Source organism: Ruditapes philippinarum, unplaced genomic scaffold (assembly GCF_026571515.1).
Source record: "Ruditapes philippinarum isolate M1 unplaced genomic scaffold, ASM2657151v2 ctg5840_1_1_1_1, whole genome shotgun sequence".
NCBI lineage: Eukaryota > Metazoa > Mollusca > Bivalvia > Venerida > Veneridae > Ruditapes > Ruditapes philippinarum.
This window is the reverse complement of record NW_026866932.1, coordinates 1-112,458: the sequence shown is the minus strand read 5'-3', so window position 1 is coordinate 112,458 and position 112,458 is coordinate 1. Positions and strand designations below refer to the sequence as shown.

The following is a 112,458-nucleotide window of genomic DNA, read 5'->3' as shown; positions in this document are numbered from 1 at the left end:
CTTTTAAAAGGACGTTACCTGATACCCCGCTTAGTTTGCATTATTATTGTTGTATATAAACCACTACAAGATATATCTGTAAATATTGGCTGCCTTATCAATTATGATAAGGAATGGCATATTTTTAGTCTGCCCTTTTTAAAAGGGCGGACCACTATTTGTCCCTTTCTCGTATGAGAAGGGGAATCCTGTGATGCGTGTTTGTGGTCGCACGGTCACTTTCCTAACATGTCCTCGATGCATGTATGTGTCGTATGGTCGAAAATCTCAAACAAAACATTTTTAAATTTGTTTTGGTAAGGAACTGTCTGGTTCAAAATCTAAATTTTCTAAAAAAAAAAAACCAATGTTTTAAAATCGTAATAAGGAGTTTACCCTTATTTCCACTTTGTTACTTCTTTTTAGGAGTCAAATGAGGATCTAATCACATTAAATATAAAATGACCTATCTATTAGTAATTGACTTTCATTCTCCTTAATTAGGAAGAAAAAATTTTTTTGGGAAAACTACAGAAAAAGGGGAATTTTACAAAAAATTTGGGAAAATAAATTTAGAAAAACTTTGTAAATATTTTAAATAGAAAAAACAAAAACAATAAAATTAAAAACCCAATTTAATTGACCTTCTTAAGTTAAAAATTAAAACCCTTTTTTTTAATTTTTCTTTAAATAAGTTTTTAAAAATTTTTACTTATAAAAGTTTTTTTAAAACGTTTTCGGAGACTTTTAAATTTTCTTTATTGCGAATAAACCAATTTAAGCCCTAAAAATTGACCAAACAGTTTTTCCCTAAAAATTCTTTGAAAAGGCGTTTAAGAGGTTTTGACCTTCGACCAACAGATGGGGGGCAGTAAGGAAAGTAAACTGCACCACATCAACGCATCACGGGTTTTCCCCTCCTCTCTAGAAAGGGGACAAAAAATTTCCGCCTTTTTAATAAAGGTTACACTTTAAAATATACTATTTTGTTATTGTAATTGATAAGGAGGCTACTTTTCACAAATAGCTCTTGAATTGGTTTTGTGAAAAAATATTAACGCAAACCAAATAGTGTATCAGGTAACGTCCTTTTATGCCCGAAATGAAATTAAAAAAAATAGTCTTGGAATAATTTGACATAATTATAAAACACAAACTTGATAAATGTTAAAAATTGTAATATCGGTAAAACCGCAGGCAAACATGCAGGTAAAAGGTCGACACGAAATATAAAAGTTCTGATCTGTGATTGCTTTTAATTAAATCTTTCTAGAATAAACTTATTTCTCAAGCTGATGTCGTAGCTCGAAATCACGACATCTGGGTCGCTAAATGAAAAAAGTATACAAATGTGTTTTATCACTAAGGGGCTCTTTGGCATAAATTGTGGTCGTCAATTTATAATACCGACTAAGATGACTTCAATTTCAACCAATTACTTTGTACACCACAGCAAATACTTTACTATCTGATAGATGATCAATTACATAACATTAATATTGTCATAATGCGAGTTGTTTAAAATGACTTTAGAAATTGCGACATTTAATGGTAGTGTTGTGATATTTAACGGTAAGGAAAATGGTGCGACATTTAATGGTAGTGTTGTGACATTTAACGGTAAGGAAAATGTGCGACATTTAACAGTAGTGTTGCGACATTTAACGGCAAAATATTTTGCGACATTTAGTGGCGGTTGCAATATTTAGCGGCAATAGTGCGACAGTTAGCGGCAAGTGCGACATTTAGCGCCGTTGCGACATGTAACGGCGTCATACCATTGTTTCCTTGAAAAAAAAAACTTTTCACTCGTTGCTTAGTATAGGTTTGTTGTAGAAACGGATTCGAGCATGTTTCAATAAGATATTTGTTCTAAATTTCAACACAATCGATCTAAAAGAATTTTGTATACAGTAAAGTCAACTTATATCGATACTCGCTTATACCGATATTCCGCTTATAACGATGCTGTTGTCGCGATCCCGACTCGCGTCCAAACAGGTTGCCTCTCGGATATTACGATATAAATTTGACGGGATTCACACAATAAAAAGGCATAATGAATTTTGTTATAAGAAATAATATGACACAATATGAAGTTATCTCAGCACCCTCATTCTTCAAAGTCACATATTTTCAGATGTTGGTGCTGTAACATCTCCTTAAGATGTAACTACGTCATCACCTGTCACCATTACCATGGTGATTAATCATTGTTAACCTAACATAACATGGCCAGCATAGTTCCTTATCAAAGTAAATGTTATTATGTACAGAATGATGACTCAACTAAAGTTCGTTATCAATTAAGAACTTATACATTTAGATATATCATTTTTACGCCCATTTCAACACTTTCGTTTGTTCATACTATTTATAATATCATTATGCATTAAGGATAAAGAAATAAAACGGAAATGCATTTCCGTTTCCGGTTGACAGTGGGGAATATTTGTCATAATTTATCATTGCGTGCTTATATTGGAATTTTGTTGTTTTTATCATTGACTATCCCATCTTAATGTACAATATTTCATCATTTGCCACTACATTTAGTGTGATGAAAAACTTTTGAAAATGAAAAAAGCAACCAGTTTAAGTTCCAGTTTATTCAAACTAAAAATGGAAGTTCTTACATGTATAACAGCAAAATTTATAACAGTCACAAACAGAATCAGAAATGAGGTCACATGTGAATAAAATGATGCAATTATGACTTCTGAGTAACAAGTATACTTCCTCATTCAAGTAATATATAGATGTACCAGCATTCCTTATAAAGAAATCCACATTGTGATATATTAGATATTCTTATTAGAAATCTCATCTCTCTGTTGATTATCTAAACAGGAAGTATGTGAATAATATAATAATCAATATGCATTATACAAGATAAAACGCTGACTAGGAACACATCTGTCAATATTGTATAATCAAGTACGCATATTAAATCAAAGACTACCTTACAACAATCGTTTTATTATTTCGACCATTTTATCATTAGTTTTTAGTTCGATTGTGTTGAAAGCTATAAGCTGAACGAAACACTGTCAAATCCGTTCCTGGAACTAATCAGTACCAATTAAGCATCAGTGTAAAATTTCTTGCTCACTGAAACAAAGGCTCAGTTTTTGCCTTTGCGGGGTACGATTTCGTCCTTTAGTTTTGTTAAAAAATATTTATCTAAGCCGGGTTATGATAAACCATATTCAAGTCCGCTGACCAGTTTTGGTGCCATGTACAAGGACACATAGTAGTAAGTATGTAGGGCTCGAACACACGATCCCTATGCTGAGAGGTTGACACTGTAATCTCTAGACTACAGCTACCTTTGTAGTTCTTCCTACCCTTTCCCGTCAAAAGAAGAACGAACAAAATAAAATAAAATAAATATATTATACACCAACAACAAAAACAGAAAACAACAACAACAACAACAAACACAGTAAAAATAATAATGAATAAATGGATAAATAAATAAATGGATAAATAAATAAATAAACATATAAATAAATGGATAAAAAATAAAAAAATATATATAAAAATATATAAATAAATAAGTAAATGAATAAATAAATGGATAAATAAATAAATAAATAAATAAATAAGTAAATGAATAAATAAATGGATAAATAAATAAATAAATAAAAGTAATTAATTAACTTAAAAAAACACAACAAAAAACAACAACAGCAACAATTGCAGTAGAAAATGAAATTGCAAAATAGATTTGATAAATTATCTGATGAAGGCCCGTTAATTATATTTTGGTTTTACATACAATCAATAGGTTGTAAGACTCTCATTTATATAAGTCAGATTATTGATCTACCGATGATTCACGGCAGATGTTTCATGTCTAGTTTTCTGTCATTCAGTAAATTTGTTGTTTTCAGTTCAGTTTATAAAACAAATTTATTTTTAACGTTTTTATTGTAAATGTTTAAAGATATAATATACTCGTCTTTTGGGTAAAATACTTTCATTGCAGAAATTTACTGATATCTAGTAAATTCTTCCTGATTATATCTAATTTGAATAAGTGAATGTATAAACTATGTTTGTAATTACATGTCAATTTAATTTGGTCTATTCTTATAAAAACTGCTGTTTTTTGTTTGTTTTAACGACACTATGCAATCATACTGCGATTACCTGTAATGTGTACATAAAAATGTAACATATTTCTCGGTGTGTATTCAAATAGAGGATATTTGTTTGTTTTGCATGTAAGATTGAAATATAATTTCACTGAGTGAACACCAGATGCAATATTTTCACGAGTGGCGTAGCCACGAGTGAAAATATAATAGCTGGTGTTCACGAATGAAATATATTTCAATCTTATATGTAAAACAAATAAATTTTCTTTTTATTTTATGCTTTTTCAGCGATTTTAAGTAATTTTTTACTGATTTTGCCGCGTAACGTCACGCATTCTCCTTTGTGACGTCATATATATCATGACGTCACATCATCAGTTTTGAAATCTAGTTCCGTTGAATTTCTCTAATTTTGTTAAATTTCTAACATGATCTATGATGACATTGACTTTCTTTTCCTAAAGAAGCAAAATTTACGTATGACGGCATTTATTTCTGCCTGTTATTCCATTTAGTTATGATTTTCTGTTCATCCGCATTCAGATATAGTCCGGCTACAGTGAAAATTATATTTTATAAATTTCATTAGTGGTTTATCAGAATATAATCATCTGATATATTACAATAAAACACTGGAAAGCATGAAATAAAAGATGTTTTTTACATTTTAAAAGAAACTGTATAATATATCAGTTTGTTGTTTTTTAAATATCAAACTTTAGCATTTCTTTAAAGTTTACTGAATGACTGTAGTCAAGGATAAAACTTAAAACAGACTTTTTAAGTTCGGTTGCGAAATAATTTCTTGCAACATATCATGACATAATTATTGTATCATTGTTGGGTGTGCTTTTTAGAAATAACTAGTACGTATACTGGTGTACAAAATAATATTTACATGGTTGTGGCCCGAATAGGGATCAAATTCGCGATCCCTTAGTAGAGATGCAAACAATTTAACCCTAAGCCACAATGTTTATCATATCAGTTAAAGCTGAGTTGAAGATATCATATTAGGAAAATAAAATATAGTTTATCTCCAAGACAAATACATACACGTGAATGTATAATTACAATGCATTAACAATCTTGCAAAGAAATATGCCCAAAAACTACAGTTTTGACAAAGCAATGTACATGTATTAGCATTTGAAACAAAATACGTTAGCTTTTAAAAATACCTGACCATTAATTGTTTTAACGTCTAAACATGAGCCGCTCACGAAAATAAATCAAACTCAACTTGAAATAAAAAAATCTTAATATTCTGTAAAACCAACAGAAAAATGAAATATTCAAGTACAGATGATGACATATGTGCCTCAAGAACCCATTTACAAGTGGTAAAACTGTGTTTTTTTCCTCATTAGTGTTACTCTGGTTATAATAATAATAATTCAATACTAACAATTCTGCTGACAGAAAAGAACAAGATTTCTAATTTATTTTCTCGTTTTTCTTTAGCTTGTAAATGCAAATTGGCGTTTTCTCATAGACTTAAATCACTTCAGATATATACCCCTCGGATGATTTCTTTACTGATTACTGATTTTCTAAATCCAATTACCAGACGACAGAAAAATGCCAGAAGCGTCCGACAAATTCTGATGACATAGGCGCTCGGCTATGAATATTCAGCACGAATAAGACACACCAGTCATCGTTGTCATCAACGAAGAGTTTGCTAAGCCAGTTTTGCACTAAAAAAACAAACGCTGACTGATGAACTCAATCCAAAAGTCGATTTTCCTTTAAAAGGATCGATATGTGAAGGAGACAACTGGTCGGTGACTCATCATGAGAAAAGAGCGCAAATATTTCCTGTGCATGCCAGGAAAATGCCTGTAACGGAATCTGGTGAGTAGGAAATCGATAAATAGTGCGCAGAGTACGGTACAAAATGGATTGGTGTAGGAATACATATTTCATGATGCTTTATCATGTTGTAAATGTTTTATAGTATTTTCCAAATCGATGTTATTGTTAAATGTTTATATTTGCATAAAGTGGCATTATGCCTACCCAAGTGTATATGGTCATTGAATAAGTAAAACTAAATAAAAAACTTTGAAATTAGCCATAATTGTGTTAAATTCTATATCTTATGTGACCAACGGTTATTTCTATAAATATCATACAAAATGCTCGGGTAATGTTTAATTTATAAAAGTAGGGCAATCTTTTTTAATTAAGGTGATTTTTATATTGTATCATTAACATTTTTTTCATTAATCAAATCACCATTATAATAATCAATCTTTCAAAAATTATTACCAATTCAATTCAACTCAAGGTCGAAAAATTGAACATCAATTAGTCGATGTCATTTTTATTATTTATAAAAAACAACTTTTTATTGAAATATACGGGCAACTGTTACTTTCAAAGATTTAGAGTCGACATTAACAATGTACTTTTAAACTAACTTTAGTTGTCCATATTGATCCTAAAGATATCTATAATGGGCAAGTTCATTTTAGAAATTCTGCAGGTTAAGGGTCAAAATGAAAAGTTTACAAAAGGATTCAAGATGATTTTATATACTATTACTTGTATTCAAAATGTGTTTTTGTATGTTTTGAGTTCACAGATTGGCGCATACAAACAGTCCAGTTTTTGTTTAACAAGAACCTTTAAAAGCCAATGCTCAACGTTATAGCAGTCTACGTGAGGAAGTCCAAAAAAGTTAAGACGGGATTTGATTGAAATATTCCTTCTAGTTACTGAAGATTTAATTATTAAGCAGGATCTCACATCGAACACTCGACATATATTCATATACAATTGTATCTCACAACCAAACAATGAAAAAGGGTGATTTTAGTTTTTCAAACTATTCTCATATTAAAATAGGGTAGCGGCGGTGACAAGGTGCCACTCAGACTTGCCGGTTCAGGACCGGGTTTCCTTGTATCATACTACATCAGTACTGGTTGGTTCCAGGAAGCGGACTTAACACTAGAGTGATTCAAAAACTGCTTCAAACTTTCGTTACATTTTAGCTATGTTATAAATGGTTAAAAAAACTAATCTAATTAAATAAAACGCTGTTTCTCAGAGCGTCTCCTGCTTCCTTTAGCAAACACTTAATTGAATTTCTCCGTCACTCAGAATCAAATTACAATGTTTAATTTAACTCCAACAAGTTATAAACTTTTCAAGGTTATATTCTCGGTAACTGAATTCCAGATAATGAAACATGCATTATCAATGGTTTTTATCTATATAATAGCACTTTCAATTGCAAACATCAAAGTGAATTTATACGATGCAGAACCGCAGTAACAACTGCTGATGTTGATGTAAAATATAATACCTACAATAATATACATTTATTGTAAGTTTATTACTTCGAAAACGTCAGCTGTTTACATATACACATATGAGCCGCGTCACGACAAAACCAACATAGTGGTTTGCGACCAGCATGGATCCAGACCAGCCTGCGCATCGCGCACAGTCTGATCAGGATCCATGCTGTTCGCTTACAAACCCTATTACAAGTAGAGAAACTGATAGCGAACAGCATGGATCCTGATCAGACTGCGCGGATGCGCAGGCTGGTCTGGATCCATGCTGGTTGCAAACGCACTATGTTGGATTTGTGACGCGGCTCATGTAAATTATAAGATGTGGTATCTTAGGTTTAAACTACAGGAGAGAGGGGCAAAGTTTCCAACAGTTGCATGTAACTTTTTTTCTTCTTTCCGTACTTGCACAAGAAATGCCTAAATATATGATCAACCTGATTAATATAAAGGATCTAAATAAGTTATACTGCAGCACTGCGAGTAATAGAAAGAGCATCGAAACACGAGGCTATCTAATTTGTCCGAGGGGGCGAAGCCCCAGCTCCCGCCCCCTCCCCCCGAGTATAAATGAAATTACCGAGTGTTTTGATGCTCTTTCTCTTTCTTATCATAGGCAATAATAAAAACACATTCCCTGTTGTCACAATATGAAAGCCTAGAAAACGTAACCAATAAATAAACGAGTCTCCAAATATGGAACCTTTCTCTGCCGTCACAATAAGTAAACCCAAGAAAAAATAAGCCAATCAATGGGCATGCTCTGGAGTGCGGGTAACTAATACCTGCACTCCATTTAACGCACGGGGCATGAATATGTATACGATTTAACTCGGACACATTTTCAACAGAAACTTCCCTAAACGTTGATAAAAAAAGAAAAACTGTATACATTGTATATACTTGAAGTGTTATTCAGGATATATAATATATTCTTCTGAAAAAAAAACTATAAATTTGCGTCTCATAACATCATTTTAACTGTATGGCCGGTTATTCTGATATAAACGCAAGGGGAATTTCATTTTGAAAGATATCTTTTTTCTAATATAAACACAAAGTGTTTAACATTTTGAAAAAAAATATTTTCTAATATAAACATATTGGTACAATTTCATTATGATACATTTTCTAAGTTATTACTCGTGCATGACGGTAGACAAACGTTTGATATAAACACACAGTGTTCACACATTATGTAAGAAACATTTTCTGCATAAACGTTTGGTGCAATTCCATTATCACAGATACATATTCTGATATTAGCGCAATAATTTTATTACATTATGATTGATACATTTTCTGATATAAACACAAGAAGCAAACACATTATGATCGAAACATTTTGTAATATAAATGCTAGGTGAAATAACATTATGATGGCAAAAACGCTTGGTACAATTTCACTATGATAGACACATTTTCTGATATAAACACAAGAAGTTATTACATTATGATAGAAACATTTTCTAATGTAAACACATTGTTATTACATTATGATCATGGAAATATTTTTTGATATAAACGCAAAACAAAATTACATTATGATATACCTTTTTTGATACAAGCATTAAGTGTAATTTCATAATGAGATAAACAATTTCTGATACAAAAAACAATGTGCTTTTTTCATTATGATAGAATCGTTTTGTGATATTAACGTTGTTGTCTTGTTTGATTGGGCTTTATGTCGCACCCACACAGTATATGTCATATGGCGACGATCCAGCTTTACTGGAGGAGGAAGACCTCAGGTGCTCTCCCGTGCATTATTTCAAGCACGAACGGGCACCTGAGTAGAACCACCAAGACTTCTCATATGAAAGAATCTTAATCCCTGTCGAACCCACAGCGGTGAGGGGCAAGTGGTTCGAAGTCAATCGACCTTAACCACTCGGCTAAGGACGCCCCAGATACAATATCTGATATACACGCATGGTGTAATTACATAATGATAGAACTTTGGAATTGAAGCACGCGTTAGGAAAAATAGAGAGAAAATTTATCAAGTTAACAAACGCTAGCTATAGCCATTCTTTAGATTGTGCTTCCTTCAAATACATGTTTTAAATTACATTTTGATACATTCTTACTCACATATGTACGTTTGATATTAATACAATAAAATAAAAAACAAATATACATAAAAAATGTTTACTTCAATATAAGCAATGGTAGAATCTTAACATTGTGATGATAGAGACTAATTCATTCTATACGCCGTCATCCTATTGCAGTAACGGGTTAACATCTATTATATTCAGATGAACTTTAAATCGTTACTGTACTAAGGTACTCGTATTAATCATTATCATTGAGAAAACACTCATATCATACGTATGAGATTCAGTTAATAAAATGACATTTTTATTCAATATTTAAAAATTATAGTCATTTCAAATATACAAAACAGTTCAGGAATGCCTAGAGATTTATCTCAAAATTTATATTGAAAAGTTTATATAAACCAAATGCTCTTTTTACACCCTTTGAACAAAAAGATTTCAGGATAATGCCCTATATATAAACTTTAAAAAATATATACCTGAATGTTTGTGTATAAAGTACGGAAAGCTCGTGACACCATGGAATCCGGCCGTGTAACAAGCCAGAAGGGAGAACTGAACCAAGCTCCATCGAGCATTAACCAAAGTTGGTTCATTGCCCGGTCCGCTACACTCCGACATTCTTTATACACCAAATATTATTTAAAATCCAAATATATTTGTCACCGTTTATAGAAAACCTTATTCACTAAAAGCTGACGTAAAGAATTCCTGTAACTCGGCGCTTTGCGGCAGCCGTAAACGAATACTGATTTTTCAAACTTAAGTCAATTTTTTGCCTATAGGAAAAAACCAACAAAACAATATAAAATCAATATCATGAAACAATTAATGCATTTTTATCTCGTCATGATTATCACTTGCTTCACATCGAGGTTTCTCATTGAAAAATATTTTCCAATGGCTGAAACTCTACAAGAATTCACCAGCATAATGTAACTTTATTGAGTTATATTAGAAACCAATAGCTTTTAGAGTAGAGTTAGCGAGATCGATACAGTAAGACGCGAGGGGATTTTTTCCCCTGCCTGATAATACCAATGCAGGCTGCAGGAACTTTGTCATAATCTTAAATCTAAAATAAAAAAATGTGATTACTAGACACATTGCACGAAATATTCGTGCTCTGCTATACGTCTTCATGTATGTATATATATGTTAATTAACAGGAAGAGCTTTTTTGCTCTACAGACGTCCAGTTAGATCAATAGGTAGAGCTTTAGACTGTGAATCGGGCGACCTGAGTTCAATTCCCGGACGGCGCAGTTCACTTTCGTTGTGATTGATCACGAAATCCTTTCTACGGTGATTCGCACTGTGAAGCTCTGCTCTGGCATGTACAGAAGTTATAAGTTCCTTGCGAAAGTGAAGGCAGCTAGTACTGTTAAACTGCTTGACAGCCTGCCCAGGAATAATGCGGTGGTTGAACTGTGCTCTGGTAAATTCAATGTGACTTACTGCCGTGATCCGGAGTGAAAACTACCAACACCACATTTTTTGTTCTACCTGGTGTCATTGAAAGTGCAATACTTTCGATTTTGCTGCTCATTTTACATTTACTGAGCTCATTTTATATACATGGTAAAATTCTATATAATTGCCATATAATCTTCATATGCAAGAATGGGTAAATTGGCATAAAAATGCTACCATCTATTTTCGTTTTTATTTTAAAAATTGGTATAGTTTCCTGGTAAATGCCAAGTCTTATGAGTATTTTGACTACATCATTACAAGAAAATTAAGTTCTGCACTTACGAACCGTTAAATAATATACTCATTTATTGCTTGGTTTTATAAATTGATGGGTCTGCAAATTTGGCTGCAAATGTGTTTCGTTTGGATATGTAGGCGTGCTATGCCATATGCGGTGTGTAAAAAATTGCTCTTGGGTCATAGGGAGCTTATCCCCAAAGACACTTATCTATTTAATTGCCAAAGGGTCAGGTGCCCCTTTTTTTGCATTATTTTAGGGGGACGAACGGGCACCCCAGAGAACCCCCCAACTTCCGTAAAACTAGTGGATGCTTCCCCACATGAAAAAATCAAAGTCCCTTTTGGGGTTTGAACCCCCTGGGGAGGGGCAAGTTTGAAGAAAAGACCTGACCCCTCGGACAGAAAGAACTTGATCAAATGCTACACCCAAAAAAAAGTTATATATTTGATAAAAAATTTTAAAAAGTGGAGCAAATAAAGAAAAACACTAAACACTGGTTAGTTTAAGATTGTTTATAAATGCTGACAATAAGAAAGTTTTTACCACATGAGCCTGAATCAGGATCATTTAACTGTAAAAATATAGTGTAAAACTTAAACGTGCATAAAACAAGAGTGTCATTATTGTCCTTAATCGCTCACTACAGGATATGGTCTATATTGACTAGATTTTATTACCAGGGCATTCCTTGTTAAAAATATCAGAACATGTAAGCAAATTTATTATTAGGCCCATTATGCCTCAGAAATGCTATCATTTTCTTTCCTCATAACCTTTAATCTTTTCAAATCATTTGTGACATAAATGAAATATTTTTGCTGTGTTTGCAATTGGTAAAATTATAGTGAAATACTACATTGTGTTTTGTATGGAAGTCAAAATACTGTTTTGCTTACATTTTGCTACCTTTACGATGAATGACTTCACATTTAGTGCTACTTTCTTTAGTTGCAAAACATCTTTCATGCTCTAAATCCATTATCAATTCATTATTAACGCATTTTGAAATTTCTAAACTATTAAAAAATATGGATTTCTGAGGCATAGTGTGCCTTTAATGACTACCTGATGATCATTGCTGTACAGTTTCATCAAAATCTACCGAGTGGCTAAGCATGAAATGTTGCTTAAGTGTGTCTATCTTTAGCTCTGGAGGCCATTTTGTTTTGCAAATTGCGACAATATCACAAATTCACATTAATCACAAATATCATTAAAGAACCACCTTAGGATCCCTTTTGTAGAGTTTCATCAAAATCTTACATGGGACTGAGAAGTTGATGTCATTCTAAAATTAGTTCTACTTTTAGCACTGGTGGCTTTCTGGTTCAGCAGACTGGAACCATTTGAGCAATTGCAATGGATGACCTAAGTGTCATTCCTGTATAGTTCAGAGACTATTGGCCAAGCAGTTTAATAAAACATAATTGATTTGTAACTTGGAAGTTAGCCAAACAAGAGGGCCAAGATGGCCCTAGATCACTCACCTGTCCCAAGGTGACCCAAATTCGAACTTGACAACAAACTTTTAGACCATTTTCCAGGATATTTGGATACTAAAGTGAGATTTTTCTATTTTTATCCCCTGTGACTTAGTTTTCCATCTGAAATGAGCCATGTTCTAACTCCTCCCAGCAATTTACCTAGACAAGCATCCTGACAAAGTCTGATGATGATTGAGGCAAAATTGTGACCACTAGAGAATTAACAAGGTTTTTCAATATTTGGGTATTGTGACCTAGTTTTTGACCCAAGGTAACCCATATTCGAACTTTAATTAGAAATCATTAAAACAAACTTTCAGACCAAATTTAAGGATATTTGGACCAAAACAGTAGCCACTAGAGTGTTAACAAGATTTTTCTATTTTTAGCTCCTGTGACCTAGTTTTTCATTCATGATGACCCGTGTTCAAAGTCATCCGAGCAATTACATAGACAAGCATCCTGACAAAGTTTCATGATGATTGAGGCAAAAATGTGACCACTATAGTGGTAACGAACAAATGTTGACGGACAAGGGACATTTAACAATCCTTAAAGCTCACCCTAAGCTAGCTCAAGTGAGCTAAAAAAGTCATCTGAAGGTTCAATAGAATATTCAAAGTATATTACTCTTCTTTTGAAAATACAAAAATGCCATGAATGTTTATAAAAATTTTTTTTGCGTTGCTTTACATAACATCAAACATGTATAGGATTCTTTAATAAATACTTCATTACGCAGCAGTATCATCAGTAATATTTATAATACTGGATGTTTGTAATGTCAATTTTTATTGGATAATCATGATGTTTATATAATCTATATATACATTTGTTGCATTTATTAAGTAATTTTCATTCTTTCTTAAATGAAGGATAAAGTTATATCTAATGAAATATTCTTATGAAATTAACAGTAAAACAATGTTATTTTCAAAACACAATAACTTTGTGAACTAAAGGCTGCTGAAAATACACAATCACGTACGCTTGTATATAGCTTTAAACACATTAAATAAAGGAACTGCGCTGTATTATATTTGCTATAATTTTTTGACAGGTTATGTAAGTGTTATATAAAAAATGTCAAAAATATAACCCTCTCCTAGCAACTTTGGCCAGTATAAGTTATATAACCTAAAAATATATAACCTAACAAATATATAACCTTACAAATATCTTTACAACAACAAGTAATAAAATACAACATAAGTCAACATTAGGGTATAAATTTTTTATAAAAATTAACAAAATAATGTAAATTTAATACTATATTACAAAATAAAATATAATAACAACATATATTCTAGAAGTCTATTAGAATTATGCGATAACATATAAAGAAAGGTTTGGATATTTAACTTTGTTTCAATACTTTGTATTGTACATAACACATGCAACATTGTATTCTAAAATTTAACAAGAGCTGTTCGCAAGACATCACACTCGACTATTCTTAGGGCTTTATAGTAAGAGAAGTGGAATAACTCTATAAAGAGTTAACTCAGAGTTATGGGGCCTGTGCCCCTCATGTAAAATAATATCAGAGAATAAGTGTCCTATTCTTCAAAAAATCCCCTTCAGTAGTTTTGGAGTTATCAAATTGAATGCAAAAAACCTAACCAATGTAGGACAACAATGCCTGGGTGAGTACAACAGCTCTCCCTATTCTTCACTTGTCGAGCAAAAAACTAATCCGAACTAGACATTTATAACTTACATAATTTATATAAACATACATATACATTAAAAAAAAACATGCACAGATCAAATTTTCCAGAAAAGTTAAAGATCCAATATATCTTCATTGATCAAATCAGCTCTACAGAATTCCCCGGTATCGAGGTTCCTCGCCATTAGCTGGTTCGGAGCAGCGTTGGGAGTGGCATGTTTGTAAAACAGTCTTGGAATTGCACAATCCTGCAAAATTAAAAAAAATTATCATTAACTTTCTCCCTGTTAGTTTTTTTTAACACTTACCTCACTAAATATCTTATATGGTCTTGTCCATCTCTCAATCTGGACTAAATCATTCATCATTTTTATGGTACATTTCAAATGTGTACTGACTGAACATATAGTAACATATCAGCCAAAGCCTTTAAACACTTCCATTTGTATCAATAAATGTATCAACATCTTAAGAACAGCTGGCAGGTAATTTGAGCAACTAATGAAAGCCAATGAAAATAACAATAAAAATTGATTATTTTGGGGGGTTTGGGCTGGTTAAATATGGCACCAGCACTGTTAGTATCATATGACAACTTTCCAGCTTTACTTGTGCAGTAAAATCTTATGTGCCTATCCATGTATTCTGTCAGGCACCTGAGTTGAACCACTGATGGTTAGTACACCAGCTGGATAGCTTCCTTACATAAAAGAATCTGAAGTCACTGGTAGGATTCTACTGACAGCGGTCCAAGATTGGCTGGCATATCTGCACTGTCTCATCAAGGTCTGTGCATTTTTTTCCCACAAATCAGAAAGGCATAGGCCTCTTCATAATTAATTCAAAAACGAAACAATCCTCTATAATTAAAATCAAGAGCTGTCTGTAGGGCAGCGCGCTCAACTTTTCTCAGTTCTTGACAGTAAAAAAAGAGCACAAGGAAATTTTCTAAGATTAAAATGGGGCATAATTCTATCAAAATACATGCCAGAGTTTGGGGCCTTTGATAGTGACCTTTTATTATGCTCTAAAATAAGTGTGTGAAGTTTCAACCCATTCCCTTCAGTAGTTTTGGAGATACCAACTTGCACATAAAAACTTAACCGAATTGTGACACAAACGCTCTTCCTATTCTATGAATAGCCAAGCTTATTAAAATAATGTTTCTTGTTTTACTTACCACAAGATAGCGTATAGATGTTGGTGAAATCTGAGCACATCCATTTAAATAAATCTCTTCTAAATAATGGCAGCTATTGGCAAGAGCAAATATACTTTTGTCGGTAACATTGAAAATTCCAGCTAGAACGAGGAATTTTATTGGACAGCATCGGGCAAGTTCACATACACCTTCATCTGTTACCTAGACAACAGGATATAATTACAGTGAATTAAACATATCTATACAGCCGTTAGCAAAAATTTCATATCCAAAGTTTCAACCCGTAACCTGCTAAAATTTCCAAAATGGACTTTTTGATTTATGGAGGTATCAAGAACATAAAAGATCCAGGCTGGCCTAAAAGATCAAGGCTAGTCTAAAAGATACAGGCTGACATGGCTCTATATTGATGGCAAAGGAAATCATTACTGGTTCCAGCAAGTTAAGGGTAAATTTTTGATCCAGTTTAAAAAATTTTAAATATTAAAAAAAACAACAAAAAATAAGTAAATTCGTTGAATTTAGATCCCTGCTGAGTACTGGTTATTATAAACACAACAACTGGAGATATAAGACTTTATTTACATAAATTTATCACTGCATGCAAATTTTCTTGCCATATTGATGGTTGCCATAAAGTCTGTTGAAATCAATCCAGCAGTTAAAAAGAAATAGCAATATTGCTCTATATGCATATTGCACAACTTATCAAGGGCCATAACTCTGTCTTGAAGGTCTGACCGGAACAATACAATGATATACTCATCTCCCCTTGGAAATGAATGTTCCACTGAAGTTTCATTGAATTCCAGCCAGTACATGCAGAGAAATAGCCAGGAAACGATTATTGCTCTATATGCATACTGCATTAATCAATAACTCTGTCTTGAAGACTCCTCACTTTGGGTTTCACCATAAAAAGGGTTAAGATATTTGACTTAGAATTATATTTATGATAAAAATACAAACTTTAATCTTTTAAGTACCAGTGGTTACTGTTATAATGCTTAAATTTCTAACATTTTGCCAGAAAGCTTTAATCATGAAATTAATTACAACCACCTTTACCTGAAAATTTGCCTCCCCCTCCTTAAATAGAAAATACATTGCATGAAATATTTTTATTTACCTTCCTGCAACTTTTGATGTTAAGTTGTTCCAGTTTCGGGCAGTTTTTGGCCAGCAAAAACAGAGTTTCATCACTAACAATACCTAGACCCGCTAAATCTAGCTTCTCTAGATTGTGACATGACTTACACACTTCACGTAGCAAGTCAGAGTCCAGCTGTAACAAAATATCAAAACAGATTTGATTTAAACATATTTATTTTAGCTTGATTGTGAAACAAGTTCTTCACTTTCGAGTTCGCTTCCTCAAACCAACCAGTACTGATGTCATATGAAGAAACATGGCTCTGACCAGAGTAGGGCTCGAACCAATGATCTCTGGTTTGAGAGGCAGACACCTTAACCACTAGGCCACCACTCTCCTATTTTAAACCACAGAGGCTTGGGGGTCCTGCCCCCCCCCCCCAACACGTGATACGCCCCTGTAAACACTCTATCAAAACTATTTTAATATTTAAACACGAATGGGACATCTATTACAACGTTAAACTGGTTTTCAAACAATTTTTACATATATGAATAAAATACCATATACGGTTACCATCAAGTCTCAATAAAGTACTTTATTGAAAGAGGCATACCTTTCTATTGTTGCGCATTATATTTGTATAATATGAGGAGCATCTTTATACATGTATCTTGCATTGGTTATTGGAGATAAATGTTTCCTTTGATTTTATTTCGAAAAGATTACAGAGTTAATAAAAATAAAACAGATTTTAACAAAACAATTAACAATTACCATACCTCTTTAACTGAAAGAAAAATCTTTTTAAACTTTGAAGCCCTCGCTCGATCCTTGAAAATGGGCAGTAACTCTTTACATTTTAACTTTGGTAGTAGTCTGAATAAGAGTTCCTCTAGATTCGTACAGTGTTCGGTTATACTTAATAAACCTTCATCAGACAATTGATCGTTTAGACCTCCGCTTAAATCTAGCGAGGTCAAAGAGTGACCTATGTGTTGTAAAACCTGAAACAAAATGAGTAAGCTACATATTTATATTTATCACATACCCATGCTTAATTTGCGACTCCATAAAAATAGTATTGCACGGTCATGAATATATTTCTTTGGATGTAATTTGCTTAATACAAACATAAGAGTATTAGAGATGCCCTAACTGTTAGCATTACACTACAGGCATGTCAATGAAAAATTATTCTTTGGTAAAAACAGTGTTTATTTTGGGTATGTGATAAAATGCATATGATATTTGTGTAGCTTCAGTACTAAACTTATTGAACTTGTTGAATAAAATGAGGCTTGCATAATTATAAATATAATTTTTATTCAACTAGTTCAATAAATTTAGTATTGAACCTACACTTATTCAATATCCTCTGTATATATATTAGCTGTAAAAACCTACAGATCATTTTGAAAAACTAAAATGAGACTGTACAACACTTTTGATTCCAGGTGTCAAACTTTCGTGTTTTATATACAACAAAAGTATAAATTCCTTTTTCTGGTATTCATTATTTCACATCATATCAAAATCTTAAGTATTGCTGAATAAAATAAGATGTTAACAATTTCATGCTAACATAATTATTCATGATAACTGTTACCACGCAAAGTACATGTATCTTAAAGCAGCACACCTCCAGATTTATGTTAATTTCCATAAAATTTTGGAAATGTATTTAAAAGTAAAACAATGTTAGGTGAACAAATACAGTTATTTACATATTGCAGTCGCCACTTACAATCCACGAAAATAACCAAAAAGTGGTCAACATATGCAAAAACAGCCCTTACTGCGTTAGTAACTAATAGAAATATGGTGATAAAATACAGTCAAACTTGTATTAAGCGACCGCCCAAGGGAAACACCCAAAACGATTGCTTAATGAAAGGGTCTCTTAAGACAAAGCATGATAAAAAGTCAAAATTTATACACGACATCTTTCTTTTGCGGTGGGAATGTTTTCCAACTTCATTTATATAAATGTTGAATAATAAGTAAGCTCCAATAATCTAAACGGATGCTTATGTAAAAAATAACTTTATGATATTTATTGACAAAACAGTTTTGATCCATTACGTACATGTTTGACATTTCTCCAGAATTTTTTAATTGCTGATCAAGATCAAGGTCAATTCAATGCAGTCTAAATGTCAACAAGCAAAGCGTATACACCATCTAAGTAGGGCCATCTGTTGCATTGTTTATCTGATTTCATTGGATAATACACATCACGAGTATACTTAACTTCTTTTGCATACGCTAAAACGGTTTGGGAAATAGAGAATTTCACACATTTATTTGTTGTGTTTTGATTGTTGACACTTGTGACATTACGAGGCGGCGTTCTCTAAAAACACAATTACTTGACAGGTAAAAGTGGTCGTTTAATGAAAAGACTGATCTCAATTATGTGACTAATTGGCGGTCGCTGGTCGCGTTGAGCAAAAGTCGCTTAATACATTAAAGATATAGAGAAAAAATGATCGGGAGAGATTTAAAGTGGTCGTTTAAGAATACACGTGGTCGCATTGGCAAGTTAAGACTGTACTGCAAAATCAGTGTTAAACTGCACATAACATGTAAAATATTAATTGGATCTTGAATGTTTTTACCACCCTTAAAAGTTTAGTGCATTTTTCTCAATATTGATTTTCCTGAAATATTTTGGCTCATCTGGAGGTGTGCAGCTTTAAATGGGCATGTCCATCTTTCAGTTTGGACAAAAATTTCAAAATGAATACTGACTTCCATATCAAGCAGTGCAGGCAATCATTAGACCGCATCAAAAATCTTGGACTGCACTGGTAGCATGGGTGAAATCTGTTATTATCAGTAAGCTAAAGAAGTTAATTCTGTGCTGTCTGATCATGGTCTGCACTGTTCAAAATAGTCCATTCAGTTGCCTACTGCAGGCTAAAAATTAAACTATCACTTAAATCTAATTTTAAATTTTTGTTTAAATCAAAATTTACCTCTGCATAAAAGATGCAATTATCTGGAGCCATTATAATCAGTTTTGAAGCATCTCAAACACTTACGGTTACAGTTACATTTTTTTTAATAAATTATATGTGTTATTTCTGAGAAGAAGTCATTTAAAACAACTGCAGACAATATATTGTATGCCAAGTAGCACACTAAAATATGAGTAAGGCAATCACCTGTTTCAGTGTTTTATCTGTTACAGCAATAACGCCACACAATTTAACTGCTTTTAGACAACGCAAGCGCTGTAAACATTCTACAAATATCCTCTCATCTCGCAGTTGTATTCCCGATAGGGAGAGTTCTGTAAGGGAGGTAGGAAGGGTCCACAGAGCTTCATTGCTGGGACTGTTGCATAAACTACTACAGAAAGAGAGATCTAGCTTCTCCAAACTTGTGCAGCCTATTGAGAACTGTAACAGGAACATGTAAATCTTCATTAGCCCATCTAATCTTGGACAAAATATAACAGGAAAAATCACTACATATTAGATGACGCCGTCTTATGATGGCGTCCAATTGAACAGATGGCCGACTGACAATCAAATCGATAAGTTGATAGCCAATCAGTAGTTAGAACTACTTCACACCTAAAAATAATATTATCTGAGATATTTCCCTTATACAATGAGGTGTAATTTGTGACAGTACTGAACAGTTTCTGAATCAAGAATTCTTACTTTGTCTAACAAATTTATTTGAATGATTATGAATGTTTACAATTACAAACAAGTTGTTGCGAGATATTTGCAATTCAGATACTCGTTTTCCTTTGTGCTAAGTATCTTTAAAACAAGAGCTGTCAAAGGAGACAAACTACCAACCTTCTGTTAGCTGGCTTCATGGCTTCATAGCTACCCAAAAAGACCCTGATTGAATTCTTAACCACAGCAGTGAGTGGCAAGTGATTTAAAGTCGGGGATCTTATCCAATGGGTCTCTGATTTAAAATTATGCAAACTTTCTTTGAATTAAAGAAACACAACAAACCTTTGTTAAAGCTTTTCCTGATAGTCTTGAGCTTCCATGCAAATTCAAACTGAAATGTGTATGAAAAAATTATAAAAATTTACATGATTTTGTTTGTATCGCTTAATCTTGGTCATATCAGGACTGATGGTTCTACTGACCAGCTTTCCTGGATAGCTAACAAGCAATTACCAAGTTTTCCACAATCCAATACTACTAATCCAATAATTGAGCCGCGTCACGACAAAACCAACATAGTGGGTTTGCGACCAGCATGGATCCAGAGCAGCCTGCGCAGTCTGATCAGGATCCATGCTGTTCGCTCTCAGTTTCTCTACTTGTAATAGAGTTGGTAAGCGAACAGCGAAGGCGCAGACTGGTCTGGATTCATGCTGGTCGCAAAACCCACTATGTTGGTTTTGTCTTGATGCGGCTCATATGATTTCTGAAACTCAATGTCTGAGATCAATTGTCACATAGAATTTCATCCTTCTAAAGTTATCATGTGAAAATCCATGGACAGACAACTGAAATGGGATAAGGGGCCATTTCTTTTGTTATTTAACCTGTCAAGTGAAGGGCTATCAGTGCCTTATTTTCTTATTATAGAATGAACTCTATTATTCTCTTTTGTTGTTTCCAGTTCAAGAACTCTTATTTATTTTCTGTCCGGCAGATAGTCAAACAGTCAGACAGACAGACAAACAGACAGATAATGCCATTCCATAATACATCTGGAAAGTCTTGGGCATTTAAAAAAGTGCTTTAATCAATTACAACTCAAAACAACTGAACTCAAATTATTATTAGCCTAAAAAAACCGGCTACTTTATCAAGTAAGCAAACTATCTCGAAAATTATACAAATGTAATAAAATGTTACCTTTTCATGTTAGGACAGCAGCATGATAATACTTCTAGACATTCGTCACACATTTGATTCAACTGAGCATCAAATATCTCCTGTTAACAAAGACAAAATACAATCACCATTGATAAATACATGTATCATTAATTCTGCTAGCAGGAACTGTATATAACCATGCAAGCCATGCAGACCATGATCAGCCAGCACATCCCTGCCATCAGATCATGGTCTGCACTGTTTGCTATTCAATCAGTACATAAACATGTATTTTCTAAATTTTCCCTCAGCCTTGTTTTTACCTACACTTTGATTATAAACTAAGCATTTCGTTTTGTTCCACAACTCCTTATCAAAATTTAAAGGTACTCCACTGAAAACAAAAGCCAGTTTATAAACTGCCACTAAACAAAAGTCAAAAATTTTGAAATAGATAATTTGGGGCATTTAAAACGAAAAATATGCCAAAGTAAATACAGAAATATACACATATTTAAATAAAAGTCCATTTTTTTGTGACATTCTTAGCAAAATTTGAATTTGAAGCATTTAAATGCTTTTAATTTTTTTAGTCATTTTAAACCATGACAAGAGCACTGCATACAGTATTAATGCTAGTCTGTTAATTCTAAGTTATAAAGGGGCATAACTCCAAAAATATTGTTTTTAAAATTATGCCCCTTGATTAACAACTGTATTTTGTCATTATAAAAATAGTATTCAAAGTTTCATGTTGAGAACTTTTAAAATGTTTGAATAATGGGCTACATTATACATTTTTGACGCCATTGCATGCATAACAGCTTGATTTTTATTTTGAAACAGACCAGCTAAAAAATATCATTCTGGAAAAAAGAGTGGGAAAAAAGAGTAAGTTAATGATCTTAAATTTTGAACACAAGTTATCGGTCCAGACCGACAGCCAATAGTAAACAAATCTGGAAAGATATATTTCTAGTCCCGTCTTTAAAAAAAAAATATTTAAAGGGACACTACTTAGGAAAAAGGATGTACCAAATTATGTCCAAGATTGTGTGCAATTTTGACGATGCTGCCATGTTTGTCCTGAGTGTGCTCCAAACTTTTATTATTGATAGCCTTATTTCCTTTTATTTCATTTACACCTGACACTGTCAGCTCTCCAATGGTAGGATTTCTTTCACACATTTTCTGCACACCTGTATAAAAAAGACAAAATTAAATTTGATTTAGTCTACAAATAACTATATATTTTAAAAGGTATGTAAACATTCTAGTATTGAAATTTATCCCCAAAAAATAACAAAAAATTTAATTTATTTGGCTTTATATTCATATCATCAGCTGTAATATATTTGCATAATGGTTAATAAATATTCTGGTCGAGTATCATAGTACTCGAATAATCACAAATCAAAATGAAAATTTGAGTATGAATATTCGTCAGTCCAGAGATCGTGGATCGCGATCTTATTTCTTAATACTATATGCATAAACTGTTTTTCACACTCTAAAAGTCGAACAAATTTGAGTATGAACTATGTGACATTTACTTAAATACAAAATGCCGATTTAAGACAAACAATTACGGTAACCATGATACTAAGCTAGGAAGTGATAAGTTTCGAAAAAGAATTCACTTTATCTTTATTGAGCACTATGTTTTTACACAAAAATTAAATAAATATTTTTAGTAGCTATATATAGATTTATGAATGTGGCATGTATCTAAGATGGTTTTATCTTTAATTATCCAAAATTTCTGAAACTCAAGTTAATATGTTAGTGTGCAATCACACATCCTGTCTGCAACAATGGCTGAAAAGGAGTCGCGCTGATATAAAATTCCACCTGCAAAGTTTACTTCCAATGTTTGGAAACACTTTGGTATTTCAATTGAAAATGAGAAAATTGCATATTTGTTTATTGTTTGGCATTGTTTAATATTGTTTAAAGAAAAGTAACCATGCTTTAAGAACCAATGTGTTCATGTTTTTATGGGTGTCTTGATAACAAAAGATTCATGGTTCGATTTGTGAATCGTAAGTGCTGAATCTTGGATCTGATAGGATCGTCACTTACCCGACAATCCACACACCTATTGGTACATATGTATATAATTATTTTCACTTGTAAAATCCATGTTGGGCTTGAACTGCTGGTCTCACTACTGTGAAATATGATAGTATACTAAGGCCATCCTTAAAAAAATGTTTGTTTGCAGTAGCGCGACCGACTCACAAAATTTGCCCCTACTCAAAATTTTTTTTCATGGTCTGGATAAAATTTTTTTTTTTTTGAATCAGAAAATTATGCCTTGTGCTTTGTTTTCGTTCTTTTAAAGGTTAATAGAAGAAATACAAGAGCTGTCAGAAGGACAGCGCGCTCGACTTTTTTAGTGCTTGCCTATAAAACAAAACTTTGACAGTTAAGGGCACACAAGACTTTAACTAGGAATTTCTAAGTACAAATCAAGAAACATTTTCACAGAGTTATCTTCTCTTGCTTACAGATAGGTCTCATGATGGCACATAAGAACTCCAACTTCCAAAGTAATATCTCAAATGGTTAAGTCAACAAGTGGACAAGAATGAAAATCTTAACTGAGTTTCTAAGTCAAAAAGGGCCATAATTCAAATAAAATCCTTAACAGAATTACCTTCTCCTGCCCATGTTTTGGGACCATGATGGTAAACAAGTATTCCAACTTTCAAATTAATATCTCAAACAGTTCAGTCAAAAAGTGGACTGGTACTAAAAACTTAACCAAGATTCTAAGTCGATAAAAGGCCTTAATTTTTAAAACAAATCCTTGACAGAGTTACCTTCTCTTGCGTACAGATGGGGGTAATGATGTGAAATAGCATTAAAAGTTTCAAAGCAATATCTCAAAGGGTTAAGGCAATAAGTGGATTTTACCCATATTCAATGTATTTTCTAAGTCAAAAAGGGGCATAATTCTGTCAAAAACCTTGACAGAGTTATGTCCTCTTGTCTGTTGATGAAGGTCGTGATGGTAAACAAGTATGGTCAGTTTCAAAGCAATACCTCCAATGGTTTTGAAATAAAGTGAGGTGGTACAAAAAACTTAACCAAGCTCAATACACTTTCTAAGTCAAAAAAGGGCCATAATTCTGTCAAAAACCTTGACAGAGTTATGTACTCTTGTCTGTAGATGGAGGTTATGATGGTGAACAAGTATGGTAAGTTTCAAAGCCATACTTGTAATACTTCTGAAATAAAGTGGGGTGGTACGAAAAACTTAACCAAGGTGTGACGCCAACGCCGACGCTAACGCCGACGCTAACGCCGACGCCGACGCCGGGGCGAGTAGGATAGCTCCCCTTTTCATAGAAAAGTCGAGCTAAAAATGTAGGTCTTATTAAATTAGTATTCAGTTATCAATTTATTAATTGTTACCAGATTATCAAAGCATATATTGTCCAGCATTTTGAAATTCCATGTTTATTTGGGAGTACAGTTCAATAAAAAAAAAAAAATTGACCTACCTACCCACCTTGAAAATTCTGGGTCGGGTTACTGCAAACAAACATTTTATTAAGGATGGCCTAAGCCGAGAGCATCAAGATCAGTAACTCATGTCATACTATGTTGATATCAAGAAAGACAACATACTAGCTTCATACAAGCGTAATCATTAAACACCAAAAAAACCCCCAAAAGACTGTGTGTACACTGCAGAAATCAAATGTAACATTTTAATAAGGGGTGGGGTGCAGGGCGGGGCACAGCTCCTTCCAGCTTTCCAAGTGGAGGAAGAGCTTTGTGCCTTATTTTAGACATGAGCAGGCAGCAGAGTAGAACAACCGACATACATTAAATGGTTACAAACACATGGTTGCATGTTTATATTTATTTAGCTATTTTATTATGGAAATACTAAGTATGTGGTGATTATATGACAAATACTTGATAACATATATTCATGTTATCAGTTTAGTAACATACCTTCATCTAGAGAAAATAAACTACAGTCAATAAGCATTCAACTTACCTTCAAATGTCAGTTTCGCACAGTCTTTGAGATCAACACATTTTAGTTTTGGTGACATCAAACAATTAAGACTAGCATCTGTTAATAACTTTAATTTCCTGAACTTAACAGATACTAGTTCGTCTTGGTTTCTTGTACAGCATTGTATGCCTTTATCTAAATATAAACAGAAGGAGATTATTTAAAAGTATAAAGCTAATTTATTATACATGTATACTTATAAATGACTGATGAAATAAAATGTGTTTTTTTTCATTTTCCATTAATTTACTGTAAAAATATATATTTCACTGCAGTGAAACAAATTTTCCATATTTTCACTGAGGTCTTGATGGACTACTTTCTCTAAATTCAGCGAGTACACAAAATTTAAGGGGAAGTCTTTCAAATTGTAAAGAAAAATTAAAGATTTTTCTATAAATACTGGATTTATTTCCATTTTGTGGTATGAAAATTATCATATTTCACTTATGGCTATTGCCACTTGTGAAATATTTATTTTCATACCATTTGATGAATATAAATCCTGTATTTATAAGAAAAACTTGAATATCCTCTTCTAGTCTATATATCTGCTTCCTGTTGTTTAAATTTTAAAAAGAACAATTCCAACTCGCACGATTGAAACTTCCAAATAGGTAAGATTAATTATGCATGCAATCTTTGCCTTAACTATTTAAATCTTACATCATTGTACTGTACATATATGTTTAATTAAGTCAAGTAAAACTGAATCATTTTAGGGGCAAATGTATTCATTTTAAAAATCAGTAATTACTTGCAGAATGCATCAATGTGCAGGCTGACAAAGGCTATTCACTTTCAGTTTCAGCAGGATAAGGGTTATCATTTCAAACTTAATATTTTATTTATCTTTGCATGTGTTTAAATTTTTTTTATACAATCCATGTGCTTTTATAATAACAAACATGTAGCAACAACTGACCTAGTTATGGGTGTCCATGGCCAAGCGGTTAAGGTCTTTGACTAGCCTACTATGACTTTAAATGACTTGCCCCTCACTGCTGTGGGTTCGAATCCTGACAAGGAGTCAAGGACTTTGGTGAGAAAGCTATCTGGACAGCTAGCTTACGGAATGTTGATAGGATAGTTCTACTCAGGTTTCTGTTCCTGCCTGAAATAATGCACAAAAGGGAACCGAAGGTCTTCCTCCACCAGTAAAGCTAAAAAGTCACCATGTGACCTATGACATAAAGCCAACAACAACAAAATAACTCACCTGTTACATCCTGACACTGATTCACTGTCAAATATTCTAGCTTGCATTTTGATGTCGCCAATAACTGTAGCACTGTGTCATTAACTTGCTCACATTTGTAGAAATTAATTCTTCTAAGAGATGATGAAAATAGCTGACGAGATATGTAAGGGAGGTAATCTGGAGAAATCATATCATGCCATGCCAAACGTTCAATTAACATTTCCTTGTACACTGTGGGAAGATAGAGTCCAATATCTGGCATCTTGTCCAATGAAACATGAATGACGTTTAGGCATATATCACTCAGCAATTTCACCATTTTCAAGGAATGTAGTTTATTTTAATTGACCTGGAAATAACAAAATGTCAAGTGCATAACATGTAGTTGACTTACAATGTACTGGCATTTATATATATTTTTTTTATACATACATGTATATAATGTAAATACAGCATACATGTATTGTAATAATTAGCAACGATAAATTTACAGCAGTTCAATTTAAGTGTCACTTTTATTCAGGTCCGGCAAAATCAATTGTCTGTATTGCCCAGGTTGTCCCACAGCCTGTACGGACAAGTGAAAATTTTCAAGAATTAACTATGTAAATATCATACGAACAAGTTAAAAAATGCTTCACTTAGAAACGGACAAGTAAGTCCAAACCAGATTTTGCCGGCCCTGTTATTAATAATGTACATAATGGTAAACAAAAAAATATAATTTCTGCTCAAGGCATTTGGAAATGACTATTTTCCTTGGATTAATTTGGCGTAATTAGTTTGATCATTCAATACATTTTACAGACTCTTTTTTCATACTGTCAAACAGGAAAAGACATTGGTCACTGTTGAGTACTGTTCACTATTTAGGGAAGAAGATGCGTAAGTGGCCGGATAGCTCAGTAGGTAGCGCTGTGCAAAGGTATTGCGAGGGTCCTGGGTTTGAGTCCAGGACTCTCGAGTCCTGGTCAGGCTGTACAATTTTCTCACCCTGTGACATTTGGTCAAATTGGTGCCCAATTAACTGGGGACAGTGACTGCATATACATAAATTACATTATGTAGCTAGCCTAAGAGTTTAGTTAGCATTGCTCTGTAACCATTTAAAAAATTTGAGAACGAATTTCAATATACCGGGGGAGTATGTCACGGTACAGAACTGTTCACTATTTAGGGGAAAAGATTTTTAAGCAGCCGGATTGCTCAGTTGGTAGAGCTGCGGGACCAGGGTTCGAGTCCCTGTCAGGCTGCACATCTTTTTCCCTCTGTGACACATTGCCCGTCAAAAATTATCTCAATTTTTTTTGACAAGTCTAATTAGTTGGACTAAAGTAAAGAAGGTATGGCTGATAAGATCTAAGAGTTAGAATACCATTAATAAGCATTTTGCTACAGCAAAGTTAATTTTAGTGGAAATATATTAGCTGATATTATTTCAGTTCCTTCTCAAATAGCAAAACTCAACTACAACCAGCTATTTGTGAAATAATGGATTCATAAGTTAACCAGTTATAACAAACATTCTCACTTTGTGGCATGAATTTAACATATTTGAGCAACGGGGCGATTTGTTACAGAGCGAATCGTTCTTTTTCGGCTTGCTAAATTTATAGTTTAATTGGAAGGATACATACCCTGTGATAGTCCAAACGAAACCAAATGTCCAATGTTGTCATTACATCTATTTATATCGGCAAATAGCTTTCTAAAAATAAACTTTTACTCATATTTCTAATCATAGATAAATTTTTACTCCTAGTCTTTGGAACGCTGTGAATTTTCAAGCCTTTCGGGTCAGACTCATCTTTAATGTTTCATCAAAGTGCTGAAAGCACTTTAAATGCGACAAGCAGGCACAGGACAAGCAGGCACAGCATAAATTTATGTATGTATACATGTATAATACAAAACGACAAGGAAATGAATGCCATATCCTTTTATATATAAATTCTTTCTTTTCTACCACAATTTTTGTTAAACATGTATATTTAGCAGAATACGGTAACTATTTCAGGGCTTCGTCTGAAGTTAAACATCGATATTTGTTATAAGCTTAGGGCATTCTTTCAATGTGAATGGAGCACACCATTACCAAAAAATTGTTCATCGGAAGATTTAAAGAAACAACTATGTCCTATCCTTTTGCTTTGTCACTTTGATTATTATTCATCTTCTTGGTATGAATTAAGGACTGCATAAGAAAGTCACTGACGCATAATTAAATTTCAAGTGCGTACGTGTAGCTCAAAATTAGGTGGTACTGTACAGGCGTTCTTGGACAAAAATATATTGGCCCTAGTCTCTCATGATCAGATGCGTTTTCTTAAGACTATACGCCGAAAACAAATAAATTAAGTTATGTCTGATCTTAAAATATTGAATGTCAATGATTTGGGTTAGGCAGGTAAGTCTTATAACCACATTCATATATAAAGTAAATTATTAAAAATCTGTTTTATTGAAAGAATACTGCAGCATTTTGAGTTGATATAAACAGCTAATTATAAAAACAGCGACACGAATTAGTATAATACGGGCTCCAGACTTATCTGCAATTATAAAGAACGAGTGTCTCATGCAGTCTAAGGTTATTCCTCTTGGATTTGGCGATAATTTTATGACTTTTTGTACAAGAAAGATTGTTTAAAATCCAGTTAATTGCCTTAAACATGTTAATATACTTTCTCTTAAAAATTAATCGAAAAAAAAAATTGGATTGCGGAGTTGACTCAAACAGACTGGAGTTCTTGCCCTTTTTTTCTGTGTCATTTTGATATAATTCTTCATCTTCTTGGTTTTTAACATGTTTATGTTGTATTCGATAATGTATAAATTTAAATGTATTATTTTATACGGAATTTATTTCAGTTTGTTTGTGTACTATGTATATGTCTGTTTATACAGACAAAAGTGTCTTGATTGTTGTACAATGTTTGCAAGAGTTTTCATATATCTTACCTCCTTTATAATTCATTCATTTTTATTGTTAGTGTGATAATATTACAGTAAATGGACCCCATTGGAAATAAGCTTTTAGCTTCATATAGAGTATCCTAGGGTACCATAAAACATTTTGCTTGTTTTATAATTATAGGTTCATTTGTTTTTTGTTTGTTCAATATGCATGCTGATATATGTGGCAATATATAGTATGTGTAAAGGTTTTAATTTCTGAATAATTCGATACGATTATCTTTATATACCATCAATCTGGGATCGAAGACAGTTATAGCTTACGTCTTCCCAGCCTCGATCGACGTATCTGTAAGTTTACCGGAAATTGGTGAAAAAGTAAAGATTATTTTAGAATTTGACAGTCTGGATCCTGTTCAAACTGCCGCAGCGGTTACTTCCCTCGTTCAGTACGTACAGGTTAAAGTAGCAAAGCGTAACGTAATGGATCCCGTTAGTACTATTGAACGGAGAGAAAAGGGCAGGTAATCTAGACTATCCTATTCCCAATCGGAACACCTCGGGCGACTTCAAGAATTCGCGAACTTGACGGAAATTGCCGAGTTGTTACGATTGTCCTATTCCTATACCTTTTGTTATGTGACCGACGCATGCGCAGAAGTCAGGAAATATAATGCCTCAATGTCAATCGGACATTTATGAACGTGCAAACACCAATCTGACCAAAAGTTCAAGATAAGGTTTAAATAAAGTCCTTTTCAACGTATTTAGAAATAACATTATCGTTAATCATTTAAATAGCCAAATTAATGCACCCTTTTACCACCACGGTGACCATCCCATCTCCAATATCTTTAAGTGTCGTAAACTTTTGTTTTTGAGATTACCCATGTTTCATCCTGAGTTACGATCCGGTAGATAAAATCAGGTTCATCCTCGTAGTGAGACAACAGGTATCTTGAAATGCCAAGCCTGGTCCGTATCAGTCAACTGTCTATATAGGGACCCATCTAGCGGAAACCTTTGACATGCCATAGACATCAGTCAGAATTGCCTGAACTGAATCAAAGCTAATACCCACTCCCCTAGCAATGCTTTGGAGGTTGCACCTTCTGTTGCACATGACCAGATCGGGTACAGCTTCGGCAGTGTCATCGTTGGTGGCCTCTAATTGCCGCACAGGCCAATCATCATCTCCAATGCTCTCCCTGTCCCTCTTAAATTCAGCAGACAATTTTTTCACAGTGCTATAGGAAAGGGACTCCTTCCCAAGTGTATCCATGAAGTTTTCATTGATTTCCTTGGGGGACATCCCTTTCTAACAGAGGTACTTAATGACGGCTCTGATTTCAACTTTCTTCATTTGGTCTAAATGACACACCCCTCTACTGATCAAAGTGTGTTTTATATGTTACTTAATCTATGTAAATCCGCGTGTAACTCGGTCAGTAATCTTACATAAGATATCGGTATCGACGTATCGTGTGTAAATGTCAGTGTAGTGGCTAGAAGTATGTCGGGCCGAGAACTTTTTGATCACACCTCGATCGTACATTGTATTTTTTTTCCAATACAAATGTCCAGTAAAAAATGCCGATCAATTTTATCCACACAATTTTCCGTAAACTTTTATCAATTTATACTTCGCAAAAACAGGTACCATGTGACAGCTGTCAATCGTTGCCAGTGTTGTTATATTTTTCTGGTCCTTTTTTTCTGGATTATTGATTCCAGCACGTTAGTGGTGCAGATTATATACCGCTTAAGCCGGTGCTAGGGGGCATGAGGGATGTTGCACTGGTCGTTTAATTATCACCCATGAACATACTCAATTAAACCGTGTTTGCAAATTTTATATTTATAATACGGTTTCACCCCTCATATGTAAGAATGAGTAAACTTAAGGTCCTCTCTTCTAAATGCATGGTGACTTCTGTTCTATTTTTCAGGTACATTTTTAAACATGCAAATTCTTAAATCTTTTTAAAATATTTTTTTTTCGGAATCGAAAACACACATTTTCTTTACATTTTTATTCGATATCAATAAGTAAAAATATGGAGAAAAAAAATAATGCATTGCCCGACCAGTAAGAATTATGATTTCAAACAACTGGTTTTGTAATATAAGTTTTTTTCTTATAAAATGTTTAAATGAATTTTTTTTCATAACTTGCCTGTGTGGTGTTAAATTTGGCTTACCTATGTTTCCCGCGCGCTTCAAGTCATTCCTTATGCTGTAGAGTTTGTTTTTACCCGTAGCAGATTTCTTTTACCATGGTGTCCATTTTCAGAATGGTTGGAGATTACAGTTAAGAAGTATAAAGAGTTTTACTCCAACATTGCTTCAGGACGCCAATCAGTAAATTGCTTATATATAGTCACTGGACACCGTGCATGCTTTTCAAGAATTTCATAAGCTCTTGACTTTTTTTTTCAAGTGTCGCGAGGATCAGCTCTAGTCCTAGTTTTGGTTTGGCGCTGCTGGCTGAACACGAGATATTCGGAACCATCACGCATTCAAAGGTATCAAAGATCAAGTTTTTCAAATGCTCTATAGCATTCAATGGTAATTATCTTAATGTAAACCAATATGGCTTCTCCATAAACAAAGATCACGTTTTTCAAATGTATAACAGGTGTTAAAATCCAAGACGAAGCACATAAAGTCACAAGGAAAAGGCAACAACCAAAATGCTGCTGCTACTGCTGCTGCTACATCTGGTATTATAGAGAAATTCTATGAAGCAAAACGTAATGTAAAATACATGTATAATTTATGTAAGAATGAGGAAGCTTTATTCGATTTCTTTATGTGCGATTTTAGCCCGATTTAATTAAAGTGGATAAACCTGTATACAATGGCCACATTTTCCATAAGTATTTCAAATATTGATGAAACCAATAGACGGAGGTTTAACTGAGGTTTTCTTCCACCAGGAAAGCTTGGACGTCGCCATATGTCCTCAACAGTGTTTGTGTGCCGCTTAAAACCCAACCAGGATAAGTAATAGTGACTACTCTAGGTTTATACAGAATTTATTTTAATTCGATTGTGTAGGAAGCTATAAGCTTATAGACACACTTTCGAATCCGTTCCTGGAACCAACCAGTACTGAGCAATGAGTGTAAAGTTTCATGCTCAAGGAAACAACGACTTGCCCCTGATGTGTGTATAGTTACACGAATAAATAAACATTTATATACCACATAAGAAAAGGTTTACAAAAGAAGAATAACACTGTAATTTTTATATAAGATAATTTATTAACAAATCACTGGAACAATAAATATTTTCATTTTTTTTGGAGATTTTTTTTGTGTTGACATTAACGTATAAAGGTTTCTTTGCATATAAAGGAACAGCACTTGAAATAATACACATTTTACTGTGAGCAACATTTTCAACATTTTCATTAAATTTTAAGTATTTCTTTCATGTATAAGCGGTTTTAAAGTTTAAATATGAGAAAACTAACCAGTGAGACCGATTCTTTATTCAGACAAAAAGATATGAAAATAAAATCTGAGCGAAAGGTATTCTGAGGGAAAGGAACATTTGATAAACAACAGAAAGATCATTACATGCACCTGGTGAAACACCTCGTTGATTCAACAATATGTAAAACAATCAATGTTAAGCTAAAGACTTATATTATTTTAACTTGATTGATTAGAAAATATGGTTTGCAATTTATGAAGGAAATAATCCTTGATGAAAGATTGAGCAAAAAGTTTATTAAAACTTTGCATTTTATTTCACCATAAAGTGAACAAAAGAGACACTGAAATAAAATAAGGTTATATATGTACATGTATATATGGCACATATTGTAAGTTTTTCTATAAATATAATATGTCTATATATTCCTTTTCTCAAAAAATATCATTAAATATAAACAATATGAGCGAATAAATATTTACATAGAAGGAACTTTGTTCCGCTCTCCATGACAAAAAAGGACATCTATTTATTTACTACACATATATTCCATAGTGGGACAAGCAAATAGAGTATTTTATCATATTAGCACCAATACCTCGTTAAGGCCTCCTGAATGGGATAAACATAAAAAAACCGGGTTAAATTTTCAAAAAAAAATTTTGGGAAAAAACAATTTTTATTACAAAGGGTTTCCAATGAAATTAAAAGCACTTTTTAAAAGTGCCATTTTGTATTCCCAAAAAGAGTTTTTAAAAAATTTACTTAAAAAAATTTAAAATTGTAAAAATAATTTTTTTAAAAAATAAAATTAATAAAATTTTTCTAAAAAATCAAAAATTTTCCCTTCATAAAAAATTTGTAAATTTAAGGGAAATTTAAAAAGTTTTTTATTTTTGGCAAATCATTTTTAATTCCCAAAATTTTTCCCTTTTTTAAAATAAAAATTTTAATTATAAATAAAAATAAAAATAATTAAATGGATTAATTTTAAAAATTAATCCCCCCTTCCCCTAAATATCAATTTACGCCTTTTAAAATTGGCAAAAAAACTTTTCTTTGGGTTTAAAAAAACGGGGCGCAAATCCAATGAACCCTTAAAGCGGGGGCCTTTCAAAAATAATAAAAATAAATTTCAAAAATTACATTTATGTTTTTCCCCGAAAAATTGTAAAAAATTTTTTGGCTTTTTGTTTTTTTAAAGGAAAGGGACCCAACCAAATCTTGATTTTTTATACTTTTGGGAAAAATTTTTCCCCAAAGGAATTTTAATAGTAATTTAAAAATAAAAAAAATTAAGGGAAAACCCAATTTTTAAAGGAAAATAAATTTTAAAATTCCTTTTTTGAACCTTGCCCAAAAAACCCTTTAAAAAACCCTTGAACAAAACCAAATTAAAAATAAAAATTTTTAAAAGAAAATTAAAAAAAAAATTATTGGGGTTTTAAAAGGGGAAAAGCAATTCAGGTCCTTGGGAAAAAGGGACGTGGGGCCCGGTGCCTGCAGAATTTAAAGATTTTTTTAAATAAAAAAATGTATACGAAACCGGCCTTATTAGGGATTTTATTTCCCCCGAAAAACCCGGGGGGTAAAAAAATTCTTTTTTGTTAAATCAAAAAACTTTAATATCCTTTTTTGGATCAACCCTTTTTTTCCTTTTTTTTAAACCCCCCGCCCGGGTTTTTTGCAAACGGGACTGGCCCTCTTTTCCTAAAACCCTTTGGGGTTAAAAATCATCCGGGTTTTTTCCTTTTTTTAAATGGTAAATTTTTTTTCTTGAACCAAACACTTTTTCTTTAAAATTTTCCCCAAAATCTTTTAAGAAAAAAAAATTTAAAAAAAGGCAAAAATTTTAAAAAATATTAATTAGAGAACAGTTTTTTTTGGGTAAAAAAAAAAAAAAAACAGTTCATACCCCAAAAATTAAAAACAAAAATTCAAAAAACGGAACCAATACGACCCAAAACAAACCATGGTTTCCCCAAACAACCGCATTTTACCACAAACAAAAAATTCATATTAATTTAAAAAATGATTTAAAGCCTTTCCTAAAAAATTTATGGTAAAAAAGGAAAAAAAATTGGGTGCCCCCCGGGGCCCAAAAAAGGCAGGGGTCGAGGCCCCAAAAAAATAGAAACCCCCGAAAAATTTTTAAAAACTTTTAAGGGTTTTGGTTTTTAAAGTTCAATTTAGTAAGGAAAAGCTTTTTCATTCCCTTTTTTTATTTTTATTTGTAAAAATTTTAGTTTTTTTTGTCGGGGTTAAAAGAAAGGAAACCAGCCTTTTTAAAATCCAAAAATAAAAACCCAAGGGGAAGCCCCTCCTAAACCAAACCCCAAAGAATCCAAGGGTTCAAAATTGTCGGGAAAGAAAAAAATTAAAATTTCCCAATTTATAGGGAACAAATTTTTTTGTATTTTATACAAAAATTTTAATTTTTTTAAATCCTTTTTGTTTGTTTTTTTTTATTTTTTTTTACCCAAAAACTGATTTATTAAAAATTTTTAAGGTTTTTAATTTTGGATCAAAGTCCTTTAACGGGTGTAAATTTTTTAAAACCAAAATTTTTAAAAAACCAATAAAAAGGTTTTGTTTTTCCCCCTTTTTTTTTTTTTAAATTACAAATTGAAATTCATTCAGAAATTTGGTCATTCCAAAAAACATTTTTTAAAAATAAAAAATTTAAAAAAATTTTTCTTGGGAATTTATTTTAAAGGGATAAAAATTCCCAAACAAACTTTTTTTAATAAAAGGGAAAAATAAAGTTTCCTTTTTGGGGGTTTTTTTTAAAATTTTAGTTTATAAAAACCAAATTTTAAACGGTTTTTAAACTATAAAAAATAAAAAAATTTTTTTAAAAAAGTTTTTTGAAAATACCCATAAGTTTCTAAAAATTTAAAAGGGGAAACCGGAAAAAAAACCCTTTTAAAATTTTACTGTAAACCCCAAAAACCCCCCCTTTTGGGAAATTTTTCCCTCAAAATATTTTTAAAGGGGTAAAAACTTTTTTCTAATGAAAAAACATCCCTTTTTACTACAAAAGCCCAAAAAAAATTAAATTTTAAAAAAATTTTTTTTAAAAAGTTTAACAATTTTAGATTGAAACATATCCCCAATTAATTCAAAAATAACCGATTTGTGGGGTTTAATTTTGGAACCCAACAAAAATTAAAATTTTCCCTTTCCCCGTTTACTTTGGCCCCCTTGGCCACCCCCGGTTTCAGGGCGGAAGCCGGGCTTAAGACTGTTTTTAAGGGTTTTTTTATTTTAATCCCAAGACGGACAAAAAATTGGCATTAAAACCCACGCACCGGGGAACCGCAAATCAAACAGGCTTTTTTCCAAAAAAAAAAATTTTCAATTGGTTGATTTTAAATTTTTCCCAAAAAATGAAATTTTTAAACCCCGGTAAATGGTTAAAATTTATTTAAGTTTGTAAATCCAAATTTCGGGGTTAAAAGCCCTTTCATTTTTTTTTATTATCAAAACATCTTTTTGTGGAAACAATTTCAAAAAACAGTAAAAAAATTTAAAACATACCTTTTTTCTTTTTCCTAAAAAGTAAAAAAGTCAGAAATTTAAAATTTACTTCTACTATAAAACCTCCCTAAATATACTTTTCCACAGCCTTGCAAAATTTAAAAGGGTTTAACCTTAAAAATTTTCTAAACATGTCGGGAAAAAAATGCTTTTAAAAAAAAGTGGCTTTTTTGTTTTATGGTATAAAACCCTTTTACTATTTAAATTTTTGGTTTTAAAGGGTTTAAAGGGTTAATTAAAAACAAAAATTTTTTAAATCCAATTTGGAAACTTTGTCGAGGCCCGTTAAATAAAAAGGGGTTTTCTTTAAAAAAGGGGAAAACCCAAACCAAAAACCGGCAAATTTTTTGGTTGAAAAGGGAAATTAAATATATTTTTAAAAATGTTCCAAAACCGACAAATAAAAATTTTTAAATCAAATTCATAGTAAAATAATTTTTAGTAAACATGGTCACCCGGAAATAAAAAAATTTTGTGAAAAGGAACAAGAATTATAAGTTAAATTTCCCTTTTTGGGTTTGGAAAGGGGTTAAAAAATTTTAAAAAAGGGAAAAATTCTCACCCCAAAAATTTCCCAGATTTTATAAACTTTTTGTTTTAAATGACATAGGGAAAAAAAGGTTGAGGAACAGATGTTTTAACCTTTTTAATTAAAATTTTGTTACTGAAAATTTTTAACCTTTAGTCCGGAGCCGCCCTTTGGGACATTTCAAAAAAAATAAAAGGGCCTTTTAAAATAAAATGTAAACCCCTGTAACGGTTTAGTTTTTTCCCCCTTTTTTTACGTTTTTTAATTTGTCCATTTTTTTGAAAAAATAGAAGCTTTTTTTTTTTTAAAAAGTATCCAAAGCAGCTTCTTTTGGGTAACTGGTTTTTTCCAAATGGGGCCGCGCATGAAAAAAACCAAAAATTTTCTTTTGCGCCCAAGAAATGGACCCAGCCCAAGCATCACATCCGCGCAGTCTGATCGAAAACCCAATGCTTTTTTGCTTTAAAACCCCTTTTTTCCAAGTAGAAAAACCGTTAGCGGACAGCATCGGGGATCCTGACAGTCGCAGTCCGGATCCCAGGCTGGTTTGCCACCCAAACGCAAAATGGGTTCTTGTCTTTGGGCTCAAATTTTTTTTGTTATTTAAACGACATTTTGGAAAAACCCCTTTTTTAAAATTTTCCAGCTGAAAACCCGCCAGAACATTTTTTCTATTGTTTTAAAGGACACCCACATGTCTCCCTCCTTGTTTTTTTGTGATCCTTTTTACAAAAGAAAAACAACAAAAAAAAACCAAATTTATAAATTCCCATGTAAAAGATCCCATTTATTTATTCAGCCAAACCCCAAAATGTTATTTTTAATTTTTAAAAAGGAAACCCCCAAAAACCCCTCAAAAAAAAAACTGTTTTCATTTTGACATAAATAAAACAGGAAACTAACAAACTTTATCTTAAAATGTACTGGGAAATTTAAAGTAAAAACCCTTAAAAAGGTTTTTTCAACGGGCAAAATTTTCTTTTTTTTCTGAACGACATGAAAATTTCACATAAATTTTTATACCCAAAAAAATTTTTTAAATTTAATTTTTTGGAAATTTGCCGGATAAAAATAAATGGGGGTTTAAACGTTTAAATTTTTTTTCCTGAAATTTTGCACCAAAAATGATGACCCCGTAAGCAAAACGTTTCTGAAATGTTGCCATAATTATTTTTTCGAACGTAATCGTACATAAAAAATTTGTAACTCAAAAATTTTCCAGCCCCTTTATGCGAAAAAGCTTGGGAAAATCTTTTTTCCATTTTAAAATGTTTATCACCCTGAAATTTTAAAGTCATCTTGAATGAAAAAATTAAATTTGGAAAAAGGGAGAAAAGCATTAAAATTAATCATTTTAAAACAAAAACGGTTTCATTATGTTTGCCTGTCCCCAATTTTGGGAAAGCCTTAAAACAAAAAAATTTTTTCCCACAAAGTCCATACAAACCCCCTTAATCCCCCCCCCCTTTTCTGTGATAATAAAAAAAAAAACTTACACACGAAAAGCCAATCCCTTTAAAACGGGCCCACTGGGTGCCCTTTTTTTGGGGTTTAAAAGTTATATAAGAAATGTAATTTTTTTTTAAAAAAAGGGTTTGTTTTGGGTTTGTTTGTTTTTTAAAAGGGGGGGGGGTTACTACCCCCGGCTGTTAAGCACCGGGGGGGGGGCGTATATGGGCACCAAAAACTGGGAGAAATTGTCTTTTAAATAAAAAAAGTTAAAAAAACAAATTTTTGCAAAAAGTTTTTGGGGTTAAAAAAAGTGCCCTTTGGTTTTTTAACTTAATTCAATTTTAAAAAACAGGAGGAAATTTTAAAATTTAAATTGCCCCTTTATTTTTTTAAAAATTTGACATTAAATTTGTTTTAACCAAAAATCCAGAAAAAAAAAAAATTTCTTTTTTTTATTTTTTTTAAAAAAAGTTTTGGAAAATTTCCCAAAAAAAACTTTAAGTTTGTTTTTCCCCAATCTTTTTAGGTTAAAAAGGATTGGATTTGCCCGTAGAAAAACAATTTTTTTGATAGTTGTGCGGGCATTTTCTTTGTAAAACCCGACAAAAAGTAGTTAAATACTTAAGTGAACACTCTAAAAGGGTTTCTCTTTAAATGTAAATAACCCTTGGGCATAATAGTAAAGAAAATAATTGGGCCAATATTTTAAATTAACATTAAAATTTAACAAAAAACTTATATAAAAAAGGGGTTTCCAAGATAATTTACCAAAGGGAAATTTTGGGAATAAATGGTTTTACTTTTCAAAAAAAAAAAATTACATAAGTAGTTCTAATGCAGTTTTTTGAAATGTTCAAGATGAAATGAAAAAAAAAAATTTCATGGGAATTTTTTTCCCTCAGAAATTTATTTAATGAACATAAATGTGAAATGAATTAACATGCAAAACAATTTGGGGGAAACCGGACTTTTTGTTCGGAAAAAGGAAGGAAACCCAAAAATTAGGGGTTTCGATTAAAAAGGGTTTTCCATGATGTTGTTTGGGTTAAACTTTAAAAAATAACGAAAAAAAATAAAAAACCCCCCAAACAATTTTTTTAGATTTTCTAAAAGATTTTAAAAAACCAATGGCATTTAAACTTTTTAAAAGGCTTTAAGGGTTTTAAATATGACCCCCTGATTTTTGGAATTTTATACTGAAACCTTTTAAACCATATCGCACTTAAAACGAAATTTTTCTAGGCGTGATTGCATTAAAGGGAAACGAAAATTTTGACAAAAACCAATAAAAAAACCAAAGTTTTTTAAAAATACCCCCCAAATATTTCCCAAAAAACCCAAACCCCCCTACCTGATGTTAAAAGCGTAAACCCTTTTTTAAATTTGGCGGATGCGCATTTTGCCCTTTGACAGAATAAAATTTTAAAAAATTAAGAAAAAATAAGAAAACATCCAATCTTTGGGCAAAACAAATTTTTTTTTTGGCAAAATTGTTTCCCCGTTAAACTTGAAAAAATTAAAAATACAAAAAATTTTAAAATGAAATAAAACAAACAAACCCTTTTTTTTTTTGACTTGTAAAATTTTTAAACAAACCCCCCAATTATTTGGTTAGTTCCTTTTTTTTAAAAATTAAAATAAAATTTTTAAGAAATTTGTTATAATGTACCCGAATTTTTTTTAAAAAAAATTTTTTCCCTTTTAAAATTTTGGGTTGTAACCCCGGGGGCCCTTTTCCCCAAAACCACGGAAATTTCCTTTTTCCAAGGCGGGGAAAATATGGGGCCTTTTTATTTTCAGGGGGACCATTTATTTTTTTTAAGTTTGAAATAGTTTTTACAAAAAAATTAATGGAAAAAAATTTAATGTTTTAATTTTTTGCCCTTTTTAAATTAAAAAATACTTTATTATTAAAAAACTTTTAAGGGAATTTCCCTGTTTTTAACATTTGTTAAAAACATAAAAAAATTTCAAAAGCAAAGACATTTCGGGTAAGGTTTTCTGGTTTCCCCCAACAAAATGAAGTTTCCAAAAACTTAATTACCTTTGGGGCATTTTTTTCCCCTCGAAAACCCCAAACTTTTTTTCCGGTAATTTTAAATAAAATAAAAAAATGTCTTTTTCCGGCGAAAGTGGAATTTTTGGCCAAACTAAAAACGAACCTGGAAAAATTAAAATTTAAAGTTTTTAAATTCATTCCTTACAAAAGGCAATTTGGATTTTTTTTTGGGTTAAATTTAAAAAAAAAAAAATAAAACAAAAAAATAGGCCCAGGCGTACAAACAGGCCATGTAAATCGGCGAAATGTCACCTCTATAGTCAATTTTGCAAAAGGTAAAAATTTTCGGGGGGTGTAAAAAAATTAAAAATTTTCCAAATTCCGCCCGGATAGAAGACTATTTTTAAAATTTTTATTTTTATAAAATTTATGTATTTTTCAAAATAGTTTAACCCAGAAAATGTGTTGTAACTGGTTGTAAAGGGAAATCCTTAAATTTCTTCCCTTTGGTAAAAGGGCACAGATTTGTCTTCATATCTGAAAAAAAAGGAAAGAAAAAAAATTAAAGAAAGGAAAGCCCTTTTTCATTTTCCAAAAACAAATAAAAAAAATTTTAAATGGACTGGTTAACCCTTAGAAAAATCTCAAAAAGAAATTTTTAACATTTTTACGAAAAAAAAAAAAAATAAGGAATCCCGGGAAAAAAAGAGTGAAAAACAATAAGGGGCCAGGGCCCTTTAAAAATACTGGTAAAAAAGGGCCACCCCACCCCCGGTTAGCTCAAAAGTGGGGCCGTTCGACTGAAAATCGGGGCAACACAGGCCTTTTTCCTTGTGTTTGGGATCTTTAAACCCTTTTTTAGGTCATTGCACTGAAAACCTTCCCTTTTGGAATGAACAGAAGTTATCAGTTCCTTGCAAAATTTAAGGAACTAGTACCTGGTAAAGGGTTTTGAAAACCCCCCCGGAACGATGGGGGTTCCCCGAATTGGGGTTCTGGAAAAATTTCAAAATTGGCCCCCTTCGTGAAAAAATTGAAAACTAAGCCCGCCCCCGATTCTGTCGCCGCCGGCAAAATAAAATGATGAACAACCACCAAATGTCATAAAGAATTTTATCTACTCTAATCATGTTAATATAATTTTTGCACTGTAAATATGATACATGGAAACAACTTACCGGCGCTTATGCATTACGTTTGATTCATTAAACGATAAAATTGTTTACAGTCACAGGTATAACTCGCCCGAATTGTATTTCACCACGACATGGAAGCGTCTCGCACAAAAAGCTGGATTCTCCTTTTAAAATGATAAATAAAACATAATGTAAAGGAAACAGAAAAATTACAAAAACTTGACAAAGAACATTAATTAAGATAAATAAATTTTATATCAATGATAAAACTCGAGAAAGTACATAATTCAAAACATTTACGTTTCCTTCAATTCATTAAAAAATTCAATTTTTTCCCAAAGTTAAAGATTTTTAAAGCTGGCATTTATCAATCAAAAAAAATAAACACAAAAACACCCATTTGGCATTTTCTTTTACAATATAACGCGGGGGGATTTTTTTTTTGGGTCGAAAACAAAATCAAATATTTTTTAAATTTTTTCCTTTTAAACTATTTCACGTGTCGGAGACCAGGAAATGTCCATGAAACGCTGCTTCTACATTGTTCCCCCTTTACAATTTTGGTTTCGCTGTGGCATTCCCTTAGCAGCCCATATAGCTACCCCCCCCTTTTATGACCCAACCCTTTGCAACCCCAAAATTTTCCTGAAAGAGTTGCCTTTGTTTTTATGTTACAATTGTCCCCAAATTTAATTGCTTTCTTTTTTATCCCCTTTCATTTTTTCGCCGTGGTTGAACAGAACTATATTTCAAGCCTGGCATGCACTGCTGTTGGCTTTCTAACCATGTACCATGGTATTATTTCTAAAGGCATTTCAGGTGCCGTTTTCTAAATATGTGGAAAAAAAGCCAAGTGCGTATTTGTTGTTATTATATTCATATTTGTCGTGATTTCTTTGTGTTTCTTTGTGTTTGGCCCATCGATCAATTTGATAATCTATTAAGTAAGAGTTTTCATAGATTCCAATAAAATTTCTGTAACAAAATTTTTTCCCAAAGATGAAGCATAGTATATATTTAATTTGTTTGACCATATTTAATTTGACAATATTTCTACACATTTGTTTTCAAATTATGTCATAGTAGATTGGTTACAAAGGCCGTGTCGGTTTCGCTGTATGGCTTGACCATCATTTTCAAAGGTGGGAAACAGTTAAAAAAGCCATTGCAGACAAAAAAAAAAATGTTTGGGAAAGTTAGGTGAACATATCTATTGTACGTAGATTGTAGACATTACCATTGAACATTTTATATCAAACTTGTAAAGTCTTTTAATGTATTGGTAAATGGAAAGAAAGAAAACTAACAGTGCATTCATCCCTGTCCTCGCACGTAGCACCGACAAAGTTAGCATTACATTTACATGCACCTTCCTTGATGTCCACCCCCCTGCGGGTTTCACCCAACTTTTTAATAAGTCGTGTAGAAATTAAAATTAAACCGTTCTTTTGCACATTTTTTAAACCGTACTTTTTTAAACCTGTAAAAGTTTAGAAAAATCCCCCAAAGGTAAAAACATAATTTCAGGGTTTTTTTTTTCAATGCTACGTCTGCATTGGGGAACCCCCCCCCCCCCCCAAAAAAAGGGAAAAAAAAAAAAGGGGAACCATTTTCTTTTTTAAGCTTTCCGTTTAAAATTAAAAAATGGTTTTTTTTAGTAAACCCAAAAAAATCCCAATGAAAACTTTTTTAATGTTTTAATATTGTTTTAAAAAATAATTCCTTTTTTACCTAGCGACTAAAACAAATAAAAACTAACAGTAAAATTTTTCAATAATTTTTTTTGCAAAGACAAAAATAAAATTCTTAAAAAATTAAATTTCTTTAAAAAGTACAAAAATGTATACATAAACGTTCCCAAAAATGTGTTCAATTCAAAATCCGGAGATAGGGTCGAAACTTTATGAAAGATTTTCCCAAAAATTAAATACTTTAGCAAAAATTTTTTAAACCGAAATAATTACAGATTTAGAGATTTTTTCATATTTTAAAACAAATTTTTGGGGGAAATTTGTATGGGGAATAAAAAGTGTCCTATCCCTTTTTTTTTTGCTTTAAAAAAACCTGAAGAAAAACTTTTGCTTTCCCCCCCAATCCTTTTTGCGAAAATCACACGTGAAAAATTTTTATCCCATCCGTGCCCCGAACCTTCATTTAAACAGGGTTTGGGTTCCATTCATTTTATTCAAAAATATCAACATTTTTGAGAAAAAAATTAAAAAAAAAATTGGATTGCCCCATTGTTTTTAAGTAAAACATAACATTTTTTTTGGAAAAGGTTTGATTTGAAAATTTTTTAAAAAGATTCTCTAAGAAACTAAAGGAACTTTTAAAACCCAAATTCCCAAACGAAATTTTTGAAAAATGTGTGTTTGTAAAATCTCATAAATAACTTTTAAAACCAAGACATGTTTTTGATTTTAGTTGGCGTTTTTCCCCCTTTTGAAAAAAAAACCCAGAAACTTTAAATTCACCGATTTTACTGTCAATTTTAAATCAAAAAATAAAACGTAAAAAGGGTTTAAAGAAAAAATTAGATTTTTGGGAAGAGTAACCCGGGAAAATCTTGGTACAATTAAAATTGCACGAATAAAAACGTGCCCTCTATAACCCCTTTAACCCTTCAAAAATGCTTTAAATTTTAAATTTTTAAAAAGCTTTTTTTTATTTTTAAAAAAATTTTTCCCAAAATTTTATTTTTTGGGCCAATTACCTAAACCCAACCTTTCCATCCTGTTGTTTTTTTTGGAAAGAAGTACGTATAGTAATTAGTTTTTTGTTTTAAACCCTTTTGTTTACATTTTGCCCTTTTTATGAAAAAATTTTAAAATTTATTTTTTCACATTTACCCGAAACTTTTTTTCGGAAAAAGCTTTATAACTTTCTAAAACAATAAATTTTATTATATCATAAAAATAAAAAACAATTTTTGGCCTTTTTAAAAAAGAAAAAAACATTGTTTTTTTTTAGGAAATTTTGTCCCATTTTCTAGCAAAAATCACTTTGTTTCGAAAATTCTTTGCCCTGGAACCCTGCAACGCTTTGGCATGAGTATTTTTTTTAATAAAGAGGAACACGTTGGGGCCTTTTTTAACGGGGAAAGCTTTCGGAAATTTCGTCAAGTACCTTTTTTAAAAAGGGCCAAAAAGTTTAAAAATTAATAAGATATCAATTGACAATAAAAAAGATATTTTTGCTCATTTAAAACGAAAAAATATTTTTTCATAAATACTGTTTTGAATGAAAAAAAAACCGGGGATATATTAGAAATATTAAATGTGTTTCAGAAAATAAAACGGGGTGAAAAAATTTCTTATGTGAACTTGGGAGCTTTGTACTATTTTAATTAAACCAAAGTTAAATAAAAAAAATTTAATGAAGCTATACGCTATTTATTTTTTGAAAACAAAAACTAAAAAACCCTTTTTAAAAAAATCAATTTTTTTTCTCATGGCTTTAAATTTTTGGGAAACAACAATTAAATTTTTTCCCTAAAAACGGATATGACATCCCCCCAAAAAATTAACATGCACACGCGTGGCATACCGTTTCTACGAGACAATAAACAATAACAACAACCAGCAAAAGCAGCAACAACAACCAATACGCAACAAAAGTTTTATATTTACGAGCCAATGTAAAGGAAATTCTTTACTTGCATCAACATAGATTGTTATTTCAGTCGTTGCTGAGAGAACAGGATCACCTTTATCCGATACAGTTACTTCCAAAGTATAAGTCGATTTAGAAAACTGAATGTTTAGTTGTATTTTTCCGCTAGATTCCTCTATCTTGAAAATGTCCCCGTCATTTCCAGCTGTAAAAGGATGCAAAGCGTACTTTAGTCAAAAGAGATACTTGAATAGATCTCTAAGTCTTCTAAGTTTACTGTCTGACATCATCAACAGCTGTGATGATATCTTAAATATCTACGTGTATATATGTTGTTTTGTTTTGTTATTTGGCGCACCAACACAGTTAGGTAGGTAAGGTAAATATATATGTCATTACTTTTGACTGTAGAATGGGGGGAGGGGTACTTTGCATTTATTACCATTCGGCATTTGTAACAATTCGGTATTTGTAACCATTATGTATTTGCTACTATCCGTTCGGAATTTGCAACCGTTCGGCACTTATTTTTGCAACTATTCATTCGGCATTTTGTTACCATTCGGTAATTTAACCATCCGGTATTTGCTACCTTATGGCAATTGTTACAGAAGTATGCAGTTATCAAGCGCATTGCATTTTTACTGTCATTTTGATATAGCTCTGTTTTACAACGGTTGAAACTTAAAAAAACGAGTTGGACATTCTACAATATCAGTCTATTCACATTCCTCTAGCATATTTGTAAAAATAATAGATGTTCGTGGTGTCTGTCTCAGAGTCTATGAACACTTATCATTTACATAACAAGTCAGTTTAAGTTTCAAAATGAATAGTTTTTCAAGGGTATACTGACATATAGCTTTATATATTAAATTCTGTATAAATATTATTTGCAATCATTAATCAATGACTTGGTTTTAAATTTAAACAACACATACAGATTTTATTTACAACTAGCATATTCAATTTCAATTGATATTATTTAATTGTGAATTATTTGAATTCAGCTTTTTGTTACAGAAGACTGCAAACATGAACAACATTGTTGCAAATATTATTTGACATATTTATACTTACATGTTATCGCGTAAACAAGTTCATTATTAGGCTTAGATATGTCTTTATCTGTTGCCTCTATTTTGTCAACAACAAATTCATCTACAATAAATTCACGTCATCAATGGCAATTGCACAATACAACTTATTGAACTTGCTACCTGTTAAGTAGGTCTACCAATAAGTGCAACTTAAATACTTGATTTCAATTTTTTAGTTAAATCAGTTCTTTTCTAATTTGTATATGAGTGTTTTTATTTTCATAGTTATAATGTATAACCAAAAGGTATAATAGTGCTTGGCATAAAATAGTGTCGTGAAGATAAATCTACTGATGACCCTGACGGTTATTTGGAAAATTCTATTTATTTCGGAAATATCATTGTAACTTTTATCTCGAAATAATAACTTCTGGTCATTTAAATCACTTCACTTACCTACAGCTAATGTCTCTGGTTTAGTAATATCCTCTATTGCCGTTATAGAAGGTTTGTTATCATTAACATCTAAAACATTTATTGTTAACTTCTCACTGGTAACGATAAAGTCACCATCAGTAACTCTGAAATATTGAAATAACAAGATTGACTTTATCTTCATCACAAAATTATTTTATGATTATTTTGTAATGAAAGGGGAAATGTGGTTACAGATCTGACTTGGAACAGTCTAAATCAATAAGAACATTTTGACATGATTTTGTATTTCTAAGCATTGTGTTATTACATAGACAAAATTAACAGGAAATACCAATTCAAAAAATGATAATAAAAATTCTGAAGGCCAGTTCATGCTAGACATTTACAAGATATGACTGAAAAGATTTATCGTAAATAAAAAGAAAACTTTTTATAAAGACACCATTGCAATGGAGATTTTCTTACACATGCATTTATACAAATACATACTTACATTACAAAATAACTTAAGTCTATTGAAAAAAGAATAATGTCAATCATCAGATTTAAGTTACATTTGACGAAGAATTCAGGTAACAATTATGTATCCTAAATATCTTTGAGTGAGCAATATTAGTTGTTGTTAAATGTTTATGTTGAAACTAAATAATTTTCTGTTTGCATATGACTGTACCTCCTTAAACAACGTTAACCCTTCACAAACAATAAGAGACTGTTACACTTTTGTTAACCTAACATTATAAAACTAAACAGTAGAACACCAGAAGCGATGTACTATCTACATCTTAACTTTCAGTTTATTTCCGAAATGCCATATTTTTATGTAAAGGGTTATTAAAGTTGATTTGAAGAAACACACAAAGCATGCAAATGAACAAATGCTTGTAAAAAGTTTTATTCTAATATTTATACTTCATTGATAAATACTATAAATGAAAATACGCCTATCTAACGTGAACATACTTGAATGTCACTACATAAGCTGTTGTAGTCTCGGCATCAAAACTATTTGTGTTTGTTTTAAGTGTATCTCCATCCATTTTAAACATTTCTCCTGGCGGCTGACTTGCAATTTCTATTACACCGTTCCAAGTATCATCTGAATCCTGTACCGTTACTTGAAATACCGATGTACCATCACCAACATTCTCCTTAATCTCTCTTGTTACCGCCTCAGCAATATTCCTGAACACTGGCTCTAAGTTATTAACGTTTATATACATGTTAACATATGCTATCAAAGGTCAATATATCTAGCTTATAAATGTTAATGTGCTAACATGCAAGAAAGTCAATTCAAAATTAATTTAATGCTTTTCCACAAGCCTTCATAGTTTTTAACTTTTCTTCTCCTTGCTTAAAGAAATGAATCAGGCCCCTATTCTTATTTGTTTAGTATAACAATTTGTTACATTTATGTGACTACTTATGATACATGTGATGGCATTTACCTTCGCTATATTCTGGTAAATCATCGCAAAAAGACATATATAATATTTATTAACCATAGTCTTTTGACAAATTTTACACTTTATTAAGTATATGTTTTAAAACTTATTCTTTTAATTTTAATGTTGTTTAAAATGGAATGCCTTTTCATCCTTCAAATAAGGGGCAAAGAAATTTAATAGCAGATGTCTTGTATTTAACATTGATGAAACTGTTATGCGAAAATCCTTTTGCTTATCATTTATAAAAACGCTGAAAGCTGATTTGTCAACAATTTTCAGCTCTAGCTCAGATGTTTTTTTCTCTTTAGTGCACTCTGAAAAAATAAATGAAATATGATAAAACTGATGCCTGCAAGAATAGTTATCTTGACATTCTGTGATGCAGACTTGTCACCGTTATCCTTAGCTGTCACAGTTACTTCATATGAAGATTTTGAGTCATAATTTAACTCTGCTGCAACTGTTATTTCTCCACTTGATTCGCCAATTTTAAATTCAGTCACTGATCCTTAAAACAAAAGTAAAAAAGGTGAAAGTAATTTAATAATAAGAAAATATTACTTTATGAAAGTTTGTTAAATTGGATAGTATATCCTTGATATTTTTCAATTTAGATAATACACCTTACACACATAAATATACGTTTAATATCCAGTGTGTACAATGGCCACTGGCAGTGATAAAAGAAAACATATTATCCCAGACTATCACTCATATTTATATCTGCTAAAATCGCAGAATTGAATTGTAAAAACTTAATTTTCAACCCAATAAAAACTATCATTCTTAAGGATTTTACAAAACAGTTCAGCCAGTGATTTTTATTAAATTATCAGATCAACCTGTAGCTTAAAGGGGATAAATATAGAATAATAAATTATAAATGGGGAAAAGCTGGAATCAAACACCAACAACTGAGAATGTAACAAATTTTTACTTTAAATCAAATTTTCCATTTCATATTAAGATTTAGAGCTGTTTATTTTATTATTGAACTTTATTTTATTGCAGTTACAGGCTTTGTTGTTCCAGCGGAAATCATGATTTTATTTTAGGGAAAAAATAGCATATTTTGAATTGGAGAAACTATCTGTTTGCTAGAGCAAAAAACCTTTTAAAGACTAAAATATACAAAAATAATCATGGACCCATTTCAAACTATACATATACATACTGTTTTAGATCATTACTGATATACATGCTAGATATGTTCTAAAGACATAGGTTGTGTAATTTTGATGCTAAATATAGCCTCTTCGTCACGTGGTTTAATACGCCTACAACAAGTATTTATCTGTTCCTTTTTCTTCTGACATTCCTGGTAACACTTTTTAGAGGAAACATACCGGCTCTTTCTGTCCAGTATGTGATAAAAATAATCAACAAAACATCAAAGCAATTTATTTAAATGAATAAAAATTCGAAATACTGACAACTCATTGCTTAATCCATATATACTTCACTTATCTAAAAATAATATTTCCATCGCAGTCATTTACTGAAATATGTGAATATGTCTTATTCATTTAAGAAAAGGTACAAACTATGCTTGAGAAGCTACATTATCTATTACGGGTCAAGATAATTGGTCCTTTCTTACAAAAAAAAAATTAAAAAAAAAGAAAATAAACAACGCAAAAAAGCAACAACAAAAACAAGAGGGCCATGATGGCCCTGAAGTCGCTCACCTGTATATAGGTCCCCGGAGCAGGGCCAGTTTAAACCCCAGGGCTTTTATTTGAACAAACTTGGAAGACACCCATTAGAAGATATTTCATGCTTAACATCTAAAGTCTAGCTGGTCAAGTTTTTTTCTTTACACATATAGATAAAAACAATGACACACCTGGGGTAGGGCCAGTTTTGACCTAAGGGCTTTTATTTGAACAATCTTTGTAGACACTTACTAGAAAATGTTCCATGCTTAATATCTAAACTCTAGCTATTCGGGTTTTTTCAAAGAAGACTTTTAAGTTTTTGCTATACACATGTAAGGAAAATCAATGTCAGCCCGGGCGGGGCCAATTTTGACCCCAGGGCTTTTATTTGAACAAATTTGGTAGACATCCATTAGAACATGTTTCATACCAAATATCTAAGCTCTAGCTCTTTGGGTTTTTTAGAAGAAGATTTTTTAAGTTTGTACTATATGCATATAGGGAAAATCAATGACCCCAGGGCTTTTATTTGAACAAACTTGGTAGACACCCATTAGAAGATGTTATGCTTAATATCTTAGCTCTAGCTCTTTGGGTTCTTTAAAACATTTTTTTTAAGTTTTTACTATATGCATATAGAGAAAATCAATGACCCCCTAGGGTGGGGCCAATTTTGACCCCAGGGATTTTATTTGAATAATCTTGGTAGACACCCACAAGAAGATGTTTCATGCCAAATATCTAAGCTCTAGCTCTTTGGGTATTTTAGAAGAAGATGTTTAAAGTTTTTTCTTTTGGTTGCCATGGTAACCAGAGTTCTGCATGGAATGGAATTCTTTGAACAACTTTGTTAAGGCTTCACACAAGGAACATCCCTGTGAAGTTTCATTATGATTTGCCTTATGGTTTCAGAGGAGATGTCGTTTAAAAAGTGTGAACGGACAACGGACGACGTACGACGGACGACAGACGACGGACGAAGAGTGATCCTAATAGGTCACCCTGAGCATATGCTCAGGTGAGCTAACAACAAACTGCCAGTTTGTTAATGCCACTTCATTTTCATTTTTTTGTGTATATAAGTGTGTATAACATATCTTCTTTGTGTGCAGTCGAAACATCTTCATTTCATATTTACATGGAGGATGTGTAACAATTATAGATATCTTTATCAAAATTTAAATTGGGCAGCTTTTATGTTTAATACAGCAATATAATCATATAACATGTTACATACCAAGAGAATAAGTAACTTTGTTGTTAGTTTCCGTGAGGTCATCATCAGTTGCTGTTACAGTGAGAACTTTTAAACCTGAATCAAGAAAAGAAATCTGTTTAATCTATTAATGAATTTAAAAGCGAATTATGTGTCAAGAGAACAAAAAACACCCCCCCTCAAAAAAAAATGTTGCCTTAAACATAGCATCTTTTTGATATTACATCAACTAAACTGTGGGGATGTATACAAATTATGAAGTTAAATATAAAAAAGTAAATAAAGTTGTCGGCAGCAAGGAAAAGGTTTGAAAATGAGAATAATCAAGATCTAATTTAAGTCTTCTAATAACCTCTTACCGATTTCCGCAGTTTCTTGTACACTTGCTTCATAGGACACACCTGTCTTAAACTTAGGAGACTGTGTGTTTGAGTCTTTTATGTTTATCTCGACTTGAATAGTTTCATCATCCGTTTTATCGTTGCCATCAGAAACCCTGTTACATTATAAACAATTGACACTTTTTCCAAAATATTGGTAACCTAAAAGGTCTCTAGAGCCCCTCCCCCAAAATGCAACTTTTTTCTCTCTCAAAGACGTTTAGGTATCTTTTTTCAAAACACTAAACATTGGCCATATATCTGAACCATCTTATGCTTTTGTTCAGTTTAACATTAAGAATTGGAGCGAAATAAAAGTATAAGTTTGTCCACAGTAGCGGAAATGATCTAGAGTTGTCACATGAATATATAGAAATGAAAAGAGTTGTGACATGAACAATAAATTGATAACATTATTTTTAAGTCAGTGAAATGACTTTACAAAGTAAAAAATTACAACGACATGATTAATATATTCAATTTGATTTCAAAAACTGCAGTAATTTACTTTAATGATAGGGTGTATGACTGTACAGCATCAGCGACGTCAACGTTAAATGTGCCTTTTGTTTTAAGTTCATTATTCTCCACGACAAACTTTACTGGATCATCTGGAGTCTGTTATAAATAGAAAAGAATTTGTTTAACTGTGGTGGCTATAAAGTAAAAGGAAAATTTTTGAAATGAGGTGAACGTGTTTCATCATGTAACAAAAACAACAACAACAACTAAGGCGACGACGACAACAACAACAACAACAACAACACAAATTAGTCATAAAAAACAGCCACAAAAGCAACAAATGATTTATAAACTTGAAATATATAGTGTTTTATTTCTTGAATACATGATGTCATATTTGTTCGTTGTCCTCCATCTGATGGCAGACTGGTTGCTTCCGAAAATATTTAGTGATTAGTTTCTGTAAATATGCTAACCTAATTGTTTGCTTTGCAAATATACTGGCATAGTAGTTAATTTTTGTATGAAAGACGGTATCACAATTTTATATAACCAATAAATGTGTTTTGGCGTGAAAAAATTGATTTTCTTTGCATCAAAATCTACTAAAATAACACAGAATTCATTACAATTAGCTGATCATAAACATATTTTATAATGAATATAAAATACTAAAACACCATAATTTAGAACATGTAAAGACATGAAGCTATAAAAGTCACACATACATTCAGGAAAGTTTTTTTCTTTTACGAAATAGTGTCTGCATAAACGTTAACTAAAATTACTCCCAAACATTCTTTTCTCGATTGAATTTGCCCGGCTTACACTTTTTGAACTTCCTTTTATTACTTACGGAAATGGAAATTATATCAGGCAAAAATATTGAGCCTGGTCGGACTACACGTATATTAAACAATTCAAATTATTAAATTTTCGCATATCCATATGTATAAAACACAAACCTGTGAAACGATTGTGTATATAGGTGAATCGCCGTCTTCGTCAGAAGCTTCGAGCGTTTTTACTAAAGAACCGTCTGCACTTGCTTCAAGAACATCTATTTTGTCATTATTTATTGGTGAAGTAAATTTTGGCGCTAAATAAAAAATGGAAAAAGATGTAAACAATAAACAAGTCTAAATATGTCTGATTTTCAAAATAAATAATGCTTTTTAACAAGCCTTCATATTGTATTAGGTTTGACTTTTCTCCTCCTTGTTTTATTCCAAATGAATCAGGCACCCTATTATCATTTGTTCAGTATTATAATTTGTTACATTTAAGTGACTTTAATGGTATTTTCCTTCGCCATATTCTGATAAAGCATCGCGAAAAAGATTTTATATGGATTATACTTAGAATTTTGAAATCTTTGCACTTAAATTAACTTTATTCACATTATATGTTATTCATTCTTTTAATTTTACTGACGTTTAAGATGGAATGCCGTTGTTTTTTCAAAAAGGGGCAAAGACAATTTAGCAGCCGGCCAATAAACTGAACATTGATGAAACAACCATGCGAACATCCTATATTACAATCGAGCATTTAATACATTTGATGCGTATCAAAATACTGAATGCTGGAAATCTTTTTTGGATAATGAAAATGTCAACAATTTTCAGCTTTAGCTCAGACAAGTTTTTTTTCTCTTTTGAGCGCTCTGGAAAAACAAAACATCATTTGAATATGATAAAACTGATACCTGTAAGAATTGTTATCTTGACATTCTGTGTTGCAGACTTGCCACCGTTATCCTTAGCTGTCACAGTTACATCATATGAAGATTTTGTGTTATAACTTAACTCTGATGCAACTGTTATTTCTCCACTTGACTCACCAATAATAAATTCAGTCACTGACCCTTAAAACAAAAGTAGAAATGGTTAAAGTATTTAATGATACGAAAATATTACTCTTTAAAAGTTTGTTAAATTGGATAGTATATCCTTGATAATTTTCAATTTAGAAAATACACCTTATACACGTAAATATACGTTTAATATCCAGTGTGTACAATGGCCACTGGGAGTGATTAAAGAAAACGTATTATCCCAGACTATCACTCACATTTACATTTAACCGTCATACTGCTTAATTCCCAGAATTGAATTGTGAAACTTAATTTTCAACCCAATAAAATAATCATTCTTAAGGATTTCACAGTGATTTTCTTTTAAATTATCAGATCAACTTGTTGCTTAAAGGGACTCCACTGAGGTTAAAAAGTGTAAAAACAAAACATTTTAAAGTATTTCATTAATGAGTTGGGGCACTGTAAAGAGAAACATGTGCAAAGATAGTTTAGAAATATTATTTAAAATATACATTGAAAATCGTATGTTTATGCTTTCCTTAGCCCGATTTGAGTGAAAAGCGTTTAAATGCTTTTCATTTTGGGACATTATTTTACAATTTGAATAATTATACTGGATAAACGAAGTGCGCGAATGTTCTGAAATTTTGCTCAAAGATTAGTGGTCTAAACATACATCAAATGGTACATTTATCTGGAAAAAAATTTCAGTCCCATCATGTCAAAAAACCTCAGTGGAGTCCCTTTAATTGGGGAAAAATATAGCGCAATAAATTATAAATGGGGAAAAGCTGGAATCAAACACCAACAAATGAGAATGTAACAAACTTTACTTTAAATCAAATTTTTCTTATTCAAATTAATATTTAGAGCTGTTTATTTAATTATTGAACTTTATTTTATTGCAGTTACATACTTTTATGTTCCAATGGAAATCATGACTTTATTCTAGGGGAAAATATAACATATTTTGGATTGGAAAAACTGCCTTTTGGCTAAGGCAAATAGCCTGAAAATGACTAAAATATATAAAAAAACGGTCACTGGTAGATAATTATGGACTCATTTCAAATATACGGATACATTCTGTTCTAGATCAGTACTTATATACATGCTGATCTAGAAATGTTCTTAAGAAAACGTTGTTTAATTTTGATGCTAAATATAGCCTCTTCGTCACGTGATTTAATACGGCTATAACAGGCATTTGTCTGTTCCTTTTTCTGGCTCTCCTGGTAACACTGCATAAAGGAAACATACCGGCTCTTTCTGTCCAGTACGTGATAAAATTATCAACAAAACATCAAAGTAATTTGTTAAAATTAAGAAAAATTTAAAATGCTGACAATTCATTGCTTAATCCAGATATACTTTACTTATCTCAAAGTAATATAATTATCGCAGTCATTTACTGAAATCTGAGAATATGTCTAATTTGAGAAAGACAAGGTACAATGTTTGGGAAGCTGCATTCGCTATTACGGGTCAAGACAATTGATTCATTCTTACAAAAAATACTGATAAAAAAAGAAATTAAGAAGTTACAACAAAAAACAAATAAGTGCCAGTTGTTCAATACCACTTCACTTTCTTTTAAGTCTATATCGGTTACACGTAACATATCTTCTTTGTTTGCAGTCAAACATTCATATTTACATGGCGAATGTGTAACAATCATAAATATTTTCATTGATCACAATTTAATTTGGGCAGCGTATATGTTTAAAACAGCAATGTTATCATATAACATGTAACTTACCAAGAGAATAGGTAACTTTGTTGTTAGTTTCCGTGAGGTCGTCATCAGTTGCTGTTACAGTGAGAACTTTAAAACCTGAATCAAGAACAGAAATCTGTTTAATCTATAAATAAATTAAAAAGCGAATAATGTGTCTATAGTACAAACAAAAAACAACAACATCCCCCGAAAAAATATGCCTAAAACTTAGCATAATGAGTAGACAATTGATTTTTGTCTTCTCTGATATTTGTAACCTTTACCGCGCTTTATTTTCTTAAATTTGGACTAAACCAATTATCATATTGAGAAAAAAATCCAAAACATATACAAACTAAATACCAGTGTAGGATATGATCAGACAGCAAGGATGTGCTGGTTAATCTTGGTCTGAAATGGGTGCATTAGTAAAAATTTTGAAGAATAAAAAAGTAAGTCTTTTACGGTCAGCAGGCTTAAGACATTGTTATAATAGATTTTCGCAACTTTGGTCTTATTAAGTAAATGTATAATTATTATAAAAGTAATAAAAACTGTCATGTAACAAATTAAATAAACAGGCGATTTCCCTAGTTCTTTTTGATAGTACATCAACTAAACTGTGGGGTTGTATACAAGTTATGAACTTAATTATAAAAAAAAGTAAATAAAGTTGTCGGCAGCAAGGAAAAGGTTTGAAAACGAGAATAATCAAAAAATAATTAAAAATTCTTATAACTTCTTACCGATTTCTGCAGTTTCTTTTACACTTGCTTCATAGGACACACCTGTCTTAAACTTAGGGAACTGTGTGTTTGAGTCTTTTATGTTTATCACGACTTGAATAGTTTCATCATCCGTTTTATCGTTGCCATCTGAAACCCTGTTAAAGTATAATGAAACTCTGTTACAATATAAACAAATGACACCATTTTCAAAATGTTTGTAACCTAAAATGTCTATAAAGCCCCACAGGCAATGCATTTTTTTCTCTCTCTAAGACTATTACGTATCTTTTTTCAAAACGTTAAACATTGACCATATATCTGAACCATTTTATGCTTTTCGTGCAATTTGAAAATTTAGAACTGGAGCGATTTTGTATGGAAATAAAAATACAAGTTTGTCAACAGTTGCAGAAAACATCTAAAATTTGTCACATGAATAAATAAAAATGCAAAGATTTGTCAAATAACCATTAAATTTATAACATGATTTTAAGTCAGTGAAAGGATTTAACAAAGCGAAAAATTATAAGGACAACATTTACATATTCAATTTGATTAAATCAACTGCAATAATTTACTTTAATGAAAGGGTGTATGACTGTACAGCATCAGCGACGTCAACGTTAAATGTGCCTTTCGTTTTAAGTTCATTATTCTGCACAGCAAACTTTACTGGATCATCTGGAGTCTGTTATAAATAGAACAAAAATTGTGTAACTGTTGCTGCCTTAAAATAAAAAGGAAATTTTTGAACTGAGGTGAAAATGTATCATCATGTAACAACAACAACAACTAAGGCGACAAAAACAATAACAACAACACAAATCAGTCATATAAAAACAGCCACAAAAGCAACAAATGACTTATAAACTTGAAATAAATAGTGTTTTATGTCTTGATTACATGATGTCATATTTGTTCGTTTTCATCTATCTGATGGCAGACTGGTTGCTTCCGAAAATATTTAGTGGTTAGTTTCTGTAAATATGCTAACCTAATTGTTTGCTTCGCAAATATACTGGCATAGTAGTTTATGTTTGTATGAAAGACGGTATCACAATCTTATATAACAAATAAATGTGTTTTGGCGTGAAATATTTAATTTTCTTTGCATAAAAATCTACTAAAATAACACAAAATTCATTATAATTAGCTGATCATAAACATATTTTATAATGAATATAAAATACTAAAATATCATAATTTAAAGCATGTAAGGACATGAAGCTATAAAAGTCACACGTACATTCAGGATCTTTTTTTCTTTTACGAAATAGTGTCTGCATTAACGTTAACTAAAATTACTCTCAAACATTCTTTTCTCGATTGAATTTGCCCGGCTTACACTTTTTGAATTGCCTTTTATTACTTATGAAAATGGAAAGTATATCAGACAAAAGTATCGAGCCTGGTCGGACTACACGGAATTTAAACATTTCAAATTATTACATTTTTGGCATATTCATCTGTATAAAACACAAACCTGAGAAACGATTGTGTATATAGGTACATCGTCGTCTTCGTCCGAAGCTACGAGCGTTTTTACTAAAGAACCGTCTGCACTAGCTTCAGGAACATCTATTTTGTCATTATTTATTGGTGAAGTAAATTTTGGCGCTAAATGAAAAATGGAAAAAGATGTTAACAATAAACAAGTCTAAATATTTCTGATTTCCAAAATAAATAATGCTTTTTCACAAGCCTTCATAATTTATAAGGTTTGGTTTTTCTCCTCCTTGCTTTATTCGAAATGAATCAGGCACCCTCTTATCATTTGTTTAGTATTATAAGTTGTTACATTTAAGTGACTTTGATGGTATTTTTCTTCGCTATCGCGAAAAAGATTTCATATCTATAAATCATAGCATTTTGACATCTTTGCAAATTAACTTTATTAACAGTATATGTTATAAAATTTATTCTTTTAATTTTACTGACGTTTGTAATGGAATGCCTTTCTATATTTCAAAAGGGGCAAAGACAATTTAAAAGCAGGCGTATAAACTGAATATTGATGAAACTACCATGCGAACTCCTTTATTAATTACAATCGAGCATTTATTACATTTGATGCTGATCAAAAAGATGAATGCTGGAAATCCTTTCTTGAAAATGGAAATGTCAACAATTTTCAGCTTTAGCTGAGACAAGTTTTTTTCTCTTTTGAGCGCTCTGAAAAAACAAAACATCATTTGAATATGATAAAACTTATACCTGTAAGAATTGTTATCTTGACATTCTGTGTTGCAGACTTGCCACCGTTATCCTTAGCTGTCACAGTTACATCATATGAAGATTTTGTGTTATAACTTAACGGTGATGCTACTGTTATTTCTCCACTTGACTCGCCAATAATAAATTCAGTCACTGACACTTAAAACAAAAGTAGAAATGGTAAAAGTAATTTAATGATACGAAAATATTACTCTTTAAAAGTTTGTTCAATTGGATAGTATATCCTTGATAGTTTTCAATTTAGAAAATACACCTTACACACGTAAATATACGTTTAATACACACGTAAATATACGTTTAATATCCAGTGTGTACAATGGCCACTGGGAGTGATTAAAGAAAACGTATTATCCAAATTTACATTTAACTGTCATACTGCTTAATTCCCAGAATTGAATTGTGAAACTTAATTTTCAACCCAATAAAAATTATCATTCTTAAGGATTTCAAAAAAAAGTTCAGCAAGTGATTTATTTTTGAAATTATCAGATCAACCTGTAGCTTAATGGGGGAAAATGTAGCACAATGAATTATAAAAGGAGAAAAGCTGGAATCAAACACCAACAAATGAGAATGTAACAATCTTTACTTTAAATCAATTTTTTCATTTCAAATTAATATTTAGAGCTGTTTATTTAATTATTGAACTTTTTTTTATTGCAGTTAAAGACTTTTTTGTTCCAGTGGAAATCATGAATTTATTCTAGGGGAAAATATAACATATTTTGGATTGGAGAAACTGACTGTTGGCTAAGGCAAACAGCCTGTAAAAGACTAAAAATATATATATATAAAAACGGTCACTGTTAGTTTATTATGGACCCATTTCAAATATTCGGATACATTCTGTTCTAGATCAGTACTTATATACATGCTGATCTAGATATGTTCTGGGGACAAAGTTGTGTAATTTTGATCTCTTCGTCACGTGATTTAAAACGGCTATAACAATCATTTATCTTTTTTTTCTGACTTTCCTGGTAACACTACGACGTAGAGGAAACATACCGGCTCTTTCCGTCCAGTACGTGATAAAAATAATCAACAAACCATCAAAACAATTAGTTAAAATTAATAAAAATTTAAAATACTGACAATTAATTGCTTAATCCAGATATACTTTTCTTATCTCAAAATAATATTATTATCGCAGTCATTTACTGAAATCTGTGAATATGTCTAATTTGAGTAAGACAAGGTACAAATTAAGTTTGGGAAGCTGCATTTGCTATTACGGGTCAGGATAATTGGTTCATTCTTACAAAAAATAATGATAAAAAAAAGAAATTAAAACGTAACAACAAAAAACAAATAACTGCCGATTGTTTAATGCTACTTCATGTTCTTTTTAGTGTATATCGGTTACACCTAACATATCTTCTTTGTGTGCAGTCGAAACATTTTTATTTCATATTTACATGGAGAATGTGTAACAATCATTAATATTTTCATTGATCACAATTTAATTTGGCCAGCGTATATGTTTAAAACAGCTGCAATGTTATCATATAACATGTAACATACCAAGAGAATAAGTAACTTTGTTGTTAGTTTCCGTGAGGTCGTCATCAGTGGCTGTTACAGTGAGAACTTTAAAACCTGAATCAAGAAAAGAAAGAAATCTGTTTAATCTATTAATGAATTAAAAAGCGAATTATGTGTCAGTAGTACAAACAAAACAAAAAAACAACAACATCCCCCCAAAAATGCCTAAAACTTAGAATAATGAGGAGGCAATTGACTTATGTAGTCTCTGATATTTGTAACCTTTACCACGCTGTATTTTCTTAAAGTTGGACTAAACCAATTATCATATTGAAAAAAGATCCAAACAATGTACAAACTGAATAACAAGAATAAGTCTTTTACGGTCAGCAGGCTTAAGACATTGATATAAAAGTTTTTCTCAACTTTGTTCTAATTAAGTTAATATATGTTATAAAATTAATAATTTTAAAAGCTGTCATGTAACAAATTAAACAAACAGGCGATTTCCCAAGTTCTTTTTGATAGTACATCAACTAAACTGTGAGGTTGTATACAAGTTATATACTTGAATATATAAAAAAGTAAATAAAGTTCTTGGCAGCAAGGAAAAGGTTTGAAAACGAGAATAATCAAAAACTAATTAAAAAATTCTTATAATTTCTTACCGATTTCTGCAGTTTCTTTAACACTTGCTTCATAGGACACTCCTGTCTTAAACGTAGGGGTCTGTGTGTTTGAGTCTTTTATGTTTATCACGACTTGAATATTTTTATCATCCGTTTTATCGTTGCCATCTGAAACCCTGTTAAAATATAATGAGACCCTGTTACAATATAAACAAATGACACCATTTTCAAAATGTTTGTAACCTAAAAGGTCTATAGAGCCCCACAGGCAATGCAACTTTTTTCTCTCTCTAAGACTATTACGTATCTTTTTCAAAACGTTAAACATTGGCCATATATCTGAATTATCTTATGCTTTTCGTGCAATTTGAAAATTTGAAATGGAAAGAGTTGTCACATGAAAATTAAATTGATAACATAATTTTAGGTCAGTGAAAGGATTTAACAAAGTGAAAAATTATAACGAAAACATTTACATATTCAATTTGATTTTAAAAACTGCAATAATTTACTTTAATGAAAGGGTGTATGACTGTACAGCATCAGCAACGTCAACGTTAAATGTGCCTTTCGTTTTAAGCTCATTATTCTGCACAGCAAACATAACTGGATCATCTGGAGTCTGTTATAAATAGAAAGGAATTTGTTTAACTGTGGTGGCTATAAAGTAAAAAGAAAACTTTTGAACTGAGGTGAATATGTATCATGTAAAAACAACAACTAAGGCGACAACAACCCAAATCACTCATATAAAAATAGCCATAAAGCAACAAATGATTGATAAACTTGAAATAAATAGCGTTTTATTTCCCGAATACATGATGTCATATTTGTTTGGTTTCATTCATCTAATGCCAGATTGGTTTGTAGAAAATATATAGTGGTTTGTTTCTGTAAATATGCTAACATAATTGTTTGTTTCTGTTAAAATGCTGGCATAGTAGGTTTTTTGTATGAAAGATGATATCACTATCTTGAAGAACCAAAAACTTTGTTATGGACTGAAACTTATCTGAAATTTTCTCAGAATAAATATAATAAAATAACACAAAGTTCACTACAATTTTATAAACAAATATAAAATAGAAGAATATCATTACTTAATTATAGCATGTAAGGACATGAAGCTTTGAAAGCTAACAGAGACATTTAGGAAGTTTTTTTTCTTTTACGAAATTATGTCTGAAAAAAACGTAATCGAAATATTACTCTTAAACCTTCATTTCTTGATTGAATTTGTCCAGCTTACACTTTTGAACTGTCTTTTATTACTGCTTAGATATTAAGATGAATATGAAAAGTGAATAGAGCCTTGTCGGAATATACACATGTTAAACATTTCAAATTATGAAATTTTCGCATATCCTTATGTGTAAAACACAAACCTGAGAAACGATTGTGTATGTAAGTGTACCTCCGTCTTCGTCCGAAGCTTCTAGTGTTTTTACTAAATAACCGTCTGTACTATCTTCATTAACATCTATTTTGTCATTATTTATTGGTGAAGTAAAGGAAGGCGCTAAATGAAAAAGATATAACAATAAACACTTAGTTTTTTTTAAGAATAATTTTTCAGTTATTATCAGCTTCCCAAGTAGTTCATTATAAACCTTAAAGACAGTTAATTATATACAATTAAATTCATTTTACTATCTATTTATCAATTGCTGTTATCTAATTAATCATATTTCTACATCTATATTCAGGAGCTGTGCATGTAACGTTTCTTGAATTCATATTTGTATCATAATTATTTACCTGTTAAAAGTTTGATAATTAGTTCTTGGTCAGAAGTTTTAGACTCATCTGGATCGCTATCCGAGGCTGTTACTGTCAGTGTGTAGGATGATTTTGTCGTGTAATCAAATGTTGCACCTTCTTTAACTATAATCTCGTCTTTGCTGGACCCACTGAGTTCAAATGATGATGCATCTGAGAAAAGATATAAATACATGTATAGGAATTGTGCGTGTTACAAGAAAACAACAAGAAGAGTGATAAGTGATCACATGTGTCGTCGGATTATAGCCAATTCATCTGTTCTATTGGTTCTATTGAGGGGGGATTAGACAGTTGTTCACTTTGTATCATGTTGAAGTTATTGTGTAGCAAGAGAAAACATTTAACATGCCAAAACGCACTGTTTTCATTTAAGGGCCATAATTAGCCAAAATCAATCAACAGGGAAACCGATTGAATATGCGCAAGTACTCGAGGTACCGATCAATTCTGTAATGTTTCACTCAAATTTCATAAGTAGTATAAGAGATGTAGAAGTAGTTCGGACACAACTTGAAAACATAAAAATAATTAAAGGGCCATAACTATGACGAAAATCATTGAACCAAAAATGCTGACGATATACACAACTCAACTTGATACTGATAACTTCTGTACAGTTGATATGAAATTGCACCAGTAATTTTTTAATAAATTCAACAGACAGAAGGACAGACAGGCTGACAGACATGCAACAGCAAAAGTATGTATATAAGCCTGGCTTATTTGTTATAACATGTATCAGTTGTTTAGTAGCAAGCAACACAATACCTACACTAAATGAAACCGGTTTGGATTTGACGTTGGACACAAACTCGATTTAGGGTATCAAGCTGATTAAAAGTCATCGTAGATATTGGCTGACTTTGTTATATGATTTTATACCTACATGTTACTGTTTATTACCCGAACATTCTAGCTTATTACATATTAAACTATTAAATACATGTACGTAAAGAACAACTTATTGCAGCATTTCAGGCATAAACACGCTAATATGAATTTAAAAGTAATTTAAATGTATTTTTGCTATCTTTTTCAACGAATAAACTTGCACTACAAAATCGAGAATAAGGCTTATGCTAGGATTAAAGTAAAACACCGTCTGTCTGTCTGTTGCATTCATTTTTTTCACATTAAATATTTTACTTCTTATCAACAAAAAGCATTGAAATATAACATAATGTTTAACACTTACCATCACCACTTAAAGAATAAGATACTTTATTGAATTCTGGATCACCGTCTTGGTCGGATGCTACTAATTTAATTACTGTTGCACCTGTCAATTATTCAAAAGGAAAAATATTTATTTACGTTGATCAAAACAAACTTGGTCACACGAATAATGATAATTAGCATTTAAATGATCGTGATTTTGGAAAGATAGGTTTTTTCCGTGGTGAAAATCCTAAAATATATTTTCATTATGTTGTAATTTTTATTGCATTTAACAAGCACATCTACGTGTGGTATGTGTATCTTTATTTTTTTTGTTCATATGATTTTGGAGAATGTGAACATTTATAACTTTCAAATAGATACATTTTCAAATACTTCACGCTTTGCTTGTGTGATAATTATAAAATATTCCACATGTTTTTACTTTTAAAATTGTTCATTTAAAAAAAAACATTTCCGGGCAGAATAATTGCGTATGTTAAAGCTTTGGAAAAGTACGCTTATTGGGACTGTTTGAATAATGCTATTTTTGTCTACCGTACTTCAAAATTTGATCTTTATGAACAACGCGTTTAATTCTATACATACTAACCTTTTATTTATTTATGCGTTTTATAATGAATAGCAAAAAAGAGCGACAAAGAGCGTCAAAAATATCGTACATTAATATATGTAATATATTTAAAGTTATGTGTCTATATTTCCCTGTATTAGATGAACAAAGCGAAAGTCTCGATATGATAACATTGAAAACTGACCTGGAGAAGACGATTCTGAGATGGAAGCCTCAGAGGCACTTGTGAAAACTGGAGCAAATTCATTGTCATCTTCGAGTTCAATACTAGTTTCTAACGTTGATGAAAGGCCTGATACATCTGTTACTCTGAAATGAAGGAGGCAGATTAATAAAATTAAAAGCAAATTAAGCCCGATGATTTTTAATTAGCCCTCAACTCACCACACCTCTCCTCTTCATCCCCAGTGGGACATAAGGCCATAACCAGTTCCCTCTGATGATGAATTAGCCCTACATTTCGCTAAAAACGTTTTCCAGTGTAATTTCCATTACAACAAGAATTTGTAACAGAGTTACAAATGTCCTCCGCCTCGTGGAAGTTTTATATTAAGCATAAAATTGTGCAATTTCAAAAGATCGAGGTATGGATCTAAGGACTTTCACTCCAAATCTATGATCAATGCTAGATCTGCAAATGCAATAATAACTTTATTAAAGATGTACTATGCTCATCTTTGAGTAAAATATTTCAATCAAAGAAATTTATTAAAACCTATGAAATCCTTACTGAATATGTCTAATTTGAATAAAAAAATGAATTAATTATGTATTGGTAGTCTCGTTCCCTTTTACAGGACAAGTAAAGTTGCTCTTTTCTGAAAAACGACACTATATATTCATATTGTGACCACCTATAGTGTGTAGAGTTTTGAACACGAATTACCTACTTTGTGTGAAGTCAAAACATGAGACTGTGTAGCAATTACATCAAATATGAGCATAGTATATCTTGAACATAAAATACTTTTTATTCGGTTTAATAAATACAAAATGCTCAACTTACTTTAAAACAATTGCATAGCTTTTTACAGAGCCTTCCTTTTCATAGTCAAACGTATTGTCAGCCACGGTAGATTTTATTTTTAGGGTGTTACCAACTATTTCAAATAATGCCTTTACATCGTCACTCTGCAAATAAGAGAGGTGCTTAAAGATTTATTTTTGTTCAGAAAGTATTAGTCTTTGGTGCATTTTTTATTAGCTACTAGAAGATCATGTGCGTTTTCATTTTATACATATAAAGTTTCTCCTTAAAATAAACGCAAATCTTCTAGCGCGAATACGCTTCAACGGATAAAAACATCCACATTATATAAGAGACGAATACGGTACCGTATAGAGAGGAATATGGTACCGTATATTCAAGTGCATGACATCTTAGCTGTTTAATACATAGAATTTGAAAACGTGAACAAGAACTATTTAATATATATCCGTCATTCTTGAATTTTATTTCTTGGTTTCTGAAATAACTTATAGAATAGAAGTTAAGTATATTAAAACGTGTCTTAAAACGTGAAGGTATATAATAAAAGAATTATTATATTGTAGAAGGTTTCTGAGGTCATCCATTTTGCTATTTGCGCATGGATTTTTTTATCCCGCTCGACCTTTGGTCTCGCGAGATATCAATTTTTCAACGCTGCTCGTAACAAAGCCCCAAAAGCTTCTACAACATAATATTCCATATATATATATATTAAAATATATCACAAATAAGTATATTTGGTATATTGTGTATTATGAACATCACTTACACTACCCTCCATGCTAAAAATTAAAGAACTATCATCTGAATCCTCATCATTAGCATTTAGTGTCATAACTGAATCTCCGTTTTGAATATTTTCGCACATGTAGATTTTATGTCCGTCCTTTGTGCTATCCGGATCCGGGTCAACAAAAACCGGCGCTTGGATAGAAAAAAATGCAATGTACAGCTTTACTTATTCGTGCATACCACATATTTTTACGCGATTAACAACTATTTAAAAAGATACTCAGTAGTTGTAAACACTGTTCGAATATTTATTTGGTTTACTTAATATAGTTCTGCCCCGTGTCTGCTTAAAGATTCTGTATAACATGTATAAGTATTAAATAATCCTGATTTTAATTTCATTGCTTAATTTGATCGTAATTGGCTAATAATCAAGTTGCATGTAAACAAATTGAAAACAAGGCCAATTTGCAAAGAAACATTCCTATCGGGATTAAGGGAATTACAATACACAAACACACACAGAAAGGGAAAAAAAGAAGTAAATATAAGAAGAACTAATTTAAGGATCAATATTTGGATCAACTGTTAAAGGTGCATATTATAGGTAGAAATTAAAAAGAATCAACAAATCTTTTTGTTTTATTTGATCCTGATCGTGATTCTGACCCTTAAATTTGAGAGAATTCGGCAAGAGGTCAGCTTCCGGGAAGTACCCTAAAACGTAAAATCAGGGAAAAATGATCAACTGCTAAACAATAAAAAAACATGAATAACTGTTCGGCAAATACCAAGAAAAGGAGATTGAATATTCGATGTTATTATAAAAATACTAAAAAGAACTTACTATAGTCTGTCCCATCAAATTTGAATATTCATTTTTTTAAATATAATAGTAAAATAATTTAAATAATATCATGTTAACCCTGAGGCATGTATTTTTTTTTTCATAAATTTATATAGAAACCTGAGGCATGTATTTTTTTTTTCATAAATTTATATAGAAAGGGGAACTGATTCACTACATGTTCAGCATAGGTTTGCTTGTAACCACAGTGTCTACTTTAACTAACTCCCTCGCTAATGAGAGAACACAGACTCGCGTTCGTGGACAATTTAAATTATAAGAATATTATATCATGCTTTCTAGTTTGAGCAACCAAACATAGGCCTATACACTTTAAGCTCGTAAATACAGGTTTAACTTTCCGTCTCACAATTCAACAAAATGTCCAGAAATACTGGCACTGATTTGATATTATTAAGAATAAGTTTGAATTGGAGCGTTCAATAAAGGACATAAGTCTTTTTTTTGTAGACTCAAAGTGTTAAATATTATGTTAATATGAAGGGGAGATAGAGTCAAAGAGAAACACCGAGTGACGTCCTCGATTATTTTAACCTTCATAAAATTTGAAAATATTCAGTGAAAAAACAATTGCATATTTTTTGCGGGAGAAAAAATTCCGCGTATTGTGTAGCTAAAAGAGAAGTATAAACAGAAATCTTGAAAAAACGAGATAATATGTAGGGAAATCATTTCTGAGTAATATATAAAAATAGTTTAATAGTTTAACATAAAATCAGATCGAAGGTTATATGTGAATTAATGAAAGAAGTATTGTACTGTTATAGATTCATGTCATTAATTAAGTGTATTTAAAATTATTTAAATATTATCAAAAATTTTATTGTTGATATATGAATTGAATGTGTAAAGGTATACAAAAATTATTTTTAAATGCCATCAAGACAAATTTATCTCAACGCTTAAAATTATCTGTACGAAATGAGGTAACTAGAATAAAAATCCGGAAACGAAGTGATCCCTTGGAAGCATTAATCACAACAAAATATATCCATAAAAAGCGCGAGGCATTTTTGTTACGTCATATAACTGGTAAATTGTTGTTGACGTAAAAAAGTCTTTTTTCGACATAAATCCATTTTCAAGAGTTATTGGCGTCCGCGCCGAAGCGCGGCGCTCTTATGGAATGAGATCAGATTTTGTGAAAGGGCGACAGCAACTTCTCGAGCCTTTTAGTCGGTCATAATAAAAGCCGAAAATTCCGATCGGTATGAGGGTGCTTGATTTTTAAATAAGAATGAAATGTCGCGATATGTTACAATGAATTTTCGCAATGCAAACATTTACAAATGAAATAACCTTTTCCGTCAATAAATCGCGCTCTTCGGGGTTTTTTATTTATCATTTTGTAGTACACAGTCGGTTATCATGTCATGGTATGTTATTGTTGTACATGTATCCTAGAATGATCAGTTGATGACCTAAATATTCCAAAAACCTATTTATAGATATATCTTTTTATCACTCCTATCGGTAAATGCCGGTCTCTCCCGGTCTATTTTGACCAGGATTTACTAGTGACCGGCGAATAGTACCACACGTTATATTGTCCGGTCTCTCCCGGTTTTGGAGTAGATGTTTGATATCGTTACAATTAGAAAAAAAACAACAATAGCATGTTTCATTTTATCTATATGAGATAAAAACAATAAATATGTACACGGATTTATATGTAATATAAATCCGTGATATGTACAATAATTGAGAAAAAGGTACATTTTTATGGTATTAAAATGACATTATCAACTTTGAACAATTTTATTTAATTATTCAATTTGTTATCCGTGTTTAGTAAAGATGCCGAGGAATTATTCAAAGTTACAAATTAGATTTTATGAATTATTCAATTGATCGATAATTTAAAAAATGATAAAGAAAAATACAATGTACATGTACATGGTTTAAGAATAAACAATATTATATATTGAAAGATAAACCATAATTTACTGACTTTTTCCAGTTAAGCTTTGACTTATAATCGTCGGTCAATATGACAATTGAATTCTTAAAATTTATTTTACAATTTTAATAAAAAAGAGTAGTAAAAACTCAGTATTAAAATAGCACATACACACAAAAAAGAATAAAAGAAAACAATATTCATAAAATTTGTATTTTTTTTTAAATTAAGATTAATAGATATTACAATTATTGTATAATAAACAATTATGCTCAACATGATCAACATGGTAATATAACCAGTGTCATATTTTTACTAACTTAAAGTGTGAACAGATACCTTAAGGGGGTCTTCGCTAATAGCGATAACATGTACATAATAAGGGACAAATGTGTGGTACGTGTTGATCATGCGTTACACATATGGATTATAAATGATTGCATACATGTATATCCGTTGCTATTAATAACCACGATCATAATTAAAGAAATAACAAGTAATATTCTAATCTCTAGCATGCCAATCAAAGTTCATAATGAACAATGTCTTTCGTCCGCTCATTCATAAGTGGTATACATTTCTGGTAGTTTATAAGAATATTTGTAATCATATGTGTACTAGTTCATCTTCACTTGCTGCATTTCTTGCTTGGACGCCCTTTGATGCTTTGCATCAATGCTTTTCTTGTAAACATTGTGATGTTGACAACTAAAATTGATGGGCCGTTCTTGCATAATGGATTTTGAACATACTGAATTATGATGGGTTTCATTTACATATTTCATTTGCTAACCCAGATAACTCCACAAATGGAACAATGTTTTAATAATGAGACGGATTAACAGTTTAAAAAATATGGATCATCTTAAGTGTAGGAGTCTGTCATTCAGGAGTTTTGAAGTAAAAATATGGGATCTACGGAACTGGATAGAAACTGGCAATGAAGAAATCTTCAGAATTTATCGTGACGTTTATAGAGATATCGTCGGGTGCCCTAAATTCGTCCCTGTCCTAGAGTCAACACCATTCCTTTGTATGTCAGAAAGTCTCAACAAATTGTTCTTAACAGAGAAAACAATTGGATATATTTAACATAAGTAAATTTAATGTATCTGCCACATTTCTTCAACATAGCATGCTTGGAGCATTAGAAAATAGATATAGAAAAAGAAGCATTGTAAAATGCTAAGGGTGACGAATCATGGCCACCCGAGGACATATTTCGAAATTCATAGGGATTCTATTCAATTTCTAGATATACTCAATGTGACTCGATTTTCTTGTTGCTTATTTTACATTTCTTAAAGTGTTCCATCATGCATTCCAATTAAACTGTTGCATCTTGTAGATCCAGCTTTGTAAAATAATCATGAAACGATCCAAGAACATCATGTACATTTTAAAAACATGACACATGCTTTCTCCCGTTCATCTTCAAATGAAGAGTACTTCGGCAATGGGTACGGAAAATTAACAACAGAGACTTCCCGTAGAGAAATTAAACTTTCCTTTTACAATAAAAGTAGACATTTGAACGAAAAATCCTGAAAAATCTCGAGGGTGATTTTTTAGTTAACAAAAAAGTTTTTTTTTTATTCAATGTCGTTTTGTTAATTCATACTAGGCAAAAGTTCGTTTCCATTTTTAATGGGGCAAACTATAGTTTTAATTACAACAAGGATAACTGTTCGGCAAATACCAAGAAAAGGGAAAAGGAAATTAAATATTTGATGTTATAATCAGAGTACAAACAAGAGCACCGCTAGACGGAGCATTATATGCCCGAAAGTGTTTTTTAGTAAGAATGAAGCATTTGTAAGGCATGGGAAATAAATAAAGTATATCCAAAGCATTACTATCAAGAACTAATTCACTCTTACAGTAAAATTCCATTTATTACCTTGCATCAAAAACAGTTTGTTCCTATACATTACAAAGTTCATAATTATTTTTAATTTTTATTTACCTGAAAGGCCTGTTACAGTGATAGTCAATGTTATATCTGTCGGAACATTATTATCCTGGTTGGCTCTGTAAAGTAAACACGAAACAAGTGTAAATGCATCTTTTATAAAGTTACTATATATAACACAAAGGTAAGTAGGATCAGTATTGTTCTTAACAATGTATAATGGCCACTTGACTTCTTTTCCCCCAACATTTTGACAGAACTTAACTGTTACTTCAAGAACAATATAGTGATACATTCTAAAACTAGAATATGATAATACATTCTGAAACTCGGAAATGATGAGCATGAATATACTTCATGTCATTGGCACAACCTCAGCAAGTTTGTATATGACATTGCTTTTACATGATTATGAATTGTTTTTATATACAGGATGATGCATCTTTATTGTATCTTCAACGGAAAATCGAGTTTGCTGACGTTAACATATTGCTGTTTATGGTAGCAGACGTTTGGTTTGAGTAATCATACATTGCGATGAATATATTCTTTGCTAGAAGATGGATTTTCGTGTCCTAAGAATTGACTTGTATATACTGTTTCAATGCCTTAACCGGGGAAATGTGTCATAGGGTTTAATTATTTGATAAACGCATTATACACGTAAATGATATATATCCACTTACATTAACTAAACATACACCAGCTGTACACTATTTATAAAAGTACCTTATCTAAATGATTATATACACGTATTTAAATTAATATCAATCATACACTTATTGATAACAATAATATAAAATATTATTAACCACGTAAATATAAACAGATTCTAAAGATATTATGGACTAAATTGATATGATTGGATACGATAATGATTTCTTTTGGCACATGAGTCGGTTAAAAAATCTGAATGTTCATTGGGTTTTTTTTCTATTGGTTTGTTTGTTTCCTTACAATACAGGTAAAAACATATATACCCGGGGGACAGTTAAAATTTTTTTTACTTTCAGTGTTTTAAAACCTGTTTCCCTTGAATTAAAAATGAGATCGATAAAAATCCGGTGCACACTAAACGTCCCCCTTTGCACTACACGGGTCCTTCCCCATCGCAAAAAATTGCGAACCTACGGGGAGATGGGGAAATTTAAAAAAACTAAAAAAAAAAAAAAGAAAAACTAGTAAAATTTTTAAGTGCTATATACTTGCTTTTACACCGCCTCCCAATTTTTCATAGAATGATATTCAAAATAAATTGGTGTTCTTTTGCTGCTTTTTTCCAGCAAAAGTGCCCTTTTTGCATGTCAAAGGGGTACTTTTTTACAAATTTGGCAAAATGGGGTCCCGAAGGGAAATGCCCGGTTTTCGACAAAAAATTAAAAAAATGGGTTAAAGGGCTGAAAAATTAATTCGTTTTCATTAATGTGTGCAAATTTATAACATAAAAAAATATGTTTAAAACACAAATTTTAAACTCAATTAAAATTTTTAAATATAAAATATAATTTTTAAATATTCATATGGGGTTACATACTTTTTAAAAATCCTTTGATCGGTTTCTTAATTAAAAAATTAAATGTATATAATAAAATTTTAAATTTTAAAACTTTTTTGTATGAACGGACATTTTAAAATTGGGGAAATCGCAAACCTTCCATCATGTAGTTTAATTGACTTGAACATTGAAATTTTAGATGAATTTTATATGTTTTGTTGATTAAATCTTTTTAATTCATCTCTTTGTTTTCTCAGTTGAGTTTTAAATTGCTTTCCCCCGATTCTATTTTTTGGAAATTAAAATGATGACATGTAAGTATTAGCTAAAATTCTTGTATTTTTCCGTTTCTTTATTTTAAACCGGGCAAATACAGTTCCCCCATTTTTAATAATAACTTTTTCCCCCACCTTTGATGTAAGTAATTCCCTTTTCAGACAAGACGTACCCCCTTTGCACCCTATCAGTTTTTCTACTTTTTGTTTTGATATTAAAATCCTTAAAATTTTCCGACATATTGCCCCAAAAATCTCACTTTAAAAACAGAAAAACCCATACAGTTGCTAAAGCAGCATGTTAAGTAATGATCTGTTAAAAGACGTATACACACAATTCTATTCGGGCCGATTTTTAAATATTTTTAATATATCAAATTTTTTAAAATTTTAAAAAAACCCATTTTGATGAAAAAAAACCAACAACCCTAAGTTTTATTTGTAAAAATGTAAATTTTTTAAAAAAGAATTACAACTTTTATAAAAGAAAAATACTCTAAACATTAAATTTAATATTTTTCCCGTAGGTACTTTTTAACGGTCAAACGTTTCAAGTTGCTGACAAATTGGACAGAAACACCATTACGCCGTTTTATCTAAGAAAAGGGGTCCAGTTTTCCCATTTGTCCTGTCGCTAGTATTCAATAATAAAAAAATAAAAAAATCTCGTTATAAATTACAAACACAAGTGACTTATAATAAGTAACAAAGACAAACATATCACAATTAGCAACAAACACAGATATCTTATAAAAAACAAACTCAAATATATTTAGCAACAAACACAAAATATCTTATTACAAGCAACAAACACAAACTTATATCTCATAATAAGCAAAATCAAACATAAGTATCTTTTAAAAACAAACTCAAATGTATTATATTAACCAACAAACACAACAATCTTACCATAAAACACAAACACAAATATATCTTATTATAAGCAATAAACACAAATATCGTATAATAAGCAACAAACATAAATGTATTATTATAAAATAAGAAACAAACGTAAAAATATCTCATAATAAGCAAAACACAACAATAAAAAACGCAAAAATATCTTATAGGAAACAAACTCAAATATATGATATCAGTAAGGAAAACACAAACACTTTTAATATAAAAAACAAATAAACAAAAATTAAATTGTAAATTAAAACAACAAAACCAAATTTTAACTGACCAAAGGGTATTTTAAAAATTTTCAAATTTTTAAGTTTTTTTGAACTTTTTTTGAAAACCTAATTGTCAAAATTTTAAAAATTTGGTTTAAATATTCATTAAGCTCATTTGCGAAACAATTAAAATGAATTTATTAAATCATTTTCAGTGGGCTTCCAAAAACCAACCATACTGGGTCAATAAAAAACATGGGGGATGCATTGGGGGCTCAAAATCATGCCCCTGATTGGGGGGGGCAAACACCAACACTTTTTTCTTTAGGGTTCCTCCAATAAATTTACAAAAGAATTATTTGCGCGATACTGTGGAAAAAAAAAAATTCACGAGGGAAAATAGAAAAATCAGATTTATAGTATAATATTTGTAACCGTTACTACCTTTTACAAAGATGTTTATCTAGGACATATCTCATACATAATATAACCCATTCTTAAAACGAATTTTTGAAGAATAAAGTATTTTAAGTATTTACCAGGTGATTGATCTGTGAATGTGATAGTTATGGTTAAATCTGATTGTCCCTGATCTGACTGATACTTTGCTCTGTAAAATATGCAATGTATAAACAGTGAATATTGATAGCCGAAAATTGTTACAAAAATGTTGTTGCCCTTTGGATAAGATTTGTCTCGGTTAAATAAACGTTGTGTTAAATATTTTTACCTCGCATTTTCCAGACCGTTATTTTGTAATAGTGTGATTTAATTATGTGTATAAAAAGCCAAAACCATGTACAAAGAATCAAAATCGAACGTTCTAAAGGTATTTAGGGTTGCTATAAAGAGAACTGTTTCCTATGTATGAGTGTAAGAAAAAAAAACAAACACAAGAGTTTTAGAAACACACACAACACCGTGTATCAGGTTTTTTTTTCCGAAAGGATCTAATTTTTGCTATATTCGCGTACACTGCATATCGCAGAAAATATATTCGCTAAACTTTAGTTGAATTTCATACAGGGATGTTGCGAATTTCTGTAATTTGATAACAATTACATACCTTACAACAACAACATACGAAGATTGGGATACGGAACCCGCCGCACACGTAAGAATTGGATCAGAAGCAAAGTTCGCACCAATAGTAAATCCGGCATTCGGGGTTTGAGACTCTACACTGTTAAGGTAATACAACAAAAAGAAACATATAATTACACATTGTCGTTCCATTATTTAAACGACAAAAATGAAGAAAAGAACAACAAAAGTTGAACAACCAACCAAACAAAAGTGCCATGGCATACCGGTATGTATAAATATACTTTGTTATTCAATTAATCTTTAATTTTTTTTAATAATGAGCATTGTTCAATAACATGTTTTTTCATCCATGCTTAGCGACATTTACATTGTTAAAAAAAGTTGTTTCGTAAAACTGGAAGGACTTTCGTTTCCAAATAATGCCAGTTGAATAAAACAATTGAGATACAGTAGCCGTGTATTAACATTTAATTTAATTGGTAATGAGCATTTAGTTAAATAATATTGACTTATCAATAATTACCTTATTCATAACTGGATGTGCAAAGTTAAAATGGTAAAAACATGCTGAGGAAGGAAACACTTGACATTCACTTAATAAATGTCCAATATGAAATATTAGTCACAGCCTATATGCATCAAGAAAATTTAACAATATCTACATGAATCTTTTGCCTTTTTGTCATAAACAAATAGAAAGTGCAAGGTTCAAAGTGTGATTAAAAAAATGGAAATAGAGAAATATCTCGAGAGTAAAGTGAACATTAGTACAAAAGGCAAAGATTGCAGACTCGTTTAAACAGAGTCTGTCCGTGGTGAAAAAAAGCAAAAGATGTAACCTCGCCCACGCACCCTAGCACCGGCTTAATTTGTAAACAATCTTCAATAAAATAAAAACTAACGAGTATAAAACAGTGTCGCCAGTCTCTGACGTTGCAGATAAGTCGGTGATTTCTGTACAATCTGAAGACGTCTTAGTGAATGATGTTCCTGTGTTCCAGGTTGGCGGGTCCTGTCCTGTTGTCGATTGAATAACAGCAAACACTAAAATTATAAAATTAATTTAAAGCATAACAGTATCATTTAAAGGTGGTCAAACGCTTCTAGTATTCATTTCTGGTGAATAAATGTAATCCCTCATCCTACCTAGTAAATGAACTATTCTGTTCTGCAATGATAAAATGAATGACGAAATAAAGAGACATGTTACTTAAAGTGGATTGGTCTACACAAGATTTTATCCGGGGCTAGGCAATGCATGTTTTTCAAAGCTTACTCATCACCCCGCCCCGTGACAAACTTTTAATAATATTTTTTAGTTAACGGTGCACTACTGTTCACAATAGATAAGTCAATCTGTTGGACTTATTTTTCAAAGCTGTAGCTTTAAAATTTGTTGGTATCACTGGAATAGCTGGGAAATCCCATGATATTTTGAAATAAGTTTTATCAAGTTTATTGAGATACTTTCTATGAAAATGAGCATTTATATGATAAAAATATATTTTTTGTCTGTTTGTTTGTTTCTTAAGTATTTACGTCATACCGATACAGTATATGTTCCAGCTTTACTGTTGGAGGAAGACCCCAGGTGTCCTTCGATCCGTGCATTATTTCAGGCACGAACGGGAATCTGAGTAGAACCACGGTGACCGTATATTTTGTTCAAACCACAAGAAGAGCTGCAATGTCCACTTTATTCGTAAATAAGAGAGACGCTTTATATCGACATATGCAAAACCAATGACAGATTTTAATGTATAGTGATAATGAAAAAAAAACACAACATATATTTGCTATCAAATGAAAATATTGTAAAATATTCTGCCAAAGCCTGCTTATGAGGCGCAAGTTATTATATAAGGCTATTTTACACTATGAACATGTATCATAGTCAAACTTTGAATATTATTTAGGATGCGTTTGTTTTATATGTGAAGCATAAGTTTTATTGCTGCCACATATTTCCGCTTTTGACTGTTTGAAATGTTTGTTTTGTTACTGATGATCATATTCTTAGTCTCTTATAACTCTTTTGGAGAGGTTTGGTACATTGTACACGTATTTCTTTTATAACTTTATTAAAATGTATTAATATACATGTATGTACAAAAGTGTTTGTTTGTTTGATTGGAATTACGTCACATCGACACAGTATAGGTCATTTGGCGACGTTCCAGCTTTACTGTTGGAGGAAGACCTCAGGTTCCCTTCCGTGCATTATTTCAGGCATGAACGGGCACCTGAGTAGAACCACCGACTTTCCGTAAGCTAGCTGGATAGCTTCCTCACTTGAAAGAATCCAAAGTCCCTGTCGGGATTCGAACCGACAGCGGTGAGGGGCAAGTGGTTTGAAGTCAACGACCTTAACCACTCGACCACGGACGCCCCACAAAAGTGAGACCTAAATGAACAAATTGTCATGTCTTGTTTACATGTTATTGGATGGTGTATCTCACATTTACCAACAATATCCATATATAATTCTTCCAAAAGTTTGTGTCATGTATGTGAATACTATCAGTACAGGTTAATACAGACCTTCCGTTATGGACCACTTTAATTTAAACATGTGCAGTTGTCGACAAAAATGTATCTTTTACAGTCTGATATACATTTTTATCTTCTTTAATTATATTACTTGTACAAATACATTTATTTTTCGCATGGTGGACTGGAAAGCCAAAAAAACTTAAATGATGATAACTTCCATCAAATAGTCTCTATTAATATGCTCATAATAATAGAAAAAGCCTAATATCAGTGTCTAAATAAACGAAGAACGATCATTTCGAAATTGGTGTTTGAGCGTCAATACAGTTATATAACGTATGAAAAAAAACAACAACATTAGTTTGATTGAATCATATAAAACATGCATTGATCGTTTGTTGGAGGAATATAATTGAACCTCAGATAAGCAAACGTGTACGATAATTTAAGCTGCAAATCAGTTTTCATGACTCATTTAGATATTGAAAATACAAAATTATATTAGAAAATATCTTCTTAATACATGTATATATCTTACCTAAAATGACAAGAAACGCTAGGTGTAAGAATATACATGATATAAGAATCTTACACCGGCTGCCGGTACAGACAGGGATATCTAGCTCAAGGTGACTGTTTACGGCGATAACGAGTCTCTGCCGAGTTTCCGCTAAAAAGTTACCGAGAGCTAGATATTCCCGTCTGTACCGACAGCCGGTGTTTGATTTTTTTCTTTTTATTCTCATTACGCACTTTTTTCTTAAATAGTAGCGTATGAACGTACAACTTCATTCATGACGGTTAATTGACGTCATCCTAAGAACGCAATTCATTCATAAAACATGTAAAAGGCGCGCAGCAATGACGTCATTTAAAGCACACGACTTGTATTACATGGGGGTGTAAGACAGGGTTTTCTAGCACCGGTAGATAATCCTGTCTGATATGCAAGAAATACACTTATCTTAACATAAAATAGTTTTAACATAGTTTAACTGATACAACAGTAATATCTTTTTACATCGAATTGCACTGCCGGGTGTTCTTAATTCGACCCTACAGTCAACACATACAATTTTCTTTTCGCTCCGAAGTAACATAAGATGTCCGTTTGAAAGAATGTTATAACATTAGTTTAAAAATAAAAGTGAATTTCATGTATTTGTACACTTTCTTGAACATAAAAAGTTCAATATATTAGATTTAGTGTATCAAACTTGCACTGTGAAAATGTTTATGGTAACAAATCAGGGCCTCCTGTGGAAATATTTATTGAACGAATCTACACAGCCTCGCAAGAACTTTTAAAAATTGATTCAAAAGAAATAGAAAACGTTACATACCTGCAAACATAACACGAACATGAAATGGTACAACCATCTTATGTAGTCTGAAAGAAATAAGATCACATAGTTACATATTACGATATAAGAAGACGATCTTGTGTGTAATTACAATTTATTTTATATGTACCTACAAGGGCTATTTACAAAGTTTGAGAAGAAACGTTCCTAGTAGCTTTTTGTGTAGATTCAATCAAAACATTGACATTGTGGAGATATTTTCATTTTATCAAAAAGTAAGCAAATTGATAACCGGAAAAGGAATTTAGTTGCATGATATAACGAAAACTGAAACGTCGACACCAACGTTACGCAACGGCCCTGCATTGGAATGCACGTGACACCTAGTAACATCCATGAGTTAATTAATTAGGAGGGACCATTCTAAGTGCTGATGGTTGCGAGCGTTGGCGTTTACTAGTACTGGCATAGAAAATTTCGTTATGTATATTACAGAGTGCAAGATAGTGAGCGCAGTGGTGCGGATGAAAAATGAATAAGCAGGGGGTGTAATAGTTGATTTACGATGTCTGAAGAAAGACAATTAGGAAGAAAATATTATTAAGGATAAAGATCAGCTTATTCAATCCATTACACAAATGTACTTTCAAAATCAAACATTTGTTCCTAATAGTCGTAGTAAGGTTTTGGAACGATAGACAGTTGGAGTTAAAGCAGACGTGATTCTCGACGTTAAGGGTCTTTTTGTCCCCTTCTTTATGAGCAAGAAAGTAGCTTTCTTTTCAGCGTATTGTAATTATATATTTTGTCAGTGAAATAAAATTATAAATTAGAAAATGAGACGGTTATAGGGACACAAAACAAAATAAGACAGAATGATGTAGAAAACATTGGAACCTGTCCGAAGTCCTAAAGAAGGAAGAACCGAGCAATCAGGTAAAAGATTTGTTAATTTTTTCCTCAAGAAGTGCAGAGGGATGCTCCTCCAACAACAAGTCACGTAAGAATTATCTTTGATATTCAAACCTGCTAGTTTTAATTTTCATATATTTCATTAAAGGTATAAAATATGTGTTCATATTTGTTTACAAGAGTTTCTAGATCTAGAAGATGCATTTGACCCGCGTGAATTTCGATAGTATACTAGCTGGATCCCGTCTAGTTAAAATTCATGACAGCAACAAATAAATATATTTGATTACTGGCCCTTTAATTACGTACCTCAAGTGGACCCGGTATTCTTCTATGTAAAAATATGTATATTTGTATCCATAAGTAATATAACTAGCCACTTGTAACTTTAAAGAAGAATTCAACCACTCGCGCAATCATATGGCAGGGTATTAACGCAAAAAATATATCTTGCTTTATTACGTTACATCGTGCTTTCCAACTTGTACATCTTGCATTCTGACTTGTACATCTTGCATTCTGACTTTTACATGTTGCTTTCTTACATGCACATTCTGCTTTCTGCTGTGTGCGTCTTGCTTAATTGTATGTTGATATCGTTATTTAACAATCAATTATTATTCATTTGTTGATCTGGTATATTAATTCAAAAACTTAACCTGCAACTGTTTGTATTTTGGTCTATTTACTCAGCTTGAATGACAAATGTCATAAGGTAGAAATACGAATAGCCGAAAGCCGAATGCAGCAAGCATAAATACGACGCGACTTCTGGTGTAATAATATGTGACACCCAAAAAGGTGGCGCTACAGTTATATTCTCGGTAAAGTCCGTATGGCGGTTAGGATTCAGTTTACCAAACGTCCCTTTGTTTTAAAATTTCTATTTCCACTATGGAGGAAATAAAGTAAACATATATTCAAAACGATTTAACCATTTTTTTTGTATTTATTACTGAAACTCTTTGGGTCAAGTTATATTCATATATATAGATTATTCATAATATATAGATTTTAAAGGTGCGAGGGATGTGAACTATATCGTACATTCCGAATACAAAAAAAATAGAATTATACAAATATTTTACCTATTCTTAAAATCCATGCTGTTTAAAAAAATGTTTTTTTCTATTCATATTATCAAAAGCTTTAGTTTTTTTCTTGTTATAGTTTCCAAACAGACATGATTTGGCAACAAAGCTGAGTCATTATTTGCTTCTTTTTCGATTTGGCAATAAGTACAATTTTAGTGACTGAATATTGTAAAGAAGTCAAAATACATTTGTATTACACACCTCTACCTTTATGACAAATTATTTCACAACCAATGCTATTTTCTTTATGTTCCTTTTTTCTCTTTTTTTTCATTTTTTTAGTTAATATATAATTCTTTAACTTATTTATCATAAGCGTTTAAAATGAGTTAGGGTCAAATTAAATAAAATGTTTGATGTATTCAGATTAGGACATCCCTCTCTAGGAACTTATTGAAACAGTAACACTTTACAAGCGTGTCAGGTGTAGAGATACCTTAGAAGTAAATATCAAATTATCAAAATACAAAAATGAACTTACCTTGCTATTTTGTTGAAGAGTTCGGTCCATGCAAACAAATATTATTTATACATTTAAAGGTTTTAAGAAGTCCCAGTGCTAAACACTATCAATACAAAACATATAATTTATATATGTTTTTTTATTTAATATTCAATTATATTCAAATGGTTAAAAGTTTTTTTATATTATCTTGAGGTGGAAGATAATTTTGACCTATTACTTTTAACATTTTTAACAATCACAATTACTTTTTTCAGTGAAATTGTACCGTATTTGTATGAGCAAACTGTTGAATATATCTGAGATTTCTGCATGATACTTCATGGTACAATATTGAACATTCAAAACATTTAAATATCTCGCATTTACAACGACTGACAATATACGTACTAGGTTTATGTTATTTATAAATACATTTGTATGCCACAGTAAAAATATCAATTATCTTCGTAAGAGTTATTTTATATCATTTATAAAAGCATGGCAATTTGAACATAAACATCAGGTTAAAATAGTTTTATAAAATAACGCCCACTTACTAAAACATATAATGCTATTCTTTCAAAAGTTAACAGATATTAGTTCGAAACATATTCTAATAGACTAGTATAGTCGTGCTAACAATTTTACATAAAGTCATTTTTCAAAGATAACATGTAAACTATTACTTGAATTTGAATCTGCTTTCTTTTCTTAAAATATTTTTCTAAAGTGTGCAATTATAAAAAAAACTTGTTACAGACAGGAACAGTCTACTTGTCAAATTGATTGTTTCTCTGTTTCCAACCCCCCAAAAAATGTAAAAAGTAGTTTTGAAGAATTTGTATCAGGTCTTAAGCATGGGAACCCTACCCGTTTCATTTTAAGGAACATGTTACTATCATAGAATACGTTAATGGACGCATGTTTACTTTTTGAGTTATCATTGTTTTTACTATCAATGTCGACAATAGCCAAATAATGATTATCTTGGAAACAAAGAATAAGGTGCATCATCCCAATTATGTGTCATTTCCACATACATGTATCAAATTATTTTTTCTATAAATTCGATAAAACAGGATGCAGAGAGTTTATTTCTAACTAAGAACAATTAATTTTTTACTATTTCCGCTAATAAAACAAACTATTTTTTATTAAAAAGGATAGTAAATGGCATCGCATAATCTTCATCCCTATGGTCCTCTATCTATTGTTTCAAGAAGGAAAAAGTAAAAATAGATTAAAGGGAGACACAGGCAAAATTTTCATTTCTTAGTTTTGAATTTTCCATTCATTATTCTGTAAATATCCTCAAAATGAATACACTAGGCAGTCAAAGGAACAAAACTTTTCTCCATATAAAGAATCAAATTGTAGTTTCCTAACTTGACCCGCGTTGGTCAGGTTAGAGCGATAAGATTTCACAATAGTTGTCACAGTGAACTCTGAAAACGTTAAAGACATGCCAAAATGAATGACTTAGACTTGTTTCAATCATACAATATTCACAATATCTGTTATTGTATTTTTTTTTGTTCAAGTCACATGACTTGTTTTAAAAGTATTCGGTGATTCTGTTGGCGTCTAGATTTCGTTCAACATACATAGATATATTTACACTTCAAACCCAAGATATGTAGAATTAATACAGAAATTCATGCTGGGACTTTAAGAAATGGCATTTTAACGTGATTTGATTACACAAGATCAATTTAATATTTTTGTTATTATTTTGCCTAAGTATCCCTTTAAAGGATAAATCTAAGATTTTCATATACTCAATTACATTGATAAAATAGTTAATCATAGTAATGTAATAATTTTTCATATCAATTGTTAAAGTAATTGTTGGATTTTCTTCTTTTTTATGCTTTCTTTTTGTTTTGCTTTTATTTTTCTGCCTGCTGTCGGACTTTTTAAGGTTTAATTAACACGTATATTTATTTCGCATAACCGCATGTTGTATTTCATTACCTTGAGTTTAAATAAAGTTTTCTATCTGTGTTCCTTGCAAGCAGTATAATTAACTGGATTGTGTGCTCGCTTTAGTCATAAATTAAAACGTCTCGGACCTTTGACCCAGCCGGGTAGATTCCGTATAATAACGAAATGCTTCATCATGTTAAGTAAGTTCCTTTTCCATTTAAAATGTTTCGTATTAGTTAAAAAATTATATCCTTGAGGCATTGTATATAGTCGATTATCAGATACATAGTGTCAAATTTGACACTGAAACTTCTAATATATCATAATAAACAATATGTGATAAAAAATATGTTTTCAAAACAAGTAGAATTATTTCAATAATGTTTTGTGGAGTCATCTGTTTGTCATGTGGTCTATTTTGATGTTGTTCTGCATTAAATGTATTCATCTATTATGGTTATGTAACTAACAGGATAATAATCAAAGAAACTGTTGCTTTATATAAACAATGTTTATGAATTCTTACATCCGAAACAACACGCACTTAAAACTGGTATATTGTTAAATGAGGGTTTTATATATTTGATTGAAATGTAATTAATATATGAAATAAAATAATTATTCATTTCACTTAAATATAACAACAGCAAGAGAAATACTGTCATCAGGATAGTACCAACTATTTTCATTTAATTCTTCCAATTGTATTTGAACTGGAATTCTATAAAACATCAAATCGCTAAGAATGCGAAGAAGATAGGAGACTGAAATATCTTTGAATTATACCACATTAATAGTGAAAAATATTGAAACGTTATCGTTTATATTTAAATATATTTTTTCTTTCATTTTCTTTATCAAATTTTCATTTTATTATATTTTTTATTTTATTTTATATTTTTTCATTCTTATTATCTTTATAATTTTTTTTATTATTATTATAACTATTATTATTATTATTCATTTATATTATTATTATTATTATTATTATTATTATACATTAAAAAGAGTTAGAGAATGAAATAGATAAGAATAAAACAAACAAAAAAGAACGGAATAAAGAAACAAGGGAGGGAAGTATTCAATGAATGAAAACCATAAAAAACCATAGTTACGTTTTAAAAGATAAAAATATTTTACAGTCATTAAAGTCAAAAAACCATTTGATAAATATAAGTATATACATACCCGTGACATATACATGTATTTATCAGAGTCAATCCATGCATTTAATGAGGATTTTAGGACTCTTGTGGTATGTAGAGTAAGTCATACGATTTTAACTAAATGAATAAAAGAAATATGATCACAAATTCGTAATTAAAAGAGACAGACAATACATAAAAAATACAAGCTAAACTTAGTAAATCATCACAATTGAGATTGAGATGTCTAGTTTACCCCATAAAAATAACGCCAAGGACATTAAACAACTTTTTACAAGTTTTGTTGACCTTTTTTTCTGACGAAAACGCTTGACTTATTTCCATACCACATCTTATTACGCCTCATATGAAACTTGGATTTCATTTCTCTTTTCAATAAGCAAATACATTCAATGATAAAATATATATGTAATGCTGTTTTTTATGTTAAAAAAAGACTAACGTCACAATTGATATTTTTAGAGACGTCTTTAATTAATTAATCAATTAATCAAAAAAATTTTTATTTATTTATTTATCTATTTATTTATTTTGATCAATGCATCGTTATTATTGCTCACGCAACTGTCATGACAAACCAAAGTTACTATATTAGAATATTTTTATTCTGTACTTGACATCCATCCTAAGAAATAGCAGGCATTATCTTGTTGTTTATTATTTCTAAACCCCGTGTAAAGGCATCGACATACAGGGATAGCCAAAAGATCGAATTCCCGCTAAATGTCCAAGCACATCGGATTGGGCATATTCCCGGCAATTTTGGAGCAAATTCAAAACTACTGCATTGATCAAGCGATACGGAGATTGAATATATAAAACAAAAATAAAAGGTTACCATTTCTTTACGGATCTTTCTCAAAAGCTAGTTTACAATCATTATATCTTGAATAAGTCAAGTCAATAGATTGTGAGCAAACATCAGTATATACACACCCGTCACATACATTTATTAGAGGTAATTCATGCGTTTAATGATGATTTGAAGGCTGACGCGGTATACGGATATAACATAATGATATAAAAAATAAGAATGACAAAAAATTGAAAGATAACATAAAATACGACTACACCCAGATTATCATTACAATTGAGATCGTGTCTAGTTTATCCATTAAAAATCACGCACGGACACAGTTGAACAACTATTTACAAATTTTGTTGACCTGTCTTTCTGAATAAAACATTTTTCCTATTTCAATACGCTAACATACGAGGGGTTATCCAAAACTTCGTGGACTTTTTAAATATCTCTTGAACGTCAACGTGTATTGTAATGAAATTTTATAAGCATACATTGTATAATATAATCATGAAACAGTTATTTGCGTCAATAAATAATGACTTTATATTGCTTTTAAATAAGCACATACAAGGCACCCGGCGCACTTGTAGAAAATCGCAGTTAGTCATTTTTTTTTTGCTTAAGAAATAATAATAAACATAGAAAATCCGCTAAACATCGCATGTTTATTCTATGATGTCATTTAAGTAATTCTTTAAATGGACGTCATTTCCGTTAATTTTTGTTGAAATCGCTAGAAACGCCGACGCCAATATTGTTTACAACGGGAAAATGACGGACACTCAGAAATTAGAAAATTGCCTGTGTAACGTTGAAGCACAAGTTGTATACGTTATTATGACGTTGACGTCAATAACTGTTTGGAGTGCGCCGCTGTCGCCGGCATGTTTTTATGTAAAATTAAATATTGTTGTAATATAAAAGGCTACTAACATGAGTTTTCTTCTGTTTATTTGTTATTTATTTTTCTACGCGGTGTAAGAATTTCAAATAAATATATATCAAATATATTCTACGCAACAAAGAAAGTACACGAATGTTTGGATAACCCCCGTACATTTTAAAGAAATTAGGTTTTTATAAGTAAAAGCATTTAATGTGAATATATATACAAATATAATATTATAAAATCCGTTTCAAAAAAGACCAATGTCACAATAGCTATTTTAGAGAAACGTTTATTTATTTTATTATTATTTCATTATTTATTTTATTAATTGATTAATTAATTTATGTATTTATTTACTTATTTATTTATTTATTCATTTGTTCATTTATTTATTTATTTCGACCAATGCATCTATATTTCATTTTTGTTTGAAACTATTGAATGTTGTTTTTAAGGCACTGCAAGGTGAATTTAGATTTGTCTTCTTTTGTTCATGAAACAACCGTCTAATATTGCCCGATGTTTTTGTCAATCTATCCCATGAAATGTCGTACTTTTGCTTGATTCATGTTTCTGTTTGACATCCGCAAAAAGACTTTTTAGGTTCATTTGACATGTAAACTATATTTTTCATGCTAACTGTTGATTCTGATAGACTTAATGTGTCGAGGGAGTCTTTAATTTAAATGCAGATATAATTGATGAAGCTTCAATTGGCTAATCATCGAGGTCCATAACCTGTCTATGAACTTTGACTTTGATATTCATAGGTACGATTGTTAAGGTATGGTTATTTCAATAGAAAATAACACTGTCGTCTTAATGGCTTTAAATCAAAATTAAATTAAGGATAAAATTGTTACTTTACGGATAAATGGTTTGGTATGGACGCTGCATGATTAAACCCATATCAAAAGATCTTATTAACAACTTATTATGCGATGAAAAGTAAATCCGACGCGCGTTTACTTTCCGTGTTGAAACATCGAAGAATGTGGTTTAGCAACGTAAAGCAAGTACATAGATAGAATAATGCTAATGTCATAAAGGAAGAAAATATCGGCCCAGTGTCTAATCAAGAACGTGATATGCATTTGAGGCAACAACTTTGCTTACCATGGCTGCTGCGTTGAAAACTAAACATTTTGCTACCTGTAGATCTATAGACCTACTTCTTTATTCGGATCTTTAATACAATTGTGAGAATTTTAATTTTCAATTGAATGAAATAACAACATCGAGATCTTTGTTAAATTGTGATTTTTATGATGCTTAGCCTGATTAAGCGTTATATAAAATTATTTGGAATTGGAAACAAATATATTTTATATTTTAAATCTATTGAGGTTGTTCGTTTATTATCATATCAAGTCATATTTGGAAAATTTTCTAAGGAATCATTTGCTAAAGAAATATTTGATGAGCCGTTTTCTTTGATATGTTTTAAGCATACAACTAATGTAATAAGAGTACATTGAAATTTGCTGGACTATGACTGTCTGCATATGTTAACATAGTGGTATGTGTCATCTCAGCAACTTAGAAATTTTTACGAGACAGAAACATCTGTTATTCATTAATAGTGGAGCTTTTGCATAAGATAATTATGACTAACTTGTATGTCAGCGTTACGTGCGAAACAGCAACATTTCCGAGTTGCCATATTAGGCATTCTTTAAGGGCGTTATAGAAGGGTTCATATTTATATTTCTTTCTATTCAGACTTGTCGGTATTTATATTTCAATATAAAAATAAAATAACGAAGTCTGAGCGTCAACCGTCCTTTTTCATATCCAACAGAGGTGGCAACAATTGGAGTAGATGCCTAATGAATGATCAAAGGATCCGTCAGTTAATCCAGTCATTTTTAATCGAGTCACGACCACTTCATTTTATGTAACATCAGTATCATTTAGTCAAGGCATTGGAATGGAACAAGGTTTATATAAAATCATAGTTTTCCTTAGTCATCTAAATTAGATACGTTTTAATACGACGACCAAATGTTGAGGGACCACTTAAGATACTGTTCTATACCAACATTGACAGTTACGACTCTACGTCATACTTTATCCAAATTAAAAAATGATAATGTGCTTCGCTAACATTTTTGTGCCCGGAATATAGGGGGTGGCATTTATATTTGCCCTTGTCTGTCCTTCCGTTTTCATCTTTTGCCTTATTAAGCTCAAAAATTATTTGTTTTCAATATGAATGACACATAAATAAACTTCAAAATAACAAACAGAAACAAAGCTAGTAACACAAGTTAGAAAAAAAAGTAAAAAACATGTGAATAGCGCTACATATACATATTTTGCAAAGTCCTATTTATGGTCATGACACCCATTACATAGAGCAATGTTTCCACTTGTTTCCATGCATTATACATTCAAAACCTATTAACTTATGTACACTAACTGAATTATGATAATTATGATTATTACGTATGTCTTATTCATGAAAAAACGGAAAGAAAACCCACTATACCATACCAAATAAAAGAAAATAAAAGAAGTTGAAATAACAGAGCAAACCCATGTCTGATAAAATAAAACATATTCCATCATCCAGCACTAAGATGAACAATCTTCTAATATGTCATAAATAGAAAACAAACAATTCTTTGATGCATAAATATTAATGTGATTTCGGAATAAGCATAAATTCGTAATATTATATAAACATCATTAAGCTGGTGGCATATTTTCGTCTGAGAAGGCATAACTTATAATAATTTATATAATTAATAATAAATTGCGATTTATTCGACTGACATTCCAATATTTCTACTGCAAACAAGGGAACGCCCAGTTTCATGACTATGACATTAATGTACGAAGTTTTACACTATTCGATATACGTTTGTTCTGTTAACAATATTAAATCTTTAACGAGCTTGAATTTACGTGACAGGTCGTTTGCAGTTTTATAAGTAACCTCATAGATCGCCTGGCTATAGTTATAACTATATATTAATTGAAATGGTGCCGTTTTCTTTTTTAACGGTTATCAACACAACTGCCGGAAACCCAAGAACACTTTTGTCATTAACGATGTTGTTAAATTAAAACCCTAATAAGCCTTTTTTACTATATTTACATAGAACCATAGAACACTTTTGTCATTAACGATGTTGTTAAATAAAAACCTAATAAGCCTTGTTTACTATAACTACATAGAACCTTGAACACTTTTGTCATTGAAAGTAATACTAACCTCCTGGAGAATCATACACTTAATACGTATATATGGGTGCCTGCACTAAAATACCGTCAGCCACCACTTCTGTTTGGAGCAAAACAATTTCAACATTATCCCGTATTTATCATTACTTATATCAATAAAGCATTTTTTTATTCGAAGGGAAGCTGTACTTAATACATTGACGTTGATGGTGGTGTTCATTTGAAACATCATAAGCCTCTCTATTATTACTGCTAGTTATACTACTATTACTTTTACTACTAGTTCTACTAATACTTGTATATAATTGTAACTACTACCACCACTATCACTATTACCTCCATAACTAGCATTATTGCAAATGCTAACGCCCTATCACAACTACTACCACTACTTCTTTTTTATCTACCGCTACTTCTACATCTACTTCCGCCACCACTACAATCATTATCAAGGCTTCAAGTAATACTAATACTTAAACCATACAACCATATTTCCGTTACATTCATTTTGATCTTTAGACACATGCTAGTTCTATTTTTTTGATAAGTCTTTCAACAGACTCTATAATTGTGAAAATATATTGTTGCAAATATTATATAAATTGTTACTCTTTCTCTTTAAAATTGCTTACGTAAAAAGGTAAAAAGATAAAATAGAAACGTAATAATTAATTGTATAACAGACAGTCTTTGAGTTAACAAACATTAGATGAAAACAAAACAAAAGCACAATTAACTCATTAAGTCTTAACGCAGTCAATTTGTTTTATATTTTTAACATGGTTTTACGTTAAATTTAAACAATCATGATAGAAAACAGAAAAAGGCTGAAAAAATTGAATTTATTTAAAACAATTAGCAATTATCATTGAAAGCAGGTAAACAAATGTATATCAGAACATTTTGAATGACAATTTTCTTTCAATTCGTAGTGTTTGCCATAAACCGTTCACGCTTATAAACATTGCCTTGCAAATCATTTTTGACTACTTTTTTTCAATGGTAAAAAAACAACAGTCAATTAACTATCAAAGGGAGATTTGTGAAAGTTGAATTTTGTAATTGGATATTTCAATATCTTCTTTAAAGATAACAAACATGTTGGAAATAATTGATGGGACATATTGTCACCACTTAAATTTTAAATGGCACGCGATCACCTTTTATAAAATTGAATACAGTAAGGTTTGTACTATGGGGTTTAAATGAAAATTTATAGAGGTATACAGCTATAAGATAACCATATTAAAGCCTCAGATAAACGAGTGACAAATTCACTTGTCAAACAATAGCCATTGACTTATCGGATGAAATTTCCTGATCGAAATGTATATTGTAATTGTATCTTGAAGTTGATACGTATGGTGATTTTTAGCATAACGCCAATTAATATTACACAATAAGAACAGTTTTTGTACAAAGTATTATGATTACTGTTAAACTTCATTTAATAGCCCAATAAAATATCTTTTTTTGTACTTAAAAATTTATACGATTAAGCCTAAAATTTCAACAAAAATTAATTTTTATGTATTTAAAAAAAAATCCAGAAAGTTTGAAAACGAAATTGCAAATAACCTTGATAAAGATAATATATTTGTTAGGACATTTCTACAATATTATTTAAAAACTCATTTGCATCAAAAGATCAACCTTTGATTGTAAATGAAATCTTAATGCATCGGTGACGAGGACTTTCTTCGTCCCGTCTAATATTCAGACAAAATTATAACGTCATTTAGTTCAGAATGTCTGTTTTACAAAAGATAGATGGTAAAATGTATGTTGTGCATATATATATTACAAAACATTACTTGAAAAGGACAGCTAGGTTATCGACAAAAATCAATTCAGATGCATACGATTAACATCGGATTTCTTTAAAAATAGATGAAAAAATTGTTTTTTTCTTCATGAACTGCAGAGGGATGCTCCTCCTACAATACGTCACGTTAGGATTAACTTTGATATTCAAAACTGCTAGTTTTTAATTTTCATATCTTTCATTAAAGGTATAAAATCAGAGTGCAAGATAGTGAGCGTGGAAGAAAAATGAATGAGCAGGGGGCGTAATAGCTTATTAACGATGTCTGAAGAAAGACAATTAGGAAGAAAAGACTATAAAGAATAAAGATCAGCTTATTAAATCCATAACACAAATTTTCTTTCAAAATTAAACAGTTGCTCCTAAAAGTCGTAGTAAGATTTTGGTAAAATAGACAGTTGGAGTTAAAGCAGGCGTGATTCTCGACGTCATGGGTATTTTTGCCCCCTTCTTTATGAGCAAAAAGGTAGCATTTTTGTTAGTGAAATATAATTATAGATGAGAGAATGAGACGGTTATAGGGACACAAAACAAAATAAGACACAATGATGTAGAAAACCCTGCGAAACTGCCCGAATTCCTACAGAAGAACCGATCAAGTCAGGTAAAAGGTTCGATTATTTTTCTTCATGAACTGCATAGGCTTCTCCTACAATACGTCACGTTAGGATTAACTTTGATATTTAAAACTGCTAGTTTTAATTTTCATATGAGAGACAAAAAAAAAGTACTTATTTACCGGCCATTTAATTACGTACCTCAAGTTGATCAGGTATTCTTTTATGTATATATACATGTATATATTTGTATCCATAAATAATATAGTTAGCCACTTGTACCCTTAAAGAAGAATTTAATCATTCGCGCAATCACGCAATACCTTACTGTCTGTTAACAACCTATTTATACAACTAGACTTTATACTTGTAAATAAACGTAGATGTTTACAAGTTTATTGTGAACTTACTATATCAAACCAGAAATTTACTAGAAATGTCTCCATAGGACACGGGTGCCCCCACCGCGCCACTGTTCTGTCAATCTTATGACTCAAGGTCAAATATTTTTTGAAAACTAAAAATCTTTTACTAAGTAAAGGGCAAGAACTTTACAAATACTGAATAAATCCACAAGCAAACCCCAAGGTGCATAAGTACACATGCTGACCAACATTCTTGTAAACTTTCAGGCCTACAAGTGAAATACTTTTTGAGCTATGCATGAACAAGTTAAAAATTGCAAATTTATACTACTGTAAGTCAAGGGTAATAACTCTAACAAAACTGAAAAAAATCCACATGCAAAGTCCCAGGTGCATAGCTTCACAGTGATGTAAATCATTATTCCTGTAATTTAGTGATGTTAATCATTATTCCTGTAAAGTTGGTTGATTCTAACTTAAGCAATCAAGGAACAAATAACAACATAATGAAACGGTTTTTACTAAGTCAAGGAAATAACTCTAAAAATAGTGGAAACCCCAGGTGCAAAACTAAATATGCTGAGCAACCTTCCCGTAGGGTTTAATGACTCTATGTCAAATTGTTTGTTAGTTACATGCGACACAAGTTGAAATTCTTAGTCAAGGGCAATAACTCTAAAAATACTGAATACATCCTGAAGAAAATACCCAGGTGCACAACTAAACATGCTGATCAATATTCCTGTAAAGTTTCATGACTCTAGGTCAAATACTTGTTGAGTTAAATGCGACACAAGTTGAAAATTGCAAAATGTTACTAAATTAAGGGCAATAACTCTAAAGATACTAAATAAACCCAGACGAAAATACCCAGGTGCACAACTACATATGCTGATCAACATTCCTGTAAAGTTTCATGAATCAAGGTCAAATACTTTTTGTGTTACATGCGACACAAGTTGAAAATTGCAAAATTTGACTAGGCCAAGGGCGATAACTCTAAAAATACTAAAAATATCCAGACGAAAATACCCAGGTGCACAACTACACATGCTGATCAACATTCCTGTAAAGTTTCATGACTTTTTGAGTTACATGCGACACAAGTTGACAATTGCAAAATTTTACTTAGTCAAGGGCAATAACTCTAAAAATACTAAAAAAATCCAGACGAAAATACCGAGGTGCACAACTACAGATGCTGATCAACATTCCTGTAAAGTTTCATGACTCTAGGTCAAATACTTTTTGAGTTACGTGCGACACAAAAGAGAACGGAAGGACAGACAGACGGAAGGACTAACGGACGGACAAGGGTAAATCTAAATGCCCGCTACTAAAGTGGGGGCACAATTAAAGAATCATGAGACACTAAATTTGAAATATGTTTTTTTTATGTCGGTTTGAATGACTTGGTGTATTTGAAGAAACACATTGTATTAAAACGTTATCAACTTTAATCAAGAGTTGCAGCGTGCCCGAGTGGTTAACGAGTCGGACTAGTAACCTAAGGATTGCTGCCCGTTTGGGTTCGGACAGTCAGGGGCAAGCCGATGTTTCCTTGAGCAAGTAACTTTATATTAATTGCTATATACTGGTTGGTTCTATGAACATATTCGAGAGTGTTTAATACGCTTATAGCATCCAACACAATCGAACTAAAATAAATTTGTAAGAACTAAACTAACTTGATATAACGTATTACTTCCAGTAACCCGTAAAAAGCTTATTTGTAAGTTTCCTCCCTGTTGCAGTTGTTATACAAAATGTACAAAAATAATGCATTTAAAAGTTAGTGCTTTTACAGCCTGTAACAAAACTTGACACACAAAAATGTACTAACGAGGTCAACACTATCGCACAAAACTAAAAAACTGAAGCGAAACGACATCAACACAAACAAGTTTTTCAAGATTACAATCTTGACGCTTTCATTTTCTTAAAATTATTTTTTATAGTTAATAAGTTTGCAACGATAATTTGTCCATTTCTGGCTCAAAATTAACATACAGCTGTAAATGAAATATACTTTACAATTATTTAATGCAATTGTTTTGTCGATATATTTCATTTAATTTAATTGTAAGTTAATTAACAAATAACAAGTATTTATGATTTAGAAAGATTTTAAAGCGCAAAAAACAACAAAAAGGACAAAAACAATATGATTTATCTATAAAAAATGATAACAATTTCATCGCTTTTGGGCAAATTTTGGTAATATTTTCGAGACATTCAAATATGTCACTGCATGCAATCAAATAGTCTACCAGTGCAGATTGTTCATGATATATTTATAGATTCTAAAGGCAAGAGGGATTTGAACTGTTTTGTGCATTCCGAATACAAAATAAAAATATATACAAATCTTTTTACCTATTCTTAAAGTCCATTTTGTCTAAAAAATGCTCTTTATTTATAATATCAAAAAATCACTTTTTCTGTTGTTTTCCTTTTTAATTCCTGTTATAGTTTTGGCAACATAGCTGAGTCATCATTTGGTTCTTTGGCGATTCGGCAATTAGTACAATTGTAGTGAATCCATATTGTATAGAAGTCATATATGTTATATACCTTTATGATAAATCATTTCTCTTCAACAGCTAATTTCCTCGGGTTCTTTAATTTTTTCTTTCGTTTTTTTTTCCAAATTTGATAAATTTTAAAATTATTAATCACAAACGCTTCCCATCATCTAGGGTCAAATGTATAATAGAATTTTTGATGAAGTCAAATTCAGTAAGCCGTCTCTAAGTACTTCATTGAAACAGTAACACTTTACAGGCGTGTCAGGTGTAAAATACCTTAAAAGTAAATATTAAATTATCACAATTCAAACATAATCTATTCGACTTTTTGTTGAAGAGTTCGGTCCATGCAAACAAATGTTATTTATACATTCTAATTCCACTTAAATTTTTTTTGTCAAGCTCACAAGATTTAGTTTGTAACTTGACATTCTGCCCACCAAAGTATTGAAATCATTTCTCAATGAACTTTTGCCTATGATTACCCAGCTTGTGAATCTTTCTCTGACGCAAGGTGTTTTTCCAGCTAAATGGAAAAAGGCAATAGTCAGGCCTCTGTTGAAAAAATCTGGTCTTGAACTCACATTTGCCAACTATCGACCCGTCAGCAACTTGTCATTCTTGTCCAAATTGATTGAAAAAGCCGCCCTTCATCGACTAAACAAACATGTAAACGGAAACGATCTCCTTCCAACGAATCAGTCGGCCTATCGTCAGTTTCACTCCTGTGAGTCAGCCCTTCTTAGACTCGTAAACGACATTCTTGATGCAATGGAGCATCAAGAGGTCACTGCACTGATAGCTCTAGATTTAAGTGCTGCTTTTGATACTGTTGACCATAACATACTGTTAAATGTTCTTGAAAGTCAATATGGCGTCTTTGGATCTGCGCTGGAATGGATAGATTCATATTTGAGGCCGCGTAGCTGTCGAGTGAGTGTTAACTCGAATGTGTCATCAGAACGGGAACTTGACTGTAGTGTCCCTCAGGGAAGCTGTTTGGGCCCTTGGCTCTACTTGACGTACGCAGGAACTATCTTTGACATTGTACCTCCCTCCATTTCCGTGCACGGATTTGCCGACGACCACGTTGCGAATAAACGTTTTAAACCATCACCTACCGCAGAAGCAAGCGCAATTCGGGACCTCCAGGACTGTGCAGTGCATATAAATGAGTGGATGAACAGCAACAAGTTAAAAATGAACAATTCAAAGACAGAGTTTATTCTTTTCGGAAGTCGTCCACAGCTGAATAAGTGTAACACCAAAGAAATCAATATATGTGGTAATGTTATTGAATCACAACATTGTATACGGTATCTTGGTGCTTTTTTGGATGAGTCTCTAAATTTCAAAGATCACATTAAAGAAAGTGTAGAACTGCTATGTTAAACTATTTCAAGATCAAGAGCATTCGAAAGTATCTGACAAAGGAAGCCGCTGAAACACTTGTTTTATCTTTAGTAATATCCCATTTAGATTATTGCAACATCATTCTGTACGGCATATCTCAAAATGAATTAGCCAAACTTCAACGTATTCAAAATATGTGTGCCAAACTGGTGTTAGGTCGTTCCAAGTATGATAGTTCTAAACAGGCATTATTCGATCTGCACTGGCTTCCGATTAAAGCACGAATCAGTTTCAAGATACTGACATACATGTATAACTGTTCGGTAGGAACGCACCATCATATTTAATAGAGCTTTTGTCTCATCAAGTGTCAAAACGAACCTTAAGATCATCTGAATCCTCAGTTGGTTGTTATGTTGTTCCTTTTAATAAGAAGAGGACTTTTTCTGACAGAGCTTTTAGCACGATAGGACCAAAATTGTGGAATGAACTACCTATTAATATGAGAAAATGTGAATCTGTTGAAATTTTCAAAAGACAACTGAAATCATTTTACTTCAAGGACTTTTTTGCACTTTTTTTAAGTGACGCTGAAGGCATTGTCTGTTCCTAATTGTTTTGTGCATGTTTGTATATTTCTAGTGTTTTTATTATTTTCATTGTATAATAATATAATAAAGTCTAGCCCATGTGTTATCATGTGCAGTGGTGCAGGGGTGTAGATTGTTACATGTTGGTGGGGATTGACCCAATCACTGTGACCGTCGCACTGCTGGGAGTATTGTGTATGGTAGCACTGGGAGTAGCACATATAAGGTATATAGCTGTACAACGCCATTGAATATGTATTTTATATGTAGAAATAGGCGTTAAATCAAGTTTTCAAGTTTCAAGTTTCAAGTTTAAAATTTTTTTAGAGTGTAACAAAGCATATCAAGGAATATGATCATCATTTCATGACTTTTTTAAACAAAATAATCATGTTAGATTCATTTTTTTTTTCGCGTTTATTTACAGCATTGTTAGAAATTGTATAGGCCTTTATGATGTCAGGTTGTTATTATATTACATAAATCACTCTATATCGAGAAAAAAAGAAAAAGTCACAAAGATTATATTACATGCCATTAAATGCCATGTGATAATATGAGCTTATTATACATTGTTGAGTACAATACTGAATCGTATTGGACAAGTTAACAACCGTCAAAACTATATTGGACGAAGTGCTAGCCGAGTCTGCAGGTGTGTACGAGTCCAATAAAATTAGTATTGTTCTTTATAATATTTAATGACCTCTTTTTTCACACCACCATTTTTGACATAACTTTAGAGTATTTCAATAACAATAAAGATTTAAAGGCCCTTTATGCCTCAGAAATGTTATCATTTTCAGAAACTTTTTATTTTTGGTATCTTGTTACAGTATCCATTGGTTTCTCTCCAACGTCTCATTTTCCGAAGTCCACTGCGTTGTTCTAACCCAGATTGACTCTAAGTAGATAAATTAGTTTTTGTTTAACCTAGACTGCCGTTTTCGTCTTAAACCTCTTTTGGTTGAATAGAAAATTAACAACTTGATAAAAGAGTGACCGCTCAAAAACTTTGTCTAAGTGGAATAATCCCCTGGCAAATAAATTGGTAAAACATACAGTAGTGTAAGTCATTCTATAGGCGTTGCACAAGTGGAAGAAAATGAAACATGTTCTGATAGGGTCAGCCTCTTGCGAGCATAATATTATTTTTTACAACGAGTTCGATGAATTCAACGAATTTAGTGCTCTATTTATCACATACCCAAAATAAAGACCGTTTAAAGTGAAAAAAAATCATTTTTCAATGGCGTGTCTATAGTATAACGCTAACATTTAGCTAGTGTTTACACTATGCTTGTATAACGGTAAAGATGTCACGTCGAAATGTATGCACGGCCGTGCAATACCATTTTTACGGAGTCACGGAGTGTTATGTTGAGGTTGATAGACAATGTCATGAATACTGCTATTTTATTGATGTTAGTGGACAATGTCATGAGTACTGCTATTATATTGAAGTTAGTATATACGTAGATAATGTCATGAATACTGCTCCTATGTTGAAAGAAAGTAATAGACAATGTCATAAATACTGCTATTGTGTTGAAGTTAGTAGGTAATGTCATAAATACTGCTTTAATATTGAAGTTAATAGACAGTAAAGTCTATTAAAGTTGTAGATAATGTCATTAATACTGCTCCTATGTTGAAGTAAATAGACAATGTCATAAATACTACTATTGTATTGAAGTTAATAGACAATGTCATAAATACTATTATTGTATTGAAGTTAATAGACAGTAAAGTCTATTAAAAATGTAGATAATGTCATGAATACTGCTCCTATGTTGAAGTAAATAGACAATGTCATAAATACTACTATTGTATTGAATTTAATAGACAATGTCATAAATACTGCTTTATATTGAAGTTAATAGACAGTGACATGGATGCTTTTATTATATTGAAGTTAATAGACGATGTCATAAATACTACTTTTGTATTGAAGTTAATAGAAAATGTCATAAATACTGCTTTTATATTGTTGTTAATAGACAATGTCATAAATACTACTATTGTATTGAAGTTAATAGGCAATGTCATAAATACTATTATTGTATTGAATTAAATAGACAATGTCATAAATAGTGCTTTATATTGAAGTAAATAGACAGTGACATGGATGCTTTTATTATATTGAAGTTAATAGACGATGTCATAAGTACTACTTTTGTATTGAAGTTAATAGACAATGTCATAAATACTGCTATTATGTTGGGGTTGATGGACAGTGTCATAAATACTGCTTTCATATTGAAATTAATAGACAATGTCGTAGATACTGCTAATATATTGAAGTTAATGTCATAAATACTGATATTATATTGACATAACCTGAAACAAATGCTGCTTTATTGTTTGATAATATATTTTGGGCCGGAGGCCTTTGATTATGAAATAAAAGAGATGAGTTGAGTTGAGGGCCAGTAAGTTTGAATGTTAAAGACTTTTGATTCTAAACAGAACACGCGTTCTAAAAAAACAGAACACAATGCGAAAATTTCCATATTTATAATTAAATCTTTTAAAGAATATTTTCATTTTGCAAAAAAACATAGAAAAAAGCAAAATGTATTTTCTAAATTCTTTATCTCAAAAACTATTCCTTACAATGGGGGATTTTTATTTAATAAACAAGAGATAAAGTCACATGTATATTAAAAAAAAAATCACATTGGATTAGGGATTGTAACAATTATAAATGCATAGAAAAGAATAATTTTTGGATATTCCCCTCCATGAACCTGTATTTAAATGCACTGCGCATTGGAACTTTTGTTTCTGAGAGAAGATTTTTTTAGAAAAAAGAACCTTTTAAATTTTGGTGAATATTTGAATATATTGCCTTTCCTTTCCCGATTTTAAGATTCAAAATTGCAGTGACTTATAAATAGAAAGAAGAAATGAAATTTAAAATGAAATATATAAATAAAAAAATAAATAAACAAATAAATGAATAAAAATAAATAAATAAATAAATGAATAAATAAAATGTAGGTTCTTAAACAATTGCATTTCTGAATTGTATCGATATATGTACCACAATATGTTTTCATATATATGTATACAATCTTTACAATATAGTTCAGATATCACAACAAAAATACAACAACACGTATGATTATTACAGCAAATGGCATTATCCACAACGCATGGGGAAAAACGCACTTCGGAACGGACTTAAACAGTTATGAAGGTTCTATCCCGGACGATTCCCGTTTCTCGACAATTTTCCGTTTATTTCCCGTTTATATGCTTTTGCAGTTTTATTTTGTCACTGACCCGGACGATTGGATTCTCGGAAAGAGTTTTTTAAAAAAAGTCATTTTACACAATCGGTAAATTTTATTTCTTGTATTTTTTTTGTAAAAAATAATTAAACAAACATGGGTGGGGGATTGAGTGTCCGATGCGTAAAATGTGAAATGTATCCGGGACGGTAATTGTTCGGCTTAAAGTAAATTTATATAAGTGCTATAATGTTTTTGAATTAATATAGGTTCTTCATTTATATCCCCTACATTTTTTGATTGTTTACATTCTAAATAAAATTTTCATTCATGTATATACATTGCGTCATACGTTTTGTTGCCTTTATTTTTAACTTATTTTAAATTTGATATGTTATGAATGATACAGGAAGTACCCGCTGTTCATATCAAATCGTTTTAATAGTGAGGTCAATATTCCACAATACATGTTAATACAACATAATAACAACCGTCTTTAGTTTTTGTCAAATAAAATCTTGTATTTCAAACCTACACTTAGACAACCGTATAAATTTGGACAAAACTATTTCAAACCGAATTACTTTTGAATATTAATGAACAATTATGACTAAATTTTCGATACATACCTTCTTATATGTGAATTCCTTTTATTATCAAATGAAATATGTTATTTCAACTCCGAACCGTTGCTTTACACTTTTCTGTAAACCTAAATTGTTAAAAACAGTTACGAAATAGGTAAATTTGCGACATATGCGCTGCAATTTTGGTAATTTTACACTGACTTTATTGTAACTTCGTTGTACCGTCACACAAAGTGGGTGTAATTTGAAGCTCGCTACGGATAAAATATATAACATAAAGCGTAGTTTCAAACAGAGTTTTATTCATGTACCGGTATGTTTATAGTCTGATTTTATTGACCTGTCAATTATGAATACATTATAGCAATAATTTAAATATTCGACCCAACTTCGGTTTGGTCCGTGTAGTTTACGTGAGTTAATGTGGAATGTATTATTCATGTTTTGAAAGTCACGCCAGCTTAATTTGAAGGTTTTCATTAATTCACAATAGCACAGTCGGTTAAGAGAATGACTGATATTGAGAGGTCTGTGGTTCGATCCTTACAGTCGGCATGGTTTTAGGTCTACTCTTTCTTTATTTGTGCGGTATATTTTAATGGAACCGATTTATTGTGTGTTTTACGGCGTTGAAAAGACATTTATTGACTTTAATTCGTTTAAGTTTTAAACATGAATTCTTAAAACATGTCATTTAAAATAGTATAGATAAAATTAAGTAAAACATTATAACACAAAAAGAACATAAAAAAATAATCATATAGCTTCAATAATTTCAAATGTTGAAAGTATTTATAAGAAAAAAAAAACATGAACCAACGCGGTCTCGAACTTAAAACACGTATGGCACTTAGATTATAAACTGGTACTTTACCCTATTGCGCTATAACGCTCAGTACACTTAGTTCATAGATACAAATTAAAAATTCCATCGTACAGCGTACATCTCAATGAACTTACCGAAAATCTACCGAATATTAATATATTGTGTGCATCGACCGTGTAATCAGTATATAGTTGACAGGTTAATAAAACCAAACAATACCTCTTTTTATTTTAAAAGTAGATTGGCGGCCCGACTTTAAGCCGGGTTGCACATCAGATGCCAATTCGACATCGGATGCCGATATTATCGGACCGACATTGCAGATGATATCGGGGCGACATAGGTTCAATATGAAATGTTTGCTGGGTTTATACGGAATTTACTTCAGTTTGTTTTTGTACAATATATTTGTCTGTTTATACCGACAAAAGTGTCTTGATTGTTGTACAATGTTTGCAAGAGTTTTCATATATTTTACTTTCTTAATAATTCATTCATTATTATTGTTAGTGTGATAATATTACAGTAAATGGACCACAATGGAAATAAGCTTTTAGCTTCATAGGGTAGGCTAGGATACCATGAAACATATTGCTTGGTTTTATAATTATAGTTTTATTTGTTTTTTAAGTGTGTGTTCAATATGCATGCTGATATATGTAACAATATATAGTATGTGTTAATGTATAAATCTCTGAATAGTTCAATACGATTATCTTATATACCATCAATATGGGATCTTCCTAGCCTCGATGTATCTGCAAGTTAACCGGAAGTTTGTGAAAAAAGTAAAAGAGTATTTTAGAATTTGACAGTATGGATCCCGTTCAAACTCCCGCAGCGGTTACTTCCCCTGTTCAGTACAGGTTAAAATAGCAAAGCGTAACGTAACCGCTGTGAGGATCCCGTTAGTACTATTGAACGGAGAAAAAAGACTATCCTATTCCTATACCTTTTGTTATGTGACCGACGCAGTAGTTTACCGGAAGTTGGTGAAAAAGTAAAGATTATTTTAGAATTTGACAGTCCTATGTTATGTGACCGACACAGTAGTCAAGAAATATAATGCCTCAATGTCAATCGGTTATTTATGAACGTGCAAACACCAATCTGACAAAAAGTTCAAGATTAGGTTTAAATAAAGTCCGTTTCAACGTATTTAGAAATAACATTATCGTTTATCATTTAATCAGTTAAATAGCCTAACTAATGCACCCTATTACCACCACCCCGTCTCTAATAGCTTTAAGTATCGGAAACTTTTGTTTATGAGATTACCTATGAGCCATAGTATGGGAAATTAATGAACGTGCATAAGTTTATTAGTACACATGTACGAATAAATCTAATGATATTATGCATATATTCGATCTTAGAACATTTTACTTAAAATTATATAGAACTGGAAAGGTAATGATACAAGAACGATGTCCAAATAATACAAGCTTAAACAAGTATTGATTTACATTTCCCACATTTACAGCAATATACTTGGATTGATCAAAATGTTATTTGCCTTCGGGTAGACAGAGAACCCAACTAATCGCCCTCTACATCAATGCACTTTGTCCACCTTTGCTCCAACTTGCTTAAATATGATAATCAAGATCAACAAGGAAAGGCGGCGTTCAATGAACGCAACCCCCATATGACCCAGCAACAAGAACCAATGGCAAGGAGCCCAGGCGGACCCCAAACAAAAACTGGACAGGGCAAAGACAGAGCACGGACAGGTTAATCATTAAATGATAAATAATTTGTAACTGAATAGGTATTAAAGAAACGAATAATAGGCCCACAAAGGGGAAGGGGACAGGAGACCGGGGGAAGGGGGGAAGGGGGGGGGGTAATCAAAGAAATAAAAACTAAAGGCAAAGGGGAAGATACTAACCGTAGACGAGAAAACAACAAGGGACACAAGCAAAAGTATCCTTCAAAGTAGAACTCTTTTGGTCCTCAAAGTACTCATTGACCGCCTCCAATGGCGCATTATCGTGCATTTGAGCGCGATTTCTTGACACAGACGTCTCAATTCGTCTGCATAATACGTACCATTTATGGTACGACTTTCTCAAGATAGTCAATCATGATTATCCCCTGACTATCCTAAAACAATTGAAGCTATCATCTTCCCTGCTGATGGCACTCTCTTGAATTTCTTCAGAAGGGGTGAGCCAGGGTGCTTCCACTGCATGCACGTTTTTTTAGATCTGGATCGAAGTGATGGACCCATGTTTCATCCTGAGTTACGATACGGTAGACAAAATCAGGTTCATCCTCGTAGTAAGACAAAAGATATCTTGAAATGTCAAGCCTGGTCTGTCTCTGGACGTTAGTCAACTTTCTTTTTACCCATGTAGCGAAAACCTTTGACATGCCATAGTCATCAGTCAGAATTGCCTGAACCGAACCAAAGCTAATACCCACTCCCCAAGCAATGCTTCGGAGGTCTCACCTTCTGTTGCACATGACCAGATTGGGCACAGCTTCGGCAGTGTCATCTTTGGTGGCCTCTTTGGCCGCACAGGCCACTCATCATCTCCAATGCTCTCCCTTCAGCAGACAATTTTTTTCACAGTGCTATAGGAAAGGGACTCCTTCCCTAGTGTATCCATGAAGTCTTGACAGCTGTCAATCGTTGCTAGTGTTGTTATATTTTTCTGGTCCTTCTTTCGGGATGATTGATTCCAGCACGTTTGTGATGCAGATCATATACCGCTTAAGCTGGTGCTAGGGGGCGTCAGCGATGTTGCACTTGTGTTGCACTTCTGGTGATCTTTCACATAGACAATCATCGGACATATTTCATAATTTTGAAAGCGACGCGTTTTCTAATTTTAACCCTGGGAAAACCAAGACTGAGTAGGAAATTGTCATGATTTCGAGAAAAAACTTTCTGTTGTCCATATAGCTGAGAGGTAAGCTGGCAAAACAATCTTGCCTATTAAAAATTGACTATTATTTTTTTGTTAATAATTACTTCAAACATTTTATTTTCTAACAAAATTCAACACTTTTTTTAAGTTCTACGATAACGGTACTTTTTCTAATGTCTATGTGAAAACCGGTTTGATTGCATGGCTAAACTAGCTTTCTCCGAATTATAATGAAAGCGAAACATATACGGCCGTAATCAGATTACATAACAGAGAAATGGTAGATCTGAACTTTAGTCAGATTGATATTTGAAACATATGGTTATCTGGAATGGTACCATTCTAGACGATTTATGAAACGAAAATATGACTAAATAGGGTAAACTTTTCTTAAGATAGCTTAAGAAACATCTTTAAATTTGAAGACAAATAAACAACAACATCAATAGCATCATCATCAACATCAACAACAACAACAACAACAACAACAATAATAATAACAACACAATAAAATAGATAAAAATGATAAAATGAAGTTCTTACATAGATCAACAGGTGCACTTCACTTCAAATGTTTTATTTATAGAGCAAAACGTAAAGTGCATTGATACATGTGAATTAAAGATATTTGTGCAATTGTAGCCTGATTTAAAGTGGATGTATACATGCAATTGTCACATTTTCCATAAGTATTTCAAATATCGATGAAAACAATAGGCGGAGGTTTAACTGATGTTTCCGTCCACCAGGAAAGCTGGGACGTCGCCATATGTCCTCAACAGTGTTGTCGTGTCGCTTAAAACCCATCAAGGATAAGTAATAGTGACTATTCTTGATGTGTGTATAGTGACACAAATAAACATATATGCCACATAAATAAAGGTTAATTAAAGAAAAATAACACGGTAATTTTATATAAGATAATTTATTAACAAATGACTGGCACAATATATTTAAATATTTTCATTTTTTATTTTTTTGTGTGTTGACATTAAAATATAAGGGTTTCTTCAAAGAAACAACACTCATTGAGATAATACATATTTCCATATTTCACCGTGAGCAACATTTCAACCTTTTCATTTTATTCCTGTATAGTGATGAGTTTTAAAGTTAAATATGACAAAACTAACAAGTTAGTCCGAATCTTTATTTCGACAAAATATATTCTGAGATAAAGGTATTATAAAGGGAAAGGAACATTTGGTAACCAATTAAAAGATCATTACATGACCCTGGTAAAGCACTTTTTTGGTTTAACAATATGTAAAACAATCAATGTTACGCTAAAGACTTATATTATTTAAACGTGATTGATTAGAAAATATGGTTTGATCCTGCAATTAAAGAAATATTCCTTGATGAAAGATTGAGCAAAAAGTTTATCAAAACTTCACATTTTATTTCACCATAAAGTGAACAAGAGGGACACTGAAATAAAATAAGGTTATATATATATATACATGTATATATGGCACATACTGTAAGTTTTGCTATAAATAAAATATGTCTATATATTCCTTTTCTCAAAAATATTATCAAATACAAACAATATGAGCGAATAAATATTTACATAGAAGGAACTTTGGCTCGCTCGCCATGACAAAATAGTACATGTATTCATCTGCTACACATATATTCCGTAGTGGGACAGGCAAATAGAGTATTTTTTCACATTAACACCAATATATAATTAAGGTATTACGACCCTAATGGGCACTATAAGGAACTAAAAAAATACATCATAGGTCAGATATATACCTTGTATCATAGTTTGGAGACCTTTCTGTTGAAAATGTGTCAGGGTGAAATCGTATACATATACATGCCCATTGCGTTAACTGGAGTGCGGGTATTAGTTACCCGCACTCCAGAGCATGTCCATTGATTGGCTCATTTTTGATGGGGTTTACATATTGTGACGGCAGAGAAAGGGAAAGCGACAGAAATGTCATATTCAGATATTCGTTCATTGGTTCATTTTTGCCGGGGTTTCATATTGTGACAACAGGGAACGTGCTTTTATGTTTGACTATGATACAAAAGAGAAAGAACACCAAAACACACGGCAATCTGATTAATACTCGGGGGCTACGCCCCCTCGTACAAATCAGATAGCCTATTGTTTCGGTGCTCTTTCTATTACTTGTATCATAGTTTGGAGAACTTTCTGTTGAAAATGTGTCAGGGTTAAGTCGTATACATATACATGCACAGTGCGTTAACTGGAGTGCGCGTATTAGTTACCCGCACTCCAGAGCATGCCCATTGATTGGCTCATTATTGCTGGGGTTTACACATTGTGACGGCAGTGAAAGTGAAATCGACAGAAATGTCATATTTAGATGCTCGTTCATTGGTTCATTTTTGCCGGGGTTTCATATTGTAACAACAGGGAACGTGTTTTTATGTTTGACTATGATACAAAAGAGAAAGAACACCAAAACACTCGGTAATCTGATTAATACTCGGGGGAGCTACGCCCCCTCGTACAAATCAGATAACCTCGTGTTTCGGTGCTCTTTCTATTACTTAAAGTACACATGTATGTACAATTAAAAAAAAAGTTTACCGTACGGAAATCAAGTTATGGCCACTTTTCTAAATTCAAGCTAGGATGTTATGAGGGTTCTTTTTTAGAAATGAGGAACCTTTATATAATCTGCAATAATATTCTAATGAAAAATGTTTTCCCATAAATTTTGGTAAGAAACAAATACAAATGCAGTACCATTCAGCTCCCATTTTTACCACCTGTCTGACCATTTTCCTACTAAGGGAGCCTTATTTAAAAAATCCTTAAAATTTACCAAAAGGAGTGCCTGTTTTCAAAGTTTCCCTCAATTTTTAAAAATGTATATTGGTTGATCTTGTAAAATATGAAATACTTTTACCGTCTAGTTTTAGATTTTAGTACACTATGAGAATATCAGGTACCATATTTATTACTAGATTTAGCATCATTTAGCCAATAAATGCCCATATAGATTAAAAAATTAGAATTAAACACTTTTTTCTTTCCAAATGGGACACGAGAGATACAAACATAATATTTAAAGAAAAAAGAAAGAAAAAAAAAAGTTGAACCTTCTGGGGATTGAACCCACGGCCCTTATTTTCAATGTAGTTAACAATTATAGTTCTAGGCTATTTTAATACTCTTCAAAGCGGAGGTAATGCATTAGGATGGTAATACCTTAAGGACTCCTGAACGGGATGAACATAAGAACACGCCAATCGAAATAAATTGCACATCTTATTAGCAAATGTTATTCAATGAAACTGGAAGCACGTGAACAGGGACATAATATCAATTTAGGTGTCTGGCCAAGAGTTCATTAAAAAATCTTAAGTGTAAAACAAATTATGTCAACAAAGCTAATTTTGTATATACAGTAATGATTCTCTTACAAAAATCATACTGTTACATTCAAATATGTTTTGACTGTATTTAGTTTTTGATATTGCATATCATGTCATTACACTCATTTATTGCTCATTAATAATAATAATAATAATGATAATCATAATACTAATTAAATGCAAATTTTAATCCAATTAAAATCATCTCAAAAATATTATTACGCTTCATGCAAAAGATAACATCTTTAGTCAAACTGCGCAAATGAGAATCGTAAAGCAAGTCTTATTTATATTAAAAATAAATCAAAATACATGTATGTATATTTCCGGTAAAAATATGTAAAAATATGCTTTTGTTGTAAGCAAGGAGAGCTACAAATCTTGTATTTATATACAATGGAACAATACAAGCAATATAGTATATAATAAATATACTGGCTAACCACCCTTACCACGCTAAATATCTTAATTTGACTTGTCTATCTTTTAAACTTATATGAAAACTTAAAAAGATGTACTTGAAAAAAGCGAGCAATGCAGGTCTTGACAAGACGGTGAGGGCGTGCTTGTCAGTAAATAATGAGTTAAATAGATGTATACGAAAGACCAGGCATGTCATAATTATGTTTATTCCCCGAAAAACTGTCGTGAAATCTGTCCTTATCGTATTTATATCCGTTTACATAATCCTTAGTGTCCAGTTTAAACCCGTTCTGCTTCATTCGCCCATGCCATGGACTGAGCTCTTTCCTAAAAGCTTTGTTCGAGTATCCATTTTCTTGCCTGAAATGTGTAAATTTTATCTGATCAAGCAGCAATGTTATAATAATACAAAATAATTAATGAAAACAAATTCTTGAGTGCAAAAATATTACAATATTAATAGAGACAGCTGTTTTTGTAAAAAAAAAATCATATAATAAACAAAATCAACAAGGAATTCAAAGAACGCAACCCCAATACGACCCAGCAACAAGGACCAGCGGCAAGGCGCCTTGGAGTACCCCTAACAAAAACAGAACAGGGCACGTTTTACGGCGAACCAAAACTGTAAAATTTCATATTAATTTATCTGTATTATATGGCGACTTTCTAGCATTACTGGTCAAAGAACAACTTAAGTGCCTTTTCGGGATTAATTTCAGGCATATACGAGCACCTGGGTAGAACAGCCTAGCAATTGGTTTAGGGAAGATGTTGTTGTTATGTTCATCCTCTTCTCCCATATGTCCCTGTGGAGAATAGGACCAGACTACAGAGTATATCCTCCAAAGATGCAAAGACACCCAGGAGCGAGAGCAACGTGGCCCGAGGTGCAACCTCCGCAGACTTACGGGACGTTGAGACCGCGCGACCAAACTCATCGGGATACGCGTAATGTGGTTAGAGCGAACGCCAGTAAAGTAAGTAAGTTAGTTATGTTCAATTTAAGTAGATAAATGTCATCACGTACCTTTTTTCATCTATTTCTGACCTTCTTAGCTGTCTGTAAAGACAAGCACCAGCTATAAATGCCAATACAAGCAAGGGGAAGCAAACTCCTAAACCAAGCCCGAGTATCAAGTTCATATTGTCTGGAAGAATACAAATAAAATTTGCAATTTATATGACACAGATTTTGTATGGTATACATAATTATTATAATGTATGTGTCTACTTTTTTTCAACCCCCAAAAGCCACATGAGTATTAGACATAACGGTGCTACTGATACACAGTGCCTATACCACTGTGTGGATTTTAAAACCAAATAAAAGACCGATCCAGGTAGTATTTTTCCCTTTTTTCATTCTAAATGGTACACATTGCCATTCATTCAAGTATGTCATACATAAAACATTTCTTGGTGAAAATCAGTATGTTTCTTGCAGTAAAAATGCGTGTTTAAAATGATCGAAACATGTTATAAAGGCATACAGATTCTTTATTTTATGGGGGTATTTAAAATAGCCCTACTGGCCCACTATTAAACCAGTTAACTATACATCAAATATTGAGATGATAATACATAAATCTAAAAAAAGACGATTATGACACATTAATTTGTCAAACAAAATCTCCTCTTGCATTTCGCAAATTACTTAAAGGGTACAAGCTATATATTCTGAAATACATACAGACTTTATTTCTAACAACTTAGTCCTATTAAGAATTGTTCAGTTACAATAATTGAACAATAGGCATATTCACATAGTAATTTGCCGGATAATTTGGTAACACAGGTAATTAACATTTCTTTACGTTTACGTTTGGCCTGCCATGCGTCAGCGGAGCGCGCAGACTGTCTGCATACTCCTATAAATACATAGACGAAGGAAATGGACAGTACGCAGACGCACGTTTATCTTTTTGGCAACCGCAAATCACACAGGCGTTTAATTTGTTGATTTCAAATATGTTCCATATGAAATAATAAAATCCTCCGATAAATGGTTCAAATATTATCTAAGTCTTGTTAATGCTAATATGCATGAAGATTACGTTCATGATCATCATTGTTTTACTAATCATAATATCTTATGTGGCAAAGGTTCACAAAAACAGTAAAAAATGTTATACATACCTTCTTTTTCATTTTTCCTACAAGTAAAAAAGTCAGAAATATAAATATTACATTCTACTATAATATACCTAACATAAATATACCATCCACATCCCTTGCAGAATTTAAAGGTTACCGTTCAATTTTCTGACATGTCTGAGTGAATGCTTTTGAAAAAAGTGTGTTCTGTTGATTATGTCTAAAAATCCATTACTATGTTAATTGGATTTAAGGATTAAGTTAATTAAAACAAAACAATTAAATACCATTTGGCAACATGTCGAGCCCGTTAATATGAAAGTGGTTCGTTAAAAGAAAGCAACACACCGGCTAATTTTGGTTGAGTAAGAATCCATATATCTATAAATAAGTTACAGACTGGGCAGACATGATATGATAACCATTTACATCAAATTCATAGTCAAAATAACCTTAAGAACAAATGTGTCTTCTGAATGAACAAAGATGTGATAAGGAACAAGAATTAGTTTGAAAGAATCAGAAGCTTTTATTTTATAAAGATATCGCAAAGCAGCGTTTTATTTGTACACTGGAATTTTCAAATGAGCCGCGCTATGAAAAAACAACAAATTACTTTTGCGACCAGCATGGATCCAGACCAGCATGTACATCCGCGCAGTCTGATCGAGATCCATGCTGTTTACTTTCAAATATGAAAAACAAGATCAACAAGGAAAGGCGGCGTTCAATGAACGCAACCCCCATATGACCCAGCAACAAGAACCAATGGCAAGGAGCCCAGGCGGACCCCTATTACAAGTAGAAAAACCGATAGCGGACAGCATCATGGATCCTGATCAGACTGCGCGGATGCGAAGGCTTGCTTGTTATATGCTGGTCGCAAACGCACTATGTTGGTCTTCTCATTGCGTGGCTAAAATGTGTTTGTTACTTACTGACATGTTGGTAAACCATTTTGTATCTCACAGCTGTAATCGCCAGAACATTGTTCAATTGTGTTGAAGACAGCACATGTCTGCTCCGTGTCGCTGTGGATACGTTTTACTATACAACAAAGAAACCATTATAATTCATGTGAAGATGCCATTTATTTTATTCAGCCTAACAAATGTTATATTATGTTTAAAAGAAACTCCAAAAGCCTAAAAACAAAACTGCTGTCATTCTGACATAAATCAACTGAGGTACGTAAAACGACATATCTGCCAATGTCACTCGGATTTAAAGTAAAAATCGTTTAAAGATTTTTCAACAGCCACGATTATTCTGTTATTATTTCTGAACGACATGAAAATTTTCACACAGTATATGGGCACCAAGAATGGCCGAGCATGTCTTTAAATATATACAAATTGCTAGTTGTGTAAAAAACATGTTTAATTTAATCAAATGTTCATGAGAAATAAAAAATTTGCCTATCTGATTGACATTAAATGTTTTACCATCCACATCATTTACTTCCAGCTGATTCACACTAAGTTGTTTTCCATCATAGGTTATAGATTGATTTGACGTAGAAGACAATTCTTTTGATAGTTGTGCTGCATTTTCTTTGTCAACGACAATAAGTAGTTCATACTTAAGTGAGCCACATCTGAAAGTTTCTCATAAATAGTCAAATAAGCTATGCATAACTAGTGAAGAAAAATACTTAGGCAATATCTAAACTTAACATTCAAATTAACAAAATACTTATATACAGTGGTTCCAAGGATAACTTATCCGAAGGATTTTGGGAATGAATGGTTTACTGTTTAAAAAATAAAATACATAAGTAGTATCTAATGCAGCTTTTGTAATGTTCAAGATGAAAGAAAAAAAAAAAATCTATCGGGAATTTATTCTCAGCAATATATTGATGAACATAAATCGTGAAGATGAATTAACATGCAAAACAAATAAAAAAACTAAAATCGGGACCGGACGTTTTGTTCGGATAAGGAAGGATTCCAGATTAGAAGGGTTCGGATTAGCAAGGTTCCACTGTATGTTGTTTGGTTACATTAAAAGAAATAACGAAATAAATATAGGATACCACAAACATTTTTTTTAGATTTTCTCAAGATTTTAAACCATGGCATATTAAACAATTTAAGGCATTATGGTATAATATGACACTCTTGATCTTATCATAAACTGTTTGAACTTCATACTGTACAATATAAAACCATATCGCACATAAAACGAAATCGTTTTCTAGGCGTGATTGCATGTAAATGTACGAAGCAGATGTCAGTCATTGACGGATAATTTACTAACCATAAACAACAGCTTTTAATATACCCTCAAATATTTACATAAACAGAAACTCCCCTACCTGATGTTAAAAGCGTGAACCGATTTACTGGCAGGATGCGCATCTTTGACCTGACAGAATAAAAAGTTAAAATTAAATAAATAAGAGACACTCAATCATTGGACAAACTATTTATTTCTTTGCGAAAGTGATTCGTTAACTGAACATTAAAATATAAATAAATAAAACTGATAAACAAAACAAGACACTGTTTAAGAACTGAATAATAAACAAACCTTACTTTAGTCTTTTTAAACTAGAAATAGTTAAGAAATTGTTATTATTACCGCTTTCTCAATTTTTGTTTTGGTTTCGTTGTATACCGTTTTCTTTTCCAGACCAGGCGGGCAATCGCCAGCAGTACCTATAGCCATATTTGCATTGACCACTATTTCTTTAGCTGTATAGATATATAAGATATGGAACACGTTATGTTATTTTTGTCCATACATATAAGAATACTAGTATAGCTGATATAGGTATTCCTGATACATTGTAAACATATATCAAGCAGACATTTCGGTAAGGTTTTCTGTTACACAAATGAAGTTCCATCTATTACCCTTGGGCATATTCATCCTGCGTAACTCCCAATCTATTTTCCGTTAACTTTGAATAAAAATAAAACATGTCTCTCGCGGCGAAAGTGGACATATTGCAAACTCACGAACTGACATATAATTAGTTTTATCATTCCTACTAGCATTGGATATGTATTAAACAATAAAACAAAATAGAGACAGCGCGTACAAACAGGATCATGTAACATCGCGAAATGTCACCATCTATAGTCACATGATGCAGTATGGTCAATATATTACGGGGTGTATACAAATTTAAATATTTTCAATACCGCCCGGTAGACCTCTACATTGCATTCCTTATCTTTATAGATATGTATATTTCTAACATAGATAAAGTGTGTTGT

At 31.6% G+C, this 112,458-nt stretch overlaps 3 protein-coding genes across 3 annotated transcripts; all 3 read right to left on the bottom strand.

Annotated features, from left to right (window-relative positions):
• Positions 1-13,876: 13,876 nt before the first annotated feature.
• LOC132734265 (F-box/LRR-repeat protein 2-like) lies at positions 13,877-28,405 on the bottom strand. Its single transcript, XM_060720970.1, has 11 exons — positions 28,264-28,405; positions 26,645-26,975; positions 25,405-25,560; positions 22,425-22,588; positions 21,429-21,508; positions 20,568-20,616; positions 19,755-19,991; positions 17,367-17,591; positions 16,621-16,776; positions 15,510-15,692; positions 13,877-14,577 (listed from the first exon to the last, which is right to left on the bottom strand). The coding sequence occupies exons 2-11, from the start codon at positions 26,943-26,945 to the stop codon at positions 14,443-14,445; spliced, it is 1,686 nt and encodes a 561-aa protein (XP_060576953.1). The 5' UTR covers positions 26,946-26,975; positions 28,264-28,405; the 3' UTR covers positions 13,877-14,442.
• A 20,041-nt stretch (positions 28,406-48,446) lies between these two features.
• On the bottom strand, positions 48,447-99,925 carry LOC132734264 (cadherin EGF LAG seven-pass G-type receptor 2-like). The gene is made up of 26 exons (XM_060720968.1): positions 99,689-99,925; positions 78,219-78,265; positions 75,285-75,426; positions 74,402-74,518; positions 73,875-73,945; positions 70,502-70,717; positions 65,805-65,959; positions 65,051-65,175; positions 64,229-64,353; positions 63,487-63,570; positions 62,268-62,441; positions 61,895-62,028; positions 61,022-61,131; positions 60,549-60,685; positions 59,920-59,994; positions 58,375-58,533; positions 57,644-57,777; positions 56,739-56,848; positions 56,179-56,315; positions 55,475-55,549; positions 53,605-53,763; positions 52,862-52,995; positions 51,943-52,052; positions 51,414-51,550; positions 51,076-51,150; positions 48,447-48,688 (listed from the first exon to the last, which is right to left on the bottom strand). Exons 2-26 carry the CDS (start codon positions 78,253-78,255, stop codon positions 48,462-48,464), a joined length of 3,159 nt encoding a protein of 1,052 aa, XP_060576951.1. The 5' UTR covers positions 78,256-78,265; positions 99,689-99,925; the 3' UTR covers positions 48,447-48,461.
• Positions 99,926-104,257: 4,332 nt separating this feature from the next.
• On the bottom strand, positions 104,258-111,924 carry LOC132734266 (neurogenic locus notch homolog protein 1-like; the record flags this gene model as incomplete). The annotated part of the gene is given in 6 exon segments (XM_060720971.1): positions 104,258-107,494; positions 108,165-109,290; positions 110,170-110,278; positions 110,677-110,828; positions 111,552-111,601; positions 111,818-111,924. Coding segments are annotated over 5 exon segments (491 nt in total), but the record flags the coding sequence as incomplete, so codon positions are not given.
• Between the last annotated feature and the right edge of the window lie 534 nt (positions 111,925-112,458).

Bases quoted from the DNA above. Each gene is read 5' to 3' on its own strand.
- LOC132734264 (XM_060720968.1), bottom strand. From the start codon at position 78,255: ATGGTTGTACCATTTCATGTTCGTGTTATGTTTGCAG. The intron at 70,718-73,874 runs GTAAATACTTAA...TTGTTCTTGAAG, and splicing joins ATTCACAGATCAATCACCTG to TAACAGTTAAGTTCTGTCAA. The intron at 56,849-57,643 runs GTTTGTGTTTTA...TATTTATAACAG, and splicing joins TATACACAATCGTTTCTCAG to ACTCCAGATGATCCAGTAAA.
- LOC132734265 (XM_060720970.1), bottom strand. From the start codon at position 26,945: ATGGTGAAATTGCTGAGTGATATATGCCTAAACGTCATTCATGTTTCA. The intron at 22,589-25,404 runs GTAAGTTGAATG...TTTTTTATACAG, and splicing joins TGCGAAACTGACATTTGAAG to GTGTGCAGAAAATGTGTGAA. The intron at 19,992-20,567 runs GTTTGTTGTGTT...TTCCTGTTACAG, and splicing joins CAGGAAAAGCTTTAACAAAG to TTCTCAATAGGCTGCACAAG.